We start from the raw sequence: 136428 nt of genomic DNA on the forward strand, positions 1-136428 counted from the left end.
CTGGGCTCCCCGCTTGGGCCTCCAGCTGCAGGCTGGGCTGAGCCGCCAGCCCGGCAGCTGGCAAAACAGGGCTCTGCTTGCTCGAAGCACCAAACAGCAAACAAGGATGGTGCCCAGAGAATCAGAGTGACAGCGGGATCCTCCCAAGGAGTTGGGGCTGGAGGGTGGTTCAGGCTGCAGGCACAGACAGGGTCTCCACCCGCATCTCTTTAGGGCTGGGTGGAGGATAGGGGGGAACTGGCTGGTCCTCGGTCACCTCTTCTGGGGACATGTCACCCAGCTTTTGCTGATTATCTAGGTACTGATTCGTGAAAGATCCACCAGGGGCAAAACGGGGACTAGGAAGACTGTGACATGATGCTAAGGAGGAGAGGAAACTGGCATTTATTGCCCACCAACTGCCTGCCTGGCTTGGTGCTGAATGTTGGAGCTAGAATGGAGGAGGGCAGCCCACAGGGGCGGGAGGGAGCGGGAGGGAGGTGAGTCCAGGCTGTGGGCTGCCCTGGGATCTGCTGGGAATGGGGAGGCCAGTCCCCCGTCCTTGTGGGTGGGGCCCGCCAGTGTGTCCAGAGAATGAGGTCTTTGGTGGGCCATGTCCCTGGAAAGGAGGGAGGGGTGGAGGAGAGGAAGTGGTGAATTGGCTGAAGCTGTAGTGGGACCCTCCTCCCAGCCTCTTCCCAGGTTCCCTCGCTGGCTGCCGACCCCTCTCCTCCTGTTCCCTCTGTGATCCCAGCAGGGGCGATGAAAAGGGCCCTCCCCACCCCCGGCCACCTGCCTCCTGGTCTCAAAGTTCCCGTGTGACTCAGGAGGGTGGAGAAGCAGCCTGGAAGCATCTCAGCATCCTCTTCCATCCCCTCCCCGGCTGCCAGCCAGAATTCCTCACCTTTCCTATAGGACCCGGATGGCCTGCCTGGCTCTTGGGTCCTGCAGAGCACATGGGATCTGAACCCTGCTTCCACTCAGGAAAAAACTGGCTTGTCCAAGGGTGTGGCTGGCAGGCCTTGGCCAGGGGCCCTGTGCCAGCCGAGCGGCCGTCGCCGTGCCCTGGCTCGTCTACCCCAAACAAGGGCTGCTGCTCGACCTCACAGACTTAACCGAAGAGTCCTTTTAAATCTCTCCAGCTGCTGGTCACTAAGGCCTGGACAGAGAATTCTGGGCTCTGGAATCCATCCCAGGGGACAAGCCTGCTGGGTCCAGGGGAGCCTCCAGCCCCTGCCCTGCAGGACCTGTTTCTCCCCAGGAAAGAAGTGGCAGGGCCCTGCCCAAGCCTGGTAACTAAGCTGTGGAGGCCTCAGTCCCCTGGAATCCAGCTTGACAGGACCTGGTATATGTGTGTGTGTGTGTGTGTGTGTGTGTGTGTGTGTGTGTGTGTGTGTGTGTGTGTGTGTTTGTGTGTGTGTGGCGGGGGGTAGGCTGAGCTTTTACGGAGTGGCCCTGAGGATGGCGAAGGCAGCAGGACCGCAGCCATGGCCGGACGCTCTCCTGGGGAGCCCTGTCCTTTCCTTCCTCTTCCCGGGGATTGCTGAGACCGGGACAGTTCAGCAGGGCCCAGCCCCATGTCCACAAACACCGTTGCTGGGGCCCTGATGGCCAAGCGGAGGCCGCCAGGATCCTGCTGAGAGCGCGAGCCAGTCCTGCAGGTGCCAACTCAGGGGAGGGTGACCATTTCGGAATCCACCCCTGTTCCTCTTGTAAATGATTTACTTTCTTTTATTTTTTAAATATTAAGCTCTTTATTGGGTCTGGAATTCTGCCCCAAGAGTTGATGTAGGTGGGTCTGAGAAAGTGTAGGATTCCCTCCTTCCTTCCAGCGGGCCCTTCCCCAGCTTCACCTTCCTGTGACTTCCTGGGGAGCGGGGACAGTGACGCGCCAGGGACGGTGTCCTCTTGGCTTTCACCAGCATTGAGCCGCTGATCCTCTGCCCTCGGGGTGTTTTTGGAGAAGGTTCTCTGTCACTGGACTGTGTGCTGGGCCCTGTTTTCCTAGGTCAAAGGTCAGGGGCAGCGTTTTCAACTGCAGGATCTAATAGGCTAGATGCCTCTCTGAGGCAGAACCGAATAATCCATCACTAGTGGGAGTTAGGGCGTGAACATTAGGATGGGTACGAAGCTGTGGTAGAATCATGGCTGCCCAAAGTGGTCGGCTTTCTAGTCCCCAGAACCTGTGACTCTGTGGCCTTCTGTGGCCTTCTGTGGCCAAAGGGACTTTACAGATGTAATTAAATTAAGGACTTTGAGATGGTGAGATTAGCCTGTATTATCCAGGTGGGCCCAATGTGGTCACAAGGGTTCTCACATGGAAGACAGGAGTGTCAGAAGGATAGCTAGTTATGGGCTGAACATTTGTGTCCCCCCAATGTCCACATGTTGAGGCCTTAACCAAACCCCTCCTGGCCCCCCACCCTACCTGCCGCAGTGTGGCTGCGTTTGGAGATGGCGGGATCTAAGGAAGAAATTAAGGTTAGATGAGGTCACAAGGGTGGGGCCCTGGTCAGGCAGGAGTAGTGTCTTCACAAGGGGATATGCTGGAGAGGCTGCACTCTCTCCCCTCCCCCTCCCCTTGCCCCTCCCCCTCCTCCTCTCCTTCTCTCCCCTCCCCCACCCCTGCCACTGAGGAAAGGCTGGGTGAGGACAAACCGAGAAGGTGCCCGACTGCAAGCTGGGAGGAGGGTTCTCACGAGGAATCGCATTGGCCAGCACCTTGATCTTGGACTTCCCAGCCTTCAGAACTGACAAATTTCTATTGTTTAAGTCACCATCAGTGGTATTTTGTATGGCAGGCTGAACAGAGAGAGAGAAACAGAGAGAGAGGGGAGATGGATGAAGGGTCATGAGCCAGGGAATGCGGGTGTCCCTAGAAGCTGGAAAAGGCAAGGAAACAGATTCTTCCCTAGAGCTTCCCGAAGTCAGCCCTGCTGACACCTTGAGTTTAGGACTTCTGGCCTCTAGACTGTGCAATAATACATTTGTGTTATTTTAAGTCATTTTGTGGCAGTTTGTTATAGCAACCACAGGAAACTAGCGTGGGGCCGTCGGAGCTCTGACCTGCCCTGTCTGGCTTCCTTCCCCGTCCCCTGGTGGCTGCTCCTGGACCTTCCTCTGGGAGCCTCTCCTCCCTGCTTTCAGTCCCTCTCTGAGTTGAGTGGAACTGGCCCCAGCCCCGAGCCCCTGCGTGAAGCAGGTGACCAGAAAATAAAAACATCACAGCAGCACGTCTCCCTGGCTGCAGGGCAGGTGGCTGAGCCCACAAGGCTCCGCGCTGGGACTCCTGCAGGAACCACAGGGTGGAGGGAACCGCTCTTTCCATGAGGTGGCTGAGGATGAACGTGGGCTGGGAGCAGCTGGTGGCCCCCGGCCACTGCGGGGTGAGGGCCGCTTCGAGATGGAGCCCATGCAAGGACTCAGGGGCCTAGAACTGAGGGGGGACCTGGGTGCCTCCTGGCCTCCCGATCAAGCCCCAGCAACCCAGTCCTGAATTTGGTGACACAGGAACCACTAGAGCCCCCGTTTGGCTTAACTCAGTTTGAGGTGGGATTCCATTACTTGCAACTCAGAGCTTCTAATGATGTCGCCCCTTGCCACTGTATTGCAGTCAGTCTGCTCAGGTGGGAGAGAAGGGGCTGGAGTCGCAGCTGCAGCTCCGGAGTCACCCCTCCCCCCTCACCCTGCCTCATCCCGACAGCAGCCCCTTTAGTGTTTGTCGGGGGTATCAGGACGCATCGCCCTGCTCCTTGAGGAGTCTGACTTGGAGCTTCTGTGATAATCCCGAGAATGCTTCCTGTTTGGATGTCTTCACCCTTCACTGCATTGCCCTCCCCAGGTGGCCCCCACCTCAAGCCCCCTGGACACCCTCCTGTAGATGGAGACCCTCTTTTCTGATTGTTTCATTCCATGGTGTTCTGGGACAGAGGGCTTGGGCTCGGGGCATGGGACAGAAAGCACAGGGTGGCTCTCTGGCTAATCTCATGGAAGCCCGTGTGGTAACAGGCATGGATGCCAACATTATCATCATCATTGTCAGTACAGACACGGGCGGCGGGACCCCCATGCCCTCAGGCAGGCTGGGATCCATCGGGGCCTCCAGGGTTCCATTTCCACATCCCTGGGGATGGAAGAGCCACAGCTCTCCCTCTGGGATCTGGGTGGGGTGTCACTGTAATAGTAACTGATATCTGCTTACCCCTCCATCCCCTGCCTCCTGAGTCGGAGGCTGCTGGTGTGACCCACCCTCCACCTTCTGGCTGGGGAGCCCCGCAGCAAGCTAGAGGGAGGGAGGAGCCTGAGGGTGGGGCACACATTTTCTCGGCCCCCTCCCATAGGCCTGTGTTGGTTTCCTGGGGCGGCCAGGAGTACCACAGACAGGCCGAATTAACAACAGCAGACGTTTATCCTCTTACAAGTCAGGAAGTCATCGTGTGTGAAATCACGGTGTCAGTAGGGCCCCGGTCCCTCTGAGGCTCTGGGGGAGAGTCCATCCTGGCCTCTCCCAGCCTCCGGGGCTCCAGCTGTTTCTCGGCTTGTGGCCTCATCACTCCGATCTCTGCCTCCGTCTTCACATGGCCTCTCCTCTGTCTGTCTGTGTGTCCCCTCCTCTTATGAGGACACCAGTTATAGATTTAGGATCACCCCAAGCGTGGGGTGATCTCATCTCGAGATCATTAAAAGACTACATCCACAAAGACCTTACTTGCAAATAAGTTCGCATTCTGAGGTTCTGGGGGGACATGCGTTCTGGGGGTACTGTTCAACCTACCACAAAGCCCCCTTGGACTTGCTGTGTTCCCTGCCCGGAAGTTACTGCCCCTCAAGGTGTCCTGCTCGGCACGCCTCTCTTGTTCCGGGCTTGGATGGCTCCCACCACCCTTCTCCTGCACCCCGATGGTAACGGCTCTGCTTGGTGCCAGCCCTGGTTCCCGCGTTCTCCTCTTCTCCCTTGAGGTTCCCCTGCATCCCACCTTGTAAACAAGCCCTTCTGGGAGGATCCAAAGGTGCCAACTGTTTCTCATCGGGATGCTGAGGATGGGCACTGAGCACTTCCTCCACCTTCCGGCCCCACAATCGGTATTATTCCCGCCTGAATGAAGAGACAGGCTCTGAGGGCTAGGTTACTTGGCCAAAGCCATGCGGCTGAGATGTGGTGCTGGTCCACCCCCGGAGCCCGGCTTCGACCTCAGGGCTTCACTGTGACCTGCGATACCCTCCTTTCTGCAGGATCCTGGGAAAAGCCAGCTCTGCCTCCGAGGGGTGTCCTTCAGGGTGTGGAGACGCAGGGAGAGTGGGGCCTGACTGTGCGGACTGCTCCAGACTCTTGTGGCTGTGGGTGATAGAACCCCAGCTCTCACTGGCTTCAGCAAAAAAATTTATTGGCTCATGCACCTCAAAAGCTATCGGGTGGCCTGGCCTGAGGCGCCTCTGGATTCAGGGTGCAAAGGATGGCTCGGAGTGGGTGTGTTTCCCTCCCCTGTCTCAGCTCTGTGTCCCCTGCACTGGCTCCACCCTCAAGCAGGCAGCTCTGCCCAGGCTCATCCTCAGCAGGAAGGTTCTCAGCAGGAAGAGAGCCTGCGGCAGTCCCAGGCAAGGCAGTGGTAGACTGGATCACGTGCCGGGCAGGTGGCTCCCCACAGGGAAGTCAGGGTACCTCTGAGACTTCAGCAAAGGGCAGGTTCCCAGCCTCCAGCTTGATGGGGAAGGTGGGCAGAGGTTTTATCAGTCACCTAGAGCAGCAGGGATGGGGCAGGCAGACTTGGGGCTGGGGCTTCCTCCTTAGCACAAGGGTCCTACTGGGCCAGAGTTCTGGGAAGGAGGGGGTGGGCAGTCTGTCTGGGCAGGCAGGGGGGATGATGGTGGTGATGGGGTGGAGGTGTGTGCGAGCACCTGGGTGCGGTGTGCAGATGGACAGCCGACCTGGTCCCAGGACTTCAACACCACAAAACTTCCCAAGGGACGGGGCTGCATCTTCAAAGTCTGCCTTTGCGTCCCCAGACATCACAGGCCCCCAGATCTCCCTGGCTGCTCCCCACAAAGGCTCTGCTAGAGTGAGAGAGCCCTGACTGCCACATCCTAGCTGTGTGACCTTGGGTCGGCCCCTTCCCTCTCTGGGCCTCAGTTTCCTTTGCTGTAAGAGGAGGCCTGCTCCCTTTGTTGGGAGGACTGAGCGGAACTTCAGCTGAGAGACAGCTGCCTGGGGCCTCAGCAGACATTCGACAAGCACCCTGTCTGAGTCTAAAATCCCTCCTCCGAGTCCCTGCGGTGGGGCCGGTGCTCTGCAGCTGGGGCCTGTGTTTCCAGTCTCCTCAGTGTCCCTTCTGTTCACCTTGTGCCCAGCCAGGCGGAAGGCACATAGAGCCTGGGCTACTGGTCCACTGCTGTCCTTGCCACCCCCGGTGTCTTCAGTAAGGGCTTGTGGAGAGGCAGGTGCAAGGGATGGGGGTCTCGGGAGTGAGGAAGGGAGGGCTCTGCTTTCTCTGGGTCGTGCATTGAATAAATGTCTTGGGCCGACATGGTGCCAGGCGGCGGGGGACACGGGGAGGCGGAGGGGCTGGGAGGCCTGGAATCAGAGCTGCCTCTGTCTGAACCCAGACCCCGCCTCCTCCCAGCTGCGAGCTTCACTTTGGGGCAACCTACTCCCCACCTCCCCCCATGCCTCAGTTTCCTCCTCTGTGAGCTCTAAGTGAGGCTGGTGCCTTGCACGGGACCTGGTCCCTGAGCCGCAGGCTTCGTGGACAGTTTATCAAACAGCCTGGATGAGTTTGATTTTGCTCCAGTCACTTGCCTCCCAGCTGTGCTTGGTCAAACCGCTGCTCCCTGGCCCTTGACTTGCAGATTTTTAATCACTTTCAATTTTAAAAAGCAGAGGCCTGTGCGTTCTAATTCTCCAGTCTCTTCCTTCACTCTTCCCTTCCTGCTTACCCGGCATCAACAGGTGCACCCCCTTCCTTGCAGCTGGGGAAGGGAGATGCCTGGCGGGGTGCCCTCCAGTAAGGCGAGGGGACGCTGGTCCTGGTGGCCGGAGTCTGTTACTGGAGGCAGGTATAATCTGGGGCAACAGGAAGTGTCTCACTCCCTCTCCTGCATAACATTGTCAATACTACTGAATGCTTGGGACAGAAATTTCTTTGTTCTGTGCACACTGTTGATGTGAGCAGAGAAAGAGGAGGAGGAGGGGGAAAAAATCTCAGGAGTGTGCAGTCCCTTTCCTGAGGGTCTGCAGGGCCTCCTTTGTCTGAGGTGGTCCTGGCAGAGGCCTGTCTATAGCCAGAGGGACCAGTGAGATGGTCCCTCCCCACTGCGGAGCTGCTTGGCATGGTTTGGGGAGTTCCTCCCTGAACATTCTGGACTAATGGTACCATTTAGATCAGATGGGTCAGAGAGACCCCACAGAAAGGACGCCTGCCTCCACTCTGGCCGTTGCTCTGGGGAGATGGGGACAGCCCAGGTGCATGAACCCCATGGCACTGACCCCTCCCATCCTACCTGTGACCCTCATTTTCCTCTGTCTTGGCTCCTAGGAGCCCTGCCCTGGGTGGATGGAGGGGCAAGGTTTGGAGAAGAGAGTGAGCATGGCTCTGCTGAATCCCACCAGCGGAAGCTCTCGCCTCCAGGATGGGCCAGAGTACCAGATTAGGAGCCTGAAGGGTGGGGTCTAGTCCCCAGTTACCCCGTAATAAAAGCAGAAGTTCCACTCCACCCACAGGGAGAGTGCTGTGCTGGGCACTTACACGTGTGTCCTTGGAGAATCCAGCCCACAGCTCCCTGAGGTCGGGGTCCATCTCCACCATCTGCCTCTTGATTCTGTGTCAGTCTTTCTTCTGCTCGCCCACTGACCTTCCAGGGCTCCCCCAGCGCACACCAGAGGCCAGAATGAAGGGTCCACTGACCATGGAGGATCTAGGTTTTCTGTTACAGAGATTCAGTCTGGCTGGGCCTGACGGGAGAGAGCGGAGGTGGCACAGGGCTGCCTTGCACAGGTGTTCAGGTTGTGTACTGCACAAAGGTGCCTGGCCTGTGAGAGCAGCTGTTGATGAAAACATAAAGTGACTTTAATGAGACTGTGTGGGCAAGTGTGTGAATTTGGGCCTGTGCTCCTAGGGAGCCAGGTAATTCTTTACGTGACCCTCACACAGGCCAGAACACCCTCAGGGAGGCAGGTAACTGCACACTCCTGTGTGCACACGTACACACATGTATACACATGTAGCTGTACCATCCCCGCTGAGCTCAGGAAATGCCCCAGGGTCCCTCCCCCTGCCTGCTGCTCTCAGACTGATCTCTGCCCTCTCCGGGTTCCCTGCGGGCAGACCTGAGACAGGATTTGAGAAACAAGCAGAAACCAAATAAACGAATGCATAAAGGAGAGGGCAGGCGGCTGAAAATTCCAACCTTGTATCTTGACTTCGTGGGCTGAGCAGCGCTCTGGACCCTGGCAGGCTCTGGGGTCTTTGCTGGGTGGAGGGAGTGCGCTTTCTCTCAGTTTAACCCCAAGTGGTTCTGGGCTTGAGTCCGCAGCTTCTCCCAGCCCAGACCCGGGCCCAGGGACCAGTGCACTGACTTTGGAAACTGAAGTTAAAGCACCCAGTGGCCACCCGAGTGTCCACTGGTCCAGCAGTCACCACAGGCCCCGGGGAGTGGTGAGTGCCCAGGATGGGGCAGATGCCTTACCAGGGCCCCAGGGGGACCGTCCAGGAGTGCCTGGCCTCCTTCCTCCTTCCTCCTTCCCACAGGCAGCGTAGGCTCCCGGCCCCCCAGGTGTGGGGCTGGGGTCTGGAGGCAGGGGCAGAGGTGGGCAGGGAGGGAGGGGGAGCTCTGTCCCCGCCAGCCTGCGGGGAGTCTGCTCACCCCACCCCAGGCTCTGTAGAGAGGCTGGAAGACAAAGCTATTTTTATTTATGATAGTGTCAGTGGGCTGGCCTCTGTCTAGACAGCTGGTGTTATCATTCGAGGCCATCCTGGAATGCGCAGCCCCATTTATTGAGAACAGAAGACAGTGTGCAGATTAAACAGCTCATAAAAATAAGCTGGGAACAACACTGGGCCGGGAAGAGCAAGGTAACCTGGCTAGGTCAATTGTCCTTGTTTGTTTTGGACCCAGGGGCATTTTCAGAGAAAACAAAGAGTGATGTGGCCCCGGGGAAGCCAGCAGCTCTGCCTGTGGCCCTAGGCAGATATCGTGGGGGCAGGCTGCAGAGTCTCTCCCTTGGGGGCAGGAAGGGACAAAGGGGACAGGCCTGTGGAGCAGTCAGGGCTCTGTCTGTAGAAACCTTGGCCTCCGCAGGGCTGCCAAGCACCCAGCTGCCCTCTCCTGCCCTCAGCGCAGAGGCCATTGCTGTCATCCTGTTATTTGGGCTTCAAGGAAAAGCCAGACTCTGGGTGATTGATCAAGGAGACAAGTGTCCTGGGCGCACATTGACCACTTCATATGTTCATTCATTCATTCATTTATTCACTAATTCATCTGTTCATTTATTCATTCAGTCAATCAATCCACAAATGTTTATAGCATTTATAACATGCCTGGCAGTAACTTGGGTCTTATCTTCAAGATACTTCCAGGGGAAACAGACGTGAAAACACAGACTTGGGTCCTGGCGTGGAATGCCAATGATCTGACCTCACCACTCCCTTAGTTAAAGGGCTACTTGGTGCCCACGAGAGAGAGAGGCTGGCACCCCAGCCCAGTCTTCCTCAATGCCAGCGTCATGTCTCCGCAGTCTCTGCCCTCAGCCTGCTGTCTGCACCCTTCATCCCAGTGCTGATGACCCACCCTCCCCAGGGCCCCCCTTCCCCTCCTCGGAGCCTCTCCACGGGCTGCTCACTCTGTTCTAGATGGCGTTCCCTTAGGTCCCCCCCGACTTCCCCACCTCAGAGAAGCCCTCACAGCCCTGCCCCAGACAAGGGTTCTCGAGGCCACCTCTGTGGGCTGCAAAGCCTCACTTTCCCCCTACCCCTGCAGGTCCTGGGGGTGGGGGCTGGGAGCTGAGCACATGTGCGTGTGAGCCCTACGGGCCGGGGCCGGAACCTGCTAGTCCTGTGCGGATGGCGCACCAGCTGCCCTGAGCCTCAGTGTCCTCGTCTGCGAAGCGCGGATGAGCTCGGCCCCCCCACCCTGGGGGGAGGACGGCATGGATGAGAGAGCGCTGGCACACCGTGACGATTTCCCGATGCTAACGCGTGCTACTGTTCTGTCATTGTCACTTAATCCACTTTCTACCTTCAAGACCTGCCCCAAACCCGGTGCAAGCTGGGTGTGGCGTGAGCCAAGTGACAGAGGGAGGTTTTCTGGGAAGTCTCCCTTTCTGTGAGCGGCTCAGGGATCAGCTTCTAAGCTCCAAACACAAAAAGGTCAGTTCTGGGGAAGGGGAAGAAAGAGGAGGCAGCAAGAGTGGCCTTGACCCAGTCCTTCCGGAGGGACAAGTCTGCTGTGGTGCGGCTGCTGTGTGGACACAGCCAGGCGGAGCTGGCGGGGCCCAGGTCTGGGCAGGAGAGGGTTCCTGCAGGGTTATAGCCTGGCAGGGCCCAGCTCTGCTCCCAGCAGACAGTCCCAGCTCCCCTCGGAGCCTCGGTTTCTACTTCTGGGGAAGGAGGATGCTAGGATCTCCCCTGTGGGCTTGCCCGGGACAGGGCACCCAGTGCTCAGGTAGCGCTGGATGCTGTGTGGACGCCTGTGTCCACCGAAGGCCAGGACATGACAGCCCTCGCCAGATAAATCCGTCAGGCAGACTGGGCCCAGGGGTCCGCTGGGTTGGGAGAAAGTAACGCAGCCTCTTGTGGTATCTGGTGCTCTTCCAAGCACACCCTGCCTCCCACCCCAACCCCCGCCGGCACCAGCTGAAGGTACAAATTCCCTCTTCTGGTTGCCCTGACGGATGCCTTGGCCTCTCAAAGTCAAGGCCTCCATCCTAACACAGCTCCCTGCCTCGTCCCTCGGCCTGGGGCCTCCGTGGTCAGAGACGCCTTGGTTGCCTTTCCTTCACCTTCAGAAAGCCCGAGGGTTTCTCCTGCTAGCCCTCCAGGCCTTCAAGAGCTAAGCCCCTCCCTCTCAGCCTCTTCTCTCATTCACCCCATGTGCATTTGCTGAACACCTACTGTGTGCCCAGATAAAGTGGGAACCAGACAGGCACGACACCCACCCTCCCATTCCTGTGGCAGGTAGGGTCCACTCCGTCCTGGGGCTACACTCAGGGTCCAACACAGTGTCCAGCAAAGTCAGGGCTTGGTGGACACCTGCTGAATGAATGAGCACGTGGCTGCCAGGTGGCAGAAATCTCCCAACAGCCTGAGGGAGGTGACAGAGACTGGGGTCAAGAGCCCAGGGTTTGGTGCCAGTGAGGCCTGGTTTTGAGTTCCGGTTTCACCACTTCAGCTGTGTGACCTTGGGCAAGTGAATGAGCCTCTGAGCATCCGAGTTCATGGCAGCACCTGCCATGGAGGTCTGCCGACTAGATCGCATTGGAACCCAGGTCTCAACTCTGAGTCCTTTTTTTGAACCCACTACCTTCAGGAGGAGCTGACGCCAGCTCCTCCAGGACTCCTGCCCAGGAATGACCCTGGGGAAGGCAGGCTCAACTTCCCTGGGGATGCTGGGCCCTGTTCCCCCCACCGTGCCCCACGGCACAGCAGCAGCAGCTTTGCTGGGCTGCCCCACTGACACCCCTAGGCCTGGGGATCACTGTGCACAGAAGAGGTCCAGGAGCACAGGACCCCACCTTCCCAGGACCCCCTGCACTGCATGCGCTGAGTGGGCTCCACACAGCCACCGTGATGCTCCAGAAAAGCCAGACACCAAAGGGTGGAGCTAAAGGAGCCACACAGATGGGCCTGGGCTCTTCTAGGTGTATAGACTCTGGTGAGTTTTGAGTCTAGAGCACCCAGGAGAATTCACAGCCAGAGCCTGCGCCGGGAGCTGCCCAAAGATGGAAGAACTTTTGTATGTAAACAGAATAAATGACCGACCCCGGATACCTGAAGTTCTGGGTTTAATGCTCCTTCAAGAGGCTGCCTGTGGGAGACAGAGAGGCTGTGAGCTTAGACAACATTATTATCATTCATAACAGTAGTTTACTGTTTCTACCCAACCCTTAAATGGCACTCGCTATGTGTCAGCCAATGTTCCCTGTACCTTACAAAGAGCCACCCAATGAGGCAGGTCCTATCACCATCCCCATTTTACAGTGGAACCTACACAAATAGGCTCACTTCCCTCCCCCTGGAAAACTCCTATTCATCCTTCAAAGCCCTGCTAGGGCATTCCTGCCCTGATCAACTGGTGGAGCCCATCACTTCTAATTTTATATCACTTTGATGCGAAGCCCCATCTCCCACATCTGCTGCTCTGTGTCCACCCATTGGTCTTGCTCAGAAGCCTGGTTTTCTGAGTCTGAATCCCTGGCATCTCCATGTGTCTGGCACAGAAAAGGGGTCAAGATGTGTTTGCCTAATGGGACCACGGAGGCTGTGGCACCTCTTCTCCTTACTCCCACGGGGCCTCCTGCAGGAAGAGGTCACTTGTCCCCTGCATAGGTGGCCAGGATGACTTCAAGGACCGGTCCTCCGGAGGTGGGTCTGGGTGGGCTGCTGCTTCCCTTCATCCCCAGCTCACCCTTCCAGGAAGCCAGGGGTGGGGGTACTCAGAGGAGGTCCCCAGCCTCTGGGGACGGCTACAGGGAGCGTGAGGGGAAGCCCCAGGACCAGAGGGAGGGGCGCTTTCCGGGAGGGCCAGGCATGGATGCTTATCTTCCCTACTTGCTCATAAACAGACATTATAGCAACTAGACCTTGGGCATGCTTGGACTTCACAACTTCTCACGGCGTTGCCCCATACCCAGACCTCATTTGATCTTTGCAACACCATGAGCTTGGCTGGAAGGTATCATTAGTCCTACTTCACAGAAGAGGAAATTGAGGCTCTCGTAGGTGGTATCCAGAGCCATGGGGTTGGTGACTGACGTTCTGATCTAAACCCCAGACCCCGGCCTTTCTGCTCCCTTGCCTGTGTCTCTCTGCACTTCTGTAGGCTGTTGGGGGCATCATACACCCCGCGGTGGGAGGGCCTGGGAATGCCCTAAGTCCCACCACCATTTCTGGACTGGGAACACAGACACGTGGGAGAGGACGCCCTGGTCGTAATCTCTCTCTGGTTCTCTGCAGGATTCAGAAGTTAAAAGGGAGCAGGGCTGGGAATGGGTGATGCAGAGAAGTATGTCGCTGAGGGCTGTCAGAAAAGGTAGGCTAGGGGGGTCTCCCCTTGTACCCCAGGGAAGCAGGCCCTCCAGGGCCCCATGAGCTGCTCCCCACAGCCCCGCTCCTCCCAGCACGGCCCTCAGAAGGAGAGCCAGACGCGGGCGTGCTGGCCCAGGAGGTTTCCTGCCCAGTGGACAAAACATTTCTGGCGCTTCCAGGAGGGGACTGAACACTTTGTCCACTTTGGCGGACTTCAGGATTCCTGGACGGACACAAGTGTGTTTCACATGCAACAAGATTAATTGCACAACCTCCCCACCCCCAGCCCAGGCTCCTCACTGCCCCACCCTCTTCCCTGGTTGCCTGCTCTGTTCCAGAGCAAACTTCTGAGAATTCATTCCAAGTGGCCTCAGGAAGTGAACACTGAAATCATGTGTCTCTCTCCACTGGCCTCATTGGTGGGGAGAGAGGCTGAGAACCCCCCACAACCCTGCATCCTGTGAACCCCAGCATGCTGGAGCATCATGGCCCTCTAGACGGGGTTGGCCTCTGGCCTGACGTGGTGGCCTCGACCCCAAGCCTGGTCTTACTGGTGCCTCTCTGGAACTTCCCTTGTTCGCTGGGATTTCCAGGAGGTTGGGAACCTTCCAGAACTGCCCTCCCCCAAAGAACTGTGGTCCCATCCCCGGTGCCCTGTGGCCTTCCACACCCCATTTGAAGAGGCCGGCCAAAGTGGGACCAGAATGGAAGAGCAGGAATGAAATGATGAAGTCTGTGTCCACACCTGCCAGGGGACAGCCCTGGCACGTGGGGCCTGCTCCAAGGGTGCCTCCTTGCCAAGCTGTTTGTAGGGTCTCAAGGCTGGTTTTAGACCCTGCCTACCCCAGCGGGTCCAGCAGTGAGAACATTCCACAAGTTTAGGGTGCCTGCAAGATGCTCTGAAGTCAGGGTCAGGCTGCCACCCCAGGCAAGTCGGATGCTTTGGAAAGCAGTCTCCCACTCTGGCTCCACTCAAGGCAGAGCAGGCTTGGGTTGCACGGGAGGGAGCATCCAGGCCGCTGAACAAAGGCCCATGGGCGGATGCCAGGGCCCCAAACCCTTTGGGGCAAGATGAACTCCGGCGGGAGGCAGGCTGCTAACCAGTAAGCAAGTTGTAAAAACCCAACTCAGACACAACATCTGGCAGTGGCTTCAAATAGTTCTCTGTCTGAAGTTGGAGTTGCTCGTGGCCCTCCAGTAAATCAAACCATGTGCAGAGAGGAGCCCTGGGCCGACCTGAGGCACCCTGCTTGGCCGGGTCCCAGCCGCGCCTCCAGTTTCTTGTGCTCTTTAAATAGCCTGGGGTTCACATTCCATTTCCTTGTACGATCTGTTTGAGCAGGCCTGGCTGGGGACGCTGCTGGGAGGCAAGCTGCCTCCCTGGGTCCCAGAGAAGGATGGAGGGAGGGAGGTCGTGAGACTCCACAGGAAACTTGGCACCTGGGGCCTCCTGCCCCTGGCTCAGCCTCGGTTTCTGATGAGCAATGCCCGCACCTTTCCAGACCCTGGGACCCACTCACTATAGCTGGTCAGAGGGAGACCCGGAGAGAGGGTTCACATCCTCTGTCCAGGGACAAGTTTCCAGTTCTCTCCACATCCTGGCCTGAGCTTGGCCCTGAAGTTCCCATACACAGCCTGGGCACCCACCTTGTAGAAAACATCTGTCAATCCAGAGCTGACCTGCTCTCATGGGACTGGCTGTAGGTGGCTGGGGCAGGGGTAGGTGGGACTGTGGCTAATAATGCAGGGACTTCTTGCCCCTTTGGCAGCATTCATCACAGGCCTGGCCTTGGCTATGTTTTCTACCTTCATCGTTTCATAAATCCTCATGGTCATCCTATCAGTGTACTGTTATGAACTCTGTTCTAAAGATGTGTGTGTGTGTATGTGTGTGTGTGTGTATGGGGGGGTGGGTATAGCTCAGTGGTAGAGTACGTGCTTAGCATGCACAAGATCCTGGGTTCAATCTCCAGTACCTCCATTAAAAATTAAAAAATAAAGATGTGCCCAGAGGGTTGAATGGTGGCCCTTAGGAAGATACATCTGTATCCTAACCCCAGGACTGTGACTGATCTTATTTGGAAAAAGGGTCTTAGATGCCATTGAGTTAAGGATTTGGAGATGATTTCATCCTGGATAACCTGAGAGGACCCTAAATCCAGTGCCAATTGCCCTTATAAGACAGACACGGAGACATAGAGGGGAGAGGGTCATGTGACGATGGAGGCAAAATTTGGAGGGATGTGACCACAAGCCAAGGACTGCCTGGAGCCTCCAGGAGCTGGAAGCAGGAAGGATTTTTCCCTAGCGCCTCCAGAGGGAGCACGGCTCTGTCCACACTTTGATTTTAGGCCTCTGGCTTCCAGAACTGTAAGAAAATAAATGTGTGTTGTGTTAAGTCACCCTTGCAGGGTAGTAACTCCTTGCAGCAGCCACAGGAAACTAGTACAATGTGGAGATGGGGGTCAGAGAGGCTGAGCAAGACCACATAGCTCCTGACTGCTGGGCACTCTGCTGCCTGATTATGAGACTGATTTTTAGAAAAGTGACCTTGTTTCCATCCAGAGGGACAGAAGCTCCCAGGCCCAGGCAAATTCCCTGCAGGACGTCCTCCTGGGAAAGGCTAGTTCCTGTGCAGCGGCTGCAGGAGGCTGGAGCACAGACAGCGTCTCTGGGCGTCTCAGGCAGTGTGCAAGTAATCACACCGGCTGCTTTTATTGACCCCTTACTATGCGCTGGGCAGTGCTCTGAGTTCTTCACAGACACACTTTAAAATGGTGAATCTGATGATGTGTATATCTCACCTCAATCTTCAAAAAGAGCCAGTTGGGAAATAGTGAGGTAGGGGTGCCTCATACCGGTATCCTGGTGTGCTCAGCCCTAAACCTATGATGGCTCAGTGGCCTCTGGGAGGAAAGTGTGGGTCCCACGTCACAGATGGGGACAACAAGGCTCCTGGGGTTCTTATTCCCCTCCGGGCAGTAAGGAGGGGAGCTGGGCTGGAATCCCGGGCTGTCCTGGCTCTGGATGGTGTCCAGACCCTGTCCCCATCACGCAGCCCCAACACACAGATCAGCTGGAAGGTGAGGGCCTTTGCTTTGGGGCTGGAGTTTACTCTGCCTGTGTCATCAACAGCCCAATGGCGGCTTCGCTTAACAGAAATCATTGGGAGGGCACTTCATAAATGGGCTTTGGTTGAAAATTTTCAAAATGTGGGGCCCAGGGACACAGGTGGGAGGGGAAGTGGAACGTCAGGGGACATGGTCCTGGGTGGGCTCTGAGGTCGTGGGAAGTGGCCTCGAGCAGCTCCCCAGTGGCCGGCCCTACGGGACGGCGCAGGGGCAGCTCTCAGATCCTGGTCTGGCTTTCCAGGGACTAATTTCCTTGGGGAAAACCGAGGCTCAGGGGAAGAGCCCAAGGCTGAAGCTCCTCCGCCCCCACCCCGGCGTTTCCCCTGGGACCCACCTTGCTCACTCCTCCGAGACAAGCACTTCCGTCGCAGCCCCAGCTGCCTGGGGCTTTTGCTCACGGTCTGAAGCAGGGCGGGTAGAGCTGATTCCCATGGAATCTTCCACCCTGGTGCTCGCCAAGCTCCTCTGGGTCACAGCCCCTCTCGGGCCTCTGCAGGAAGTGGGGAACAGTGGCGGTGGCGGGGGGCGGGGGAAGTGGTTGGTGCTCTGCATGGGTATAACCTTGCACGTAATTCTGGGGCCCCAGGGACCCCTCTACTGCATCAAAATTTCTGGGATTTTGTTTTTTCCCCAAGGTCACCTGGTCATTCAGATGCAAGAGGTAATTGTACTTCAAATTGAGGCCCCCAAACTAGGTCCTGTTACTCCTGCACTTCTGTGAGACACATTCTTAGGGGTGGCTGTGAGATCCACCCTCAAAAGAGTCAGGGAAGGGATACATGAGGCCTCTGCTTTTCCTGTCTACAAAGTAGACCCAGAAGAGGCTACTGCTGGGCTGGGCGGGAAGACAGACCCGGGGCAAGGTCAGTGCCACCTTCCATTTAGCTAGTTTCCCCAGCCTGGGCTTTTCCAGCGAGAACATTTTCTCTGCCCAGAAATATCATTATCAGACCAGCAGCTGTTCTCCGGCCCAGGAATAAAGGTTCCAGAGAAGTGTTAGCTTCTTTTTCTCTTTAAAAAAAGAAAGGAAAGTCAGAGCCCTCAGAGGACACGGAGGCCTGAAGCTGGGACCGGATTTTGCCGAGGACAACAGGAGGCCGGTTGCTGGTCCTGCCCGCCAGCAGTTGAGCCCTGAGAAGCCCTCCGAGAGCCCTGAGTGGCTTCCTCTGCGTTTGCTCGGCCAGGACATCATTTGTTGATTCTAGAGCCCAGTCCCTAGCTCATGATTTCCTCCCTGGTTGCCATGGCCCCGCACAGACAACACAGCAACTCCTGGCCCCAGGCAGCTCATTTATTTCAAATATTCCTTGCAGCTGGCCTCCAACCATGTTTGGGTGTCTGGACTGGAGCATGAACTAATTGCTCTGTCTTCGGCCCCCTCCCCAGCTCCCCCGGCATACTTTATGGTTCAGTAAATCCACATTCCTCATCTAGCCCTCCCCGCCGAGGAGAAGCGGGGGGGGGGGGGGGGGCGGGGGCGGGAGGGAAGCCGTGTGCAGGAGATGGTCTGCCGAGGGGGGAGGGAGGGCTCTTCCCATCGATGGCCAAGCCCGAGAGCCCGCTACCTGCTTGAAGGCAGGGTATTAATTACAACCACATGAGCCAGTCTGCAAGATGGTTTTATTAAGACCGCTCCCTTCAGCACGAAACCCTGCTCCCCCAGAAGTCTCTCGGCAGCACAAAGGCCCTCATTTTCCCCATGCTTCTAGCCCCCGCCTCCGTCCTACCCCACCGTCTGACCCCTCGCTTCCCCCTGCCACCACTTCTAAGCAAGCTGGAGTCCCAACTGCAACCCAGACATGAACTCCAACCTAAAAATAATTTCAGCCCACCCCTTTCTTCCAGCTGCATCTGGGGAAGGCATCCAGGGGTCCCTTTTCCCAATACCCACCCTTGATCTTTGAAGACTTTACCTGGGAGGAAAGAACATTTGTCAGGAAGTTGGTTTAGGAACGTTTGGTCCATTCTCAGAAACCAAGTTCAATCCAGGAACTGCCATTTCCCAGAACAGAAGTGCGTGAGCAATTACAGCATTTGTTTGCAGGCTGGTTAATATGCCCAGTCCTGTTCTAAAGCCTCATTTCACTCTTGCTACCCTCCTCCGAGATGGGCACTGTGATGACTGCCATTTTGCGGAGGCTCATCTAAGATCACACAGCTCGTGAGGGTCAGAGCCAACATCTGAACAGGTCTGACTCAGGAGGCCACGTGCTCATCGCTGGACCAGCCCACCAACACACTGAAAGAATCTCCCCTTACCCCGCAACTTTTACAGAGAAAAAGCTGACACGGTCTCCAACAGTGGTCTCCAAATGCTCTTCAACAAGGTCCCTGCGTAGTTGGAGAAAACTGCCAATTCCTGGTCCCCAGAGGTGCTGATTCAGCCCATCCCAGGTGGGGCCCTGAGACGGGCACTTTAACAAACATCTCCCAGGTGGTGCCGATGCAGGTGGTCTGAAAAAAGCTGGTCAGGGGGCCGTCAGAGAAAGGGACACAGGACTTTGGTCCCAGGGGTCTTGGACCCTCAGACCAGGGCACTTTTCCCATCACCACGGATTCTGACATGCCTTTAGAATGAAAAGTACCCAAAGGGAGCTGAATGCACCCTTGTTAATTCTTTGGAAACTAGTCACAACACGTGATCATATCTAGTAAATTTCTTGACTGTTCACTTTCTCACCAATTCTCTAAGCCGGAATTTCCTGTCTTCTCTGCTGTGCTGGGGTGTGGGGAGGGGAGACCCTGCTCACAGTGGCAGGCAGAATGAGTTCACTTGGCATCACTATGCGCTTGGCACTGGGTACACGAAGATGAAGTGAAGTTCCAGCTCCTTCCACTGAGTGCCCAGAGCCTGGACTCTGAGCCCACACCTGGGCTCCTAAAAGTCCACTGGCAACTCAACCATGAGCCAGAGGTGTTCACTATGTGCAGAATCCTATTAGGTCAGCAAGTCCCTTACTCTGAGCTGCAGGCTCACGAACTTCTGAAAAGGGACGGGGAGGTTCTGGGATCACCCCTTCCAGGAGTCTCCTTCTCCATCTGGGGCTCCAGCTGGCATCCCACCCTCTCCCAAAGGGTCAGGGAGGGTCACCCCCTTATCTGTTGAAAACCATGGACCCAGGGAGGAGTCAGCCACGCCCCATCCCTTCCCCCAAAGCACAAAGTGGCTTTGTATTACATTACTACATATAAAATAGATAAACAGCAAGGACCTACTGTGTAGCACAAGGAACTATATTCAATTTCTTGTAATAAGCTACCGTGGAAAAGAATCCGCATATATATATATATGTATATGTATATGTATAACTGAATCACTTTGCTGTACACCTGAAACTAACATTGTAAATCAACGACAGTTCAATTGAAAAAATAAAATAAAAAAAACAACAAAGTGGCTTTCTATTTTAATAAACTTTACTTTATTCTAATAAGGTTACTGACTATTATCAACCATCATAAAATAGAATGGGAGTTTCAAAACTGTACAGGCCACAAGGCTCTGGGCTGAGAGGAAAGAAGGATGGGGTTGAGGTTCGGGGAGCTGGGGGGCGGGACATGCAGAGAGATGACAAGGAGCCCGGTGATTTGTCCAGCGTCTGCGGGAGACGGCTGGGTCAAGGTGATAAGGCTGGATCTGTATAAGTGAGACCCTCTTGTGTGCAACATTCATCAAAACATGACCCAACCTGAAACCGGAGTGAGGACAATCTTTAAAAGTCTTACAGGTAAGGTTCCTCCCCCGCCACCCCCTGAAAAAAAAACACCTCTAAATAATAAGGGGGTAATTTACACTCCTCACCCAGTCTTGGCACCAATTTTGTGCTTTAAAAAATACACACTTTTTTTTAAAGGTACCCTACAGCAGCTGTTTAAAACACGATTCTTACAGACAAATATATATGCATATATATTAAACATTTTAAACAAATAAAGTCATCTATTGTACCTGTACAGAAATGGACAGAAGTCAGATTCTAAGAGCGTTGACTTCAAGACATAAGAAATGGTGAATGTGCTGGCAGGTGCTGGGGTCTGCTACGTGGGGAGCTGTGCAGGAGAGGGAGTGTCCGTCTCCTGCTGGCTGCCCGCCCCGCCCCACCCTGCCCCTCTAGCACTGGGGCATCACGATGAACTGGCCCAGAGCGTGGACAGGGGCATTTAGCAGAGACCTGCACTGGCTTCTAGGATCCACGACTCTACTCTGGTCTCCCCCACCCCACCCCGCCCCTGGCTTCTCGGGGGATGGAGACTCACACATCTTCCCTTCCTGGCTGAGGTGGCCCTCGGGGAAGCCGAAGCTTCTGAGGATGCGCGTAGAAGGTCTCAGGTAGCAAAGCAAAAGTAAAACCGAAACCACACCCCAAATCCCATAGAAGACGAAAGAAATAAAACCACGTGCAAAGACGTATGAGCCCAAGTGGTAAGTGGCTTCCAGGAGAGACACAGGGAGCTGCCACAGCCCGTGCCGACTGGTCCCCCAAGACTCTCATATTGCACGTGAGGCTGATGCTCCCTGAGGGGCCCGCTTGGGAACTCGGTGCCCCCTGGAAACCTTAGGTCAAGAGACCCAAACAAAGACACCCTGTCCCCACGTGGGGACACATCACAGACACGACCCAGCGAGAAGGGCAGGTGAGGCACACACATCCCAGGGAGGGGCAGGTGGATGAAAAGCAACAGAACACTCCAGAGAGAGGTGACCCAAACAAGCTTTCCTTTCTAAATGGAATAAATAAATGGCTTTTGTTATTGTTAAAAGAATAAATACAGGGTACAGGGGGCACCAACAGCCAGGACTGATGCTCGGTGCTCACGTGCCTGCGGAAGGTCCAATTTTGGTTTCTGCCTTGGTGGCCATGGTGAGCTTCTGACATCCTGAGCTTCGTCTGCCGTGGCCGGGCCCTGCTGGGTGGGCCCCGGCCCTTGTCTAAGCACCTCTTAGCACCCCCGGGATCTGCTCTCGGCACCAGGGCATCTCCCACCTGCTCCATCACTGTGGGACCCGGCAGGTGGGGGAGTACCCCAGGCTACCCGGAGAGCAGACCAGAGCTCAGGGTAGGAGTTTATTCTATGTGTCTTTGTCCGAGGAGGGGCCGTGATTCGGCACGCAGGGAACTTCTGCCAACGTCCGGAAGGGGAACGGAGGGGCCCGCGTCCAGAGCTGTCTGTGTCTGGCGGGGCAGCCAGGGAGGATGAAGAGGAAGAGAGGGACTTCCTCCCACGCCGAGAACGCCGGTCCAAGATGCGGGGCGCGGCGGTGGCTCAGTGAGTTGGCACCAGGGGGCTGTCGTGCGGGCGGCCCCGGGCGGGGCGTCACTGGTAGAGGAGGTAGGCCTTGAGGGAGGCGGGCAGCGGCAGCGCGTGGATCTCACCCAGGCGCTCCTTCCCCAGGGCCAGGCGCACTGAGCGGCGGCAGAGGTCCATGAGCGGCAGGGGCTCCGCTGGGGAAACCGAGGAGAGACAGAGAGCGTCGGGTTAGCACAGCTCTGGGTGGTTCTAGAACAGACAACACTAACAGCAACAGCATCATTAACTGTAGTTTTAATACACAGACTATTAAAAATTAACTCATTTTACATTTTAAATGAGCTATTAATTGCTAGCACAGAGAACTCAACTGGGCCAGGCACCTTTGTAAGCCCCTCTGCGAACACTAACTCATTTAATCCTGGCAATGGTTCATGATGAATGGTTTAATAGTCACGGGCAGGTACTATTATCATTCCCATTTTACAGATGGGGAAACTGAGGGGTGGAGAGTCCAAATCACTTGCCCAGGGTTGCACTGTTGGTAGGAGGTGAAGCTAGGATTCCACCCCAGGCCGTCCCTGCTCTTACCCACCGGACAAGTGGTGGCCTTCAATGCACGTCCATCCAGGGCACACAGAGTGGACCCTCCCTAGCACCAGACCCCACACGGACTTTTAGGAGGGGAATCATTTGGTGTTAATGCAACTGTTCATGGGTACCGTTCTCATCTCTACAGCCGAGGGGACCAAATTGCCAGGGTTACAGGCCGGGATCCAAATCCAGGCAGTCTGGGCCCAGCTCTTGGCACAGGTGCGCAGGCCCTGGGTTCCAGAGGGGCTGCTAGCTGCAGTCTACCGTTGTACCTCTGTCTTTGTGTTCCCAGGGGGCCCGGCTTCTTGCAAGAGGCTCTGTGTAGCCTGCATCTTATTTAAAGTCTCAGCTCCAAAAGGAGCCAGAAAGTCATGCCCTCCCTGGCCCTGGAGGCTGCCAGGGGCCCCCGTGAGCTGACTCCTTGCTCTTGTGCCTGAAACCAGGTATAGGTGAGCACACCTGAATAGCTCGGGGTCCCCCCACCAAGTCCTGGACATGGAAAGAGCTGAAATGAATGGATTGGTGGCTTCATCCATGGTCTCCCCCGAGTATTTTATGAGCAAAATAAAGCCCAGATCTCATTCCACCAATTAAAAGTAGATTAAAGTTCTTTAATATTCACCAATGTGTCTTAGAATATTAAAAATAACATTGAAAATTCTGTTACTGAAGACCAAATCCTCTGGTGGGGGTGCTGGGATAGACAAGGCATGACCGCTAATGAGCAGAGGCTCCCTCTGGAGTGACGGAAGTGCTGTGAGGAGGACCGCCGCGGTGGTCCACAGCTGTGAGTGCACGAGAGGCCAGCGAACCGTGCACGCTGATGGGTGACTTGTGTGGCGTGTGAGTTATAGCTCAATAAAGCTGTTAATAAAAAATACGTCTTAGGCTTGATAATGCATTTACTGAATTCCAGGCTTTAAAGGAAGACAAACAACGGGTCTTCATCTCCCAGGAGCAGTCACAGGAGACAGGGCTAAAGTGACAACTGTTTTTCATGGAAAGCTTTGAAACAGGGCCTTTCCTGGAAGCAAAGGATGAACTAAATGACCTTTTGGGTCAAGGATTCCACAGACTCCTGGTGGGTCAGGCCGAGGTCCTCCTGGGGAGGAGAGCCTGGGGTCTACCTCACCATACAGTGTCCTGCCTCGGTGATCCCTGACCTGGTCCTTCACTTCCACCCTGCACAGCAGCCTGACCTCGAGCAGATCACTCCCTCTGCCTGGGCCTCAGTTTCCCCATCCATCGTAAGATAAGGCTCCCCAAAGTCCCACTGGCTGAGCTCCTGAAGGCCAGCAACACCTCACAGCAGCTCTCGGCTGGACCAGCTGTTGTGAAGGGAGTGGTCCTCTGAGTGATCGAGTAGGGGAACTGGGCTCCCCTCTCTTCCATCTTCCCCCAGCGCCTTATCCTACAAGGATGTGGCTCAGCTCCCACTGGGAGGCAGAGGGCTTCCCCTGGTGGCCCAAGGCACTTGAGAAAGCATTAAGAGCCATTGACCGTGGCTGAGAGCCCTACCAGGCTGTGGGGGGAGGGCAGAGAGGGAGTTCCCATCATCACCTCTTGGCTACATGGGTTTCAGGTCCACTCACCAACATCCTCAGGAATAAACATTTCCAAGACAGCAGGTCATTCCCAGCCCCACTGATCTCGCAGGAGGCAAAACAGTGATGCTCAGGGTCACGGTCTGATTGCAGAGACCCAGCGCGAGGCTACAGAAAAGGACGTGGGCACTGTGCCAGGAGAAACATCTGTCCCACACATTTTGGTTGGTCGCTAACAGGACTCCGGGGGCCTCCCCCAACCTCAACACTTTGGACAGGGGGCGGCAGGTTCTGCATCCAACTCCATCCACACAGCCAGTGCCCAGTGCTCTTCCTCGGAGGCACAAGGGGCCTCTGGCCGCAATGTCCACCTCCAGGAAGCCTAGGCGCCTGCTCATTTACATAGTTTATATGAATGAGAGGGAGTGGCGCCCAGAGAGCAGCACAGGAATCAGGAAGTGACGCTGGCGCTATTTACGGGAGCAGAAGGTTGAGGAAATGGACGAGACCACACGCCCACTTCCACATTTCCAGGAGAAATGAGCACCTGGTGGTCTATTTGAACAGATGGCGGGGCCGTCTCCCGGTTCTCCAAGAGACTGCAACCCAGCCGTTGCCCCCAGAGCCTGGCGTCCTGTTCGTGGGCTAAGTGAATGAACTTCGGGGCTGTGAGGTCAAGTATGAACATCTCAAGTCAGGAAGTGCCTGGTTCAGGGAGGTTCCCATCCAACACCTTCCCGGCTCCCAGGACTGGCCCTGCACTCACTTCTGCAGGCAGCCTGCAGTGAAAAGGCTCTACGAAAAGGATGCTGGAAAGTTGTGGGCGGAGGAGGACCGTCCCAAGGCATGTGTGTGTTTCCCCTTTACATGAAGCAGTTCTTACAAAAAAGAAGCAAAACAAAATACCACCCTTGTCCTTGACCATCAGGGAAGGACGCCGGACACCCGGCCAGGGCACGTGGGCAGACTTGCTTCTGTGCCCCCCCGTTCTGAGAGTTTGCTCTCTTCATATGCTCCCCTGCCTCCCACATGGCCCCTCTCCCCTAGAAGGAAGCCCCTGCAGGGTGGGGTGATTGGTCCCCCCGATGAGGAGCTGCCCCAGAGCCCAGCTGGAATGGAGGTGCAGGACGTGAGGTGCCAGGGAGGGCACTGGGGAGGCCAGGAGAACACCGGGAAGAGGTCACCAAGTTGAACGACAGGAAAAGAGCTGAGCCTTTCTTGAACTGGCAATCATGACAAACCACACCAAATGTATCTGGGAGCCGTGAAAGAGAGAATTTGAAAATGCTGAATTGCAGGGAAATGCTTCCTGACTGGGAGGTGCCTTTAAAAGCAGTGGGGGCAGGGAGAACCCATGGTTCAGGGACTCTCCCTTGAGTGATGGCCAGTCTGCTGCTTGCAAAGGGGCCTCTCCCTTCTGCATCTCTGGGGAATGTGGCAGGCAGGCCTGGGGCCAAGCTGGGCCCTGTCTCCCCACTGCCATGGCCATCTCTGCCCCTTGGCCCCAGGAAAGAGCAAGGTGCCACAGCAGCCCCTCTGGTTACAGCCTCAGCCCCAGAGGTCGCAAGCCTTCAGGGAAGAGTCAGAGCACGTGGCCTGTGATCATTGTTGTCTGGACAGGGTAGGTCACGTAGGGACACACTGCTTTTGCTCTGGCCCCAGCCAGTTCAGCCCATGGCCCCAGCACTGGGGCAGGGACTCTGATGGGGTGGGGAAGGGTCTGCCTGGTTCCCAGGGGAAGGCAGGCTGGGAGGACAAACGGCCACCGCAGCATCCACATGCCACCGGCGACTCTGCTGACCCTCTCTGTGAACAGCTGCTCCCTGCTGAGGTCAGGACCTGGTGACCAGGCTGGGTAGGGCTGGGTAGGGAAGGAGGGAGCAGACTTCCCAAACATCCCCGGGAGCAGGAACAGATCAGAACCACCTCCAAGACTGAGAGCAAAGTCCAGTCCAGGCCTGACACCAAGAAGATGTATTTGGCCAGCCCTGGCCAGAGCTTCTGCCTGTCACACCCTGCTCCCTGGGTGGATCCTGACATTCCTCCCTCCTCAGCTGCCTTGTAAAGGAAAGCAAACCCTCCTGGGCCCAGTACTTGGGCGCCCTTTGACCTCACCTGACAGACACTCCACCATCTGAGCGCTGGACTCGGTCTGTCACAGTCCTGTCTCCTGGCCAGGTGGCAGCCCAGGAGGGGGAAGGTACCGCGGGCGGAATGGCACCCGCCCCCCACACTAAATTCAGGACCGTCTGGAACCTCAGAATGTGCCCCTATTTGAAACAGGGTCTTTGCAGTTGTAATTAGTTAAGATGAGGCCCCACGGGAGTAGGATGGGTACTGAATCCAATGGCTGGTGTCCTTGTAACAAGAGGACAGACACAGAGGAGGCCACGTGACCACAGAGGCCAAGACTGAGTGATGTGTCTACAAGCCAAGGAGTGCTGGTGTGGGGTTGACTCGAACCCTCAGAAGGAACCAACCCTGCCCACACCTGGGTTTCGGACACCTGGCCTCCTGACCTGGGGCTGCACACATTTCTGTTGCTTGAAGCTGCCCAGTTGGTGGTCACTTGTCCCTGTGGCCTCAGGAAATGACCACACCGCCCTTCCTGCTCCTCTCTACACCAGCCACTGTCTTAGGATTCTGACCCCACCCCATCCAGATGACCCTTGACAAGGTCACCAGTGATCACCTCACTGCCAAAGCTGATGGACAAGTTTCAGCCACAAGTGTACTTGATCCGGCTTCACTTTGTCCTTCGTGAATTCCTTTTTTCGCTTGGTGTCCGGGACAGCCCTCTCTCCTCCAGCCCCACGGCTACTCCACCTCTTCTCCCGCCTTGTCCACCCCAGGGCTTGGCCTCAGCCCTCTCCCCTGTCCCTCCCTAGGTGACTTCATCCAGGGGTCCAAGCTTTAAGCTCCATCCCACCACCGGTGACTCCCCGACTGACCACTGTCTCAGACTCGCAGAGCCACCAGGATGGGTCAAGTAAGCATCTCAAATTCCACTTCCCCACTTCCATGGTGCCCACTCTGGCCTTAGCCCCTATCACCTCTGCCCTGGACAATGGTCAGGGCTCCTCCCTGGCCTTGCAGTGGCCACTCTCCTCCCCACCATCCATTTCTAAACAGCAGCCAGAGTGACCCTTCCAGGACATGAGATCTAACATCTCGCAGTGGCCCGGGATGCTACACCGGCTGCACGGAGTTCCCCACCTGGATCCTCTGAAGTCAGCCAGCAGTGCAGAGTGGGGCCCATTCATGTCTGACCAGAAGTGGGGAAGCCAAGAAGCCAAGGGGCCCTGGCACTGCCTGTCATGATGATTCTGGTGGGGAGGGAGGGGGTCCCCATCGGTAACCAAGAGTGTTGAGGGGGCTCAAGCCACTGGGCACCTGGTCTCCACTCAAGGTCTGGCTCACCAGTGGGATTCTCACAGCCCATGCTGCTCCTCCCTGCCTCAGCCCCGCTTACATTTCCCAAACCCCAAAAATGATGAAAGCATCAGACCTCCCATCTGATGCAGAGCTGACAGGGCCTACACCTATGACACCGCTGGGGCTCCAAGACTGTTCCGGCAGACCAGCTGCCGAGCCTTGTCCTGACTTGGCGGGGAAACCGTTCTGCTCGCGCGTGCCCTGACTTGCCCCGGGTGAACAGGCTCCAGTCCCCTCCCGGCCGCTCTGGATCCTGTGTTCTGCCTTGGAGCTGGGCACGTGAACAGTAAAGCCATGCCCTCACTGCACCGATGGCCCTGTTTCCAGAACGGATAGGGCTGCACGGCTCTTGTGGAGACCAGCAGTCCCAGGGGCCTGGCAATGATGCGACTGGCCCAACAATTCGCTTGTCTCCCTGTACAGAACAGGCCGTGGTCACTCTCTGCCAGAAAGAGGGAGGCAGGGCTGTGGGCCAGGGTCCCCTGAGATCCTAGATCCCAGGGCTCCCAATCCTTGCCCATCCCTGCACAGGGCAGATTTGGCTGTGGACTTTTTACCCTGTCACCTGGGGAGACAGACTCACAGAACTCGCCCTGCTGGTTCCCTAGACCAGGTCTGAGGTTACTTCCTCGGGGAGGTTACCTGCAGGACGCACACCTGGCCGCCCCGCCGAGCCGCACGGCCTAGGGTGCCAGTCGCCCGCACCACCTGCACAGGTGAGGCAGGTGCCCCGCCTGGCTGTGCGCTCACTGTCATCGCCCAGGCAGAGCCCAAGAGGGGCAGCGACAGAAAGAGGCTTCCAAAGAGAAACATTTTAAGAGTTAGCTCTGCCTAGTGGTCCTGGATGTTTTCTCCGGCATCTTCCGCAAACTGAAGGAGGAATGGGAGAACCTGAAAGTTTGGAGGCTGCAAGACCAGAGGAAGTGTCTGTGCTCCTGACCCCTGGCCAGGGCTTCGTCCACCACTCACCTGGGCTGCGAGTGGGGCTAGATCCCGGGGATGCCAGGCCAAGCCCACCCCTAAAGAGGTCAGTGCATGGGTGGACAAAGCTTTCTGGCCCACCCCCTTTCCAAAGGTGGCATCTGCAGATGGTAGAACGGACTCGCAAAGGAGTGAGGGTCAAACATGTTCTGGAACCCTGCGGTCTCCTGCCACCATGGGCTCCCAGCCACAAAGCCACAGAGCTCCCCACTTCCCATCCCAGGCCTGTGCTGCTGTGTGCTACCAGGACATGCAGGCTGTTTTCACACGTGGTCTAAGAAAGGCCACTCCCTTCTCCAAAGGGACAGGTGGAAGCTGCTGCTGACTCAGCCCGATTCTAATCCACATTCTCCTCTCCAAAGGCCTCCTGACACTGAACAAGCTCCTCTCAGGGAACTGTGTCCCAAAGGAGCCCACTGGCTTTCATTTATGTGAGAGGCCCTAGTACCCCCAAAGCCGCAAAGCCCAGCTCAATACCGTGCTGGCTACTGTGCTAGAAAGTAGTCAGTTGCAGATCAAATCTGGAGGCAGGTCAATCACATCTACCAAAGACCATCCATCCACCTATTCACTCATTTATTCACCCATCCACCCATCCATCCATCCATCCATCCATCCATCCATCCATCCATCCATCCACAGGTGCTGACAGGAAATCTGGCAGACTCTGGCTAGAAATCCTCCTTTAACCAGAGGCAGGCAAGAGTCACCTCTGAGGATCTGAATGCTGGGATAAAGATATTTAAATTTCAACAACTGTAAACTTTCAACCAGGTTCAGCCAGGCCAAGGGGAACACGGGAAGTCCAGGGACACTGCCACTTTGGACGGCGCAGAGGACACTTACGGTCAAGTCCGTTCAAGTAGCGCATGCGGATCTCACAATGGCCCCAGACGGCGCTCACTACAGGATAGAGTTTTTTGCCCTTGAGTCCCCGAAAAGCTACTCCCATGTACTGTCCATCCACAATGAAACTCAGGGTCCCGTCGTCCATATCCAGGGCCACCAGGAAGGAGTCAGGGACAATGAACGTCTCGTCCGGCTCCAGAAAGGCCGGGTACGTTTTGCTCGGCTGGTTTTTGCCATCATGGTAGAGCCGGTTGCGTCCCAAGTCCCAGCCCCAGGACTCATGGTTATTCCCCACGAGCGTCGTGTACCCAACGGAGTGCAGGGGGGCGTCCGCCGTCGCCACGCCCACCACGGCATGGGTGCCCCGCTGCCTCATGGCCCACGTGATCTGCCACACGTGCAGCCCGCGTGTGTACCCGACTTTGCCCCTGATGGCGTCTGTGCTCTGGGCCACCGGATGCCGGTGAAAGATCAGCTTGTCGTCCTCCTTCACAAAGACGTTGAGCGAGCGGTCGTTGTTGTTCCAGGAGTGGAGCAGCTGGACGTCGTAGGACACGGGGGGCATGTCCAGCAGCAGGTCCAGGCGGGTGGGCTTGCAGTAGTCCAGACCCTGGAGCTCCTGCTTCAAGGGCCGGTACGTGGGGTCCCTCATGTCCACAGTCTTGATCCCTCCAGTGACCTTCTGACCCATCCTGGCCTCCTGTATCACCTGTTCACCGACTCCCAAGGCACACTCATCAATCGCAGGGCCTCTTCTCCAGTTTTCCAATCAGGCCCAGACAGCACTCCCAGGACGTGGCTAGGCGGCCTCTGCACAGGGCGGAGTGCCCAGTATTGCCTGGCAGATGGAAAAAGAAACACGAGGCTAGTGAGCAGGGGTGCGGAGAGAAAGGGGAGAAGCCAGCTAGGGGCACAAGGTTCCTATCGTATGGGCACATCCTGGCAGCCTGCCTTCCTGGCTCCCAACACACCCAACTCGGGGCAGGCCAGAGCCTCGGCACAGACTGAAATTCCCTTCTGGGCCCGCAGCTAGGTTGGCATAAAGGAGGGGGCCGTCCACCAGGCAGTCTGCGTGCAAAGGTGGGCTCTGGGGATGGGCGTTATGCTCAACTGTGTCAGATGCGTGGCCTGAAACAGGCATGGATTCTCAGGGCAGAAAGCCAAGTTGGTCCCGGTCCCCAGATCAGCCTGGTGCGGTGGGCATCTCTCCTGGTCAGAGCAAGAGGAAGCTTACTTCTCGCACCTGCTGTTTGGAGGGCAGAGGAAGCCCCAAGTGGCAGCAGAAGCTGTTTGAGATGCTAACTCTCAGCCCCTCCTCTCTTTCCCACCACAGCTGCCTCCAAAGATGTACCACTGGTTCACTCTAGGGAAGGGAACCCCAGGGGGCACATAAAGCTCTTATAAAGGCCCCTGAGGCTGCAGCAACCTCCACAGCACGTCACACATCGTGCCTGGGCTGGGGCTGCCAGTGATGCTCTTCTCGGGGCTCAGCTGGCCCGAGTCAGGTGGGCACAGTGGCTCTCATCCTGCACCCCCAGGTAGCTCTGGACCAACGCTTAGACGGCTGCCTCTTTCCTACCCACATCCTTCAACTAGCAGCTAATGTTTGCTCCTTGGGTCCCAACAGCCCATCTGGAGAGGAAGTCTGACTCCAAGACGCCTCATTCCCACCCTGGCTTTACTGTCTCTTGGGTCCTTTAAGGGGGATCAGAGCCACGAGTTGGAGGAGAGATTTCACTGCATCCGTCCCCTCCTCTTCATCGGCAGCACCAGGAGGAGGGGACTGAAACGAGGGACAGGACTCTGGCCACTCCTGTCCTTGCTGCCTGCCTTGGAGAGGGAAAAATCACATGCTATTTTGATTTCCCGTGGCTCACTGGAGAGAAAAGCTTCTTCCCGCCACCACAAACTCCCTGGCCAGTGGAAAGGACTCTGGGCTGCCTGGTATGGAGACGGGCTCCTAGGAATGACCAGACAAGGGAGCAGGCAGGCTCTGGGCTAAATAAACACGACTAAATGAGTATGCAGAGGAGCCCGGGCGAGAGGCCATCGGTGCCTGGCTGCTGGAGGAGCGTCACATGGGTCACTTGTTCCAGGGAGCACTCTGGTGCCTGGGACAAAGAACACAAAGGAGCCCAGTGTGCGGACTGCAGGGCTGCCCCCTGCAGTGGGTGTGTTGCTTCCCCACGGTGGCAGAAGACAGAGTGCCTGCTGGGGGATGAGGGCAGGGACCGGCTGCAGGACGTCAGTCTGGGAACCTGGGACCACTGGCCTCCCTACTGGGGCTCAGCGACCAGCCAGATGCCTGTCAGGTCTCCAGCTGACCTGGTGCTGCCTCCCTCTCAGCTGGGAAGAGACCCTGTGAGATGACACCTTCAGGGCAGCCAGGGCTGCTGGAGGCTGGCTCTCAGCAGACGCCCCTGTGGGGACACTTGGCCCCAGATCCCTCATCTCAGTGGGCAGGTCACTCTTCCCTTCCTCCCCTTTCTGGTGTGGAACAAGGGGCTCCCCAACTCCCTCATGGGCACTGCTTCAGAGACAGGCTGGGACCCCTTGTGTCAAATATTTTCAAAGCCAGTTCAGAGCTGAGGGGTCCCTCTGTAGTCGGGGGACCACCTTGGTTCTAGAAAGTTCTGAGGATACCATGACCTCATGTCCTGGAACTCCCAGGACAGTCCCAGTTTCAAGGTCTCAGTCCCATCAACTCCCAAGAGCCATGGAAACCTCCAGGACTCCCCTACGGGCCCTGCTGAGCGGGCACCCCGTGGCTTCGGGGCCTGATCACCAGGCTGCACAAGGGTGGAGGGTTCTGGGTTTTGGTGTGGAAACATGGTCCTGGTTCCTGCAGAGACCGGCCCCTCGGCTCAGCCATCCCTGACCCCCTTCTTCCATGCCTCCTCGACAGCATCTTTCTGAGTGGGGGGTGGGGAGGCTGACCCAAGGCAGATCTCAAAGTCCGAAGCACCCACACCCATCTCTGTCTGGACACCTCCTCTGGCGGTGCCTGGCGACCTCTCTGTGAAGGACTCCGCGGGGACACAGGTCCCCTCTCTGGGAGGATGAGGAGTGGAATTAACTTCCAAAGAAAGTTCATTTTACTGCCTCCTGGAGTGAGGCAGCTTGCTGTCCTCCTGGTGGCTGGCTCACAGCAGGAAGGCCCTCTCTCCTAGAACCTCATGGCGGGACAGTCCCACCCAACTCCCATCCGTGGGAACAGGTGGGAGGAGAGGAGACACTGGGCAGGTGGGCCACGTGGGTAGGGAAGGTGGTGCGGAAAAGTCCTTCTGACACATTAATTTAAAATACTTGGAGCAGGGAAGGTACAGCTCAGTGGTAGAGTGCATGCCTAGCATGCATGAGGTCCTGGGTTCAATCCCCAGTACCGCCACTAAAAAAATAAATAAACCGAATTACCTCCCCACCCTAATAAAATACTTGGAGAGAAATGGGGGGGGAATGGAGAAGGACCATAACAGGGAGGATGAGCATAAGTCAGAGGTGGAGCTGCGAGAGGGGAGAGAGGGAGGGGGAGACGCATGGAGGGAGCTCTCTGGCCAGTAAATCCGAGTCTGTGCACACGTATAACTCCTACTTCAGCTGGACCAGCATCAGCAAACCTTTTCCACAACGGGCGAGACAGCAAATGTTTTAGGCTTTGTGGGCCCGATAGTCTCTGTGCAACTGCTCAGCTCTGCCTTGCAGCACTAAAGCAGCCACAGACAGCTCAGTGAGCACGGCTGAGTTCCAATAAAACTTTATTCACAAGAACAGTCCAGTAAGAAGGTGACCAACCCCTGAGCTGGAGCGAGGGCCCTGCACGCGTAGCGCTGCAGTGGAAAAGCATGAGACGGAGGTGGTGAGGAATCTCGTGGCAACCAGGTCAGTCTGGCCTCGGAAAGAGGGGTCAGAAAAGACAGCACAGCCTCACAGTGGCTTGTCAGCTGTCTGTCCAGGTCAGCTCCACAGGCCCTTCCCTTTCTGAGATTCCTGCCTCCAAGTCTGGTTGCCAAGCAGGTGCACTTAGCTCCAACCCTCCTGGGCCCCCATGTGGGGAACCATCCAAGGTCTGTGGGGCTGGGGGGCTTCTGGCCCCTGGACCACATGACCTTGAGCAGAGGGGGCCCCTGGGAGGAAGAGGCTGGGAAGAGGGGGTGGGGAGGGCAGGCAAAGGTGCCTGCAGCATCCTGGGGCCGCTCCTGCAGAGGGGCCCCCTAGGGCCACCCCTTTTGAGTCCTCCCAGGCAGTCCGTCACTGTGGTAACACTAAGGCCACTCGATTCACCTGTCACCTGCCCAACCCCACCGTGTGTCCAGGCCAACACTTCCCTCTGGTAGACTTCCTGCTGTCGACATAAGGCCACTAAGGCCATCCAGCCGCCCTCTACCTTCTATCTACTTTTAAATGTGGCCGCAGAGACCCACTAGCCCTCTTTTGGGGGAACAGAGCCCAGCAGGGTGCTCCCTCTCAGGCTCCTCTCCATCCTCACCTCCCCGCTCTGCAGTCCTGCCAGCCCTGCTCCAGGGGCTTCCAATCCTTGGGCCTCTGCCTAGGACTTGTCCTCAGCTTTTCCGAGCCTCAGTTTGCTCCTCTGTAAGATGGGTGCTCCAGGCTTACTTAAGACTCATCTGAGACAATGTTCCAGAGAGCACCTGGAAAGTTGGCCTTTTCACTTTAGTTTTTGTTTTTATTTTATTTTCTAGACCACGCTCCGTACCCTGAACAAAGATCACTGTTATCCATCATCTTGGTCACTGTACCTGGTCTGACAGATGGATGCTGTCTTTGGGCCAAGACCCAAGTGGTTGGACTGCTAAGCTAGAGAAGATCAAGTTTAAGGTCCCTTCTAAGCCAGGGGCAAGCAGACTTGTTCTAGATGGATGATCACAGCCACAGGGCAGGGTCACTGCACTTCACACACTGGCCCTCATTTTACCCTGAAGAGGGACACAGAGGGACATGAGCCCCACCCTCCGCCCCCACCCCAGAAGTCTGGCAAGTCTTCGAGATTTTGCATTTACTTTCAGTAGAGCGAATAAGACCAAAAGCTGTGGGACAGAGCGGGAGGGACGTCTGCTAAGCCCAGTGGTTTGACTTGGTTGGACCCTTTCCACCCACTGAGAACCCCCTCCCCCCTCTGATGCAGCACACACACCATCCTCACTGGGCCAAAAGTCAGCTCACGGTTCACTGTGAAAGGGGATGCCTCTTGGACCCTCTAATGGACAAAAGCCTTCCACGCAGTGTACCTGGCGGCTGCCATGGGACAGGGGGGTGGCCTGGGGCTCCAAGAATCCACCAGAGCTGCCTGTCCAAAATGGGGGTCCAGGCTCTAAGCAGATGGCTTTCCCAAAGCCACCTCCTGCCATCGCCGCCACAGGCAGCCAATGGAGTGCTCTCGGCTCAGGGTCTGGGGACCAGTGCTCCTATCACGTACCTCTGCTTTGGAGAGGGTTTGCTGGGGGCCACAGCTCTCCACAGGAAAGAAGAACAGACCCTCACAAAGCACCTTCTTTCTAGTTTCTTGGGCTCCTCCAGGTGGGCTCTTTGTGCCCTAACAGGGAGGGGCAACCAGAGCCAGAATGGGTGGCTGTGCACGGAAGGAACCCCAGAGCCAGCCAGTGACCCCAGGAGGGCAGCGAGGGGCCAGAAGCACCCCCGAAGCGCTCTGGGAGTCTGAGACCCGGGCCGGGCGAGTGGCCGCCAGCCTCTCATGATCCTAGGCAGCAACTCTCTCTGAAGGGGGAGGGAGTGGGCTCGCTCATGCCCATGCCCCCTGGGCACGTGTGGCGGAGAACACCTGTTGGGTACGCCCACTGTTTTCACTGTGCTAGTCACAGAGAAAAGTGGTGCTGGCAGAGTTCCATCAGCGACAGGGGCCCAGTGAGTCTTGCGGGATGCACAGGGCTAACAAAGGTTAAGGGAAACTGGAGAGGATGTGGGGAGAAGGCCATTCGTGTACAGGCACAGGTGTGGGTGTGTAGCCCAAACAGACAGACCTCAACCGGCACACGCTTCTCAGCCTGCAGGTGCCAAGTGGCAGTCCCTGCCCGGGTGTAAGACACCCAGCAGTCACCCACTGACCACGCTTCCAGGGGTCCCATCTAGGAAAGCCTACAGCCGGACGCGTGGGCAAAGACGCACACTGCTCGGGGACCTGCGGGACCTGCGCAGCCGCGGGGAGGCGGCAGCCCCCCAGGTGTGCTGAATTAACATAGACGGTAACCCTACGCTGTCGCGTGTTTAAAAAGCAAACTGGGGAACAAAACGCAGCACAGGATCCCATTTCTGTAAGAACAGAATTTTTAAAAGATTCTATCTGTGTGCATTTACCTGTTTGGAGGCACAGAGAAAAGTCTAGAAGAATAAGCACCAAATTATTAACACCAAAGGTTAGCTTTCACCATGGCTAATCTTGCAGGGTGGGGCAGGAGGAAAGATGCATTCACTTTAAGCACCTTTTGAACTGAAAAAAAAAATTCTTTTTAAATGCACGTATTGTTTTTGTAATGAAAATGATTTTTAAGCACACACACACAAAATAAAGGGTTAAGAAACACTTTAACACAGTATATTCGCAAGAACAAGTTGTCCCCAGAGCAATTCCTAAAGGCTCTCCACGTGTGTCACTTCTTGTAAAGCAAGCACAGGATAAATGTTTAATTTACCCACAAAGAGACACATGAAGGAGCTCACAGTTGACAGCGGGGCATTTAAAATAAAGGACAAAAATCTCCAGGTACGGCTCTGGAGCCAACCCAAAAGGGGACATTACTTCTGCAACGAGTTCTCCTAAGACTTCCAATCTCACTGCTGCTACGTCACCGATTTTAATCTGCCCAGCAGGGGTGGGGATGTGATCCGTCTCCCTGGGCCCCAAGGAAGAAAAGAACTGCTCCACCCTCCAACCAGAAAGCCAGTGCTGGCGGCGAGCACACTTCTGCGCCCCGCCAAGGGCAGGGGAGGGGGTGAGGAAGGCGGATCTCGGGGTGGGGGCAGAGGCTGGAAAGGGAGACAAGGATGCCACCCTTGGCTCAGATAGGACAGCGTGTTCAGCACCTGCCCGGAACTCTATGCTGTCCCTTCCATTAAAGCCACAACTCTGCAGTTCTGCCTTCCAGAAAAGTACTTTCGGATCAATTGGCCCTGGAACTACTTAAAAGTATCCTTTTGTTTAAAAAAAGGATAATTTTGTTGAAGGAGCAATAACCCTCCGTTGGAGACATGTCCAAGGTGACCGGTGACAAATGGATGGAACAGGGGTGGGGGGCAGGGGACACACAGAGGAGGCCACTGTGGAGCGGAGGACGCGCGCTCGCCTCCTTTCAGCTCAGTTCCCCCTCAGTGCATCCGACTGACCCCAGAACAGTAAAACCATTGTTTCAACCCAAGACGGGGAAAGAGTAAAATTCAGGATGTGGAACAAGGTGACCTATTTATAAAGCTTCCTTTCACCTGAAGATCAAATGAGCTCCCTCCCTCCACCCCCCCACCTCACACGTCTCGGTGGTTGCAGCCCAGGATTTTTGCAAGAGAAGCAGACCTGAGTGATCCGGTATTAGATCAGAATGCAACGCCTGCAGCCAGACTCAGTGGCTGCCCAGCTCTGCCTGCTAATTAGGGCTGCGGGCTCCGTGCGCCACGGCTCAGGAACGACTTTGCTGGTGGCAGCGCTCAGGATGTGCGTGTTCTGGGCAGGCTTGGCCGTGGAGCCTCACAAAGTGTCACCAAATGCAAGAGCCATGTGGTTCCAACCCCCATCTCACCCTACCTGCACACTCGAGGAGAGACTCCTGGGAAGACCCGGGAGAGCTGTCTTCTTGCTCAAGCAGGGATATAAAAGTCAGGGTCTGCCCTGAGAATCAACATAAAGTAGTGGACCCTTCTGGAAAGTTCTGACGAGCGAAAAATCCCACACGGTCCAGAGCTCTAGCCTCTGACCTCAAAAGACCAAAAAAAAAAAAAAAAAAAATGTACCTGCCGTAAACACCTACAGAAGGACCCAGATTACTCATGACACTTTCAGAAAGTGCTCGAATCAGTTGAGCCTTGCCCCTGGGAAACAGCATTAACATTCATTCGGAGACTAAACATTAAAAAAAAAGAAGTCACAGCTGCAGCCAGGTCAAGGTTGTGACAGCAACGGCCTGTGCTTTGCTTAGATGAGAAGCCCTGATCTTCGGAGGGACCTGAGTGACACTCAATGACACAGTGACCTTTCGAGAAGTTTTCCAAGCCAGCAGCAGATGCACCTTCGACTGGCAGTGAGAATGAAGTCTAGATTGTGGACCCCCACCCGACGTCGCCCAGGCTGGGCAGTCCATCAAACCGGGTCCGCCTGGACCATGCAGGAGCGGGGGTGTCCCCTAAAGGGGGCAGGAAGGCAGGGTGGACAGTGTCACCACCAGCCATCTCCACGAGGAGGGCCCACGGGCACCCAAGGGGAAAGCTCAAGGGTACCTCGGGGACCCTGGCCCCTCCTCGCCCCACCTGTTGGGGAAGCCTGTAACTCCTCCACCGGATGGGCTGGTGGACCCACCAAGCTCACTCTGGCCCCAGGAAAAGTGGGGTTCACCTTCCCCAAGGTCAGCATCTGGAGGAGGCGCCAGTGGAAACCAGGCTTCTCTCCAGAGGCCCTCGCCTCCTGCAGGATGCTCGCTCACCAGCTCACTCCAAGCTGAACAGCCTGCGAGGAGGCCTGGAGCAACGCCACCTGCTATGTGCCTCCATCAGGGCCCCCGGAACAAGGTCTGACCTCACCCAGGCTCCAGAGCCCAGAGGCCTGAGTAGGAGCAGGTGACACGCTGGCCTCTTCCAGTGGGATGTGCCAACTGAGAAAGGTCACCACAGAGAGTGGTCCCTTGGGCCACCCCACGCCCCTCCAGGGAGAATGAGCAGCAGGGAGGCCAGGGAGAGATCTAAGGACACGAGAGGAACTGGCTCTCAGAGAGATCTGAGGGAGTCAAGAGGAGCCTGGGTGCCCTTACCCCACCTGCAGACCCAGGCGATGGTCTCAAACTACCTGGGGGTAAGAGGAGGGGGAGGGGCAGAGCTCATGACTTCAACATAGAATTGTGCAGCTAAAGCACTCAACCCAGCATCGGGTGCACAGAGTAGGGACTTAACACATGCCACTCCCTGCCCACTCCCGCCTCCCTTTAACATCAGGGGACACCTAAAAGGATGGAATCTTGAAAGCCATGTGCAGGAGAGCACTCAACCAGGAAGTGCCAAGGTGGGTGCCAGTTAAGACCTCACAGGGTGGCCCAAGGAGCCCAGTCCCCCTGTGAGACCACGGCTCCAGCAAAGCTGCTTGCGGACGTACAAACTCAAAAACCCCATTAAATAAGGTGAACCCCTTAAGTCAAAAGCAGGGGCAGAAGTCCCACAAAATTTCTATAGCAGGAAGAAGTTGTGGGGAAGCTCTCTTATAACTGGGTTCACAGGAGTGGTTCTCAAAGTAGGGTCCTGGGATCAGCAGATCCCCATCACCTGTTAGAGACACAGATGCTTGGGCCTGACCTTTGACCTCCTGAATCAGGGACTCTGGGGGTGGGGCCCAGCAGTCTGCATTCTACTGAGCCCTCCAGCAGATTAGAACACTGCTGGCTCAAAGGAATGACAGCTCAGTATTTTGGAATCTCAAATCCACAGTAAATGAGAACCGATAGGCTTGGATTTATAACCACAACTTTAAAAAAATGTCTTGTTCTATCTTGACTTGAAATATTTCATATGTTACACATCCTCATAAGAAATCTCAGAGAAAATGTATAAAGTATGAATTAAAATATGCCCCTCCCACTCTGGCGCATACACAGGCTCAGATACAGGGACCGTCCACTTAAAGCAAAGGATCACACCACACACACCAAGCCCCAGTTTGCTTGTTCCAAGTCACTATTAGCTCCTAAGTCAATTTCATGTGTTAGTAGCTGCATAATATTCCACTACCACAATTTTGGTAACTTTCCCTTATAGATGGACATCTAGGTTGTTTGATTGTAATGATGGTCACATGTGGGAGGTCAAGGCCTCCCAGGACAACCTTAGGGCAGTTTCTTTTCATTTAGTTCACAGCCACCTCTCCTCTCATCACCCTCAAAATCTTGGCCCTCAGAAACTCCCCCCACTTCACTGTCCATTTTTAGGAGAAGAAAAGCAAATGTCCGAGTGACCTACCGCCAGGCTTCCCGATCTCGGAACTGACCGTGGGGTCTGAAGACGCTCAGGAGTTTCTGCACAGCCAGTTGAACCGAAGGTTTGTCAACTGGACCTCGTGTGGACCGCAGCCAATGAACTTGGACAGGATTCTAAGCAGAATTGGGCAGTGCGTCTCCCAGTGCAATCTAATCACCTTTCCCCGGGTGGGATTTCACGGAACCCAACAGGATGCCAAGGAGGAGGTAAAATCCCTGGGCCTCACAAGCCAGGTGGTGAAAGAGGGACTTAAATACACCTTTACAAGAGCCTACAGGAACTTCCTCTATTATGTGGCTGGCCTTCCTCCCCCAATCCTGTTAACCTGGAAAGTTCTGAACACCTGGGGCGACAGCTTGACAAGGGAAAGCCTCAGCAAGCCCACGGGCAGCAAATAAGTTAACCCTGAACTCCCAGGTAAGCAGAAGGGTCCAGATGCCAGATTCCATGGCACCAGTTGGTTGTGTGGGGGATGCGACAAGGAGTCAGGAAGGGGCCTCCTGGGGCAGGACATCTGTGGAGATGGATATTGCTTCTCAAGATGCTAGCTGAAACGATTGCTGTACAAGAGGCCAGGAAAAAGGTTTGCTATGTCAGGTGAAAGGAAGGCACTCCGTATCTGCCCTCAGAATAAAATCTAGAAAAAAACTATATAGGCACATGCGGGAAAAGAGGTGAAAAGGGAGATGGAAAATGATAATGTTTCTGTGTTTAGAGAGACGAGCTTCAGAGTTTCCCTTTCTTTCAAATTTCCTTACTGCTCTTACTATTGTTGCAAAAACATAAATGGATGAATCCAAATGTCCATGAATGGCTGAATGGATACACAAATTGTGGAACACAAACACAATGGAATATTATTCAGCCATGAACAGGAATAAAAGACTGACACTTGCCACAACATGGATGGACCTCAAATATTTTATGCTGGTGAAAGAATGCAGATATAAAAGGTCACCCAGTGATGCTCCCACTTAACATGAAATAGCCAGAATAGGGAAACCCATAGAGACAGAAAGTAGATTGGTGGTTGCCGGGGTGCTGGGAGGGGAGGGGAGTAGGGAGTGGCTGCCAACGAGTCAGGGCCTCTTTTGTGGGGGGTGAAAATGTTTTGGAACTCGATGGAGATGGTGGTTGCACACCATGAATGTACTACATGCCACTGAACTCTGTAAACGGTTCCTGTTATGTGAATTTCACAACAAATTAAAAAAAAAAACATAAATGGATGAAAAACATGCACTTCTCCAAAATCCACATGGCAGGAGGCAGGTGTGGAAAGGGTCGTCAGTGCAGAGAGAGGCCCAGAGCTTGCAGAGACCTGGCGGGCGGAACCAGGCCTGTCAGCCAGGGTTACACACAGGGACACAGCTAATGATGTTCATATGTGGGAAGCGAGGCGCCTTCTGGAGCTGAGCTCTCTGCTCCCCACCCCATCCCTCCTTGTCTTTCCTCCAAAAGCAAAAGTGCAGCACTGTGGTTTGGCAACCCTGCTGCCTCGAGACGGCACCTGTAGATCGAGTTTCTCTGGAGGAACCCAGAATGTGTGCCTGCATCTCCGTGCCTGCACCCAGACCGTGGTGTGAGGAGGGAGCGACCAACACACGCACAAGCGTCCCTGGGCTGGGGACCAGGACGTGGGAGAACCGAGGTCACGCAGAGCCCTGGTCTGTGCACTCCCCACCCTGGGGACGAGGTGGGGCAGGGAGACAGACACGTGCTTGAATGCCCAGGTCCCTGCTTTTCCACAGAGCAGGTCAACACCCCAAGGCCGTGCCAAGCTGGCAAAGGCCATGCTTTGTGTTATCAGGAGACCATCCCAGCCACGTGGCTCCTGCTCACTCCTCTGTCGGTGACGCCGGGGCCTGCCTGCCAGCTCAGATGTCACACCACGGGGCTCGGGGCCCAGGCCCGGCGGGCCCCAGGCTAAAGCACAGTTTGGCTGGACCTGTTGCCACATGAAAACCTGTTCTGATGGGTTGAGTTTCTGCATTCTTATGAGGATTATCATTCACAGACCTGGAGCGACCCCGGCTTCTCATGCCAAGGGCCACCATCTCCCACAGATCCTTTCTGGCCAGATTCACTCACGGAAAACATGGAAAGTTGGCCCCAAAGGACCACACTCAAGTCCTGTGCATATATAGTAGGTGCTAATTAATACCTGAGTTGCTCGCCACCCACCCCACCAGCACCTGCTAAACCCCCGACGAGATGGTATGGGCTTCCTTAGATTCTTTCTTTGGTCCTTAGTCCCTGAGAACCTCAACAAAGTGGATGATTCAAAACTGTGGGCCACACATGGTCGGTGTTTGGGAAAGCAGGAGACTGTTCCACCTACACTGCCAGGAAGCATCATGCCCAGGAGGAAACTGATAAGAACCAACAAAATCTCCACGATAGACACCTGCAGAAGTGATCCAGACTGAGAGGTGGTCCATAAATGTTCCGCTGATGAGCACTTGGGAAACACCCGAGGCCAAATAAGGTGCTTTAGGGTTGGAATTCATTCCAAAAATATTAGGTACCTACTATATACATTATACATACACATACTATGTGGGTAGAGATCATTGTTCCCGTGGAGCTTACAGTCTCATACGGGAGACAGAGAGCAAACATAACAATCATTTCAACAGTCAGTGTGAGCTTCAGGACTGAGGTTTTTCTCTGTTGTGTTCACTGCCGTAGCCCCCATGGCTGAAACAGCACTTGGAACGTAGTAAGTAAGTGTTGAATGAACGAATATCTAACATAACAAAGAGCCAACACTGGCCATGTATTTACAGGTTAGTGGTCTGAGGAGGGAGGGACGGCTTCCTGAGAAGGCTCCCCAGTGGTGGAATGCGGCCACACAGATCCTGCACTGCACCCCAAAGTCAGCAATCTCCCACAGAGGACAGCCGCCTTGGGTGTCCGCGACCCAGCTCTGTGGCTGCCTCTCGCCATCTCAAGCTCACTAATGGTGACAGAGGCCTCCACGGGAAGCCTCCAGGTGCCACCGAAGTGGAGGCTACCCAGCACCCGCAGTGGTTTTGTCTGCCTCCTCTGAACTCTCCTTATCCCACCGCACCTGCTTCAAGAATGGGGTGGCAGTGGTGGTGGTGAGTCTGCCACGCCCCCGTACGAGGACAGACACAACTGGAGAAGTTTCTTGGAAAAGCAACTTGGATCTGGGGTGAGTCTGGTCCACTTATCACATCTGAGGACACAAAAGGAATACATGGGAAGTGGAAAAAAGGGAAACTGGTCCAATATCCATGAAATGGGCGAGTCCAGGATGGCAATAGGGGCAGAGGGAGGGAGAAGCCAGAACGAAGGCACTTGCTTGTTTAGCAAACTGGTCAGCTCAGCCCCACTTTGGAAACAAGCAAGCCCAGGACGGGCCATTCTAGCTGGACCAGGTCCCCGGTACTCAGCAGGCGCGAGGGCTGCACACACACATTTCACCTGCTCGCCCCAGCTTCAGACAGACGGCGCTCAGAACGGTATCTCCTCTGCAAGCTGGGCTTTCCATAAAATCAAAACAGCAGATGTCGCCTTCACAGGAGACATGGGGAGCAGAGGACGTGTCCCCCCCATTCCTCAGTGTCAGGAAAGGCCAGCCTCGTCACAGCTGTTGGGGGCATGGACCAGAGACCCGGGTTGGGGGACCTCCTTTCCCAGCTCCATGTGGGGCCGCCAGCCCCGGGCCGCCACCACGGCCAAGCAGCGAGTTCCCATGACTGGAGGAGGACCACCGGTCCCCTCCCGCAGAACACCCTGAGTATTTCCAACGCGGTCCCAAGTTTCCGTTCCCATATCAAAAGCGCCTCTTTTCAGCTGAGGTGGCAAGACCTGCCAACAAAACAAGCCGCTGGGACCCACGGTTTTTGTAACACAACGCCTTCCCTTGAAACGCACTTCAATGAATCACTGAGGTTAAATAGTACCGGCAGCTTGGCTGGTGGAAGGAGTCCATGTGAAAGTCGGACAGAGGCACTCGGGCCAGTCCCCCAGTGCCATGCCCCAGCCCCCCGCCCAGATATCCCTGCTCTTGATTGACAGGACCCCCTCTCTGGGCCCCCGAACAGAAAACCAGACGCACCTGAGATTCTGCATGCAGAGCAGGACAACTCCTTCTCTTTAGGAGGGAGGGAGCTGGTCACCCTCTGCATCTGGTCACACCCAGGGAGCCCATGGGCCCCAGCACAGGCATCTTCTGGGAGCCTGTTGGAAATGCAGAGCCTCAGGCCTGTCTGTCGCTGACTGCCTCTGAACGGCCCTATCTCAGGTGATCTGTGTGCCCAGGTGGGTGGGGCTGTGCTGTGGGTCCTCCCCAAGGCAGAGGCGGGGAAGAAACACATCAGAAAGAAAGAAAACGGAGGCACGTCCATCCCTCTCCAGGAAGCCAGTCCCGAAACATAACTGACTCCTAACCAACCAATGTAGAAGCCGACAAGTTTAACAGAAGTTGTGGGCAGAGCCTGTCAGGGCCCCGTCCTCTGCCAGACCAACGAGTGGGGGTGCGTAAAACAGGCTGTGGATTCCCTGGCCCAGATTTTCTAGAAGCCCTCTGTCACTCAGGGTCTGGGAAGACCAAGGTGGCGGCAGCACCACTTCCAAACCCCACTCTGTCCCTGCTCCCAGCTCCTGACAAGCCTCCTCAACTCTCCCTGCTCCTCTAAATAGCCCCGATTTGCCAACCAGCCAAGCCAGCCCGGCCACCTCCAGGAGCCTCACACTTTCTTGTGGCCACACCTGTTACAACGCCATTCCTTTCACTGCAAACAACCCTACCCGATCGGAATCCGGTCCATCTCAGACCGGTCCTGGCCCTCTTGGCCACAGAGTCTGCCCTGGTCAGTTTTACAGCCCGTCTCCTTCTCCCGCAAAATCTCCCTCAGAACTAGCTCAGGACCCCGCGTCCTGCTGGAATCTAGAATGAAGGTCAGCCCCCCAGCCCTGAGCAGCATCCCGGCTGAGGTCCACAACCCTGCCCGCAACCCACCCCAACACGGCCTGCCAGCGAGTGGCCTCCCGGTCTCCCAGGCACCTACCGGAGGATCGGAATTCTGGAATATTTCGGGCCAGTGCCTGGGGGGAGCACTAGCAGGGAAACAGGTCTTCAGGCTTGGGGTACGGAGGTGGAGGGCAGGCAGCTCCCTGACACTCCGGGAGCAGGGTGCCCTCCCTGCCAGCAGCCAGGCCCTGTGGGTCCCCAGGCCTCCCTCGCCGGGGCTGGATCAGCCCTGGCCTGAGTGAGCTCCACCGTCACCAAGGGGAAGCGGCCCTTGGTTACCGCTGGCCCGGAGAACACAGAAGGCAAAACAAACACTGGACTCGCTCCTCACTGCTGGGAACAATTACAAGGTAATCGGCCAGTTTTTAAAAGCCCTCCAGAAGGGAGGCTGCAGGCCCAATGGGAGGCTGGTCTGTAACCCGTTCCCTTCCTCCAGCTGCCACTGCATCTTCCTCAAGACCCAGGGACCTCCCCCCCCCCCCCACTCAGGGTCACCCAGAGAGGCAAGGCTGGAGTCACAGAGGAAGCAGGACAGTCACGGGTGGGCCCCGCGCCGTTTCAGCGGCCATCATCACGTTCCAGAATGACAGGGGGCCCAGCCTGGCAGGTGTGGACCGCAGCCGGCCTGCAGGGGCAGACGCTCGGCAGCACTGACCCCTTCCCCATTCCCTGCTCCCCTTCTAGCAGCGACCAGCTCTCTTGTCCCCAAGCAACTTGTCATAAAATGAACAGAAACTCAGCAGCAAATAGGAAAGTGCCCCCCTTACCAGGCTCCAGCCAGGGCTGGTGGGCCATCTGCCAGGACTGCCCCCTGCCCACAGCCACCCACCAAGGGCTGTCCGTAGGGGGTCTTCAGGCACAGCTGGGCACTGACCGTGAACTGCCATGTCAGCAGACCTGGGAACCCTGGCAGTGACACACCTCCTCCCGGAAACAGGGGAGGCCCCCCACAGCCGGCTGTCCCAGGACCCATGAGCACAAACCATGGGGAGGCCCCAGTGGAAACCAGGGAGAGGGAGAGCTGAGTGATACCCCAGCCTGTCTCTAGGTCTCCCGGGGCGCGGGGGGGAGGCGGGAAGAGGTTTCCCTCCCCCACTGTGGATCTGCACCTGAGCCCTCAGTGTCTTCCAGGCATTGATTTCAAGCCTCACTCTCTTCTCTGCTCCCTCACTGGGAAGGTGGGGCACCTTTTTTGCGGACAGACTGCTGACGTTGGACAGAGAATGTGGCAGCAGGTCCAAACCCCTGACAAGCAGGTCCTGACTCACCCTCTTGAATTCCCCCACCCCACGCTGCCGGGCACACCAGTCCATTTTCCCAACTTACTGAAGCCGCACTGGTCTCAGGTGAGAAGAGCCCACCTTGACTTCTCGGGCCTCCCCGGGGACGAGAGAGAGAGATGGAGAAAGACACGGGGAGACAGAGAGAGACACAGACAGAGAGACAGAGACACAGAGGGACACAGAGACAGAGACACACGATAAAGAGACAGAGACTGAGATGGAGACACGAAAAGAGACAGATGTAAAGACAGAGAGACACACAGAGACAGAAAGAGACAAACAGAAACAGAGAGACACACACAGAGACAGAGAAGCAGAGAGAGACACACAGAGAGAAAGAGACAGACAGACAGAGATAGACAGGGAGGGAAGCAGAGACAGAGAGACAGAGAAAGAAGCCGCAAGGGGAGAGGGGACTGGGAAGCAGTAGGGGGAGCCCGAGCCGGGCTGCAGGGCGTCCCCACCAGGAGGGCGGGGCTGAGGCTCTGAGTGGGAGCTACGCCCAGGGATGCCCAGAGGACCTTGCCCCAGCAGGGCAGGGGAGTCGCTGATCACAGCTGGAGGGAGGGAGCGGGGGGCCGGGCAGGAGGTTGGGGTGCATCTCTGCCCACACCCACCTTCACCCGGTTCTCCCACTCCCCCAAAGAGGGTTTCTTGTCCCCAAACCAGGGAGATCTGGAAGTTAAAAAAGTCAGCGACCTCACTGACCAGGCAGGCCAGTGGCTCCAGGGCTGGGGCCGGGGCTCCTGCGGGTGTGGGACCCGCCTGGGCTGTGCTCCAGGACGCGAGGGGCACCAATGGCAGGCACAGTGGCGGTGACGGCTCCACTGGGTGGGCCAGGCACCTTGAGAGGGTCCCTCTTTCTAAAAATATCAAATCAGGACCTTTAGAGGTGAAGGCCTGGCTCACCTGAGTGTCAGGATCCAACCTCCAGGCCCCACCGGCCCACCAGGCCGAGCCTCTGCTTGTCGCAGAGGAACCTGGGGGCCCGCATCCGCCCCCACCATGCCCCGGGCACACAGAGCTGTTCTTTAGGGGGTGCTGAGTGGGGCTGGAGCCTCAGACCCCGACTCTGACAGGCTGGGAACTGAAATGGGGCATTTCTAGGACTACTAGGCAGAAACCACCAGCAAGGCCCGCGCCTCCTCTCACCTGAGCTGATGGAGAAGTTTCTTCCAGATCTCCAGGTGAGGAATTTGATCTCAGAGGGGGAGGTGAAGGGGCCAAGAATCACTGCACTAAGAAGCCGGACCCTGCTTGGCATCCGCACCTGCACTCCCCGCCTCCCTTTCAGGCCCTGGGCGGGGCAGCCATCGCCGCCTTACACACAGGAGCCCGGCTAGCGAAGCGTCTTCTGTTTAAATGTCCGCACGCTGGCTTTCTCCTGGTGGTCTTTCCCCTCATGTGGTGAAGGAAAATTTAAACCATCAGGGAAAGTAAAAAGCTTCCCGACACAGCCTTGCTCTTCTCTAACCACTAACAATCCGTTCAGCAAACGCGACGGCTTGTCCCGCAGGAGAGCCTGGAGTGGCTGGGGACCCTGAGGCCAGCGAGCCGCCAGTGCCCACGGCCCCACAGGAGAGAGCACAGTGAAACAGCTACAGCGGACGCAGGATGCACGACCCGGGTCGGGGCTGGGGGGCGCTGCTGAGATGGGTGGGGGTGGAGGATGAGTGGGACTCTCGGGGACGTCCCCTTCGATTCCTGACCAAGGCTGGGACTTCAATAACAGACAAGCCGAGAGAGGAAGCAGGCAGACCCCAGGCAGTGAGAGAAGCCCACCCACAGAGGTGGGGAGGTGTAGTTGGGACTCGGGGGGTGGTCAGTGACTAGAATGCCATTTGAAGCATCTGGAGGGTAATTGGGGTGGGGGGGAGAGGAACATAATCTGGAGCCAGAAGGCAAGGGCCTTGAATGCCACAACAGGAAGCTGGGACTCGGGTACGGAGGCCAGGTAGGGAGGGGACAGATCAGAAAGTTTGCGCCAAAAGTTCATCCAAGCCCTTCCACCCCGGCCCCCCCAGTGGAACCAGAAAGCACTTGAAATGGAGGGGCGATGTCCCCTCCTTCCACAGAGCAGCTACACTTGCACCGCTTAATGAAAAGTGCCGTGAGGGTCAGTGGTTCCATAAGTACTTTGGGGGAGGTACGTTAAGAACCAGGAAGAAAGAATCAGAACATTTCTTTTAGGTAAACAGAACATCTTAAGTGTGTTGACAACCCAAGAGATACCACTTCCAACCAACATCATGAGAAAGCATCACTAATTTTTCACCCGCAAAAATGAGAGAGATGATAAATACCTACCCTGCAGATAATGATAATGCATATATTCAAAGAGGCCAAAAAGTTTCCAGAACATAGTAGGTCCTCAGACAATGCCGGATACTCACACGGCCCTCACGACGGGTAGGGCATCTCGCCTTGCACGTGCGTTAATGGCTTAGGTGGCGGTGGTAAGTCTCACTGATACATGATGATCGGGTGCTCAAATCTTAACTCCAAAGATCATATTCCAGCCACTGACCATGGAACCAGAGAACCAAAACCTTCTTTTGAAGTGTAAAGATACCTTAAAGATCATCCAGTAAAAGTGCTTCATTTTGTAAAACGGTGCAGCTGTTGTGGCCAATGGAATGGCAAATCCTTAAAACAGCAAACGCGGAATTACCACTACCATATGATCCAGCAAGTCCACTCCTGGGTGTGGACCCAGAAGAAGCGGAAGCGGAGTGTCAGACGGTTATGGGTGCACCTGTGTTCACAGCAGCATCATTCACAACACCTGAAAGGTGGAAGCAGCCTAGGTGTCCACCGACGGGTGAACGGATAAGCGAGACAGAGTGTAGGCACACTCTGCGGATGGAGTGTCATTCAGCCTTAAAAAGGGAGGACATTCTGACACATGCTGCAACATGGATGAACCTTCATTCACGTGAAGCTCAGTGAATGAAGCCAGCCACAAAAAGACAAATACCATACGATTCCACTCACATGAGGTACCGAGAGTAGTCAACTTCATAGAGACAGAAAGTGGAAGTTGGAGGGGCTGGAGCAAGGGCAGGGGGCGTTAGTGTTTAATGGGGACAGAGCTTCAGTTTGGGAAGATGAAAAAGGTCTGGAAGTGGATGGTGGTGATGGTCACACAATGTGAATGTACTTAATGCCACTGAACTGTACTCTTCCAAATGGTTAAAATGCGCAATTTTATGTTACGGCTATTCTACTACAATAAAAAAAATGCTTCATTTTATATAAAAATAAAGGAGAAAAAATCCTGAGGGGTAGAAAAATTACGTGATGGAAGGGAGGGTCCCTCTATCCTGACGCTACTGGAGCAAATGCTGAATAATGCCGAGGCATCAGCCGCCATCCCCAGCCAAACCCCTTCTGCATTTTAAGCCAACCAATGGCCAAGGTTGTCCCCACCTGGAGCTGTTTTCCCAGGAGTCCTGCTGGACAGGAAAAAGGCCGTGATGGAACGTCACCATTTACTTAGCTAATGGGGTCCTCAGACCTCCTTGCCAATCTCTCTTCTTTTCATCTGGAGTAAGAAAAAGAAGGACTTGAATCCTCACAGGCTTGCTCACACGCTGTTTCTTGCTTGCAGGTGCTTCAGAAACCCCACAAGGAGACAGGACCGGCAGGAAATAGAAGCTGACTTGAAAAGGAAGATAAATTTATGAAAGGCCAAGCCCAAAATGGCTAAGAAGCTGGGACAGGTTGCTGTCCAGGAAGTGACTCATGTGTCCTCTGGTCCCTCGGGGCTGCTCCGGGAACAGACACTGAAGAGTGCAGACCAAGGTTCTTGGGGTTGTCACAAGGAAGGTGGCTTCTGGTGAATTCCCCTCGGACACTTGGGGTGGCCGGTGCCTGGCACGGCCCTCAAGGGCAGCTCAATCCACATGTGCTGATGAAGAGTGCTGGAGCCAAGCCGGACTGCCACAGAGGCCGGGGCCAAGGCCCTCTCCTGCAGCCACCCACACTTCCTGTGGCCTCTGTCACCCTTCATGCACTCGGGCTGCAGAACCCAGCGAGCTGACTTCAGGCCCCAGCCACTTCAGGGAAAAGTGGTCTTCCAAGGTTACCACCTCCTAATCGATAAATTGAACGGCCTAAAAAAGCATCTCCTCTACCTGGCAACCGCATCTGAAAATCCTGACCATGTTCTTGACCTTGAAGCTGTTTTCCGCGACAGTGTACCCCCCCATCCTGCAAGGCTCTCGCCCAGCTCCTTGGCCAGTTTCCTCCTTCTGCCCCTTAAACACAGGTGTTCTTCAGGGGCCCTCCCTTCACAGGCTCCTCTGCGCTCGTGGCTCCAGGGAACATTTCCCTTGAACTTGATGCATCACCCAATGGCATCACCCTTACGGCAACCCTGCCCCCTACTCTCACAGATCCCTCCTCTGACAGACTCATCCACGGCCCCTCCCAGCCTCTGCATCTCTGCCAAGTTCTGCCATCATCTTCCTGGTCGGTCATCCAGATTCAAACCCCTCATCTCCCTGGATTCTTCATCTCCTTGGTTTCCCACGTTATCACCAAATGGTATGAATTCTCCCATACTTGCCCAAATCTGTCCCCACTCTCACTGTTTGAGTCATTATCACCTACAAGGCTATTGCAAGTCTCCAAGCTGGTCTCCCTGCCCCCAGCACCTCTCTGACCCCAACTGGTCTTCCTAAAACCCTCTCACTTAGGTATTAGTCTATTTTTTTTTTTAATTTGGAAAATTTGTAATTCAAACATGCACAAAAGAGACACATACTTTCAACACCTACAACAAACAGCTGTCCACAGTTTATCACATTTGCTTCTGGTCCTTAGATTAACAGTCAAATGTCCAGAGGACTTGAAGAGGCAACTTAGGAAAAAAACTAAACGCGAACGGCCAATAAACTTGTACCAAAAGACAGCCAACCTGTCCAGGAAACAGGGAAACATAAAATTAAGCACTAGTGAGCTAGCTAGCACTTTGCATCCCCCTAGATTTCTACACAGTCAACAGAGAGATGGTGCCTACTGCTGGTGGGGACAGGCACCCACATGGCTGGTGGAATCGAAATCTTGTAGCTTTTGGGAAACAAACTGGCGACCGAGCCAGCAATCCCACCCCTGCGCCACAAGAATAAAAGCACCTGTGCCAAGTACATCAGTACAGGTGTTTATTACAGAGTCACCACCATTTCCTGCCACTCCCAATTAAGCATGTTGCCACCAAAGACAACTGATCAAGTGGACAACTCCGGTGCGTCTGTGCCACAAACTCTTCATCACATGGCAATTTAAAACACAAGGTAGAGCCACCCTGGAGCCTGGGGGCATTTCCACAGGCCTTCAGTGAGAAGGGCAGGGTAGAATATGAAAGGCAAACCCATTTTATTTTATTTTATTTTAAATTTTCTTTTTGGGGGGAGGTAATTAGGTTTATTTATTTATTTATTTTATTTTTTTAATGGAGGTACTGAGGATTGAACCCAGGACCTCATGCATGCTAAGCATGTGGTCTACCACTGAGCCACACCCTCCCCACCAAGCCCATTTTAATAAAATAATGGTGTCCCCAAAAGATACATACACTTATACGTCTGGGCAGGCAGGAAGGTATGGAACTAGCCGAGGTGCCTTAACCTTCAATAAAAGGCTTAGGGTAAAAACAAAAAGAACAAGAAAATAATAGATGTTGGCGAGGATGTGGAGACATTGGAACCCACATCCTTGCTGATGGGAATGTAAAATGGCACAGCCACTGTGGAAAACAGTATGGCGGTTCCTCAAAAAAAAAAAAAAAAAAAAGGATGACTGTCTTTCACTTCAGGGTACAGACCCAGAAGAATTGAAAGCAGGGTCTCGAGCAGATACTTGTACACCTGTGTGCACAGCAGCATTATTCACAAGAACCAAAGGGTGGAAGCAACCGGAATACCCTTCAACAGATGTATGGATAAGCAAAACTTGTAGCTCCACACAATGGAATACTATTCACCCTGAAAAAGGAAAGCCTGTCACATGCTACAACACGGATGAGCCTTGACAACATCACGCTAAGTGAAATAAGCCCGTCGCAAAAAGACAAATACTGTGTGATTCCACTTACATGAGGTACCAAGAGCACCTCAAATTCAGAGACAGAAAGCAGAATGATGGTTGCCAAAGGCTGGGGGTGGGGGAATGAGGGAGTTGTAGTTTAAATGGGGGCAGAGTTTCTGTTTTGTAAGATAAAAAGAGTTAGGGAGACGGATGGTGATGATGGTTGCACAACTTCATCAACGTACTTAACATACTGATGTGTGCACTCAAAGATGGTTAGGATGTTATGGGCCGAATGTTCGTGTTCCCCAAAACTCCTATGTTGAAATCCTACCCCCCAGTGTGACGGTGTTAGGCGGTAGGTCTTTGAGAGGTAATTAGATAATGGGGGTGGAACCCTCGTGAATATAATTAGTGCCCTTATAAGATGAAACACCAGAGAGCGATCTCTCTCGGCCACCTGAGTATACTGTAAGACTGGAAGCCAGGAAAAGGGTTCACACCAGACGCCAGTTCTACCAACTCCTTGCTCGTGGACTTCCCAGCTTCCAGAACTGTAAGAAAGAAATGTTGGCTGTTTAAGCCACTCTGTCCATAGTATTCTGTTTTGGCAGCCCAAGATCACTAAGACAAATGGTAAAATTTGTCATACGTGTTACCACAATTTTTTTAAAAAGGGCGGAAAGACATGTTATAGGTTAACATCAGTTAGGGATGAGACTGAAGGACAGAAAAAGCAGCAGAGAGGATGCAGGCAAACCCAAAACACTCCCCGCAAAGCGTTACGTGAAGTTACACGTGTGCGTCATCAGCACCACACGGTCAGCTGTCAGAATCCTACCGTGGGTGTCCTAGAATTGCAAGTGATTTGTATTTCTTCATATTTACACGCATCATTCAGTTTCCTCACAATGAGTGTGCAATATAATTAGGAACGATGCAGCTATTTTCATTGTGGAAAAAATTACCTACAGAAACGGGCAAAGGTTGACAGCACCAAAACCCCATGTTTTTTCCATGCAGAACAAGCATCTATTAACAATGCTGACTCAGATCGAGCCGCGTCTCCTGGGAGCATCTTGCGAACTGAGCGCCTGTGATACGTGCGTACATTCTCCTGTAAACGTGCACGATTCTCATCTTGATGCTCTCGGTCTGACGTCTTCTGTGGCTTCCTCCTGCTTAGAGGATCGAGTTGAAACTTCCAAGACGGGCACCAAAGGCTGTTCCCACACTGACCTCAGCCCGCTTTGTCACAGAAAGGCTTTCTTGAACACTTCACTCGCTCTTACGGCTGCTCCTGGCCCCCAGTGTGGTTCACACATGTGTCCCTGCTAGCTCACCCCATCTGCCGACCGGGAAGGCTGCCACTCCAGACCCAGGCAGACCCTCCGGGGCTCTCTGCATGTTCTCCATCACCTTAAACACCTAACTGACCGGCGTGGGGGGGGGGGTGGTCCCTTTCCTTTCTGTGAGCCCATGTTAGACTTTGAAACAAACCCTCCCCTGCCCCGTGCCCTAACTCAGACACCCAGCAACTATTTAAAAACTTCGGTGAGAAAGGACGCCCTGTGTACCCAGAATGGTGGCATGAGGCTCACGCAGACCATCAGGTTTCACTTTTCCTCTGCACAGACGTGGGGCCACCTAGATCTGTGCCACTCTGAACCAGCTGTCTGTCATCCAGTACAATCTTCCTCCCTGGACTCTAGGCATCAGGCCCAGAAAAAAACTCCCAGAGCTTCAGAGCATCAGAGTTTCGAGAATAAAATGTAGAGTGACACTGCCTGCAGAAGGTTCTCCACATCCCTGCCGCTGGACACGTCCGCATCCCAGCCCACTGTCCTTCTGGCCTTCCATCCAAGGCCAAGGCCTGACTTCTGGTTGGCTGCCAGGCTCACCTCTTGGAACGATCTCCTCGCCACTGCCTTCTGCACCCCTCCCACCAACCCATCGACTTTCCAGAACACTCCCCGCTTGCAAGGTCATTCCCCTCCTGCTCTAGCGTGAAGTCCTCTGACTGTGACGCGCACATCCTCCCCCCATTCAGGATCTCACCTTTGCCTCCCTCTCCAGGTGTGCTCTCCTCACCCCAGGAACCTCTCAACTGGTCTGCAGAACTGAGCAGCATGTGCTGTTTCACACCTTCAGGACTCTCCTGGCAACCTGCCTGGGATGTCTCCCCCTTTGCCCTGTGCCCCGAAGAGAACTTTCCTACACTCTGCCAGAGCTCGGGTAAATCTTTCTACCATTTACCAACAATTCCAGCAAATGAACGATCCACACCGACTGGCTTAAGATAAAACAGGGGTTCTTAACCACGGTGATTTTACCCCCAGAGGACATTTGGCCAAGTCTGGGGACATTTTTGGTGGTCACAATGGGGGGGGCATCTAGTGAGTGGAGGCCTGGGATATTGTTAAATATCTTACAGGCAAGAACGGCCCCATATCAAAAATTACCTTGTGCGTAAGGTCAACGTGCATGGTTGGGAAACCCTGAGACAGAGCGGGCTTCGGACAAAAGGACGCAGTGCATCCCTGCGGCAAAACCAACCCCATGTGGCCAGAAGCACAACCCCAGACACCCACATCTGTGACTCTGTGTCAGGACAAGGCCACGAACCCTGTGCACGTCCCAACACTGTCACCAGCCTTCTGTGTCACCTGAGCAAGACATTCAGCCTCTCTGGGAGATAGGTTTCCACATCTATAAAATAAAGGGTTGCAGGAGATCAGCTCTTCCCCAGGGCGGTCTGGACAGATCCTTAAGCACCTGAAAAGTTGCTTCTGAGTTTGGGGAAATAGGATATCCCTTCCTAAAGAGTCACAGAGCCCATCAGCATCTTAAAGGCTCTTAGAAGTCCTGCAGGAGAAGAGCTTGGCAGGTTTCAACTCTAGGGGTTCCCACCCTTGAAGAGAAGGGGATGTTCCTCCTACACGTTTTCCCTCCACATCCCGAGGGATGCCAGTTTGAAGGGCCTCCAAACCTCTCTTGGCTCTGCTGTTTTTTGATTCTCTGATGAGCAGAGCCCTGACTCTCACAGCCACATTTCCCTGGCTCTAAAAGAGGTGTGAAAGCCAGAGCTGAGTGTTCCATAGGCTGAGGGAAGGGGCTGCTTACTGCTCTGCAAACTCTGTGGGACCACACCATACCCCCAGGCCCCCCAAGGGGAAGTCTACTGGAGCAAGGTTGGGGACTTGCTTTTAGGTGGGTAATTTTGGCTGGTTCCGGGCTCCACTAGGCCCGTCCTCTTAATTTAGACCAGAGCTTGGCAAACAATGACTCCATGAGCCAGTCTGGCCCACTGCCTGTTTTTGCAAACAAAGCTTTATTGGTACATAGCCATCGCTTGTTTTTGCAAATAAAGTTTTATTGGCACACAGCCATTCCCTTTTGTTTACACATTGCCTCTGGCATTCCCGCTCACTCACACGCCCACTACAACAGCTGAGTCAAGTAGTTGCAACAGGCCTAAATATTTCCTATCTGGCCCTTAGAATTTGCTAACCCTTGATCTAGACCTTAAGAAATGGTGCCTACAAGGGGCCAAACCTCTCCCCTAAACTCCTCTAAAAGCGTGTTCCACCAGACCCAGCACCCGTGGCCCCGCAAATCCAGGTGGCACACAGTGCCCAAAACATGGGAAAGAGCCAGGGTCCTGCCGTCTGCCCACCCCACGCCCAGCGCTCTGTCCCCTGTACATGCATGTCCCCTGCCACAGCCTTTGCTGGACTCCAGTGATGCCCCCTCCCTTCACAAACCAGAGCTCATATACAGCAGAATGCACTAGCCTTTTTTGGTTATGCACCAGATTTGCAAACTTTTAAGCATATATCCCCCCAAAGACATATTGTGCACGCATTATACTGGCATGCTTCTGTATTGATAGATGATACATGTTATGAAATACATACCAAAAAAAAAAAGAAGAAGAAATTAAACAGGAGGAGATAAAAGTAAAAATACAGGGAACTTTATTCAATATCCTGTAATAGCCTTTTATGAAAAGGCTATTATACACACACACACACACACACACACACATATAACTGAATCACTTTGCTGTACACCAGAAATTAACACAACATTGTAAATCAACTATAGTTCAATTAAAAAAAAAAAGAAAGCTACCAATTTCTACTCATACAGTCTCAGAAGCGGTCACTCTGGAGGCGGCTAGCTCCCAGGGTCACCTGGCACCCCCGCCCCACGTGTACAGCACTTGGACAGAGGGCGCTGTGCACTTCCCCCAGCGGGAAGCAGCAGTTTTACCAGAGGATGGCGACTCACCCTGACACCCAGTTCTGAGCGCCTGCCCTGGGGACCCGGCCTGCGGAGGCTGGGAGTCTCAGGACCCAGGAGCCTCACCCATCTGGCTGTGGCTGGAAGGGAAGGATTAGGGACCCCCCCGGAGGAGGCGCCAGCTGCTCCCAAGGTGGCAAACACCACGGCGCATCCAGGGGGATTTTTATGTTTTGACTCAGAGGCAGTAAGTCTCTCAAGTTAAACCGACGCAGACTAAACTGCAGGAAAGAGGAAAGCCCCTTCGAAGCCGTCGGCTGGGGGTTACCACTCTGCCACGCGGGTGGGAGGGAAGGCGGCTGGTGGCGGGGCTGGTAAGCAGAGGGCGGAAAGGCAAGGATGCCCGTGCCCGGCGGCAGAGTTCTGGAAGGCGGGCACTGCGGCTGCAGGAGGGCCTGTGAGCATGGCAGCTTCAGGGTTCTCAGACCCACCGCTCAGTTTCTGGGCTGTGCCCTCCAGCGCTCACTCCATGCTAGCCCACCCACCAGGGAAACACTGGGCCACCCGCAGGCAGTGATCCTGGGGGCACGAGGTCCCATCACACCTTCTCAGCCACTGCTCAAGGGGCCCTTTGGGTGACCACTCGGACACCACCCACTAACTGGCTGTGGGCAGTTCAGGTGGCTGTGTGGAGTGACGCTTCATGACCCAAGAAATCTCATGAGCACCAAAGGTGGAGAAGAGCAAATTCAGCCCCACAGAGAACATTCCGCCTGACCATTTTCCTCAACAAACGCCAGCCACCAGCCCAGCCACACGCCTGGGGTCAGACACAGCCCTGGAGGTACAGGGTGGGGTGGGTGGGTGAGCCTGACCTCTTGGATCCCAGACCCCTTACAGCATCTGCTCTGCTCCCGGGAGGAGTCAGGCAGACAGGATACATCGTCCCTCGAGTTTTTATGGAGAAAAAAAATTCAGCTACAGGGAGTTTTGTGCCAGCCCAGGAAGCAGGGCCACCCAAGTGAAAAGGCGGCCTCACCGGGCAGCCGGCTGCTTTTAGAAACACACCCTGCTCATCCGCCACAAACATCAGCCAGCAGCTAAAAGAGGGAAGTGAACCAAACAGCTCTCCGGATAAGATGAGGGCTGAGAGGATGCTGAGGGCAAAGCTAATGATAGGATTCAACTCAGCCACCCAAATTTGTCCAGACGGCCTCATATGGAGAGGGGCGTGGGGGGGGGCATGACAGCCCGCAGCAGGAGGAAGCAAGAAGGGGAGGGGGCCCCCGTGCCAGGCTCTGTGCTGAGTCGGCCTGAGGTCCTGGCCTTCTCAAACCCTCATCTGACTCTGCTGCTTCCCTGTTTAAAACCATCTGGGGGCCATCCAGGAGACACACAGGTCACCTGGTGCCTATCACCTCAAGGACAATGGTCAAACTCTCACATGTAGAAGTGCTTTATGACCTGGTTCTGACTGCCCTCCCAGCCTCATTCTGTCCCCCTTCCCTGCCACTGTCCTCCCCGGAACACCCACCAGATGAAAAGATGCACATCTTCCCTAATGAGCTGGGGTGGGCACCTGAGCCCTCTGCCCCAGCACCGGGCTTCTCTTGTTCTGATGATGCAGCTCAATTCTGGCTTGGACCCCCTGTCCCCACTCCTGGCCCCGGGCTCTGGTGGAGGGGTGCACAACCTCGATCTGCGAGAGGAGGGCATCACCCACCCCTGTGACAGTGAGTTTGCAGGCAAGTCAGAGCCAATCTTGGGACTTTTGCTTAAATGACCTTCTGAAAATGATGCCAAAAAGAAAGAAAACAGACACTTACACAGAGAGAGAGGTAATTGCTGATGCCAGGGTTTGAGCTTCTGGATCCAGCTGTGCCTGAAACCCCTTGACTTTTTAGCTGCTTACAGTTCAGCAAACCAGTTGCTTTTTGCTTAAGGCTGTGTGGATTGGGTTTTTTCTCTCTTGCAACTGGAAAATTCTAACCAACCCAACAAGCCAAGCTTTTTAAAGACTTTACTTTTTTGTTTATGCTGTTTCTTCCATCTGGAACGTCCAGACTTTCTTATCAGGTTTTTTCCCCATTTGGACTTTGCAACTGGACTCAGGTTCCCTCTGGAAAGCCTTTCTGACCTCTCCCCAGTGTCATTTAGATGCCTCTATGCTGTGTCCTACTCTTTTGTACCTGTGTGTTCTGGTCGTTCACTCCTTCCCCAAATATGTGCTGAGCAGCCACGCCCTGGCCCTTGGTCAGCTCAATCCGGGGGGAGAGAGGCTGTGACCGCTGATATTCTTGCCTGTCTGTCCCTCCTTGCAGGTAGGGACCAGGCTGCTCCAGCACCTCGCACACAGCAGGACTGATGTCTGCTGGAGGAGGGGCAGCCCTGCCTCAGGGTGGCCCACCTTATCCCTGGCCACATCCTGTGTGAGTGATGGGACAAAAGTTCAAGCCAGTCCTGGAGCAAACCCTGGATCTTCAATCCATCCAGAACCCGGCCACCCTCACGGCCTCACTGCTCCCTCTCGGGCCTCAGCACCGGCTTCCTCTGCCCTGACTGCTCCGTGGTTCCACTCAGTGAAAAGCAGGTGTCTCACGGGGCCCCACAGCCCTCACAGCCCAGCCTCCTGCACCTCCATGCCCCTCGCCCCCATCTCCTCCCACACGCTGTCCTGCCTCACTGGCCTTCTTGCCATTCCTGGCACGTGCCAAGCTCCTACCTCAGGGCCTCTGCACTTCCCAAGCAAGCCCTCTGCCTGGTACACTGAGCCTGGGGACCCAGACAGCCATGCCTTCATTTCCAGCAGGCCTCTGCTCAAAGGATGCCCAATCAGCGAGGCCTTTCCCAGCCACCCTCCTTTAAATGGCCACCGTCCTCTGCCCTCAGCACTCCTGCTCCCACACTTTCCTATGACATCCAGTTGTCTGCTTAGGACCTGTCCCCCTATACGAAATCATGCTTCATAAGGACAGGTGTCTTGGTCACCTCTGTGGAGGTGACCTCCACAGGTCTGGGCATGGAGCAGCACGCGGCACATAGCAGGTGCTCAGTGAATACCTGCTGAACGCGGGAGGGGCTCTTTCCATTCTGTGAAGCCACCTGCTCGAACCACTATGCGCCACAGATACAGGTCCCCTCCTACACCACCTTCCTAAAGGGGTGGTCAGGTGTCCATCTGTCTGTCCCCAACCTGCTCTGGATCCTTCCCTCAGTTGACCCACAGGCCTCTCACTCCTTGAGAACTCAGTCCCCGAATATGGCAAGAGCTCACCCCTACACGCCCAAACCATCCCCAGGGAGCCAGGCCAGCCGGAGCCCAGAGACAGGGCACTCTTCCCCTCTCCTGCACGGGCTGCTCTTTTCTGGAAAACCCCGAGTCAGCGGTGGGAGCAGACACAGCTCCACCAGCTACTACCAGCCCTGGGGCCCCAGAGTGCCCACACAAGCCCTCCATTCAGGGGGCAGCCACGGGTGGGGGGCTGGCTTCCAGATGGGCTGACGCAGACCCGCTCACAAGATGCCGGCATCGCAGCCCTGTCCCTGCTGCCCCCACCCACTCGGTTTTCCAAGAAAGAATGTGTCTGGTCTGGCTCCGACGATGCTGGTCCCAAGACACGGAGAACAGATTTGTTGTCCCAAACTCACTGTCTGGCCTGATGTCGTCTGGCTCTAAGAGGTCAAGGGTCACAGGAGTTATCACTGCAGCGCGCAGTGGTCACACCCGTTCCCAGGGAGAGTCTGGGCGCCGGGAGACGCTGGCTGTCTCCTCCTCTGCCGGGAGCCACATACAAAGTTCCCTTTATGGGAACAAGGCGGGCCGGGCACTGGCAGTTTCAGCCTCAGGGAAACCCAGGTTTGGGTTTTCTCTGAGGGCACAACCAGGCCTTTGTCTTGACTTTACCCGTCCCCAGCTGGGCTGGCCTCCTGGCCGGGTACACAGCATCCAGGACCCCAGCCCTTCCGGGCCCACCCTTCCGAGGATGGGCACCAGGACACACCACGGAAGACAGCGAGGGACATTCCCCGAAACCTCACTGAGGACCTACTACGTGCTGATCACCGGACCCACAGTGGAACCCGCCACAGAGGAGGGCAGCAGATGTGATGATGCTAATTAGGACACAGTCACAGATGCCAGGAATTGCTGTGAGCCCCACTACGTGCTGGCACTGGGCCTGCGGTGGATCCATTGCAAAGCACTGCCCACCTGGAGCCCCCCCCAGCTGTATCCAATATGCCAACTAACCAAGGAAAGCAGGAATGTGTGACTGCATAGCAGGGATTCGGTCCCCTACTTTGACACACAAAAAAGATGCGGCCTAAAAAACTAGGGAAAAAGAAATGGGGAAAAAAACCCTAGGAACTGTGACTGAACAGGGCAACCAGGATGCCCAAGGAGGGATCCAGGCAGCCAAGAGGGGCTGGTACTACACGTCAAGCCTGCACATGACCTCCTCTTTGGGGTCTGTATCCTGGTTCTCCTTCCTGCAGGAAAAGTTCCCCCGAATTTCCTGCTGGCCACGGGGAGGAAGGACCCCAGAGGAGGGAGGGAAGAGGCCCAGTCCCACGGTTCTGGGGACTTGTGCTTGGTTGTGTGAGCATGGCAGGAGAAATGAACTGCTCGCCACACTGGGAGCCCAGCAGCGGGACGTCGATGGCGTGGATGAAGTATTGCCTCGCTGGGGCCCAGGAGGCCTTCAGGATTCTGCAAAGGTCACTTCCCCAGAATCTGCCCAGCTTGGGCTCTCAGTGCCTGGAGACACAGGGGCAGCCAGGCGTGAGAAAGAGACCACCTCCTTGGAGAGAGACGGGTCTGGTGTTCTCCCGTCCACGGAGCTTCAAAATGAAGCCCAAACTAAGCATTCCACTGCAGACAGGGCTTCAGGCTCAGGTGCGGGGCCACGCTGCCCAGCGCTGACTCCAGGCACTGGGCCACATTGGAGCGCTGACCTTCGGGGTCAGCCTGGGCGCCTGGGCCATACAGCGAGCCTCTTCCGAGCTCCACCACCGCCTCCGCCAATGGTCCCTGAGGGACGGCTCCCCAAGCTGGCCAGTGGAGAAACGGAAAAACCCCAGCCATTCTGAGGAAGGAACATCTGAGGCTGAGCCAGGCAGAGGGGCTGGGGGCCGGAGAGGGGCCAAATCGGGGCCACCAGCCCCCCTCGGCTCTGGCTCAGCAGGAATCAGTCTGTTCCATCGAGACAGTCAAAGCCGCAGGCCCAGCCAGGGCACCTCACGGAGCGGAAAAGGTCGGATGCTCAGACGGAGGGTCGGGAGCGTGGATTTCCCCTTTCCAGTGTGGCCAAGGGGAGGAGGGCCGGCAGGCACTGCCGCAGAGGCAGCGAAGTCCTCGAAGGCCAGAGTAGGGGAAGGGTGCCCGCCCCGCCCCCCCATACTCGCTGCCCCTCCACAGACAGCATCAAAGAGTGACGGCCAGACACTGTCACCACGGGGAAGGTCACATGTGGGTCAGTGCCGGCGGCACGGGAAGGGAGTGACCTATTTCCAAAGCCCATTCAGGAACCTCCCTGCAAACCCAGACGTCTGATGCAGCCAGACAACAAAGGAAAGAGGGCTGGGGGGAGGGCCGAGGTGTCTGACGGTCCAAGGCAGCAGCACGCTCCTCCTTCACGGGGGCCCCCACTGCTGCACCTTGGCTCCTGCTGACCATTGGAGTGTCCAGGACCGGATGTACATCTGCACTGGTTCTCCTGACCCTCTGGAATATCCTGCCAACTTTCACCCTCAGTGGAACCGAGGAGGTCCTGGCCTCACCAGAATTTGGCCCAGGACCCCATAAGCACATCTTTCCCCAGCAATCATGCCATTTCTCATGAGGCCCTGAGGAACACTCACCACCCTGGGTCTTATTCACAGACACCCCTTCTCAATCAACCAGCAAGTCACTTACCAACAGGCCAAGTTATGGTGCAAACTGGGGAGGAATGACAAATGAGGATCTGTGGACAATCTGCGAGAGCGAGAAACAGGCAGGGGCTTCAGAGCTGACAGCCCTGGGCTCAAAGCCCAGCTCTGACTTGGGAGTTTCTCAGCCTCAGCTTCCCCAACTGCAAAATGGGACAATAACCATATCTATCTCACAGGGACAGGGCACTGGAGGGTGAGATGATGCTGGTGCACATGTGTCCCTGCCTGGTCCCTACTGAGTGCTGGCTGACGAGAAGCTACAGAGGTGAGTCTAGGACAGAGAAGGAGCCCAGTCGCCAGGGACTAAGCCCCAGGGGTTTGGGTTGTTAATAAAGAGCCACTCAAGACCCTCACAGGATGGCAGCTCAGAGAGAGTAGGTACTAAAATCCCCCACCTGATGTTATTCCCAGGTGGGAGTTACCTGGGATGGCCTTTGCCACCTGGACCACAGACTCATCACAGCTGTTCCTCCAGGGGCTGAGAGGCTGCAGCAAATAAATGACCAGAATGGGGCCACACCCAGTGACCACTGGATTCATGGTGCCCACTGGCAGGGATTTTGCTGGGCTGCATCCCCAGCCCGCCTCTGCCCCCTGAGGTACCTACTGCAGTTGAACAAACCTCTTCCACGAACTGAGCAATGCCTCCCGCCAGGCCAGTGCCCCCATCCCATCTCCTCTCGTGACACTGAGTGATTCACATCTTAACATCACTGAAATTGGGCTGGTTCTGGAGCCCAAGGCTCATTACAGCCACAACCAGCAGCGCAGTACAAATGGCGAACCTTCCTCCCGATGAGTCATAGATGTGATGAGAGAGCATTAGTGAGCCTCCAGCTTCTGTCTCCTGCACGGGTGTCGAGCTTCTGGAATGGCTCTCTGACCCATTTTTTGGCTGAATAGTAAGTGTGCACAAAAGGTCTGAGAACCGAACTATTGAAATGCCTCCCTCCCGGGTACCAAGGTGATGACTAACAGGTCAGGGCAAGTTTAGATCAAGCACAGGGCCTGCTCTCCCCGCAGAACGGGCTCTGGTACTTGGGGGCCCCTCCGTGCCATCTGGGATATTTGGAATTCCACCACACACACATGTTTTCTTTGTGAAGACTTCTGGCTTCACCCTCCACGTACCACTAACCCAGAAACTCGACACGCCAAAGAACCGGCTAAGCCCAAGGAATGCAAATGTTTAAGGCCCACCGCCTGCGATGTCTCTCAGACTAAACTGAGGAGGTTTAAGAGCTTTTCTCAGCTTAGTGTGTGTGTGTGTGTGTGTGTGTGTGTGTGTGTGTGTGTGTGTGTGTGTCTGTGTGTCTGTGTGTGTGTCTGTGTGTGAAGGAGAAGGTTCAAAGGGAAATGGGATGATTTCCAGTACCTGTAATTCCACTGCTGCCTTTTTCAGCCCATCAGTCCCGCTGCCTTGGCCTGGGGAGTGGGTCAGAGGCTCAGGAACTGAGACTGTGAATGGAGCAGAGGAGAAGCCAGATGCCTATTTTAAAAAGGGGGGGAGGGTCTTCCACTGGAGCCTGGGGAGTGACCCCTCCTGATCACGCCAACCTCTCACGAGTAGAACTTCCCATAATTCCATCCCACGAAAACAAGCCATGATGGGAGGTGTGGCCCCAACAGCACCAGTGACGTCAACGAAAAGTCCCCACAAGGAAACAAGAGACATGGAGCCCACAGTCCAGGGCACCTTCAAAAGGAAGGTCATGCTCAGCCGGAGGGGTGGGGGACAGCCACACAGGGGTGCAGTCAGACCCTACAGTGGGGATAAGGTGATGGCTGAAATGTAATCGGCTGATTCAGCCCCACCGTGTGCCCCACCTTGTCGAACTCAGTAGATGGAGGTCCTGCCCTCATGGAGAAAGACAGTCAACCCACAACCATGGAATGTGGGCTGATTAGATCAAAGATGTCACCTTTTCCACAGTGCCGTTCCGGCCTGTGTGCCAGGCCGGCACCAGGACCTGACCTTGGTAACCAAGACCTCGCCCCAGGGGATGTTTCAGCGACTCCCACCACACCCCCAGGACTCTCATAGTGCCTCCTGGATTCCTTACAAGCCCCGAGGCCAGGCACTGAATGCAGAGACCAGACCCAGCTGTGTGCGGCCTGTTCCCTCAGCGATGTGGGGTGAACCCACCTGGCTGGGGTAGGGAGGGAGGAGGTGTTGTGGGTGGACCCTGGAGTCACAGAGGGCAGTCCTGTCCCAGAGACAATAATGGTTAATTATCACCCTCCAGTCTGTCTTGCTCCTGCTGTAACCGCCCCCCCCCCGGCCTAGAACAATAGCAGACAGTGGGTGCCCAGTAAATATTTGTAGAAGGAGGCATCTGCTGTGTAAATTTGAGAGGGAGGCAAAGAGGAACCAGAGTTGGGGGAGGGTGCCCAGAAGCAGTGAGAAACAAACACCACCGGGACGTCAGGGTCCTCAGCAGAGACCTCTGGCCCTGTCCTGGCAGGTCAGTCTGGCCACCACAACAGAAGTCATTTGATCCAACGGGCCTGAAGTATGGACTCTCCTCCTCCCTCTGAGAAGGAGAGGCCCACCTCTGACCCCAGGACCAGGCCGCAGGTGGCGGCCCGGGGCCAGGCCCAGACGGGGTCTTTCCAGGAAGTCTGGGACGGGATCCCTGGGGACAGAAAAGGTGAGAAGGCAGCAGCTCTGGCAGTCCCAGGACCAGGGGTGTGGACTCAGGAGCTCATGGAAACCAGGTTGTCCTGCCTCCAACCACCAGGCTGGACAGTGCTCTGAAGCCCCCCGTTGAGAGGTGGCCCTACCAACAACAACCCCCACCCAAATCGCACCAGTCGCGCCTGGGCCCGGGAGGGCCCGCACTTCAAAGCTACATAAAATTCACTGCCTCCACCACTGTCATCCAGGTTCACTCTGCCCCTTCCCGCCCTGCGACCCCCTCTCTCTGATCCGGGTGGCCACCTGGGGCTGCTCCACAGTAAGGCCTTCTCCCTGCTCACATCAGCCTCACAGGCCAGGACTTCACCAAGCCCAGAACCCAAGACTGTCTCAACCTGACTTCAGGGGGTCCCGAGGCGGGGAGCAGCAGCAGGGCCCAGAGCTGTCCTTGTCCCTCCACCTGCCTCCTCTCTGGCCCCTGCATTCCAGTGCTCCCGAGGCGGAGCAGCCTTTGCGGGTGAGGCCCTGGCCTGATGGGGTGGAGCGTGTCTCACGGACAAGGCGAGCCCCACGTTGTGGCCTTGGTGGCTCCCAGGCTGGGCCTCCGTTTGCCTCTCTCGCCAGCCTGCCATACCCACACACTGCCCTGCAGCCCACACGATGTTGCTGCTGGCTGCCCTCCCCGCACTGTCCCCTCAGCTCCCCGCCCCTCCCTACTCTTCAGGACCTCCCTTCCTGGCCAAGGTTGGGCTCCTGGCAAGAGTCTTTCCTTGGAACTTTCCCCTGCACCAGTCCCTGTGCTGTAGCTACAGCTCATATGACTGTCCCCTCAACGGATGGAGACTCCTCAGGGGGTCCCTGCTGTACCAGAGCCTGGCAGAGGCCCTGACCTGGGTGAGCTGCCCACACTGCTAGATGACAAAGGCACAATTCTCTGAATGAAGGCAACAATGGCCTACGAGGCACCAGCCACGCTTCAGCCAGTCCTTTGTTTAGTCCCTGCGGTGATCCTCATGCCCATTTCTACAATCGTGGAAACTGAGGCTCAGAGAGGCTAAGTCATCTGTCCAGGATCCAGGTCGATAGCCAGAATCAGAACTCATGGTCTTCCAGGATGCTGGACGCCTGAAAGTGGAGGTGGGGTGGCCTTAGGGAAAAGGAGGAACATGACCGGAGGGCCATGTCCCCCAGCGCCTGGAGATGCTGTGCTCAGGAGATGCTGGGGAGGAAACACAAAGAGGCAGGGGCCCAAGAGAACAGACAGCAGGGGCAGTGAGACCGGGAAGGACCAGAGTTGGGGAGGCACAAGGACCACCTCCCAAGGACCCAGGGGCATCACGGGCCTCTGGGTGCCCACACCCACCTTCACCCCTCACCAACTCAGCCCAGACCCCTCGGGGCCTCCCTCACCAGGCCACAGGAAACGCCATCCCTCCCCACGATGCACCTGCCTCAAAATCACCTGCCCGGAAAGGGAGAGTGAGAGCAGTGGCTTCCTGTGGTCCCCACCTGGCTGTCACAGGCACGACTGTCCACCACTTCCCCTGGCTCCCGTGGGACGCTCGGTCAGACCCTCGTACCAACCTGGGCATCGGGAAGTTCCAGAAGAGCCGGGGCACAAAAACCCAACAACGGTCGGGACTCCCCTCAGGCCTTCGCCCGTGTCCCTGTTTCCTGTCTGCACGCCCCAGCAGCGACCAGGGCAGGAGAGAGCCCGGCATCGAAGGCCCTTGGCGAACGTGTGGGATGAACGGAAGGCCGACGGAAAATAAACGCAGTCAACCGAGAAGCCCGCGGAACTGCAGGGGCTCAGGAGAACCGGTCCCCTCGCCACAGGAAATCAGCTGCGTGCGGCTGTGAGACTGTCTCTTCCACCTGGTGGCCAGAAAATCTCCACCCCACACACACGTGCACACACACACATACACACGCACATACACACACTTTACCCCTTCACTTCTTGATGGGAAAGCAATGAGTTTTGGTTCTGGCTTCCAACCTTGGATCCTGGACAAATCACTCGGCCTCTTCCAGCCTCAGTTTCCACATCCATAAAAACAGATTCCCAGACACCTAAACTGGAAACCTGGGAGTCATGCTGATTTCGACGACAGTATTTATGAAGTGCTTACTACACACCGAGTACCATCGAAGCGCCTAAGCATACGCACATCCCCTTCCCCCAAAGATCTCTTTCCTACTTTCCTGCCTCCTCCCTCTTCAGTCCTTACATGTCCTAAGGGCCGGCTTCAGTATCACCTCCTCCAGGAAGCCCTCCTGGATTCACCAGCTGACCCTCATCAAAATCCTCCAGAACTCTACTTGCCTCTCATTGCCTTTATTACCCTCTGCCTAACATGATATAGCTTGAGAGTTACTATATATTCACCCTTCTCCCCTTCCAGAAAGCACACAAAGCAAGCACTCAAAGGCCAGGATTAAGGATTATAAATTCCAAGACATGTTCCTTGCAGCAGGAAGATGCGTGGGCAGTAAGGCCCCACCCCACCTCAGGTTTTGGATCCCAGTTATGGCACCTGGGAGCTCACAAGGTCAACTCATTCCATCCACTGGGACCTCTTACACCCCCATTTCACAGGTGGCATGCTAAGGCCCAGGTCATAGAGGCAGGAAGTACCAGAACAGGACTCCAGCCTCCTCCATCTGACTCCCAGGCCAGGTTCATAACTGCTCCAGCCTGGGCTCCCAGACTAGAGGCAGCTTCTGGGACCGCAGCCTCCAGAGAAGAAATCGTGGATCATAGATGCCACCCAGCAGAATGGTGTGTTTGTGCTCCGAGGCAGAGGGATACACGTGGGCTGTGAGATCCCCAAACACTCCCAGACCTGTTGGTAAATAGTGATTTCTCTGAGCCCCTGGGTGCCCCTGCATTGATCAGCCCCTTTGCCACGACCACGCCCCCTTACCACCCAGCAACAAAAGGGGTCATACCTGGCAGGCAGTAGTCCCAGGACCGAACACCAATGCCAGGTCTGCTCTGCTTGGCCAGTGCCCACGCCAAACCAGCGTTCAGACATTACCAGCAGAGCATGCGCGCGCGCACACACACATACACACACCCCGTCCCTTGCCCCTGGGCACACCACCATCTCCAACTCACCTGAAGCAGGTGGCCCAGCCAGCTGGGCAGTGTCTCCTTCCCAGGCCCAGTCCTTTGGGAGGTGCAGCGAGTCCCAGGGCAGGTGAGGCCAGCTGTCTCACCTGGCATCTTTCCCTTCCCCAGATCCCCTCCCCCACCCCATGGGGTTTGGGCTGAGCAAGGAGGTCCCTGTTCCCTCTGCAGGACCCGGTGGCCGCTGCACCTCCCTGACCTCCAGCACCTGGTCCCTGCTGGTAAATGACTAAGCGATTTCCACCTCAGAGCCCGCCTGCCAAGAGGCCCCGCTGGCTGCCGAAAGGCCCCGGGATGCCCGGAGCCACATGCAGTAAACCCATAATTGGCGAGTCCTCTTCTTGGGAAAGAAAACCCCCTCCATATTTTGTTTTGTTTTGTTTTCCCCTTAAATGAAACAAATCCACCCACGTAGTTACTGGAAACTCAAGCATGTGAAACTGAACCGTTTGCAAAGAGAATTAGTCAGCAAACTTGTGAGCAGAGGAGCAGTCCCTCCACGGGTGGAGCTGCCTGTGCTCTCGAGGCTCCCGTCCAGGAGGGCAGCAGGGTGGCAGCGACCTCCACGCCAGGTTCCCCAAACTGCAGGTGATGCCCTGGGGGTCAGTCAGCACGAGGACACACTGCCACCTGAGGGCAAGTCCGCTTGCACTGGGTCGAGGGTGAAACACACTTCTCACTGCTGTACACGGGCGATGGTCAGAAGCCCAGGCTCAGGGATCAGACCCCACCCCCTCCAGTTAGTTGAGCCCCCAGGTCTCAGTTTCCTCATCTGCAGAATGAGGCTAAAGATGCCAGGCGCGTAGTCAGATCCCTAGAGACAACCTAGAGCAGCTCGTTGCGCCCGGTGCCCGACAGGCAGTCCTGAATGCTGACTCTTCAGAAGGTGCCTTTCACCGGAGACTATGGGGAGTGGGTGGGATTGTCAGGACTTTGGCCCTCTGGGTGCAGTGGAATTTGCTGAGTTGGTTCCCAGCCCTGCTGCCTTACCCAGGATGTGGCACCATCAGGCCAGGTGCCAGCAGGCACAGGTCTGGTCCCAGCGCCCTAAGCCCCAAGCTATGTGACTCCACTGGCCTCTGGCCTTACCCTCCTCGTCTGTGCAGGGAGGGCACAGACATTCTATTCTGTGCTATTTCTCTAAGAACAAACAAACAAAAAACCCACTAAGTCATTTACCTACTTAAAAAAAAATCTGGATTCCTGGCTTCTCTTAGAGGAGAAAGAAGTGGACTGTAATGCGCTGGCCTCCACATCTCTGGCAAGAGAGGCCACCCCCTTGTACAGGACATACCCATGCCGCTCCTCCACAGTCCCCCCGGCCCCCATAGCCTTCCACCCACTGCGACATTTGTGCCTCCTTCCTGGCCCCTGGGGGCATCTCAGTTTGTGACCCAGTTTAAAACCCTCATTTTATTTGGGAGCACGACCTCAGCCACTTGTCACTTGAAATATCCACAGGAAGTGTCCCTCGGGAAGGTAATTAAAGTCTGATGCTTAAGGCTGATTTTTCTCAAAAAGAAACATGACAATGTAAGAAGATCTATGCTCCACTCTGGCTGAGGGAAACCCAGGAAGGAGGTGGTAGTTTTCTGAAATTCTTTCTGTGATTGACTAGACAAAGAGCAGAAGTGAGTGCCCGGGGTCCTGCCCTTCATTGCCCGAATCTCCCTCCCTCTCCTTTTGTTTATGAACCAAAGAGGGGTCTCATTCTTCGGACCTCACCCCTCTGGACACGCAGAAGGTGGGCAGTGGGAGTCAAGATACTGACAAGTGGAGCCTTCAGGAGCTTCTAGGACAGCTGCTGCAGAACGAGCGCTGCCAGCTCGCTTGAGCTGGCCAGCCGTCTTGTTTATTTAAGGGGGCGGGGAAGGTAGGATTCAGCCGACACATCCGAACCTTCTCACAGCTCAGCAGAGATGTTGAAAATATCCAGGGGATGCTTGAGGACAATTTCTAGCTGTCTTGGTTGCTCCTGAAGGGAAAAAGTCAAGACTCAGGACGTCCAGTGTCCTGGCCTTGCTAATGACACTTGGCTCATTCAACCTCCATGGAGCGCCTGCGCAGGGCCGGCCCAGGCTCGCGACACAGCGAAGCCAGGCTAGACCCACCTCGACCTTGCATCGCAGCACCTCCTGAACCAGTCCTCCTCTCCCCATCTCAGCTCTTGCACCTCCTCCACCTAAGGGCACCTTTCCTGGGCCCTCTCCTTTGTCTGGCTAAGGCCTGCTCTCCTCCAGAAAGTTCTCCCTCATCACCCCCCGAAGCATCCCGGGCACACCCGTATCACAGAACTTAACACGGTGTGGTATCCCTGCGACCACTGCCTCTGGACCCACTCCCCATCCCAGCCAGATCATAAGCCTTCTCACGCTCAGAGCCCGTGTGGGGCAGTGACTCAGAGCACAGGCTGGGTCTGCGACCAGAGTGACTTCTTGGCTGTGTGATCCCAGGCAAATGATTTGATTTTTTTGTGCTTCAGTCTTCCCATCTGTAAAATGGGCATAATAAACCCTACTCAATGGGGTTCTTGGGAGCAATATAAGTTAACTCATGGAAAGTGTTGAGAACGGTGCCTGCCAGCACACAGCAGGTGCTCAGTAAACCCGAAGCAAACTGGTCTAAATCCAGGAGGAAAAGGTGGTCCACGTGTGCAGGTCCGCCGGGGATGCACACAGCCTCGGGCCCGGATGGAACAACTGGCACTGGCTGCTTCACCTCTGCATCCTCCGCACAGCCCCAGACTCTGCCCAGGCAGCCTTCAACAGGTGCTTTACAAATCCATGCCGCTTCAGTGAGAGCACACCACATGAGATTGTCCAATCCTCAAAATTCAGCTCATGAGCCGCTCACCCAAGAAACCTCCACAATTGTACCTGCCTACGACGATACCAGAGCTACTGAGACTCAGGAAAACTGCAGCCCCCCAGCCCGGTTCCCACCTACAGGGCAATGAATCCCGCATTAGCTCCTGCTGTATACACTCTGAGCCTCGAAGAGACAGCCTCCCACCGCTACAAGGTCCAGGAAGATCAGGTACTACCTGCTTTGTCTTGTAAAAAATTCAGGGGAAACAGTTACACCAAGACAAAACTTGATCATCTTGGGTCTCCCCGTGGCTGAAGGAAGGAAAGCCAGCCCCACTTTTCCGCTTTGTCTGAACACAGCTATTTAATCTGGCTAGCGAAGAAGCATAGTTCAACCCAAGGAGAAAATTCCCCAAGGATCCTTCAAACGCACCTTCCAGGGGAGAAAATTGAGACCACACCCCCAAACCCAAAACGTGATGGTTAAAACCACATCTCGCACCCAGCGCCCCGCAACTCGGGCAGCACTGTCTTGGATGCCACCGCTCAACCCTGCTCCTAACCTCTGTCTCCCTCCACAGGGTTGCCGAAGCGTGCTGGGGAGAGGACGGGGCAGGAGGGGACAGGAGAAAACCATCCCAATCTGCTTCTATAAGAGTGGCCCACAAACTTATTTTTAGCGGTTCAAATGACTTTCCCCCAAAGTTAAGCCTTGTACAAAACCCTACCCCGTTCAAGAAAAAAAGAAAAGAAAAAAGTCTAACTACTCTGTTCAAATGGCCTGTCTTCCCGCTCTGCGTGGCCCCCCTGAGGCTCTGCAGGAAATGAGGGGCCAGGGATGTGGTGTCCACACCCCCACCCATGGGACAGAGTCCCTCACCGCCTTCAGAGCAGGTGGTCCCGGGACACCCCATACCCTAATGTCAGAGCCGCCGAGGAAACAAGAGCACAGTTTCAAAGCCCCAAAGCCCCGTCTGACCCTTCTGGGACTTGGCTGTTATCCCTAAGGCTGGTCTGCCCGGAAATGAGGATGTCCCCTACGTGCAGTCGAACTGGATGATGGAGCGGTGACTGCAGCCAGCGAGACACAGACATGGGGCTCTCGACACCGGCCTCTGCCCTTGCATGTGTTCGAATTTTTCCATTCAAAAAAAAAAAAAAGTGTAAACACTGACTGCAAAGCAAAACCTCAGCAGAGGGAGAAACCCCAGTCATGGCTCAGACTCAGCTCAGACACCGCAGCAGCCGAGACAGAGCAGGCATTCAGGGAACACTGGCTGAATGATGAAGGAATTAAAAAAAAAAAAACCCTTTATCCGAGCTGTCCAGACACCCCTGAGTGTGACCCGATGGTGAGGAAGACGGGCTTTCTGGGACCCTGGAGAGGGGTGCAGGGCAAAGAGAGAAAACGTGAGATCTACAAAACTGGCTCAGTAAGCTGGACCTGGGACGAAAGGGGGAAAGCCCTGTCTTCTGAACCTCACACTTCTCCAAAGACGAGGAGGATTCTTTAAAGGGACCCTGACGTTTATGTATAATTTATACATAAGCTTCACAAAGGCAGGGTGACTCTTCTCATTAGAGCTTCTTAAAATCTCCAAACTGAGCCCCTCAGACCAGCAAAATCCCTCGCAGGTCTTCCCCTCCCTCCCCTGTCTCATCAGACAGAAATCCACAGAGGCACCCCCAGAACTTGGCTGGGTCCCTCTCCCCACAACGACAAAAACAGCCGTCTTGTCCTCTGGATCCTGTGTTTCATCTCAGGGTGGCATGAGGTTCCCTGGGATCCGCCCAGCAGGCAGATCCACCAACACAGCCCGTCTCCTGTGTGGCCCGTTAGCCCCCACTCCCGAGAAAAGGTGCCCAGCCACAGTGCAGCCCTGCCCCAGCCAGAAACCCCAGCCCTGGTCAGACCTCCGGCTAAATCGCCAAGCAGACGGCGAATGATGTGTCCAGAGGGTCCCCAGCGCATCCAGGCCAAAGAGCTGGGGAGCTGAACTGGTACTCCTAGCACTAGTTCTCTGGCCAGTGTTGAATGCACTGCAAATGGAGACAAAATTTCTAATTTATGCACACATCCTTGGAGCAACGTTTGGGGCGCACGGGGTGGGGGAGGGACGCAGTCACCAGTGCCCACTTGGAACCCCTGGACCCAGCATTCAAGGCCTCCCTGCTACACAGCAGCCTCCCGGTGATCCTTATGACAACGAGTCCCTCTTCCTCAGCAGGAGGGCAGGGGGTCACTCTGCCTCCCTGCCCCCAACCTCGGAAACCCCACAGCCTGCAATCAGCCTTCCCAGTCACAGGAGGACTCGCCGTCCACTCAGCACACCTGGCAGTGAGCTAGTGTTTCCTGCACACACCTGTCGTCTCCACCTGCTCCATCCCAGACTCCCCAAGGCCAAGGGCTGCTCCACACACCTGCAGTGTTATCTCTGGCAGACAGGAAGTACCCAATTAATGATGCGGTGTGTTCAGCACTCACAGCAGAAAGAACATAGCCGTGAACCAGGCCGACCTTACATCATCCACAGAGCCATGTCACTTCCTGCAGCGCAGAAAACGCCTCTGAGGCTCACTTTTCTCCTCTGCACACAGGGAGGTAACACCTAACTCACGGGTTGTTTGAAGGATGAGAAATCTGTCTACAGAGGCAAGCACAGCGCCCGGCACATGGGAGGCATTTGACACAGATTAAGACCGTTTCTGGCAAAGTCATGCACAGAGCAGACAGGAGTCAAGATATCCTCAACTAGATGTTGGCCCAAGAATGGGAGGAAAATGCTGTCAGAGGGCTCCCGTGACTGCAGGACCGGTGTTCCCTCAGGCGGTGACAGCTCAGGTCTCCCCCAATCCAGGCCTGTCTACAAACTCCCCCATCCGCAGTCATAGCACCGTGGCTCTGGGGGCCGCCAGGCCAGGACCCACTGTTGGAGTCAATGGTGGACAAAGAGCAAATGGTCCAACTGCTCGTGGACACTGCTCGGGGCACCACTGTCCCAGAGCAGGGCAGGAAGCTCTCAGTCACACCTCAGATGAGACAGACAGTCAGGTCTCAGAAAACTGGGAGGGAAGCGGGGAAGGAAGTGATGTCTGAAGCTGAAGCTCTGCTCCCAGATGGGCCAGTAGGATTTTAAAGTGGTACCAAATCGCAAAGCAGTCAGACCAATCCTGGAAGCAGTTCCCACCCTAGGCAGCTGGGGAAGAAGGTGCTCCACGGCCCCCTGCCTCAGAGCTGGTCCACAGACATGAGGCATGGTTGCTTGAGATGGGGGAGGGGGTGGCCTGCACACAGTGAGCTTGAGACCAGGTCATGCCCCGAAGGCCACATCATGGGTTTGGGAATTTACTCAAAGAGCAACAGTTGCTGACGATGGGTTTCAAGAAGCGAGTTGATGTCCTCAGGGGTTCACTTTAAAAAGCTCGCCGAAAAAAATTAAGAACAAGGAAGAGATTCGCTAGCTGCAAGAGGGCAGTGGCTGGGTCTTCGGGGGCGATGGATATGGAGAGAAAGGCAGGTGTCTGCAGCTCCAGGTGAATGTTTTAGACAAGCTCCCACCTCCAAGTGGCCCCCAAGTGAGCTAGGAGAGGAAATCCAGCTTCTTCCTAGGAAACACTTCAATCTGCAGTGCCCAACATAATTAGCCAGAGGCCAGACACAAAAGGTTCCGGAATGGATGATTCCATTTACAGGAAATGTCCAGAATCGGCAAATCCACAGAGACAGAACACAGACTGGTGCTTGCCACGGACTGGGGGAGGGGCACAGGGAGTGACTGCTTCATGGGTACAAGGGTTCCTTTTGGAGTGATGAAGATTCTGGAACTAGATGGAACTGGAGGCACAATACTGTGAATGTACTAAATGCCACTGAATTGTTCAATTTAGAACAGTTACTTTTATGTCATGTGGAATTCACCTCAATCTTTCTTAAAAACCATAATTAGCCCACATCGGAGCACATCACCACACTGAGACCCAGAGTGAGGACCGAGCCCATTTCCTCTGGGGGTTCACCATTTCCCCACACACCTGGGGCCACTTCGGACTCTCATCAGCCCCCTACATCCCACTTATCAGGCTGCAGGTGACATCCGATCCTCTGGCCCGTCCCTCAGCTCACTCATTTCTACTGCTCTTCTTCTTTGCAGAAGAGCTTGGTGATGAAGTGTGTAGACCCGGGAGCCAGGCTGCAGGGTTCAGCTCCCAGCTCCTGAGCAGCCCTGAACTGGTCTCAGTTTTCTCATCTGTAAAATGGGGCAGCAGCCACCTGCCCTACAGACATCACAGACATTATGAAGACCAACCGACTTCATGCACACACAGTCCCTGGAAGCACGCCCAGAGAAGCCAGCCTCCGCCAGCTGGCTGTTGTTACTGCACTCCGAGCCCAGCACTGTGCCTGAAGTCATCCCACCTCTTCTCCACTTGATCCCTTGTGTGTGGCTCTCCTTCCTACAATGGTGACTCCATCACGTCCAAACCATCCAGCTTGGCTTTCAAGCGCCCCTGAACCCATCCAGCCCATCCACCTACCTTCACATCCTCCACACTCCATCCCACCCCCACCTCCCGCATCTGGGCTGGAGGGTAAGAGGTATCCCCAGGAAAATGGGTTCTCTCGCACCACACACCCCAACTTGGCTGTGCCAGAATGCGCTCCATGATCAAAGCCGGGTTCTTAAGCAAACTGTGGCAGGAAGAAGCATCCACCACGCGGGAGGCCCAGGGCCCAGGCCTCCTGCTGCAGGGACCCACGGTGAAGATGGTGAAGACAGCCAGCAGGAATGAGTAATTACTCCGAGGCCCTCAGCCACTGCCTTGAGGAGTCCAAGTCAGAGCACATGCTCCAGGGGACCCCGCCCCTCCCCATAGGAGCACCCCTCAATCTCCCAGCCCCTCTCCCCACAGGCCCCTCCCCTGGTGTTCTCCAGCCTTCTGCCCTCATTCAGCCCCACTCCAGCCACACTCTAGCCAATGCTCACCTTCCACACTTGCCATTCTCCCACCTGAAATGCCCATTTGCCTTCCACGCCCCCTTCCCTCTGCTAGCGTGCCCCCAAGCCCTGGGGTAGGGAGACAGGCCTGTCTCTCCCACTAGACACACAGGTCTCTGAGAGTGAAACCCTCTCCGTCCTCTGTATCCTCAGCCCCAGCAGGCCGGCTGCATACTGTAGGTGCTCAATAAATGTTTGAATGAAAGAGTGAACACAAGCGGTCTAATAACAGCTCATGAGAAGAGGTTTTGGAGTCCTGACCGTCCACGGAGCTGTGGGGGAAATTCTGGTCAGGTCCTGTAACAAGAGCCCAAGGCGGGTGCGGTCCACCCCCCGCGCAGCACGCCGAGGGCCACGCACTGTGGCCAGTATTGATGCACATCACCTCCCTGAAACCTCGGTCAGGGAGGCCAAGGCTCCTAGGGGAAGCCTGTGTCCAGGCCACCTCTGAGCCCAGGTTTGTGTTCCTCCAAGCTCTGCTCAGAACCACCGAGCTACCGGCCTTTCCTGCACCCATTTGTCTGGTAGGTATCCAGCAGGAACCTACTGTGTGAGCTGGCTGGGGACAAGTGATGAACAAGATCCATGTGGCCTGGTCCCACCGTCTGCCAGCTGCCTACGTTGCCTCGAGGGGTTACTGGGTGGAAGGTGGGGTCAGGGCTACCTGTGGGCAGGAGCCCCACGGTTGCGAGGGGGTCAGGAAGAGGGAGGACCAGGGAAGCCCAGTTTTCCAGGTCAAGGGAGAAGGGCTTGCAGGACATCCACGCAGAAATGTGGCCGGACTGGTTGGCATGAAACACACTGGGCAGAGGCATCTGTACCTGAGACAGAGCTGGGGGACATCAGGACACAGATGCCGGGGACTGACGCTACAAGGTGGGTGAGGGGGACCTGTGTTGGGGGGGAATGGGGGAGACAAAGCGGGCAGGGCCAGGTGGGGCGTGGCAGTGGCCCCGGGGGCAGGGTGGGAGACAGCTCTCTCAGCAGGCAACAGGGACAAACGGATCCAAGCAGCAGAAATGGTGAGTGGACATGAGTGTGGGCAGTTAGGACGGTGGCCTCCAGGAGCTGCTGGAAAGACCTAGAAGTGCCGGAAGTGAGGCAGTAGAAACCAGGAGTGTGTGGCCCCAAGAATGAGAGGCTGGGCGGCAGCTGGAGGGGCTGCTTCTCTTGCCCAGATAGCAGCTCTGGGGCTCTTGGCCAAGTGAAGACTGAGCCCAGTGGCTTCCTGGCCCCTGCAAGCCCCCACAAGTGGCCTCACCTTACCTCTGACCAGCTGGAGAGGGCAGCAGATTGTGAGGCTGGGACAGTCACATCAGGGCAAGGCAGTAGCCCAGAAGTCCATCATCTGAGCCCCCTTCCTCCGCATCCCCACAAGCACCCGAAGGGCCACGATGGGGCCCCTCCCTGCAGCCTGTAACTCTCACAGAGGACAAGGAAAAACCAGAGACCAAGTGTCCACCCACAGATGAATGGATAAGCAAGTGGTCCCTCCACACAGTGGAATATTACACAGCCCTACAAAGGAAGGAAGTTCTGACATATGCCACAGCACGGATGAAGACAACATGCTAAGTGAAATAAGCCAGTCACAGAAGGACAGCGTGTATATGACTCCACTTATCTGACGGACCTAGAGTAGTCAAGTTCATAGGGACAGAAGGCAGAAGGGTTATTGCCAGGGGCTGGTGAGAGAGGGAGAACGGAGAGTTAGTGTTCAAAGGACACAGGAGTTTTGGTTTTGCAAGATGAAAAGAGTTCTGGAGATAGAGGCGCTGATGGCTGCACAATATTGTGAATGTACTTAATACCACTGAACTGTACACTTAAAAATGATTTAGACATAAATTTAATGTTATGTGTATCTTACCATGATCAGAAAGAGAGAAGAAGAAAGCCCCTAAACCAAGAGAAACCTTCCCAATGGTCCTGGCACCCTGGCACCCACCGTGGAGACCCCAGCCCACAGCCCCCTTGTCAGAGGCGGACCCTCCCAGAACACGGAGAAATGCCAGGAGAGTGGTTTCTGCATCCTGGGCACGCCACACCTCATGCCAAATGCTGCCGTGCTGCTGGCATTAACCCCCTTTGAAAGAAGGTTCCAAAGTTTTGGCCTCCAGCTCAGGCCTCTCTCTTGCCACCAGGCTGCGACGCTACCTGGACACACCTGGATAGACCATTTCCAGCCGGGACAGGTTCAAGGCACATCCATGTCCTTAGCCCTCCATGTTCCCTATAGGGTCACCCTCCGCTCTGACCCCCAAACAGACCCGCAATTCTTCACCTGTCTTCACACCCAGTGTCCAACTAGTTACCAAACTTGCTGATTCCACCTTGAAAATGCAGCCAGGCTCCATCCTGCCAGGCAGGAAACAGAGGCAACGCAACCCAAGGAAACATTTTTAATAGTCAGAGGCCCTAAGAGCAGATGCAGCAGCTGTGTGTGGCCCCAAGCAGCCTGTCTGGTGAGGGGCAGCTGTCCAGACCTTGTCACCAGGTAGGTCCCAGGTTCCTACTCAGTGTGGTGTTTACACCCCACATGCCCTCATTCTGGGGCCCACATCACCCACCACCTTCTTCATTTTCCCAGTAGCATCGCGAGGGCTGCAGATGCTCCCACACACCTCCACCCATTATCCACAGGCGGAATTCAAGATGGTGAAGCTTGGGTTTAGGTCGGGGGGCAGCGCTTGTGGATGGCCCATCCCCACAGGCCAGCTGTCCACCCAGGCCGGCACTGCAGAAGACGGGCCTCGGCGGGGGACATGGCTGGGTTGTCCTTGGCGGCTTCTCCAAAGGAGGCGCAGGGAGCCTGTGTGGTCCACCCCCTGACCAGACTCATTTATTTGTAATGCTGGGCATGACAGGATTTTTAAAACACGAAACAGCAGGAAGCTTCCCAAAGTAGGTGGGGTGGAGGGGTGGCAACAAGACAGGTCCTCCCCACCCCTCCTCTGTGAGCCATCCTCCCCTGTCACAGCCAGGAAGGTCCCTCAACTCCAAGTCAGGGAGAGCATCCTTACCCCAACTTGCCCCCCAAAGTCCCCCTCTTTGTCTCTTGAATGCTTCTTAGGAAGTACTCACAGGCAAACTGACATCACGCCTGAGATGTGCTTCCAAATAATGCAGAATTAGTGTGTGCATGGGTGTGTGTCTATGTGTGGGCGTGGGCGTGCACGTGTGTGTGCGTGCTGACACCTGCAGCTGGTGAGGGAACCTAAGAGGTTTCTCTCAACTTTGGGATCTGCTGTCAGATGCTCTACCACTGAGCTACACCCCCTGGAATCTGTTTGAAATTTTCCATAATAATAACCATTTTTTAGGGGGAGGGTATAGCTCAAGTGGTAGAGCACATGAGGTCCTGGGTTCAATGCCTGGTACCTTCTCTAAAAATAAATAAATAAACAGACCTAATTACCTCCCCCTACAAAAAGTATGAATAAAAAAATTTTTTTTTAAATATCCATTAAAAAAAATTAACACCTGCTTCCTAAAGAAAAGGCTAAGGCGATGGAGGTGGGATAATGTACTGGTTAAGGGCTTGGGTGCCAAAATCAGGGGAGCAAAACTCTAACCCCGGCCAAGTCACGTGGCCATTCCAGCCTCAGCAGAAGGTGGGCGGTGGGAGAACCCACTCACTGCCCTGGGTTCTTAGGAAGAGCACAAGGACTCAATCAGAGCCTCATACTAGTGCAAGCTGTAACAGTTCCCCTACTGTTTCCCACCATACGATAATATAATAATAATTGTTATTATTATCAAATAAGGTGCTGCCCATAAAGCACTAGGCAGCCCAGTGCCTGGCACCTACGAAAGCAGGAGTTTTACCCCTAGATTGGGAGGATGCTATCAGATGCTATCAGATAACCAGGAAATGGGAGAGCACTAGGCTGAAAGCCCAAAATAAAGGTCCTTTGAAGTTTGGATTTCATTGATCAGGCTTGGGGGGGGAGGGTAAAATTATGCACCTCTAGGTGGACTGAGGCAGGTCTATACCTGCCCTGTGCTTCTGTCTGATAAAGATGCTCGGTCGCAAACTTTTCACGAACGAAAAGATAAATTGATCACAAACACCAGCCACAATCTATTTCTTGGGAAGAATTGTTGCAAAACTCCCAGACTAAACTTGTGAAGGCTGTAAGAATCAGAGGTTTTGCTAAATGGGAAAACGTATGGGCAGCAAGTCTCTGCTTGCCCAGGAGGAGGGGGAAAGGTGCCAGGAGGGACCAGGCGCAGCATGGCGGAGCACAGCATCCAACGCCCTCAGCATTGGCCTCCACCAACTGGATGCCCACCACACTTCCCCACTCCGTAGGAAGGTGATTCCGCCACGGGTGTTAGAGTTTTACCAGGCAGCCCAAGGGAACCCACTGAAGGGTGGTTTCAGCCTGGCTGGGGCAGCCCAGCAAGGAACGCAGCCTCACCCAGCTCCAGAGTGACATCACCTAGGGCCCCATGCAGGACCACTCCTAAGAGCCCTGGAACTCCCAGAACCCACTGATTCTCCCCAGATCCCCAGCCTCCCTGAAGCCAGGCCTGCCCCTGTTGGTAACTGTCAGAGCCCCTGGGAGCAATGTGCCACTGCTTTTATTCTCTCTGCTTCCCTGGTGGTAGCCACACTGGGAAAGGAAAGGAAGCTTGTAAAGTTACTGCATTAGGCCACTCCACACCTCCCCATCTCTGTCTCTCTCTCTCTTCATCTACTGGGTAAAGCGCTCCCTGCAGAAGACAAAGCAGTAAGAGAACAAGAGGAGTGTTTTAGAGGATCTAGCCCAGCCCATCATTTACAGCTGGGGAGACACGAAGTGCCCAGCCCATGACCTCAGCACTGGCGACAGTAACCAACGGCAGCAGCAAGGGCTCTGGAGACTTGGTCCACGGCCCCTGGCTGTATAACTGGGGTAAGCTGGCCACCGTCTCTGGACCCTAGCTGGGAAAGGAAGGGCTGGCCCAGATGGATGCCCTGTAGGTAAGATAGGGCTTCCCTAGCTCTGTGACTCCTCAGTGTGCGAGAAGCCTGCCTATGCCCCGAATGCTTCATCTAGTGCTTTCCACCACGGAGGGGCCAGGGGCAGGGGTCAGGAAGGGGTACAGCAGAGAAGGGAGGGGCAGCCCCTCCCCCTTCCGTGCGGGCTGCCCTCACACCCAAACCAGGGTTAGAAGCCTGCTTCCCCTCAGCTGTTCTTCTCCAGGAGAGAATTCTTCCAAGGACACAGGCTTTAGTCACCAGAGATGGCATTTTTACCATCAACACCTGTTAAAACTCAACTCATGACCAGTTTCTGATGCTCCAGGCTGGAGTATTTAATTAAATATTACTCACGCAGGAAGCAGTCCCTGCCAACTCACCCCCAAACTGTACAGTTCATTTTCAGAGAAAAAGGGAGGGAGGGAGGAGCCTGTGCCCTCCTCAGCTGGTACCTCTCCCAGGTCCAGCGCAGCCCTCTTGAAAACTGAGAAAGGAAAGTTAACTTAAGAAGATCTCAGGAGCCAGCGGCCCCACTGCTGCTGGATTACCGTGGACGGCACATACACACTCAGCACACACAGATGCACTCAGAGACGCACACTAACTCACAGACACACTCCGACACACATGCACAGACACACGTGCACAGACACACAGAAACACATTCACACATACACATTCGCACACACTCACACACTCACGGACACACACACACAGCTCCCAAACTCTCCCCGAAGACCAAGTCACCGCGCCTCGGAGGCCTTCAGCATTCCAAGGAGCGTTTCCCTTGAACTTGAACAGGAAAATTACCACCGACGGACCCAGGCTGCTCTGGTTTTTCTGTTTTAATTGATTTCCTGACATAACTAACACTCGTCTCTCCCTTGGTTGCCGGGAGAAGCTGCGGCGGCTTCGGGGCGGCGGGGAGGGCGGCAGCGCCCGGGATGTCTCCCGGCGGGCTCCCCGGGGGAGGCGCTGCGGGCAGAGGTGAGGAGCCTCCGGGGGGCTAGTCGGGCCGCGCTGCGGATCCCAGCCATGGCTGGCGGGAAAAGCGAAAGTAACTTTGTGGAGCAGGGTCGCGCTGCCCCCGTGCGGAAGGGGCAGGCCGGCGCCCCCGCCTCGCCGCGGGGATGGTCGCGGGAACCGAGGCCCCGGCCGTTTGGGCACCTAGAAGTCGGAGGGGGCCACCGAGCGTCCTGGGCCCCCTTCCCAGGTCTGCAGCCTCCGAGGCTCAATCACGGGTGCGACGGTCGTCGCGGCCGCCGGGACTCCTGTCCCATCTCGCCCCCGCAGGTGGTACCCTGGGCCGCGCGACCTACCCGCGCCTGCAGCTGCAGCAGCAGCAGCGACGCTGGGCGGCGCCCCGGCCGCCCTTCCTGGGATCCCCGGCGAGAGAAAGGCTCCCCGCGCGCCCCTATCGGGTCCCCAGCCGGGACCCCACCCGGGACCCCACCCGGTCCCCAGTGTCCGGCCCCGCGCTCGGGTTCCCATTCGATCCCCAAGTGCCGCGATCCCCACGCGCACCCGGCCCGGACCCCCACCCACCCACGTACCCGGCCCTGCCTACCGCTCCCGGGAGGCCGCTGCCGCCGCTAGCTCTCCGGGGCCGAAGAGGCTCCCGCCGCCGGGAGCGAAGTCGCCTCCTCTCCGTGGCCCCGGCGCCAGCGCCTGGAGCCTGGTTCCTGCTGCGAGCGCGCGGGCTGCCCGAGCGCGACTTCTGTGCAAAGAAGAAAAAGCAACCCAAGGCTTTAAAGTGGAAAAAAAAAAAAAAAAGAAAGAAAGAAAGCGCCGGGGGCGGGGCCGTCCCGGGGCCGTCCCGCCCCCGCCCCGCCCCGCCCCGCCCCGCCCCGCCCTCGGCTCCCCCTAGGGCTGCGGCACGCGGGGCGCTGTGAGCTGCTGGGGCGGCCGCGGGGCGCGGGGAGCTGGGCGGGCGGCCGGTCACGTGCCCGGCGCTCGCTCGGCCGCCCCCGCCCCCGCCCCCTCCTCCGCCTCGCTGCCATCCCACCCGGAGGCCATCGGGGCGCGGGAGGCTGCGGCTGGGAGGCCGCGCGGGCGGCGCCGAAGCTGCGGTCCCTCTGGAGGACTCTGGGAAACGCCGGACAGCCCTCTGGACAAGAGGCCGGGGTTGCAACACTTGGCGGGCTGCGGTGGTGCCCGGCCCCCGAGTGGAGGCGAGGGGTTTACTAATAATTTTTAAAACCTCTCGAGAGGGTCGGGGTTTCTTCAGTAACCCCGGGAGCGAGGCCTTGCTTGCCTCATCTGAAATTCCCAGCAGTTTAAAGTTCCGTAATTCTAGGGCACAGGAGGGGTTCATGGGACCGCACATAATCCAGGGACGCCACGCCCGGCCGGAGCCCACCCCTCTCGACGCATTTCCTTCTCTGTACCCACAGACACGGGGATCTTGGGACTCCCAGACCTAGGGGGAATCAAGCAACTCGGCATCCGGGCATACAGCAAACGTGCTCCATGAACGTTTGTTGAATGAATGATGGAATGAAAGAAAGGAGGGAGGGAAGGAGCAAGGGCCATAGCCCGGTAGGTACCCACCACCTCCCACCCCTCTACACTTCTTTGTATAGAGTGTCCTGTGGCTCTAGGTGACCAAAGGAATTTTCCTCTCTTGCCCCCAACAGAGCAGTCACTTGACCTCTAGAATGGGGAAGACTTCAAAGAAAGATATTCTTAAAGAACAAAATCTCCTTGCATTCCTCCACCCCTCATTGTATGTAGTGTCTATTGAAGGGAATGGAGAATTAGCATTATTGGAGAAGCTGTTAAGAATAATGTGGTTCCCTAGTTATTTCATCTTTACCATAACTCTGTAAGAACGGGACTGTTACTCGGGTTGTAAAGATGAGGTAGCCGTAACTGGCCAAAGACCCTGCTGTAGCAGAGCGTGGAGCCAGCTGGGCTCTCTGAGATCCCAAAGTTTGTTGTCTTCTCACCTCACCATGCTGAAAATCAGGTTTTTTTGAATTTTAAAAATACTAAGGCTCAACTAGCAGTCACGGGCAGGGCAGGCCTGGGTGGTCGTTCTGGCCTTGGTTAACATTCCTGGTTCGAATTGTCTAGGATGTTGAACCAGGCCAGGCAGGAGGGCAGCCATTGCCAGCACCCAGGGGTGCTTTGCATTTAAAAAGAGCACTGGACTCCCTTGGCCACTTGCAGTTTGAGAACCATTAGTTGTCCCAAGATGCAATGACACTTGAAAGAACTGTGAAAACATCCAGGCAGGCAGGAGGTCTGTCCGAGTTCCCGGTGTCCCCCAGAGTAGTCTGATCCCTGGAAAGCATGGCCGCCTCTGTGCTCTCTGTGCTCCATTTCCTTCCCTCCGAGAATAACCGTAGTTGGCATGTTACCCAGGATGTGTACGCCCCTCACCGGAAGTGGTCCTGGAAGGGTGGGCTGGAGGCTCACGCTGTAGCCGCACAACCTGGGACCGTGATGATGTCAGCCTTCCTGAGGGGAACTCCTCCAGGCCTCGCCCCTTTTCCTGGAGGATACCTACCAGGTAGGTACCTTGGGCAGACTAGGTGTAATTCAAGTAGTAGGATCTATTCATCTGGGACCAGAGACCCCACCTTTGGTATGAGGGCCCTGAAACAGGCCCTTCCTAGTTAGAAGCCCTCAGCACTCCCAGCCCACCCTCCTGCAGCATTAATCTTGGCGTCTCAGCGCTGATCCAGCGGTGTAATTAGATTCTGCTGACCTAAATTTCCCAGAGGAATCCCTGGGGAGTGAGCCTTCCTCTCCTCCAGGACAAGAGCAGGTTGGCGGCACGATGCTGGAAAGCTGAGACCCGGAGCCGTGTTGAGCAACTGTGGAGACCAGGCTGTGTGAAAGGGGTGTGTGCTCATCCTATCAGCACTGGTACTATTGTTTGTTAAAAAGATACAGAAACTTGCGGTACTGTAACATCAGCTGATAAACACCATCCAGGAATCTGAAGGCTGACTCAAGTCTCAAACCAAGTATGTGTGCTCCCCAGGGGTGAGCAGGGAGGGCTGTGGCTCTGGGCTCCTGGTGATGTCACCCCCCCCCCACTCCACCCCCACCCCTACTCACATTTCATCACTTGTAATAGCCAAACTTGCTCACTTCTCTAATCTGTCCCAGGAAAACGACGGGGAGGAACTATTAGATAGCAAATTAGCATCAACTGCTTTTTCTAATGATGAAGTCTGTCCAGAGATGTCTCAGACACCCTTTGAGCCTTTAGAGCAGAAGCCTGCTGCCCTCACAAGCTCCCATCTCCTAGGGGCTCCTGTGATCTCTGAGTCCCTTTTGCTGATTGGAGTGAATGGGCCAGGAATTTGGGATTAGCAAACCTAAGGCAAACCTCAGCTCTGCCATTCACCAGCTGTGTGCCCTTGGGCAAGTGACTTAATCTTTCTGGGACCCAGTTTTCTCATCTGTAGAATAGCTCTACCTGTTTCCCAGGGTTTGGGGGCAGGGGTGGGGAGGGTAGTAGTCATTCAACAAATATTAATTGAGCACAACATGTTCAAGGTGTTGTGTTAAATGAAATTTGGAGGGTTTTGACGACTGTCAGGATGATAGATACATTTTAGATGTTATTGACAATAATATCAAGAGGTTTCCTAGAAAAAAAAAATACTGAAGCAGATGAATAATATTTAGGTCCATTCTGCACCCCTAACACAAGCTATACCATAAAGTATCTCATGAAGTGAAACTGAAATACAGTGGACCTTATCTTACAGAACTTTGATCTTAAAGCGTTCATGAGTCAGTTCACAGATTCTTTCCATAGACTGCCCTTAAATATCTGGGGCTTTCACTCCACATCACATCATTATTAGACAGTGACACCTGCTGGCAGAGTGCGATATTGCAGTGCAGCTCTATCAGACATTGGTAATCATCAGTCCAAAAGGATAATGCAAAGTTTCCATGACTTCAAATGAGACAATGGTTGGCAACCAGCCTTGAGGAGAGTTCCCATGACCTTGAGAAGAAATTGACAAAGAGATGACCTTGACTTGTGACAATAGTTATTGCCAAGTTCTTCTAAAACACTCTCAGTGAAATAAAAGTGAGCAGGCTGTGATCTTGACTGTCTTAACTCTTCACCAGACGTTTTCAACAGTTTTTCAGTGTATTTCCCCCCCACGGGCCAGCTTCAATATTATAGTAAAATTCCATTAAAGTAATACAGGTGAAGCACCCCTCCAAGTATCTTTTTTGTTGTTGTTGTTTACTAAATACTGAGGAACTGAATGAATAGACGTTGAACAGCACTATTCTGCATGCTGGAGAGAGAGTAGTAAACAAAATTGACCAGGCTCCTGGCCTTAGAGAATTTCTATTTAAGTGGGAGAGACAGACTATAAACAGCAAATGAGATCATTTCAGATAGTAACAAATGATAAAGAATTGTTTTATGTAAATTTGCTCTGTGGTCTATTTTTCTTTAGAAAGAAAGGTATTCAAGTGAACTCAGTTCAAACTTGAAGACTCAGTACATAAAGATTCTAGAAAGGTCATGCTTCTGTCTCAAATGCCAGATCAGAGACCTCCAATAGTCTGGGACTCATCTCCTTCCTGTCCCCCACAGCAGTTTGCGGTGTTTGGTAGACACCTTGAAAATGAGTCCAAACTCACAGGTCTGGCTTCTCTGTTCCGTCCTTATCTCAGGATGCCCCATTTTCCAGCCAGAGGGTCAGCTGCCAAGTTCATTAAGCAAACATTTAGTGGGAGTGAGCCGAATGCCCCATTCTGTGTTGGGAGCTTCCTGGGTTAACATGGATCCCATGAGGAACCAATTTGGTAAGTGACATGGATCAGTTCCCACTCTGCTTCACTCCTGGAAAAATAACTCCAAGCCTTTAGAGCGTCAGTCCTTTTACCCTTCTGCACAAAGCCTGGCACTTTCTGGCTGGGGATTGGTGATGCTGGTTCTGGATGGGCTTTTCCCTCACTGGGGATGTCCCGAGTATTTCTCTTCAGGAGAGATCAGTTCAGAAGAAGAAAGAATGAAGGTGTCCAAACCTATAGGATGATCATAGCTATAGTGATATTTTTAAAGCTAACACTTATTAACCACTTACTATATGCCAGGTTCTGTGCTCTGCATTTTACTTGTATCGTCTCGTGCACCCCTTCCACAAGGTGGGTACTAGGATCATCTACATTTTCGATGGGGAGACTGAGACGTGAAGTGGTAAGTCGATCCCCCAGAGTTGCTCAGCTAGTCAGTGGTAGAGCCCAGACTTGCACCCAGAGTGACTCAAAAGCTCACGCTACATGCTGGGCTGGGTCTGATTGACCCCTGTGAACTCAGGGCGTCTGGAGCACTAAGTGGCAGAGAAAGAAGGGTAAGTGTTTCTCAACCTCTGGAAGGGGTCAAAGACACAGCAACAGCCAAACAGGAGCCCTGTGCAAGTCAGAGACCAGCTGACAAATGCGTGAGTGGACACTAAGCAGTGGCTCTGAGGGCAGGTGAAGGGTCGGCAGAGTGGGATACCGGGTGGCCCTCAGCGGACCCAGCTCCATGTTCATTCATTTCCCCTAAGTAACTCCTAACACTGTCCATCCTTGTGTCACCTCCTCTGCCCTCCCTCTGTGCCACACTGTCCTGGGTGAGAAAATGTGTCCCCACAATTCTTGCCCACCTGGAACCTGTGAATGTGACCTTATTTGGAAATAGGTCCTTACAGATGTCATCAAGTTGGGTTGGGGTGGGCCCTAATCTGACGACGGATGTCCCTGTAAGAAAAGAGAGAGATTTGGACACAGAGGAGAATGTCATGTGATGACAGGGGCAGAGATTGGACGGATGTATCCACAAGCCAAGGAATGCCAGCACCCACTGAAGCTGGAAGAGGCCAGGAAGAATTCTCTCCTGGAGCCTTTGGAGAGAGCGTGGTCCTGCTGACATCCTGGTCTTGGACTTCCAGCCTCGGAACTGTGAAAGAATCAGTTTTAGTTGTTTGAAGCCACTCAATTCGTGGTACTTTGTTACCGCAGCCGAGGAAACGGATACACAGGCCATCATCACCTCTCACCTGGATGACTGCCAGCGCCTTCTCTCCCAACTCCTTGCTGGCATTCGTGGCCCCTCCAATCTGATTTCTACTCAGCAGTGGAAGTGATATTTGCAAAATGCATGTCAGAATTCTTCATGTGCCCACAGGGCTCTAGGTGGTCTGTCTTCTGCCTGCCCTAGCCCTAACCTTAACCCTGTCCCATTGGCCCCACGTGGCACCTGCACCCCCCCACCTTCCTCCTACTGCTCCTTCAAGTTCTGTGCTCCTTCCTTCTTGTACCGAGGCCTCTCTGCCTGGATTTCCCCTCCTCCCTTGCTTCTCCCCCAGGTACCAGCTCCCAGCTCCCATCTTCTCCTGCCTGATCATTATTTCTCACTGTACATTCTCCCATGTACCGCTTACTCTATACCCTTGTCACAGAAGACAGCTTTACTCTTACTTATTTCAGACCTTGGCACACAGTAGGCTCTTGTATCAGTCAGCCATTGCTGCATAACAAACAACCCCAAAACACAGTGGCTTCAAGCCACAACCATTTCTTCTTGCTCACATTTCTGCCAGGTAGCTGGGGGCCAGCTAGTCCACCAGGCTCTGCTTTGGGTTATCAGACTGCCCGACTTGGCTCACAGATCTGTTCTATGCATTCATCCCAGAGCAGAAGGGGCAATGGAAATTTCCAGAAAGCTCCTCTCCTGGTGGTGGCAGAGGTGCTGGGGAGGAAAGCCCAGCAGTGAAAGCGCATTTCAATCTCTGCTCGTGTCTCACGTCTACTCGCTTCCAGTTGGCCAAAACCAGTCTGAGCTCCAGGTCATGGGATGGGGAAGAACTCATCTCTAGGGGCTGGGGTGGAGGACAATAAATATTTCTCTCCTGCAATCCTCAATCAATATTTGTTGACTAAATATGTTTGCTTGAGCAAGATTAGTCAAATGGAAATACAGGGATGCAGAATTCCAAGAGGGTCCTGGATGCTCTGCAAGTTTGACGTGCCTTGGGCCTGCCCTGTGCTGACCATTCTCCGGGAGATCCTGCAATGGTCAGCATTAAGCTCCTGTGAAAGAACAAAAAGGTAGCACCCAACTTCACTGCGGGGGCCACAGAGGGAGACCCTGCGGGAGGACTCCATCCTCTTTCCTCCCAGCTCCTATGGTCTCTTCCCTGGTTACACAGGCCCTGCTGATGCTTTATGGCCCACAGCTGGACAGTTGGTCAGCCCTGGGTGCCCTTCTCCAGAGAACATGCATCCGGCCCGCCCCCAGCAGTGCCCTGCTCTCCCCGCCCCTCCTTATGATGACAGAATTGCATGTTCCTGTGTCTGGAAGTTACCTCGCAGTCCCCCTCCCCAGAGGAATGCAGGTGGCTGACTGATGCTTCTCTCTTTGCCTGGATTATTGGCTGGGCAGCCTCTCATGCATAGAATCCTCCAAGTTCAGCACTGGGCAGAGGGGGATGGCCTTGAACCCAGTCCACGATGGGTGAGGAAACTGAGGCGTGCAGCCAGGAATGACTTGCTTAGGACCTCAAAACTAGCTTTAGATTTAAATCCCCAAACTGGTGCAGAAACGTAAGGTCTCTCTTGGTACCAAAGCCAGCTCAGAAGTCATGTTGGTAACTACTGTGTATAAAATAGATAAACAACAGTCTTCTTCTGTGTAGCCCAGGGAACCATATTCAATATCTTGTAGTAACCTATAATGAAAAAGAACATGAAAACGAATGTAAGTATGTATATGTATGACTGAAGCAATGGGCTGAACACCAGGAATTGACACAACGGTGTAAACTGACTATACTACAATAAGAAAACAAAAAGAAAAAAATTTTTAATTAAAAATGTAAAAAAAGAAGTCACATTGGGGAGCCCCTGTCTTCCTCCAGCGGAAGCCCCAAGCTCAGCCCCCAGGCCCCTGTAAGGAGGCCATTTCTGTTACTATTATCTTAGTATTTCTGCTGCACAGGTAACTCACAGGAAAGCAGGGTGGCCAAGGGCGCTTAGGGACCCAGCTGCCAGGGTTGCCTGGCAGCCCACCTGCGACTGCAGGAGAGTCATCTGATCTCCGGCCTGGGGCTCCTGTCTGTGCAGGGCGCATGGTGACAGAGGCCACCTTGTGAGCTTGCAGCAGACCCTGCCTTTGCCCTCTCTGTCTCCAGTCCCAGGGGTGGGCAGCAGTGACCCCTGGGCACGACTCTGCCTGCCTGCTTGGGTTCCCAGTCGATGCTGAGGTGGGGGAGACTGGGGCCCTGACGACCAGCCACGTGTGGGCAGTCCTGGGGCGCAGGTGGTTAACGCCCACAGGGGCAAACCTTTAACCAATGGGATACGGGAGCCAAAGGGTTGGTTCTCCCCCTGAGGTGCAGCTCCAGGGTCTTCCCAGCACAGCCCTGAAGGGCGGGGCAGTAGGCGGTGAGGCCCGCTCAGGGACGCCCATGCTTCTCCCCCACAACACTCCCCTCCCCTCGCTGCTGGCCTGAGATCACAGGTGTCGGGAGGCGGGAAGAGTCAGCATTCATAAAGCCCTCAGTGTGGGGCCCGGCCTGGAGCCCCCACAGGTGGGAGCGCTCCGATAATTCCTGACGTAGCTGTTGTCCCCGGAGCAGAACTTTCCAAGAAGGGATTCCTGACTCAACACGGCTGACCCAACACTCATATGTCGCTGTCTCCCTCCCAAAATGTATTATGGAAATGAGTTTTTTCAAGTATGAGTGCGCAAGGGCAAAGAGGTTAGGAGAGAAAGTATCTGATGAGGGATGTTAACAAAACGTCACAGGGAGGGCACGTGGTGGCGGGCTGGGCGGAGCAGAGGGAGTGCCTGCAGAGAGGAGGCCCCGCACCCCACAGAGCAGGGGTACAGATCCCTCCCTCCGAAAGCAGGTGTAAGGCTGGTGAGAAGGGGAGGCCTGGTTGAAAATGCAGGTGAAGGAGTGGGATTCCAAACCCCCTCCCAGCCAGGGGCAGCCAGGCTGCGTCCTACCCCCCTGGGGGGAAGCTGGGCTCAGACACCTGGCCGAGTGGAGGGGTGTGGGCAGTGAGGCACCTTACTGAAAATAACGTGTTGAAGCCCAAGTCTGCACGATGAACTGGGACCTCTGCCCTCTCCCCCTTGGCCAGCTCCCAGGGCGCTGGTGGCCAAGCCCCATAGAGTAATCTTTTGTGGGGACTCTAACCTGTCCAAGGGCAAAGACCTACAGATCCTTACCCTCGGCTCCCCAACAAGTGGACTCCACTGGTTGATAAACATCTCCCATACATGCTGGGTTTCCATCAGCTTTCTGTTTATGTTTTTTTGTATTTGGGAGAAGGTAATTAGTTTTATTTTAATGGAGGTCCTGGGGATTGAACCCAGGACCTCGTGCATGCTAAGCACATGCTCTGCCACTTAGCTATACCCTCCCCCTGTCCATCACCTTTCTAAGCCTCGCTTTCAAACGTGAGTGGGGAGCTGAGGATGGTGGTCATTTGAACAGAGTCCGAGCCGGTCAGGAGAGGCGAGGTTTTTTATGATAACAAGCTCCCCAAAGCTCAGAGCCTTTAACTCTCGTTCACCCTCCCTGTTGATCTCTGCTCCACGTTGTCCCCACTCAGGGACCCAGACCAGTGGTGCCTCAACCATCTGTGGGTGGCTGTCTCAGAGGGAAAGTGTGATAACTGCCATCATGACTCACTACCTTTATTCATCATTTTTGTTGTTGAGTTTCAATGATCTGAAACTGATAGAAAAGTGGCAAGAATTGTGTAGAGTTGCTGTCTCTTGAATCACTTGAGAATTCTGACATGATACGCCTCCTTGCCTCCCAAAATAAGGCTACTCCCCTCCCTAACCGTGACACTCCATCCATGCCAGGGACCTTGCTGTGGCATGTGAGCACCCTCTAATCCTCAGACCCCACAAGTTCTGCCAGTCGTCCCAGTAATGGACTTCAGAACAGAAGGACCCAGTTTGGAATTATGTGTCACCTTTGGCTGTTACATCTCTCTTGCCTCTTTTGACCTGGAATTGTTCCTAAATCTTTCCTCGACTCTCATGACCTGGCTCCTTAGAAGTAAGTCTCATGACTACAGGCCAGTTATTCTGTGGAGTCCCTCAGTCTGGGTCTGTCTGCTTCCTCATGACAAGATTCATGTTGTGCCTCTTTGGCAGGAAGACCACAGAGTGACGCTGGCTTCCTCATGTTGCCTCCCGTCAGGTGGCACTTGACTTTTATCCATCCCATTACTGCTGACACTAACTTGGACCACTTAATTAAGGTAGTGTCTGCCAGACTTTTCTATGGTCAAGTTACTCTTTTCCCCTTTGTAATTAATACATATTTTATGGGTAGGTGCTTTGAGACAGTGTAAATATTCCATTTCGGATCCGACTTTCATTTTATTTGTTAATATCCATATGGACGCATGGATTCCTAGTTCAAAGGATTACTATCCATTACTATCATGATTTATTTAAAAGTTCAAATCGTGCCTACTTTAACCAGTGGACCCCTGTCAAATTGACTTCTGTGATGTTCTTTGGACAAGTCTCCACTGCTCTCTGAACATTCCCTTCCCTACACAGCAGGATGCCCCAGGCTCGTTTTCTTCTTCCCCTGCAATCAGCCATTTCACCCAGGAGCCCTGATTGCTACTGCAGGGGAGGGATGTTTAGAACCCAGGATCTGGGTGTTCATTCTCATAAGCCCTTGTCCCTGCTGGACGCCTGCTCAGTGAGCAGCCAAGCTGGCTTGGAGCAGGAGGCCAGTAGGCTCCAAAGTAGGACTGATGGATGACTGTACTGAAATGAGACTCCCAGTTCCCTCAGGGATTTGGTGGGAAGAATTAGTGATAAGAAATTAAAAGACAAGGCAATAATGAACTACAGGAAAAACAAAACCTATAGACCAGAAAGGAAATTGGACTGTAGTAGCCCACGCAGCTCAGCTGTAAGTGATGTTTAGACAGTCATTACACAATAAATGTGTATTTAATCAAAATGGTAATATAACTGTATTATGAAGTTGGAAGAAGAGTGTGGATTCGCATCTCTCATAGATGGAAGACGATAATCATAGTGATGTTGATGATGGCCAACACTTGCTGAGAGGTTTATTATGTGCCATGACCAAAGGACACGTGTGAATCCATTTACCCCTCACAGAGCCCCCTGGGGCAGGTACCACTACCCCACATTACAGATAAGGACACAGAGGCGTGATGAGATAAGAAACTTGTTCATGGTTGTTCTATTAGTAAGTGGCAGAACCTGGGTTTGAAACCAGACCATCTGGCTCAAAAAGCAACATCTTAACCATTATTCTACGTAGTTTCTTAGATTTTAAACATTTGGATAATATCAAAAGTGAAAAAAAAAAAACCAAACCCAGTAGTATGAGCAAGCTATTGAGGAAAACAGCAGTAAATAACGGAAGAAACAGCTCCGAAGGATTGCAAGTAGCCGCCTCTTGGGTGGAGCATTTGGGCGTGGGAGGGGTGGGACTGGAAATGGTGGGGTTTTTTTTCTTCTTGTAGCATTTTGATATTTTGAAAACTATCTACATGCATTATTTTGATTAAAATAGAAATCAAATCCCCCCAAAAAGGAGCCTCAAACAGTACAAAAAGGATTCCCAGTTCCCTCCCCCAAGACAACCCTCTGGCTAGCTTCCTGTGTGTCATCCAGACCTGTCTGTGCTCTAACCTGGGGGCGAATGCCACACATGGCTCTCCCTTTGCTTCTCTCTCAGGACGGTCCAATCTGGGCACGGGCGTCTCTCCCTAATATTCCACTGTGGCTTGGAATCAAGACAGGTGTCCCGGCTGCAGAGGCGCTGGGAGAGCTCTTCCCCTTGTGTCCAAGATGGAGGAGCAGGGCCATGAGGCAGCACTCAGAGCCCCGGGGGCAGAGCTCTTGCCAGGTGGCCCTGAGCATCAGAGCCTCTCTGCCCGCTTCTCATTTTATGAGTCGTCTGGTTATCTTTCTCCTCTGATTTCAAGGTGCCACAGAGACACTCAGTGCCCCTCTGGACAGATAATGCTCTGGGAAATTGGGTCTGCCAAATGCCATTCAGGCCCTCCCACTCAGCCCCAGGAACCCGCCCTCATGAGTGGGTGAGCCCCTCCCTGTCCTCACCCTGTCCTTGCTTTGTCCCCCTGGGAGCCAAGCTGCTTAGTGTTGTTGGGGAGGCTACGTCTGGGTGAGGTCCCCAGGGTGCCCACTCACAACCCAGAAGGAGGACTGGGGTGGAGTGAGTTGAATTTCCTTTCTATTTAAAGAAAAAACCCAAGTCAATATTTTTAGGTGCCAGCTAAGAAGTGGCTTCCTCTGCACAGGGTCTTCGTCTGGCGTGCAGCGGGCTGGTGACTGACCCAGCCCGCAGAGTGAGGATGGGGAAGGAGGAGGAGGAGAGAGTGGGGAAGGCGGTGGTTGGGGGGGGAGCTTCCGTCTCCCTGGGCTGGTTCAGGACAGATGCTGACATCTGGTTTTAAATGAGGGATCTGTTTTTTTCCTACTCAGCCAGTGGGTTTGCCTGGAGTTCCACAAGGAACTTCCAGGAAATTGGTGGCAATTTGAACCCAGGTTCCGTCTGGCCTCTGGATTTCATTCTGATACCAGACCACCCAGGCGGCTGGCACGTACCAGGAATGGGCTGAACTCTGTCTGGAAGCCGCATTTGGGAGACAGTCTGCGGCGGATGCCAAAAGCCAGGCCATCTGCGGGACTGTCAGCCCGTGTCTCTCCGTGCCCTCGGGGCCAGTTACAAGGAGGTGCTCTGCTGCCTCCATAGCTTGTGCACGTGTGGAAGTGCCCTCTGCCTCCCAGTGCTGCTGGCGAGCACACAGGGACTGCAGCCAAGGCCCGAGGGGAAGCTCAGTCCCCCTTTAGGGGGTTCCGGGCTCTGGGTGCTGCCAGGGACAGGGAGCTGAGGCCTGGGGGTGTGGGCAAGGCAAGTGCAGAGGGGAGGGCTGGGCGGGCCCCTCCTGGACCCGGCTGCTGGACAGACAGCTTTGCTGGTAAACCTGCCTCCACAGCCACGATTCTGACAGTTAAGGGAGCGCTCGGAGAAGGCCCTGCGCTTTCCAGGGGCTTCCAGGTCACAAGCAGTAGTAGGTCCCCTGGACCCTGGGGAGGCCTTGGGGGTTACATCCCACCAGGGCTGCCAGAGCCTGAGAAGAGAATCACGCTTCAAGTCTGGCAGCCCCAACGCCCGTGACGTGTGGATGGTGAGACCGAGGCCCAGAGACGGGAAGGGGCTGACCCTGCATCCTGCAGGGCCTCCCCTCTTGTTGGCTCCCGGCAGAAGCCTCCCTTCTTGGAGAGAGGCCTGTGATGCCCCCCTGGGGTGGGTAGGCGCCTCCGCCAGGCCTCCCATGGCCCCAGCCAGGCTGCCATTGCTGGGGCCTTGTCTCTCCGCCAGTGGACGGGGAGCCCCGGGCAGGGTCCGCCCCAGTCCTGGGCCCTGCTTGTCCAACACCACGCACAGTGCGTGGCACACAGTAGGTGCTCCACAGACACTCGGGATGGGGGGCCTGTGGCATCAGTGGGAAGTGCTTCCGGAACACCAAACTGGCAGCCTCCAGCTTGTGAGGCTGCTTCCTGACCACCTCACCCACCCCGCAAGAACCCCATCTTTCCTGGAGCCCGGCTACTCCCACTGCGAGTTCTCTCAGGACGCAGGCAGCACCTGAGAGCACACTTTGTATAAGACAGAGTTCCCGGCACGTGGAGGGGCCCCAGCTGTCCGATAAGCGGGCTCAGCGGGGGACACACGAACCTGCTCTCCCTGGAGACCGTGCCTCCCGGCCAAGGGTCTCCCCAAACAAGGGCCACGCTGAAACCCTGGCTCTGTGCCTCCTTCCGGCAAATTGAGGCTTACCCTCCCAGCTAGCAGAGGAGGAGACCAAAGGTCACAGTGGTAAAAATGGGCCAGGATTTGAACCCAGATACTTCCACCTCCAGGGCCAAACTCCTAACCCTACAACGCACGGACTCCTCCCAGGTATCCCGGAGACGCCAAGGATCCGCATCCTTGTTCCCAGCATCCTACCAAGGGGCGGAAACTGTGCCACAGGGTAGGCGCGCACCCTCGCTGTTTGGACAGGACTCAGGCCTGAAAGGAAATCGCTCTTGGCAGGAGCCCCTCTGGAGTGGGAGCCGCCGTGTGGGCAGAGCTGGAGCGGGGACCTGGCGGAGCCAGCAAACGCTGGCCTCTCCGCTGATACAAAACACATGGCAGCACAACCTGACCAAGCGGTACTGAGGCAGCCCATAAGCACTTACTGGGCGCCCACTGTTTACCACAGAGACAAGTAGTTGGCCCTTGCCAGGCTAGTGGAGGGGGGTTCCGTCAAAAGACAAATCACAGATTGGTATGGAAGGGGGTACCCTGCCTGCTTTGTTCACGGCTGTGTCCCCAGCACTGGCCACAGTGACCTCTACTCATAGTTATTTCTGGAATGATTGCATGGATGGATGATCCCGTGGTGGGCAGTTGGGCTGACCCCATCTTGCTGACCCCTCACGCCACAGCCAGACCTGGCTGGACCTCTCCCCCGTTAGCAAACCTCTTGAAGACATCCTCACAACCCAGAAAGTGATGCTCAAGGTTTCCCCCAAACCACCCTAACCCACCTCAAGCAGAGTCTCTCTGGAGTCTTGTGTTTTATATTGAAAAGGATGGAATTTCACTTTCTGCTTCAGGTTTGTTTTAGCATAAAAATCGTATTTTCCTTCAACTCTTGGGGCACAGATTTTGTCCAAGGAGCTGGGGCTTCATTTGTTCTATGGCTTCAAGTCCCCCCAACTCTGTGTAGTGAAGTTTTTGAGATGTTTGGGAGGCTGGGACTGACCCAGGATAACGTCCCTGCTCCCTGGCTGGCCTTCAAGGCCCTAGGGTCTGGTTTCTCTCACCTCTCCTGCCCACGTCTGCCACTTGGACTGTCCTCTCCAGAGTGTAGGACTGTGTGCGCTGCCCCCCATCCAATTCAGACTGCTTCAGGGCCCCACCCTCCTCTCCTGGCTGACGTCTACCCATGATTCAGGACTTGACTCGGCACCTTCTGCTCCAGGAAGCCCTCCTGGCCCCCAGGTGGGGCTTAGTGTTCTGCCGTGTCCTCCATCATGTTCTCCAGTGTTGGACTTCCAGTGGAGTGTTAGAATGATGTTCATGGCTGTCCGCTGTATAATCCTGCAGGCGACAAAAACCTAACAGAATGATGTTCACAGCTGTCCACTGTATAGTCCTGCAGGTGACAAAAACCCAATTCAAATCAGTTTAAGCTAGAAAAAGAGGTGGGATGGATTGGTTCACAAAACTGGGAGGGTGTGGGGGGAGCAAGCCTGGGGGTGGCAGCGCTGGTTGGAACCCTCTGTGCCTCTTGTCTAAGTGGCTTCTTTCTCTGGGACAGAAGACTTGGCTGCCTGTTTCCCAGGCAAACACAGACAGCTCGGAGTCACAGGAAAAACACTCTTTTCCACCAGCTCCAGGTAGAAAAATCCCAGGGAAGGCGTATCTGCCCAGGTCCCAGCTTATTGCTATATACCAGCTAGGCTGATTTGAGGAGAGCTGCAAAGGGGGCTCTTTGCAGAGGCCTGGGCCCATTAGGGAAACCGGGGCTGGTGAGGGGGTGGGGTGTACAAGTACCGGAGCCCCAAGGGAGAGAGACACATCGGGAGGCCATCTGCACAAGCACTGTGACCTTTCGTCAAGGACACAGCCAGCCCAGGCGACCCCCCACAGCTGGGGTGGTAAGTCACCCTGCTCACAGCTGTCTCCTTGAAGGATCCAACTAGAGCCAGGGGGCAAAGGGCCAAGAAGCAGCCCCTGCAGGCCAGCCTCCTGGGCTCAGACTGGAGCGGAGCAGGTTGCAGAGGGGGGCAAGGAGGAGACACCTGCACGTCACCCTCTCTCTGCAGGCCTCTCTGGGGCCGGCGAGGGGCCTTGCTGCCCTCCTCATGGAGAGGGGGAGGGAGGACAGGGTGCTGGGAAGGCGAAAGCCACAGTCGAGACCCCCACTCAATACACCAGGTCCCTGGAGTCAGGGCCCGTGATGGGTCTCCTCTCTCCAGGGCTCAACATGGATAAACACATATTCAAGTAGACAAATGAGGCTGTCGCAAAGCCTGGTGCACAGGGGCTGCTGGGCCCAGGGGTGTCTAGCCACCTCAGGACAGTGAGCAAGGCCCGGGTCCCCCCAGGGCACAGGCTGCAGGGACAGCTAGAGGACGCACTTTGGGCTCCTTCCCTGCTGCCCTCACGTCACACAGTGTCTCCAGGTTGCGGCCGCCAGGCAGGTCCGGTGTTCTGAAGGTCGGGCCTAGGAGGCGGCCCAGAAGAGCTGCCTCCCTGCTGGGCTGGGATGAGCAGATGGAGGGGAGCTGCTGAGTGGGTTCTGGGGGCCACAGCGGGGAGGACAGGAGAGCCTGGCGCCTGCGGAGGGGAGAAGGGATTGGCCCCACGTGTCCATTTTTAGGAAATACAGAGCCTATTTGTGGAAGAGTTTCCCAGGTGGCCATCCCAGGGTTGGGGGCAGAGGGCAGACGGCATAGACACAACCCTTGGAATCGAGGCTGCAGAGGGACCTTGGTCCCAAACTGCCTCCGGGTCACCTGAGGTCCAGCCCAGGGACCTTCCCTCCTCAGGTGACCAGCGTGCAGCCCCTGGAGCCGCTCACAGCCTGTCTGCTGGGCTTGACCAGCTTGGGAAGTCGTTCAACTTCAAGTGACGGGCGACTGCAGTTCTGTGGTTGCTGGTCCTCTACACTGCCTTTCAGGATTTTGTGAAAACCTTCCATGGCAGCACATGAAGTCATAATATTTGCAAGGAATCAAACCACGGCTAAGACTGGAGAGGCTGTGGTGGCCCTGGAATTTTTGAGGCACTGGGAGTAATTTTAGCCTTTGCTGGGGGGGAGCCAAATAAAGCACTACGATCGTGTTTATCTTCAGAGCACAAGGCCACTCGCGCTCTCCCTCCCGCCTCGCTCTCTGACTTTGCTCCCGAACACGGGTGGGCGTTGGAGCCGATGGCCTGCAAAACTGGTTGTAAACATGGCCCTGGGCTTGGGTTTCCTGGGGATGACATGCTTCTAAAATAGCTTTGTGATTAGAAAAACTTTCGGTTGGATGTTCCCTTCTCCGGAACACGGAATAACAACTGCTAAAATTGTTATTTCTGTTAACTAGATGGCCCTGATTTCTAAGGACCGAGACACACAGAGTGAGAAGTTTGAAACTCTCCAACGTGCATTCAGCCAAAGTAGTGGGTCCATGTGGATCTGGGCACAGCTTGTTCTCCTTCTGAGAGCGACCCACCTGATTATCTGGACACCCCGGGGATGGACAAATGCCCCATCCGGCGATCAGTTCAGAAACGGGAGCTACCCGAATTCCCATGAAGAGGGGCTTTGGGGTGGGATCCGATTAGAAAGGGGAGCTTGGCACTCGCCTTGAGGCTGCATGAACTGTGTAGTGCTTCACAAAGACTGAAAAACATTCAAGAATTTGGGGGTGCTGATGGGGAAGAAGGGGAGGGAGGGGTTTCTAGGCACCACCTGGTGCTGTCACCATGCTGGGCCCAACAAAGTCCTCCCCAGGGTGTCCCCTGCAGAGCTGTGAACCAAGGCCCTCTCTCCCTGGAGCATCCCGGCCATCCAGACACTGTAAGCTGCTGGCAGCCACGTTCCATCACAGGAAAAGCCACGTGCATGAGACAGGAACAACGTCAGCGTGCACAGCAGGGTCGCCAGATTAAACACAGGACATTCAGGTAAATTTGCATTTCTGACAAACAACAAATTATGTTTTAGTCTATCCCAAATGTTGCCTGGGACACTCTTCTACTAAAATTGCAACTGTTGCTTACCTTAAACTCAGACTCTCCTGTGCATCCTGTAGATTTATTGGCTAAATCTTGCAACCCTGATGAGACGGGCGTCTAACTCAGCTTCCTGGCGACTCTGGCTGACCTCCCCGCATCCAGCTGTGCCGAAGCCGCTCCCACCCTGGGCCTTCCCAGGAGAGGAGCCAGGCACTTCTTTCAGATCTAGTTTCAGCTGAGTTTCTGTCACTTGCAACCAAAGGAATCCAGGTTAAAATTACAAGTGTTGGACACAATTCAGGAACAAAGTCACATGTGGCTGGGGATCCAGGGGCTTAGAAACCCAAAGTGTAGAACCAGGGGCTGAAGAACTCTTGAGAAGGAGGATTTCTGGTCTGCAGCCTCTTCTCGCTCAGCCTTCAGGTGCCGTGACCCCACACAGCCTGTGACCTTGCAGATCCGGGGTTCCCTTCTGTCTCCCCAGACCCAGAGCTTTCCAGTCTCTTCCTGCCTTCAGATTCTCCCCTCCTAGGCCATTGGGTATTATTCTGGTTGTAATTATTATCATATTGGGGTTTGTTTCCTGATTACAAAGCAATTCATATTCACTGGGTCATTTTAAACCTCACATTTCCATGATTTTAAAAGAATAGAAAAGTTTTTTGCTTTTCTAAATACCCTTGGTTGCAGCATGATCTTCCAACAGATGAAAGCTAGAAATAACCTTAATGTCCAGCAACAGAGGGCAGGACACGGTAACGGGAGGGAGGCCGCCTTGGGAGGCCTCCAGACCTGCTTGGGTCCTGCACAATGCTGACAACAACAAACAAATCTCTGTACACCCAGTGGTCCCACAATTTTATTTGACTCCCCCCAAACTCTACGTTCCTGAGGTATAGGGCACAGGTTGCAGGCAGAGGATATGAGAGAAGACAAGCATCAGGCTCTGCTGCTTTCAAAGATGCCCCCTCCCCAGGATGCCCTCTCCCCGATGCCCCCTCCCCAAGATGCCTTCTCCCCAAGATGCTCCCTCCTCAAAATGCCTTCTCCCCAAGATGCCCCCTCCCTGATGCCCCCTCCCCAAGATGCTTCCTCCCTAAGATGCTTGGACACCACGGTTAACTCCCTCTGGGGTGATGCCCTGTCCCATCCATTGGGCTGCCAGGAAGGTGTAGGGTGGGGACAGCTTTCCCCAGACTGCTTGGGAATCTATGAAATCCAGTCACTGTACCCACCACTGCCTCTGCCAGGAGCCCAGGGACCTTCAAGCAAACGGAAAGCAGCTGATTGCTCAGACGTCCCTCCGTCCCTCCCTCCAAGCACAGACAGCCATCACACTGTCTGTCTCCCAGAGAAAGAATGAAAACATGAATTTTGGCAAAACAATTTTATTGTTTTAAAAATAAATGTTACATTTCACATACAAAAAGACATTTTAAAAAACTCTGTTCTGAATATGTCTCATAATTAGAGGCATCGTTTTAAGTGTCCAGCATTTCCACAAAAACCGCGGGCAGTTTCTGCAAAGAAAGCATGGTGCGTTCTTGCCCTTGGCAGAGGGGCGGTTTCATGCTCACTGTCTCCTCGCCACATGAGGGAACAGACGGTCCTCTGAGAAAGAGTCTCCTGTCTCTCTTCTGCTCTCTTGACAGAAATCCAGTGCCAAGTTTCCCAGCGCGGGACAAGGCGCAGGGACGTGAGCCAGACTACAACACGTCCTGCGTTCAGGGCCCACACCCCCTATCTAGGTCTCTTGCTAGTGAGCACGGTACCAAAGTGGCTTCCCAGCTGGAAGCAAGGCCTTCGCTCAGGCCTGGGCAGCAACAGCTCCTGGGCCCAGCAGAGGCCCCGCTCCTGTCTGCCCTCACCCCGTTCTCCCAAGTGAAGGACCAGGAGGCGCGGACCGCACAGGTCGCATCTCGGAGAAGGGGAGACAAACTGGGCCCCTGATCACCAGCTACTCCAGGGTCCTTCCTTCTGGACTTAAGTACCTCAGACCGTTTAATAACCGACACGTCTAGACACCTGTGGGGTACAGAATAGGAGCCAAGCTAGCAGACACATAGTTCTATTTACACTTCTGCTTTCAAAGCTAATACTAGCCATTCAAATCTACTCCATGCGGCTTTCAGCAAGTGAAAATGTGTTTACCCCTGCCCACATGAGAGGGACAGGAAAGATGCAGACTTCCTTTAGAACACCTGAGAGCAAGGCAAGAGTTTTAAACAAAGACCATCCTGGAATCAAAGAACAGAAGACGCATAATTAATCCAATCCCCGTCCTTTCCCATCTTTGGGTCACACACAGACATGGCCCCAGGGGCCTGCTTTGCAAACAGGCTGGAGAGATCGTTTCCCCAACTTGTAACAATTTCAGAAGTGCCTCCTCAAATCTGCTGCTGCGTCCCCCTCGCGCTGACGGCATCAGTACGCCTGCACCTTGCTCCGTAACGAGCCGAGGGATCTTCAGAGCTTCTCACTCTGGCCTCACCTTGAGCTGCTGACTGCCGGGGGCCGCGAGCACCCCTATGGAGAAGGGCCCTGGACGTTCTTGGAGGACATCTGTGATCACAACTCGTCCAAGAAGACACGTGATTTGGGCTCCCGCTGGCTTCCTCTGGCGAAGACACGCTGAGTAAGGATGGCTGATCCACACGGGAGGCAGCGTCCTGCTCCAGAGCAGGAAGGGCAGGAAGCGGGGTTTTCATCGCCTGTGGAGACTACATAGTATGCAGCAAAGGGCCACAGAGAACATGCTGGTGCCCCACCCAATCCTCCAAGTGGGCAACGGAAGATGGCAGGCTGACGCCTGGGCGGCCCCTGGACGGTCAGCGGGAGGGGAGGAGGGCAGGCAAGGTTATTAGAGGAGCGACCCACAGCTGCAGCTGAGATGCGCAGAGCCTCCGAGTGGGGTGGCCCCAGCGGGGCCGTGCTTACCGCGCGGTCCATCCAGATGTCCTCCTGGGCTCAGACTAGCTGCCAGACATGGATGAGGCTGGAGGAACTATCCTCTTCCTCCTGGAAATCTCACCTGGACCAAGCAAGCAGCTCAAGGGCCGCCTGCACAGCTGTAGCCTCAAGGTCTGCGGTGCCCAGAGCAGACGGCCGAGGGGAGAGGACACCGCGCAGATGGGCTTCAACTCAGCAGGTGGCTGGGGGGGGGGGGGGCTGGGGACCGGCCCCTAGTGGGCCACTCGAGTGGCAAGGCCACCCACCTCAGGTCTATCTTTTGGGTGGCAGGCAGGTGCCAATCGTGTTGGCTGCCACCATGGCCACCTCACCCTCATGTCACTGATGGTCTTTCCTGTGACCTGTTCAATCTCTGACATAGACATGCTGCCTGGCAGCTAGTCTAACCAGCAGACTAAGGTCCGCAGGGCCCCGTCTGCTTACAATAAAAACAGAGCTGGGGAAAGCTGGTGCAAAGGCTGTTTCTGGGAGGTTGCATGTATTTCTGTTGAAAAAAGAAGTCTGTTTCTGTAAACTAACTGGAGGAAACCATCCTTTAAAGTTCTATGGGGGTGTCTCCCTCCCTTTCTCTGTCACCCTGTCCCCTGCCCTCTGTACAAACAGGAAAGGAGGGAGCGAGGCAGCAGACCAGGGAGTCTGGGACTGTGCCTTCTGGAAGGGCTCCCTCGAGGGAGTACTTGGAACCACTGCCCACCGGCAGGGCTTGTACTGTGCCCAGAACCAGAGGCTGGAGTGGGAATGAAGCAGCGTTTGCAGAGAAACAAGCAGGGCAGAGCAACAAGACTCTCCTAACCTGTGGTTAGCAGAGACTTTGCACCCAGATGGAAATCAGAATCCAGCTTACAGCAACCTGGAAAGTCCCTCAGTTCTTTCCCTACAGCACACGGCAACAGCGCCTGGGAATAAGAGATGTGGGTTTGAAGCGGCCTCCCAAAGAAGGGGCCCTGTGCCTTTCACAGGCCCACAAGTGTGCGCGCGGGGTCCACGCAGGGAAGCTGGACTCTGGGAACCGCAGCCACACCAGGCGCCCCGGGAGGCAGGTGACGGAGCAGGGTGGCTGGGGGCACATGTCTAGAATCATGAAGCTTTGGGTTCCACACCTGGCTTGAAACCACTGGCTTGCTGGCATGAGACAACTCCAAGTTTCAGTTTCAAAATCACCAGTAATTGAAGATCCCGCCACCTACTCACAGGGTTGTTGTAAAAGTTAAAGGCCACGCCGTGCAAAACGCTTAGTGCTGAGCCTAGCACGTGTCACCCCACTAAAGGACACATTGTCATCGCTCCTACAAGCCACAGGCTTCCGGTTGGGGAATCTTCACCCACTGGCTCCCCTGCCTCCTGATGGAACAGGCGAGCATCCCACCGCAGAGGCTGGAGCGGAGTCAGCTGGGACCAGCCGAGGCGTGAAGCTGCAGAGACGGATGCCTGGGTTCTGGTCCCAGCGCAGTCACAAGCCTTGTGAGCTGGGCTCGCATGCTCCCTTCCAAACCTTGGGGGCCTCGATTTATACACCAGGGTAAAGTCAGAATAGAGCTGCACTTTCCCAACTATGTATCAACTCAACTTAGAGGATTACAAGCAGCATTTTCTAAAAATGAAAAAGAGGAAAAGAGATGATATCCTGTATTCTCAGGATGAGAACTCCTTTAAAAAATTTTTGCTTGAGACCCAGATTTATTCACAAACGTGAGCACTGACTCATGATGTAAAGTGTGCTTCTTGCTGCGGATCGTGGTTCAAAAAGCTTGAAAACCACCGGCAGAGGTGGCCCTGTTCAGAGAATCTCTCCTTCCTAACACAGGGAAAGGGAGGGAAAGGGGAAAGGGGAAAGGGAGGGGGTGGAAGCAGGAACCGTGACAGTGGCTCCCAATGAACTTTTCTGGTGTGACTTTAAGAAAGCACTCGATTCCAGAAGGAAAACCTTCGCTCTTTTTGCCCCCACCCCTACCCCTACACGCGCTCGCCACAGATGACGGGTGCTCTTTGAGGCCAGGCGCTCCCCTGAGAACAGGACAGGCCAGGCTCAGGGCCGCAGTGACTCACTATTATTCAGAAACAGTGACATCAGGAGTCTGCTCGCCCGTATCCCACAGTGACACCCGGCATGTGGCGGTCCCCCTCTCCTCGTGGTGCAAACGCAGAGGAAGAAGTTCCAAAAGAACAGATTGGGGGAGTATGTGGGGGGGCAGTGCTCAGCACCAAGAGATCAGGGATGTAGAATATGGAAACACCACGGAGGAACCTGCCAGGAGGGGGATTTCCTCCTCAGTCAGATGTCCAGAAGGCAGGGATGGTGCCAGGGCGCCCCCACGTGGCCAGAGGTGGCACCCGGCCTGCAACCACGTGTCCACTCCTGCAGGCGGGCCCACCAGATGTATCCGAGCCAAAATGCTGACCCCCAGAAACAGAGGAGACTTCCTGACCCGGGCACTGCATTCTGTTCCACCACGGTGAGCTCTCTCGGCACTGAGAGAGATGTCCTGTCTGGACTGGTCGCTGGAGGCCAGGGGGAGCCGAATTTTAACACGCAGAGCCCCCCCCCCCCCCCAGATACCCATCTCCCACACACACACACATCTAGGATGACAGAAAGAATTATTTTAAATCCGTAGCCTTGAAGGAAGTGTAACAATCAAAAGTAAAGAAACAGATTCCACGATGCCCCTCCTCACCCAGGAAAGCCCTTGGTGTGACCTTGACACTTTGTATCTGCCTGATCAGATACAAAATGTGACTGTAAGACGGGGGAAGCAGTCACCCAGAAAAGCCTGTCTTGTGCTCTACTGATGGATCTTGGGGGCATGGCTACATGGGAATTTGAAATAAAAATTAAGTGCATCCTGAGAATTTTGAATTTTTTAAAAAATAATTTCAAAGATACCCCCTCTCTCCTTGGGGGTTTCAGAAAAACAGGTATTACTGGTCCATGGCTTCCCAGGAGCAGAGCACCCAACCTATTTCTTGAGAAGAAGCTCTGCTGGGTTCTCCCGCGTCCTCAGCAAGGCAGTAGTGGTGAGGTGAGCGCTGGCAGGAGGGCCCAGCAGACCGGATGTCGATGCCACCGAGAGGTAGTGTGAGGAGGACGGGCTGAGAATCAGCCGAGTCCCTGAGATGGTCGTGGGCAGCCCCTGCTAACATGAGCTGCGGCCGCCCCGCCAAGGAGACCTGGCTCCTGACTGGTCAGATCAGAGCGCCTGCTGGTCTAGGGCACTTGGTGTCACACCTCTCTCCCCAAATGAGATGTCACCACCAAAGATTTAACTGGATCTTCCCAGGTAAAACAAGAGGGGACACTGAGAGCAGAAGCACTGGGAAGTCCACTGAGACACAAGGGACCCTCTCAAATCAGGGAAGCCTGGAATAGCCTGATCATCCACGTCTGGTATGTCTCAGGCGGAGGGCTGGCTAGAGATGGGAGCGCTGGGGTGGGGCAGGGGTCCTCCCTCACGAAGCTGAGGGAGCCAGCGCCTTCCCCATCAGAGAAGTTCATCTGCTGAGAAAAGGAGCTGCAAACAAGTCACAAGATTTCTGGTCCGTTTTAGCATCCTAGCATTTGCTGCTGCGTTACTGTCATCGTCTGTCCATAAATGGGGCGTCTGAGGGACAGTGTAGAAACAGAAAGGGGATGGGAAGACCTCTACAGTAGGGACAGAGGAGAAATGAACCCAAGACGCAGAGCAGGTGGGGGTGGCCATGGGGAGCACAGGACAGCAGGCTGAATGGCGGAGGCTTGGGAAGAAGGGGATGGATGGAGGTGAGGGCCTGAAAGCTCATGGTCTTGGGGCAGCTCCCAGCACCCCCCCCACTCTGCACAGGGTGCTGTGCCCAAAGCGATGCCCGTGCTCCTGCTCCTGCTGGTCAACGCTCTGCTTTTCCCCCAAGGTCCCGGCCCACGGGAAACGTCCCAATTAACCGCAGCCCACCACACTCCCCCTCCAGTGGGGAGCTTTCAAATCGTCTTGTTTTGCACCGGTTGATGTTCACGTGTAACTGCTGCAGGTCTTTTCTTAAGGCGGACATTTCTCTCCAGACTTGGATTTGAAGCTTCTAGAGAGCAGAGATTACATTTCTTCCTTGTTTCAGTGTGTACCCACCACCACCAGACAGGGGCCATCACAGGGACTGGGATGGGGGCCTGGCCCTGAGGCATCAGCTCCCAGAGAGCCGAGGTGTGTGGGTGGGGGGCAGGACCGAGGGAGCAGAGAGAGGACAGTGAAGGGATGCACAGGGGTGAGCGAAGGGTGAAGGCACCATCATCCCAGGAATGCTTCGTAGTCCATGTACCACACCAGCTGGCCGGAATCAGGCAGGACGCCCGAGATGGGCCACTTCCTGGGCTCGTGGCCCACGCGGCTCACCAGCACGGCGATCTCACGCTTCATCTTGCCCATGACCAGGACCGCCACCTTCCTGGCCCGGTTGATGAGGGGCAGGCTGAGGCTCATGCGCTGGTACGGCCTGAAGGGGCTCTTGGTCAGCACTACCAGCTGCTCGCCGTCCAGGCCGGTGGGCGACTGCGGGAAGAGGGAGGCCGTGTGCCCGTCGGTGCCCATGCCCAGCAGCACCAGGTCGAAGCTGCTGTTGGCCACCAGGGCGGAGATCTCCTCGGCATAGACCTGGGCGCCCCGGTCCTCCTCGGCGCAGAGCCGCTGGCGCAGGTGCACGGGCATGGGGTGGATGTTGTAGTAGGGGACCCTGACGTGCTGCAGCAGGTGCGCCTGCAGGCCCTGGAAGTTTGACTCGGGGTCCCAGAGCGGGACGCAGCGCTCGTCTGCCAGCCACAGGTGCGTGTGGGCCCAGGGGAAGCCATAGTGCCCCGTGGCCAGCTGCTGGAACAGGGCTATGGGGCTTGAGCCGCCCGACAGCGCCAGGTGGAACTTGCCAAAGCGCCGCACTGCCTGCACAGCTGTGGCCTCGATGTCGTCGGCCAGCTTGGCGATCAGCTCCTCAGGCCAGGCTGAGATCAGTGGGCTCTCTCGGTACTTGGCCCTGAGAACCTGGAAGTCACTGGGTGTCGGCCCAGAACCTGGCCCCGGCACCAGCTGCTCCAGCGGCTGCTGGGAAAAGGCTAAACTGTTGCCGCTGAACTCAAAGTCCAACAGGCGTCCGTTCTCAGCTCCTCCTGGGTAGAGGCGTGGGACCTCGTGGGCCAGGCTGTCCAGCAAGGGCGTCCAGAAGACCCAGGAGGCCAGCAAGTTCTCCGTGGTGATGAAGGAGTCCTTCCGGTGGTGGAAGATGTGAGAGATGAGGATGGAGTAGGCATCTTGCTCCCTCACGGGGCTGTAGGCGTAGTAATCAGACAGAGGGCGGCCAAAGAGGTGGAGCCCAGGCCGGCCAGCCACTTCCTGCCAGCTTGCAGATGGCAGGGAGGGTCTGAACAGGTTCCGGCTGACCAGCACGGCAGGGCTGCCCAGCTCGCCGTGTCCGATGTAGAAGACGATCTGCTGAGGCAGGCACCGGCTCTGGTCTGGCACCCAGTGCTTCTCGCTCTGGACACAGCACGCCTGGTTCTTGAACAAGATCCTAACGTAGCTCACTCGCTCATCCAAGGCTTTGCCAGACATCAGGATGAAAGGAACGCCCTCCCAGCGAAGGTTGTCGATGTGAACGAGGACGCCTGAGGTGACAGGGGGACAGCGGAGGTGATGCTCCAGCACAGAGAACCCAGGACCTCCCAGCCCACTCGCCTTCCCCTCTTTTCCTTCTTGCCAGCCAGCCTCCTCCTGCCCGAGCCCCTCCTCTGGGCACACACTGCATCGGGAACACCCCTTGCCTTGCTAGCCTCACCCCCTAACTTTCACCTCTTCCATTATCTTCTCTTCCCAGTCAGTGCTCAGACGGTGGCCTCTGGGGCCACCTCGGACACCCACCTCCCTTGAGGCACCTCTTAGAGCCACAGTCTTCCAGGCAAAGGAGAACTGGGCTGAGAGGTTCCAATCTGGAGACTCTAAGGCGAGTCTCGTGGTGGAGGCAAGGTGGTGGAGATCCTGACTGTCGGTGGGGACGTCCTATGGAAAGGTGCTCCCTTCCTGTCTGTAGAGCACTCAGGACACACTGCGGCCAGGTCAGATATAGGGAGAAGGGGAGGGGACGGGGCTCTCAGCCACAGACCAGTAGGGAACTGGTGTGCAGGTGAGAAAGCTTGCAGCGGGGGCCACGGGGTAAAAGCTGGACGCTGAGCTCACTCCAGACTCAAGTTCCAGACCTGGCTTTCTCATCTACTGTCTCTGCAAGACCTTGGGCAAGTTTGGGCAACTTCACTGAGACTCATGTTCCGTCACCTCTAAATGGGGCTGATAATCATACCTGCCTGAAGCATCTGTGCATGTGAGGGTTAAATGAGATCGTGTATATGGCATGCCTGACAGCAGCTGCTGCTCTGGTTGTGGGGGTTATTATCTGCAGTCTTAGGGAGCCAGACTCCCCCAGAAAGCTCTGAGCCTGTGGAACCATCCAGAGGATGGCCCTGGGGGGCACCTGTCTGACTGGCATGGTGCTTGCCCACTGGAGGTGCCCCTGGCTGTGGTGGGCTGGTCTGCAGCCTCACTGGGGCTGGATGTAAAGTCTGCAAAGGCAGAACTTGGTCTGAACTCAGCTCCACAAGCCCTGTGGACGTGGACTGAACTGAGACCACCACAGAGGTGTCCTCTGTCCAGAGAGAGCCAGCAGGTGACCCGTTGCTTTAAGCTAGTGGAAGGCCAGAGAAGCAGGGGAACCTTTCACTTGCCACTGAGCTCCCTTGTGAAAACCCCCCTTCAAGTCCCTTCCAACCCACACCAAAGGGCATCTGGGTTTGGAGAGCGGCTTCTGCCTGGGGGGAGGGGGCAGCCCATGCCCAGCCCCGGAGCCCACCTGCGAAGGTTGGTGTCAGGCTGTGAAAGCCGTCTGGCTTCTGCAGCTCTCTGCGCACCTGCTCGCTGTACGCCTGGTACTGGCCCAGGACCGCGCTGCCCTTCTGCAGGCCCCGCAGGGCCCGGAAGGCCTGGAGCTTGTGCTGCAGCACCGCCTCCGAGCTGCTGACGTTGCGGGGCAGCTCCATGGCCACCAGCGTGAGGATCTCCGTCAGGTGGTTCTGGAGGACATCTCGGATGACCCCATACTCCTCGTAGAAGCTGGTGCGACCTGAGCGGGGGGAGCAGGGAGAGGTAGTGAGGACTGGAGGCCCACGACGCCCGCCACAACTGTGCTTCTGTCCTGGCACCCACACCCCACAGTCCAGAGAGTGACTGTGCCAGAGCACACAAGAGAAGGAAGCAGGGCGGGCGTCCTTGAGCCACCCCCCTTCAATGAGACCCGTTCTGCGGGACGGTGTCAGACCCCTGGGCCTCCCTAGGAGCCTGCGTGGGGAAGGCTCTGGTCCCCACAGACACCAGGCACCAGCCATCTGGTCCGGCTCTGCAGGGGGCTGCAGCATCACGGGAGGGCCTGGCTGCTTACTAACGTACCGCCCGGGGCGAGATACTGACTTCTGAGTCTCTGTTCTGCATCCTGTCCTTAAATGGGGCCTAACTGCCTCCCCACTACCAAGTGCACACACGTGCTGGGCAACAAACAGCTTACAGTGGTGGGGAGGGAAGATGGGAGGGAGAAAAAGTCAATAAAGACATTATAGACAGAGCCTGTGACAGAGGGTAACGGGGCAGGCCCCTGAGCCCTGAAGAGGCAGACCAGAAAAAGCCAGGCAGAGGATTCTGGTTGACGGCGCTTCAAGAGGAAAGGCCTTGAGGCAGGACGAGCTGGGCTGCAGAGTGTCCAGAAGGAGGAGCGCGAGAGGGAGCAGACAGGCGGGCAGGCGTCCGCAGCAAAGGTGCGGAGGCTGGACTCATTTCTAAGCGCAGGGGAAGCCACAGGCAGGTTTGAAGCAGGAAATGTCAAGACCACTCGTGTATTTGGAATGGATCCCCGGCCTGCTGTGGGGAGACTGGCTGCAGAAGCACAAGACCCAGGAGGAGGCTGTGTAGGTGCCCAGAGGAGAGCTGGTGGGGCCTGGACTCCAGTGGCAGTGAAGGGGCTTCAGGGAGTGGACAGTTCTCTCTGGAGCCAGAACTGACTGGACCTGCTGACAGATGCGGTAAGCACGAGCAGAAAGGGGGAACCAAAGGTAACTCCTAGAACTGGGGCCTGAGCCAAAGACAGGCAGTGGTGGGGTTTGCCGAGATGGGGAGACTGGGAGAGGGACAGTTTGATGGAGAGGAAACCAGGAGTTCTGTTTTAGGTGAGCTTAAGCTTCTGACAGACAGGTGGAGATGTCAAGGTGGCTGGGGGTGGACAGGGTTACTGAGAGGGTAAAAGAGGGCGGCGCACAGAACACTGACCACAGAGCTGGGCAGCGACGGCACGGGTGCCCCCTGCACCTGGCACAGTACTGAGGTGTTGGGCGCCCCTCCCCGTCACACCCACAAGATCCTGCAGGGCGGGGACCACGACTGTCCCTGTTCCACACGAGAGGAGGACTCAGAGGCCCAGGGTTCGGACGGGACCAGCAGAGTCAGGAGCTGGTTAACGACACACGACATCACACCCACTCCTCCAGAGCTCAGTGTGAACCCTGATCATCAGTGACTTGCCCACATACAAGTGAATGGCCTACTTAAGGCTTAGAGTTCAAATGTGCAACACCTCACATGTGCCATGGTTCATACTCTGCTAACTTGCCAAGACTCACACACAGGAAAGGCCTTCCAGACGTCGCAGCGGGGACAGCACTCACTTATCCGGTTCCACGCGCACTACCTGGATCGTGGGATCAGCCCTCACCCAGTATCTCCTGCTCGTCCTTTCAGGTCTCGGCTTCGAGGAGACCTTACTGAACTCTTGGCCTCCCCCCTGGAAAGTTCACCTGACTAACTTGGTGCCTGCTTCTCTCTCTCTTCTCAGCTATTCCTGAAGCTCCATCAAAGCACGACTGGGCTGTCCGCTCACTGCCGCAGCCGGGGCACCGGACACAGCACTGCAGTCACGCGACAGAGCCCCGTGCGGCAGAGAAAATGCACACACGTCGCCGCAGACAGACCCCAAAGGCACCACGTCGAGCGAAAGAAACGCGACTGCTTTAAAGATAAAAATTAACTTCGAAAATAGGACATAATATGACCAGAATAAACAGAGTTTCAATACACGAAAAAGTGCAATGGGAAATTAGAAATTCAACGGATGGGTTTTATGGATTAGGAGTAGCTGGGGAAAAAAAATCAGCTATTGGAAGACAGAGCTGAAGAGGTTATCCTGAAAGCAGGGTAAAGGGGCAGACAGACTCAGCACTCAGACACGCAGAGCGTGCTTCCTCTTCTAAACTAAACGGTGATCAGAGAAACAACAAAGTGAAGTGCAGGAACAGTCTACCTAAAATTTGGAACCAAAAAGGAGAGGAACTGGGATAGGATCTGGGGAGGAACACGAGAAGACAATGAAGCTTCTTGTTAAAAACAGGCTGGCAGGCACACTGGTGTTCGTTGTATCATAGTTCCGTACGTTTCACACACATTTTGTAGGCATTCTTTTCTACCTAGTCAACACTTCATTCAAACAAACAAAAAGAAGCGACTCCTGGCTCAGACCTGCTGGGCCGTGTCCCTCAGGCCAGCTGCATGGTGAGCAGGGACCACCTGCCGTGAGTTCAGCCCGACAGGCCAGGCCTGGTGGTGGCCCAGTGCCGTGGCGGGAGAAGCGAGGCCCGCAGCTGGCTCGTGGGAAGGCACCCTCGTCCTCCGACTCTTGTCCTCAGCCAGAGCGTGAGGGTGCAGCTCTGGCCAGGGAGGCTGAAGCCTGAACGGCAGGACAGGAAGCCCAGCTGTGCCAGTCGAAGTGCCCGGAGGGCCCCCCGCGGAGAAACAGCGTCTGAGCTCCCAGCACCTGCAGGGTCCTGGCCTCAGTGAGAAGACATCAAGGAAAAGACATTAACCATGACAACGATGGAGTCCATTTACTGCTCATGGTAATGATCCGTAAGGAGGTCCTACTATTACCCTGTTTTAAAATGTTAGGGAACTGAGGTTCAGAGAAGTTAGGCGACTTGCCCAAGGACACACAGCTGGTAAAGGGGTAAATGTGAGATTTGAACCCAGGCAATTGGCCCCAAAGCCTGCACTTCTTATACCAACACAGCTCCCTTTTAACTTCCTCGCACTCCCATCTAAGCAACCGCACAGCAAACATTCTACCCAGTGTGGAGCTGAGCAGCAGGAGGACCAGCGGCTTCTAGAAGGGGACACAGAGATTGAAGCAGCCGGCTAAGTGGGTCTTGGGAAAGATGAATCTAGGCGAGAGGGCAGGGTCTGCAATGCCTCCTGGCCAGGAAGAGTGTGAGGAGGGCAAGGCAGGGTGTCAGCTGCAGTCAGGTGGTGGCGCCTCATGGGAGTGTGGGCCCACGGTGACCATATCTTGCAATTTTTTACAAGAATAGACAAATTTGGATCATTAAGTATAATCTCACATGCACAAATAATTCAGATTTTTTGAATTGCTGTGTGTCTCAAAGAAATGTATGTCCGGGCTGACTCTGCCCCGGGCCACATCCTAGTTGCGGTGAGGAGCGGAAGTGGCCAATCTGGGATTTGGAATTGCAGAAATCGACAGCAGATGGACAGGGCTTTGGAAACTGGACTGAGGAGTGTGAGGAGCTACTAAAAGTTCTCAACCTCAACCAGCTAAACAGTCACCAGCAGTTCCACTCCGAGGCACACGCCCAAGAGAAACGAAAACACATGCCCACCCAGAAACGTGTACATGAATGTTCATGGCAGCATTCTTCACGAGAGCCCGAGAGGAGAAACAACCCAAATTTCCACCAGCTCATAAATGGGTAATAAAATGTGGCACGCCCATCCACACAACAGAATGTTACTCTGCAATAAAAAACAAACGAGGCCCTGACACACTCCCCAACGTGGATGGACCCTGAAAACACTGCGCTGAGTGAGAGAGGCCAGACACAAAAAGTCACTTACTCTATATCTGATCTATACAAAGTGTCCAGAACAGGCAAATCCAGAGAGACAGTAAATTCATTAGTAGGTGAGTGAAAACTGTTTGGTGACACAGGCTGGACCCAAGACAGACAGTTCAGAGCTGTGACCTGAATGGAGTGTGACCGCAGGCAAGGGGCTCTATGTCACATATAAAAGAGGGCTGGTCACAGAACCTGCCTTGTAGGGCCGCTGTGAGGATTAATGAGTTAACAAACACACAGGGCTTGGAACAGTGCCTGCCATGCAGGCAGCACTAATAAATACTGGTAAGTGTTTTTATTATTACAGAGGATGCAAGAGAAAGGCTACCAGCCGGGCAACTCAGAGAACAGTTACCATTTGAAAATAAAGAAGTTAGAAAGAGTCTCAGTGTCTGACGAGAAAGAGGCAATGGTGGTTTAAGTTCACAACGTGCCGAGTCTGACGGACTCATATACATCCAGCGAAAATGTCTCAAAGGGAGCTGCAGATGTTAAGACTAGGGCGAGGAAAGGCAATGAATGCTGGAGATACACAAGATCCCATCAAATCAAAAATGCCAATGGTGGTGGAAGCATCATTATTTTATAACCACTAAGGAAGAAACAGGCTGTCAATTCAACTGTATCACCCCATTGATGGTAAACCCAACTTCCAGAGAATATGTAAAATATGTAAAAATATGTCAGAATCAACGAATTAGCGTAGATTTAAGAGTGTGAAGAGGATAGTTGAAGCTTTGAGAACAGAAGAAATTTTGATGGAGAGAACACAGCAGAGTCTTAAAAAGCCGTGTTATCTGCTTACTAGTCTTTAGTTCAGCAAACCCCTAAGTGGCCCTTTTCCTATTTTTATCCTCTCTCACTGTGTGGGGAGGAGCATTCACAGGTTTGCTACCCGCTGTGTAAAAAAGAGCTTCCTTTATTCCTTAATTTCAAGCTTCGGGGTGGGGGTAGGGGCACACATTTGCGGGTCCTCCCCTGGTGGGCTGTCTTTCCAGAGCTGGAGTGATCAGGTCCATAGCCGGCCCCTCATGGGGGCGAGGCCACGCAGCCACGCACAATGGTAGGCAGTCAGGGGCTGATCGTCCTGACGGCGCCCAAGTTGATTTTCTTCGGGTTACTACCAGTTACTGTGCACTGATTTTCTTCCTGACAATGATCTATAAAGGACTCTTAGTATCCTTTCCCAGGTTGAAAGTTGAGGGTTAAAAACCCATCAATATATGAACACAGAGAGAAGAAAAAAGCACAACCAGAGGGGACAATGGAAGAAAGACATCTCCCCGCTCCCCAAACTTGGCTTCCAAACTGTTCGCACCCAGAGCTCATCCGCGTCCCAAGGCCACAAGCACAGGGACCCATCGCTCCACCCCTTCGAAACCTTGTGGGGGGGCAGCCTGGGCAAGGCGCGAGTGGCTGTGTCCCACGCGCCTGAAAGGGCAGCTACAGACCCACCAGGGAGACAGGAGCACCCAACGTGGGCAGAGCTGTGGGAACGCACTAGTTACGGGCGCTGCTGTCTCGAATTTTCTGGAAAACAGTCTGATAAGATGTAGTAACAGTTATAAAGCAGTCTTTACCCTTATGGCCTAGTCATTCCACTTTCGAAGTACACTTAAAAAAAAAAAAAAAAACTTTTAAAAATGCTCACTCACAAATGTTCTAGAGTTAGATGAGTGCACAACTTTATGAATATGTTAAAAACTGCTGAATTGTACACTTTTTTTAAAAAAAGGGTAAATTTTATGGTGTGTGAATCAAATCTTATTTTTTTTAAAGCTTGCCAAGTATTATTTAAAATAGCCAAAAAACAAAAAACAGTGGAAACCACCAAGATGTCTAATAATACGACAACTCACATTCTGTGATACAAACAGAATGGAACAGAAATACAGAGCTACCAAAAGGTACAGATGATGCAAACTGTCAATACGTGGAAATTTAAGTACATACACAGAGAGAGGTAATACTAGGCGAAGAATGGACATAAGAGAGCACTGCAGATCAGTTACAGGGCTTTATATAACCCGACACAAGTCACCCACAGGCCACGTGGAGCCCGGGGAGAGACGGAGGACACTGCTGCTTCCCCTTCTTGCCAACTTGGAAGGAGGGCAGCACCTCCATTTGTACAGTATTCCCGTGTATATTATCCGATTTAATCCTTAAAACAATCCCAAGACAGAAGTAACAGGGGTTTTCATCATTACATAGAGATGGTGCTGAAGATCGCAGCCTTCAGATCTGGGACCAGTAACCCTTCCCCGTTGCCTCCACATTGTGGGAGGTTCCCAGCAGAAACACAGATGTTAAACAAAATCACTGAAGGCCAGCTGCGATCTCTAGAGTAGCTTCTGGGGCCACAAAAATAAAAAGTGGGGAGGGCCAAGGAGAGAGTGGGTTCCTGGGCTGGCCGGGGTGCTCTCCAGGCAGGAGGCTGGGCAGCTGCCCTGGGCTCACCTTGGAGACGCCCGGCAGGGCAGCAGGGCAGCTCCAACCCCTTCTGCACACCAGGCTGGGAGCGGGACAGCTGGTGTGAACCTGGGAGGACTCTGGCCACCTTGGTCCCTCCGTGAGAGGCACTGAATGGTCACTCCAGCTCTGAGGTCAATACACACCAATGTCAGAAAAAGGACCCTCCCAAAGCAGGGACAGCTACACCATCCTCAGGAAGTTTCCCTCCTTCCTCCCTGCACCCCCCAAAAATAAATAAAAAATAAGAGCCCCCCCGCCGCCCCGTCTCCAGAGGGGAAGCGAGGGCAGCAGAGAGGCTGCCCTGAGCACACCCTGGCAGGAAGGCCCACTGCTGGGGCCCGGGCAGACCGAGGCTGTAGGCGCAGTGCTTAGAAGCCTGCGCTCTGAGGTGCCACTGACCTGGGACCACATCCCAGCACTCCCAGCTTGCCCAGCTGAACCCCAGTCCAAGAGCGACCAGCCTCTCTCTCAGCACAGCCCTTCCCAGTGGCTGTGAGGAGGACCAGCGGAGGTCATCTCCAGAGGCCAAGTGGCCTAGCCAAGGTCACGCCCTGTGTGGCCCGGAGCGCTGCTTCAGGAGACCGCTGGCAGTTACTCTCAGGGGCTCACTGGTCAGGGACTCCCCAGAAGGGCATCCCAGATGAGGCTGAGAGGGAGCTGGGCGCTGGGGCTGCTCCTCCCACCTCACGCTCTCTCCCTTCTGCCTATGCAGCAGCCCTGACTGCAGCAAACTCCTCTGGGCCAGAGGCTGCGGCAGAAAACAGGAAAAAACCTCTGACACAGCGGGGGAGGGAGGGAGCTGGGGAAGCCAGCTACCCCCCAAGGCGCGTGGCGGCGGGGGAGGCAGCTCAGAAGCTCAAGGTCCCAGGGCCTGTGGTCCCTCCCCTCCCAGAGCCCGGGAGACTGCTGGGTGGCTCAGGGCCTCCCTGCTGGAGTCTGAGGGGTCTGCACAACTGCAGCAGGACAAGGACCGGCCGGGGTGGGGGTGGGGTGCGGCCACACTCTGTCCTTCTGCTTAACCCTCAGACCGGGTCTCGGACACCGGCTGGCCGTGCCCAGTCCCGCGGCGGGCGGCTTGTCTACTAAGCTCACCTCCCATGGGGAGGGAAGCCTCCCCTCCGGCCTTCTCCCCACCCCCAATCCCAGGAGAAGGCACAGCAGAGGCCGAAGTGCTGGGCGCAGGGCTTATGGCTACGGCTACGGTGGGGAGGCCGCAGGGTCCCAGCTCCCATCCTCTCCAGCCTGAACTAGGGTCCATCAGGCCCCCTGAGGGATGGGCTCCAAAGCAGGACCCAGAGGGGAGAGGGAGGGTCAGTGCCTGGGCCTCAGGGCTGCACCAGGCCGCTTCCTCGGGACTCAGGGAGCACTTGTCCTTCTGGGTCCCCGAAGCCCAGGGGAGAGAGGGACAGGTGGAAGGAGAGGGAGGGAAGGGGAGAGAGAAAGAGAGGGGGAGAGAGAGGGGGAAGGAGAACTCACCAGTGAGCAGAGGAGCAGGAGGTCGCTCATCAGGCCCTGTTAGGGCCTGTGCAGGCGACTAGCAGTCAAGGGCCAGCCAGGGACACCCAACGCCCAGGACAGCTGCAGCCCTGCTGGCCACCTCTGACAAGGGCAGTGGGCTGAACTAGCCCCCTCTGGCCGCATCCTTACTGGTTGCAAGTCCGTTGGGCCAGTGGGTCCCAGCTGCCTGCCCTGCTTTGGGCCTCTCTGCCTCTGGGCCTGGCAGCAGTGAGGCCCACTGCTCGGAGCCCACCCCCTGAAGGCAACGGGGCCCCGCGCTTTGGGCCTGCACAGCGCCCTGAAGGCAGAGCCACGGCGCCCGCCCTCCCTCCCGGACCTCAGTTGTTGTGTTGCAGTTCAAACCCGAGATCCTCCCTGCCACAGGCTTGCCTTGCCAGACAGGCTGCCCAGGCCTGCGCCCGCCTTTCTGTCTTGCCTTCCATTTTCCTTTCTCCAACACCCAAAACATAAGAAGGCCAGCAGTTTGCCAAGCCCCGGGCTCCACAGGGATCTTACAAAAGCCCCAAAATGACATAAGACACCAAGAAGGACGGGGTGGCAGGGTTGGAAGAGTTAAGAGGCAACAATGCCAACCGGTAACTCCAGACATCACAGCTCCTCCCCAACCTAGGGAGGGCCCAGGAGGGAGCTGCCAGAAATGGGGCAGGGAGGAGACCCGGTGTCAAGTCCAGGCAGAGAGGCGCTGGCCCCCAAGCCTGGCCTGCAGCAGGGGTGGCAGCGGCGTCCTCCTGTTCCGCCCCACGCTCTCAGTGCCAGATCTGCAGCACATCTCTCTGCGAACGCAGCAAGGGCAGGGCCCAGCATTCACTCCCGCCAGGACACCTGACACACACAGGCACAGGAGCAAACTGGGGCCTGAGCCCTTGCTGAGGACAGAAGGGGAATTTCGGAAGGCTTGGGGAGGGTCCCCAAGACCCACGGAGGTTCACTGCAGTGGGGAGAGGACCTCTCTTCTAACGTGGGGTCCAGACTGGAGACAGCGATGCCCTCAGAAGCCCAGCTCATGCCTGACCGCCCCGCCCACCACGCCTCCCCTCCCCGGCCTCCCACAGCACCACCTGCTTCCATCATTGGTTCTGGAGTTTGTCCTAACATATTATGTCCCCCAAGAATCTGTGAGGTATTATGGGACAGAGGCTGGGTCTCACACCTATCACCTCATCTCACCCAGAGCTTCCAACACTAAACACACATTCAAAGAGGAAAGAGAAGAAAGCTGAAGAGTAACCAAGGGGGAGAGAAGGAAAAGAGGAAAAGACAAAGACAAGACAGACCTCCCGGCCCCCAACCCGGGCCTGCGGGGTCGGGGGCCCCCCCCCCGCCCAGGCACACACTGTGGAGTGGGGATGGTGGCCTCGGGCACTCCTGCTCGGGCTGCAGAAAGCAGTCACGGGGATGAGCTGGCTGCAGTGGCACAGAGCCTGGTGTTGAAGCCAGACTGCCTGAACCAGGACCGGCCCCACCACTTCCTGCCGTGACCTTGGGCTCGTCACCAAGCCTCATCTGTAGGTGGAGGCTAATAATAGAGCCCATCTCACTCGGCTACTGGGGGCACGAGGACACAATAAGAATCAGCCTTTATTATTGGGGCTAAGAACTGATGCTTTGAATACACAGTCAATGCTCAAAAGATGTGATGAATTCACAGAATGCTACAGCTCAAAGGGGGGCTGTCAGCTGTGTAGACAAGCCACTCATTTCAGACGAGGGATGTGACATGCTGAGGTCACCGGGTGAAGGCAGAGACGGGCCTGACACCCAGGTGTCCCGACTCCCAGGTCAATGCCGCTCACTCACGCGGTGTTTGGTCAGCACTTCCGAGGCGGTGCCAGGTGCCAGCGAGGAGGCAGCCTGGAGCCCCTGGTGTAGTGGGAGAGACAGACTGGCCGGGGATGAGACGAGGCAAAGACTGAGGAGGGGCAGGGAAGGGAGGTACGTGTGCACTGAGAATGCAGCAGGCATGGGCTTTGTCAGGACAGTCAGCAGAGGCTCCCCGAGAAAGTGACCACTGAGCTGAGAATGAGCGGGCGGGAGGGACGGGAGGTGAGGAGGAGAGAAGGCAGAGGGAACCCTCGTGCAGCCTGACAGCCTCCCCCATGCTCACATCAAAGGCAGCCTAACTTCCAGGGTTTACTGCCAGCCCGCTGTTTCAGTGTCCAGGCCAAGTTCACGTCACCGGCCCACACACTCCCAAGGGCAGCAATGACTGCACAGGGCTTGCCTGCAGGCACCCTGGGGTGCAGCACAGTCCAAGGCTGGGCATGTGGCAGGCCCTGGAGGGAGACCACACACCAGCAAAATCTCTCTCTGAGAAGTACTGGCCGAGGCGCGGGGGCCGGGCAGACCCTCCAGCCCCGCGGGGCCCGACGCCTCATCACAGATGTGACCCTCGCGCACCTCCTGCATCCACGGTCTCTTTCATGATGATCTCCACCCGATCCACGTGGTGCCGGCTCCAGAGGCCGTCCAGGGCCTCGCGGTTCTGGTCTCGGAAAGGCAGGATCTGGGCCACCACCTGCCAGGGAAAGAGACTGATTGTGCTGCGGGCTCCTCTCAGAACAAAGAGGGGATCCTGACTCCACGGAAGGGCCCCACCCTCTCCATCCCCTGCTCAGAGAAGACACTCTCTGGAGCAATAGTCCCAGGACGTCAGGGCTTCACAGCCCATAAGGACTTCAAAAACCTTTCAGGGACCTCCACAGGGTTACCTGCTTTTTATTTTGCCAAGAAAGAAAATATTTAAAGTTCTCTATCTTCTATTAACATTGACTTTTAATAAAAGATATTTTAATACTGAAAATGGAGGGAAAAAAGCTTCAAATTGAATATATTCAGGGTTTTTTTTTTGTTTGTTTTTTGTCATTTTCCCGTAAACAAGTGAAAACCTACCAGGAGGGACACTGGTTTGAGGACGTGTCTTTGAAACACTGCAACTCCAAACAGGGCTGGATGGAGGGCAATGCCTCAGCCCCAGACGGCTATGTGGTGCCCCCCAAGTGGCCAGGGGCCCACGTCCTGGTCAGTACCAGAGAACACAGGAGTCGACGTATTCTTTGCTGTGGTTTCTGGGAAGATGTCCCGAAGGAGCCCTGAAGGCATGCTCAGAGTGAACTGGCCAGCTGACTAGCACCACCCAGGAGGCCAGCCCCACGCTCTGCCACAGGCCTGGATGAGAAGCATGGGCGCATGGTCCCCGTTCCATTTTAAGATCTTGTTACCAGCCTTCCGGCTCAAAACAGAACTCAGGAAGAAAAAGGTACTGAAAAAAGACAGGTGGGTGTCGAAAAAGGTGGTTAACTCTTAATTCCCACAGCGTGCCCAGCTGGAAGCCAGGTCCAGGCACCAGAGTCTTGGGGCCACCTCTGTAGAGAATGCAGGGCAATGCTGAGAAATTGGAGCCCAGACCCTGGCTGGGAAACAAGAGGGTAGGACACACAAAAGAACAGGCGGCTGGACACGTGGACGGGGCCAAGCAGGCCTGCCCTTGCCCCGCACCGCTGTTCCTCCATCCTCTCACCTCCTGCCCATCGGCCAGGTGACCGTGGGAGCTCAGACTTCACAACGCCTTCGGGCGCAATTCCACCACTAGTGGTGTGGCCCCAGAGCACTCCACCCTGGCAGGCTCCCGGCCGAGGCTCACCTGCTTGCCCAGGTAATGGTCCACCCGGTACATCTCATCCTCCTGGAAAAAGCTCCCGAGTTCTGTGGCCAGCTGCTGGGCCGAGCGGTGGTCATGGCCAAAGGGCTTCTCGAGGGCAACGCGCAGCCAGGCGCCCGGGCCAGGACGGCAGCTGCTGTTGATGTTGCGGGCAATGTCTGCGTAGGCGAAGGGCGGCACGGAGAAGTAGAAAACCCTGCCCGCCTCCCGGAGGCCTTCGCGCTGGACCCACGCCTCGATGTCCTTGCTCAGGGCCAGGTAGTCCTCTGCAGTCTTCAGGCGGCGGTACTCGCTCAGCTGCTGGAACTGATCCTTGAGTTCAGCACAGCGAGCAGGAGCCGTGTCCCTGGGGCAGGACAGGGACTCCAGGACTTTGGCTATGACCTCCTGGCCCTGCTCGGTGGTCGTCAGAGCAGCCCCGTGGAAGCGAAAACTGTGGCCCTTCCCGGCCTCATCCAGGTACAGCTGGAACAGCCCCTGCCATAGGTATTTTCTGGCCAGGTCCCCAGTTGCTCCCAGCAGGATTACAGAGATGTGTCCCCGGAGCTCCTGGGCGTGCAGGCAGGCCAGCAGGGCCACACACACTGACGCTGTGAGCATCTTCCAAACACCAGCGTGCCTGGGGTACCTGGGAAAGACAGACCAGGAACAAGGAAGGGTCAGACATGGCTCAGGTGATGCAATGTGCGGGAAACGCACTTCTAGGTGATTAAACATTTCCTGCCTGGCAAGAATCAGCTGCTTGTTCCTCAGGAAAATGTTATAGTCCCACAGCTTCCCTCTCCCTCCTCAGCAGCTTGGCTGGCTTCTGTGCCAAGAAGCCAGTGGGTCGGGAGCCTGCCCGTGAGCAGGGGCTACGCCACTTGCTAGAGGTGGACTGTTTTGCTGCAGGAGCCTGGGAAGGCGGCATCAACCCCTAGGGAGGCCCCACGCACTGCCGTGTGGCTGGGGCTGTACACCTCACCACCAGGGCCAGCCTTGTCCACGAGCACAGGCTGCAGGGACCATCGGAGCAGCCGGCCTTGATCCTGGATGACAGCTGGACCTGTGAGAAGACATCATCACCCTTCACTTCTCTCTCTGCTCTTCCCGTGTCCACTGGGCTCCAGGCACGAAATGACTGCCAATCGCTGCCACAGCATGGTGATTAAAAATGCGGACCCTGGAACCAACTGGCAGAGTTTGAATCCCAGCTCAGCCCTTACCCTGAACAATTATTTAACCTCTCTATACCTTGGTTTCCTCATCGTAAATGGGGGTATTAGCGGTACCTATACCAGACGGTTGTTATACGGATAAACTGAGTTAATATTTATAACCTGCTCAGGACAGTGCCTACCACCAACTAAGCACTGTATGAGTGGCAGCTATCATTATGGGAAATTAATAACAGCAGCAAACACTGAATGCCAGCACGTGCCAAACACAGAACTAAGCACGTTTGTGCACTAGATCTGAGTGCAGACAGGAACCCTAAAAAGAACCAGTGGAGGGGTACCATCACAGCCCCCTCGTGCAGACAGACAAGCTGAGACTCAGGCAGGTGAAGGTCCCGCGGCGAGACAGCGGGGAAGCAGGCAGGACCAGGCTCCTGGCTCCCGGGTTAACCGACAGCAAGTGCACACTGCGGCCTCCCCGAGGTTAGCCCAGCCTCCTGGCTAGTTTTCAGCCTAATTTGAAGCAGTTGACATGTAGGGAAGGCGAGAGGCCTCGGACCTGTCACAAACGCACTGGGGGCTTACTTTCTCTGGCCTTCTGCTCTGACCAGGCCTGGAGGGCTAGATGTGCTCACGTCTTACTCCATGGCACTCTCATTCTCTGATTTCCCACCAAGGCCGGTGCTTCAAAGGAAAGGCAGAAGGAAGTGAGGAAGAAAGCAGCGCGGCTCTCAGACATTGAGGGGGGTGGCTGGAGCCCAGCTTGGGGCGTGGCAGCGGTGAAGAAGGAGCTAAGATTCCTGACTTAGCACCTATTATATGGCAGACATTCTACCAGATCAAAGATTATCAAAATCCTCAACAATGACGCTACAGTCTAGTTACACAGACAGGGAAACTGAGGTTTGAAGGGGTAGCAGGAATTCAGAAAAGGCCCTGCAGACCTTCCCACGTCCCTATATCATCCCCTCTGTCGAGGGACCAGACCTGCGCCCTGACTCTGACAATGCGCCCCCTCCTCCCACATCTCCCTTTGCCTCTTCCTCTCGAGATCCATCCTCAAGGTGGCCCCAGTTAGTGGCCAAACCAAGATGAGGATCCAACAGCAGCATCTGCACCAGAACCTTTAGGACACCAGACACTTCTTGTTATTGGAGCTTTAAGTGAAGGACCAAGGGACCACAAGGGCGGCCTCCCAGCCTTCCTCTTCCGCCCTCCCTGCCTGCATTCACTCCCAAGTCCACAGGTGGACCACAGGACCATTCCACTTTCTTCTCCTGCTTTCCAATCTCTGTCCTTGGCCCTTCAAGCATTTCCTTCTCAACTGGCAACTACCCCTGTCTGGAGGGAAGGAAACACTGCAAGGTCAGTGTGGGAAGAGGCAGTGAGAAATCTGAAGCCCAGAGAACAGCCTGGAGGAGGAGCCGCCAGCTGGCAAGCTGCGTTTCAGAGCTCCTGAGCGGACATCAGTGGCCAGGGCTCTGGATGTGCCTGGGTGGGCAGGTGAGGGAGCCCCGAGGGCCAGCACCTCTACCCCCACCCCAGAAGACTGCAGAAGGCCTGACAGACGGCTGCTGGGCCTGATTTGACCCCCAGGCCTCAATTTAATTCTGTTCTGACTCTGGAGGCTGGCTGCAGTCTTCCCTGACCAGCCCCATTCCGAGTTCCCAGTTCTCAGGTTAGCCTCCCTTATCTCTTGCCTACACCCCCAGCACTCCTTTAAACAAATGCCAGTCATTGCAACACAGCTGCTGACTGCTTGCTAAACAACCAGGGAACAGCTCTCTCCTGAACGAGTAGGGTGGGGGGGCGGGGGGGCGGAGGAACAGTGTCTGTGTGTTTGGTTTTCTTCTACCATGTTTTTTTTAAACCTTAACAGGGTTTCTGGAACTTCAACGTGCTTATGAATCTCTCGGGGATCTTTTTAAAATGTAGATTCTGCTGCAGAGGGTCTGGGGAGGGGCCTAATGCTGAAAGCAGGCCCAAAGAGCACACTGAGCAGCGAAGTCTTGGGCAGGGGCTCTCCCCACAGGGGAGCGTCAGATTCAACCGGAGGGTTTTTCAAAATACACACCCCTGGCCTCCTGCTCCCTTCACCAAGGCAACGAACCTCTGATTCAGCAGGTCCAGCGTGGGTGCAAACATGGGTATTTCAAAGCAGCCTCCGATGGTTTAGATTCACCTAACCCCCTGCAAAAACCGGTTGCTGACTATCGTGAGCCTAATGGTAATGCCTAACGTTGACCAAGCAGTCGGCGCATGGACACCAGAACACTCCCCGGGCTGGTCTCACACCCGGAGAGGAGGAAGACGGCGGGTACCCTCCCCGCTGCCCCACAGGGAAGAAACAGGCTCAGAGAGGCCCAGGCCCTGGCGCAGAGGTGAGGTACAGAGAAACCCGATGGCTCCACACCCACCTGGGGCCTAAACTGCTCCGGGGCTGCGAGGCAAGCGCTTCCTCCTGCCTCCCCGCCTGCTCGTAGGGGAACGGGCCGTGAAATACATCTAAAATGACACACTTGAAGTTAGTCCCCAAAACACGAAAGTGGCGTTCCAACGGCTGACCCTGCTGTGAGTCGCTTCTATTTTTAATTAATAAATAAGAAAACGCTTAGTGCAAAGTTTGAGCCGCTCTGGGACAGGGGGACAGTGTATTATTGGACTGCGGATTGGAACAGGTGGTGATTCTTTTCCAGAAGAATCTAAATACCACGTAGCCTTGGACATGCACGTACCCTGCTAGGCCTGTTTCCCCATCTGTGAGGAGCTAAAGGAACTCTACAGCACTTTCCTGCCCCTAAACTCTGTTTTCCAAGGAAAGGAGACGACCTCTCTGTTATTAGGGAGATGGCCACCGCCTTTCTATAAAGGCAGCTTAGAGGCAGCTTAGTGCTTGCAGCCTCAGGCCAACGCAGCAGGAACGGGGAATGCAGGACTGAAGTATGAAGCACAAAGCTGATAACTGAGCACCACTCAGAAGTTAAGACCAAACTCTCTGAAGCTCTAACTTAAGTGTGTGTAGGATGCAATTTCATTTACAATTATTATTCAAGAAACACATGATGCTGTAAAGTGTGGTGCCAGGGACACCTTCCATCCTCCGGGGGTACGGGCTCAACTCAGAGTCGGGGCTGACCGGGCACCTGTCCACAGTCCAGGGCACCTCTTGCTGTCCCTAACACCAGGGCAAGGGGTTCCCAGCTGGCATCCTGGGAGACTCACCTTTTAAAGGAAGGCTCTGCAACCATCCCCCAAGCTGTGAGCTCTGACGTGGCCAGCCAGAAGGTGTGGGTCAGAACTGGGGTTCCAGCCTGCTTCTGCCCAAGTGAGAGGCAGATGTGGGGTGCTCCCAGGCAGCCGTGTCTGCCCAGGACCCAGCCCAGCTCGGGCAGGCACTCCAGCAGCAGAGCTGGCTTCTGGTAAACCCTGGGAGGCTGCAGCTGGATCCTCCAGTCCTGGCAGATAAGGGGCAGGAGGAAGCGGTTGGGAGATAGGTGTCAGTGGCGGCTGCTGCTCTGTTCCCTTTCCCAATGCCACGTCAACACCTCTGACCTCCATCTTCGGTCTGCCACGCAGGAAGAAGGGGGATTTTCTCCAAATCACAGCCCATGAATGTGGAATTTTTTAAAGACTGTGTGGGAGTAAAACAAGAATTGGAACTGAAGATCTTTCTTAGCTAAAGGACAAGAGGATGGGCCCAGCCCCTCCACCATCACCAACTCAAATGTGTGCTCTGCACCCCTTCCTCTGTGTTCCGGGCCCTCTGGACAAACACCCCCACACAGGTGCCAGTCGGACCCCTCATCACAAGCTGCGACATGCATGTGTCCCCCTCAGGGCTGGACAAGGGACAGAACCCACAAGGTCGGCTCTGACGCCTTTTCCCTCTCTAATCTCAGAGAATCCCTTTTCCCAACATCTCATCAGGTATCCAACCTGGGTCCTTGGGACCCAAATCGCGTGCTGGAGCCACCGCATGCGGGGCTGCATACCAGATTCAACTGCTGAAGTTTCAGGAATTTGTCAAGCCAGTTGACAAACATAGCCATTGTGAAAAACAGAATTACACAAATCTGCAACCAAGTACATTATATTAAAGACAAAGGCATGAAACACTCAAAACCCAACACTTCCCTATTACTCTACTACATCTGACTGTTATCTATGCTCCTAACATGATTTACACCTATTTTATCTGCAAGGTGAGGGTATTCTGTTACGGTGTGCTTGAAGCTGGCCAGTGTGGGAACATGTACCCAGCGGATGTCAGCAAACAGTATCAATCACGCTCTCCACCCCCAACTGCCACCCTTTTCAGAGGCTGTTAAACATTGACCAGCACACAACTGCCTCTACCCCAGGCCGTGATTTCCAGCCTGGACTTTCTCCCCCTAAATGCCAGCCTCCCACAATCAACTGCTGCTCTGGCACCAAGAGTTGGATGTCTCCAAGACTTACCACGTTCAAAACTGAACTGTCTTATCTCCCAAATGCTCCAAATGCAGCTCTCATCTTCCCCATCAGGGTCATCCAATCTGTCAGCAAATCCTATAGTTTCTATCACCAACATTTATCCAGAGTACAACTATGTCTCACCACCTTCCACTGCTCCACCCTGGTCCGAGCCACCATCACCTGTCTGGACTACCAAACGGACCACCCAACTGGCCTCCCATTTCTATCACTGCCTAAACACAGCAGTCAGGGTGATCTGCTCATAGCATCGGTCTGACCGTGTCACTCTTCTTTTCAGGGGTCTCCAGGGGCTACACCTTCTGGCCTCCCACTTATCACCGCTTTGATCTTTTCTCCAGTTGCCACTCTGCCCCTCTCTGGGCTCCAGCCACCCATCCTCCTGCCCCAGGGCCTTTGTACTTGCTGTTCTCTCTGCCTGACCTACTTCTCCCTGCAGATGTCCACGTGGTTCACTCCCTCAGTAACTTCAATTCTTTGCTGAAATGTCACCTTCTCGGCGACGCTTTCTCAGCCGACTCTGTGTAAAACTGTAAACCCTCCACCCCAATCTCACCTGCATAGTACAGATCACTTTCTAATACACTGCATGTGATACGTGTATTTACTTTATTGTCTGTCACCCCTCCCCTCAGGAATGTGACAGTAAGGACAGGGGGTTTTGTGTTTCGTTCACTATCTCCAGGATCCAAAACAGGGCCTGGCACACAGAAGGTGCACTCTAAACATTTGCTGAATCAACAAATAAATCTCATTTACTCAAGACTATTGTCACCTATTATAAGCTATCTGCATGTGAATAATGGCACAAAGGAATAAGTCTCTAAAAGTGACTACAAGCACTGTGACAGAGCACACATTAGCAGCAGCTCACTACTTGTAAGGACACTAGTAATAATAAAAGACACATTTATAGAGTATTTAACTATATGCCAGATTTTGGGCTAAGAGCTTCACACGCATCATGCCACTTAATCCTCGCCACAATCTATGAGGTAGGTCCGATCATGGTCCCCATTTTTAGAATGGGTCGACAGGAAACTAAGGTGGAGAGAGAGAAAATCACTTACTGACAGTTGGGCATCTTAGAGGATTTAAATACAGGCAGTCTGGCTCCAGCATTTACTTCCCCCCACCTGTAAAATGTGTGACTACAACCCCAAATGGCAAATGTAAAACACTGTTTCAGTGTGGACACGGATTCTCCTCCCTTAGAAGACTGGAATGACAGTGGTCTAAACACTCACATAAGCTATCCAAGCTGGGCAGCCGTTCTGCTCCCTGGTGTCAGGCTGCCCTGAACACCAAGTGCTGTGAACGGCCTCGGCCTCACACGTCCTCTCTGACAGTGATTCACTCACCCTCCTTCTGACGTCATGAAGACACCGTGTTTTAGTCTGAGCTGCTCTGTTAAAACCTGGAGGCTTCTGAATCCTTGTTCTGCCCCTTAGTAGTAGCTGTGTGACCTCACACAAGCTATTTCACCTCTCCTGACCTCAACCACAGAGTTGGGGAAACAAGCCAATAAGAAGCACAGACAGCCAGTCCATACAAAGCAGTCCGCACAATGCTTGGCACACAGGAAGCACCTGAGAAATGTTCGCCCCTACCATTATTCAACCCACAGCATCACAAGCAAGGGACTTCTGCTGGCATCTTGAAACTGCTGCAAAACCAATCAACATCTCTCAACAGGGAAAAAAAAAAAAAAAAAAAAAAAGCCAAGGAGCAGCTCATCGACAGACTGGTGACCTCCCAGTCATACTGATGAAAAAACATATAAGACATAATACAATGTTGAGGTGGTTCAAGACGCCCCCACCTCAGCCCACAGGGAGTTTATAATCCAGCCCGAAGAATATGGAAGTAGGCTGGTGCCTTTCACTTGACTGCTCAGGGCCTTTTCTCCAGCTGTAAAACGGGGATCATCCACCTTATTTTTATGCCCAGCCAAAAACAAACAAACAAACAAACAAAAAAACCCAGGTCATGGTTGCGAAAATACTCTTGACAGGCAATGGTGGTTAAGAGCTCTCTGAGACAAATAGCCACCTGGCTCCCAGCTCAGGGCAACAAGAAGCAAAACCTGACTTCCAGCCCTGTCCGTGGGGTTAGGGCCTCGCAGAACCCACGGTGAAGTTCAGCAGCGAGCAATGACATGTTGCCTTGTTCATATTCCAGCAATAAAGTGAGAAGTGGCTAGGTCACAGATGACCAGAGGTGCCTCTTGCTTCCCCCTTTTAAACAGCCTAACACCACCTGACTGTAAGGGTAACTTAGGAACTTCTACTCTTTGGATAAAAATAACTCGAAGGTCTGCCTGGAGTAGCTTATCTGCTGATCAGTTATGCACCTCAAAAAAAGTTACACAAAACACTGCCTAAAAATGAGCTCTCTTCATGCCCGACACCGAGCAGTTTTTATCCCAGGTGCTCCTAAAACTTGCCAAAAGACCATCCTTATAAGCTCAGAACTATTAGACATCCACCACTGCAGCCAGTGTAGAATATAATTTAAAATAGACCCAGTCTACCGAGGCTTCCCTCATTGGCTACCTTTCACCAGCCACAGGCCTGGTGGGCGGACAAAGCGGTGGGTGGGCAAGTAATTTCGGCTTACGATTTTTCCAGAAGTTCTCACTTCTGGCTAAACATTCAAGTATGAGTGTGCTACTTTTCTGAGACCTAAATAGGTTTACTTCTGGAAAACCATTCATTGGATGGATGTCTTTGCAACGCTGATTGAAACCTGAGAGCTAATGCCAAAGATTAAGCAGATCCCCGGGGAAGGCGGGGGAAGGGGGCACCACGTTCCTACCCTCATTGAACTGAATTCCAGAAAGCCTAGGAAAGGGGGCGCCGCTGGCCGCTCTGGACCAGCCTCGACAGGGCCTGGCTGCCTCCTGCCCACCCGCCACCAAACAGAACCGCCCCGCCAAGGGATCTGCGGAGGAGGAAGTGAACAATTAATTTATTCTGCGGAAGGAAGGCAGGGAAGGGAATTCGGGCGGGTGGGTGGGGTGACTCTTCCAAACCAAATGCCCGAGGGTTTGAGAGCCACGCGTGGCCAGCCTCCCGCGCCTGTGGGCTCGGCCCGGCGCAAGCGCGCAGCCGCTGTCCGCCTGTAAATAACTCCCGTGGCCAAAGGAGCCGGAAAGCAGGGGAGGCAGCTTACTTCATCTCGCCCGTCAGAGCCGGCCGCTTCTCCGGGAAACGTCGCGGGCGGCGCAGGGCGCGCGGTGCTGCGGGCCGGGCTCGGGCCAGGCCCCTTCCCCGCGCATCCTCTTCCGCCCGCCGGGCCCGCCCCGACAGGTGCGCGTCACGCGGCCCCGCGCCTGACGCGCGCTCGGGTTTCGCCAGCGACGCCGGGGGCGGCGAGCCGGGAGGGCGCGAGGCCAAGGGCGGCCCGTCCGCCCTTACTCGGCCCAACCCAAGATGTCTCTGTGTCCGGGAGCGCGGCGGACCCGCCGGGCCTGGGCCTCAGACCAGGCGGCCTCGGCGCGCGCGCAGTGGGAGCCCCGTGCCAGGGACGCGAGGGGCGCGCTCAGTGGGGCCGAGCCAGGGGCGGCGGCAGAGGCTCAGGCGAGACCACGCCCCCTAGCTCGGGGTCGTGCGGGCAGGGGCGGGGATTGGGGGGGGGCGCTCCCTGATGATTCCTTGGTTCGCGTAAATCCACTGAACTTCAGAGCGAAGTGAGCGGGCCCTTCTCTCGCGCGCTGGGCTCTTTCCTGCATCATAGGGGCTGCCTTCGGAGACACGCGAGGGCCAGAGAAGTGGTTGTCTCTTGAAGCCTGGTTGCTGGCTCCTCCCCAGGATCTGGCACAAGGTGTGAGACCTGAAACAGGTTACTTAACCTCCCTAGGCCTCGCTTTTCTCCATCTGTAGAATGAGCAGCTTGATTCATCCTATTTGAATATCCGGAAGCAGTGATTTAGGGGTAGGAGAGCACGCTACGGCCATGTCTCCACTTGACGACTTCGGATCCCTGCCTAAGCTTGGGTCACTTGAAGACACCAACCTGTGATAAGTGCTCAGGAAATGGTATCTTCACCTGTGTGGCTTTATCAGCAAGACAACAGATGGGAATAAGACCTTCTCTATGGAGTGATAATGAGGTTATAAATGAGATGACAGGGTCAGCCGCCTCTCTCCACACCCAGTGGTTGGTATGCCAGTCCTCTACCCCACCCCTCACCGTTATCACGCAGTACCTGGCCCTCAGCCTCATCCTCATGCCCACTTTTCCCCAGCCCTACAGTGCTGTCAGTGCCCGCAGTGGGGCCCTGGCCATCAGAGGCAGCCGCTCCTTCCTGCTTTTCAGCAAACCCTGGGTGATGTCGGGTTACATGAGACAGGGCCACTGCTGCACTGACCAGCCAAGCCAACCAGGACTACCTCCTGGACCTAGATCCCCCATCCACCCCCACTCCTGAGCATCTCAGCTCTGTCCATTCTTCAGACCCACCATCCTCCCATCCCAGAGATGGGAGAATGCCTGGTCACCTCTGCTGAAGAGCACTGGACCACCCAGAAGAGGGCAAACAGGAGAGAGAAAACTTGTAGCAGCTTTTTATTTCATGAAAGTTCCATTAGAGGTAGGAACAGCAGACGGAACTTGGCAGTGGCCAGCAGGACTAAGTAGGGACAACGGGCGTGATTACCACACAGGATATTAGGCAAGAGGGTTCCGGGAAGGCTGGGGAGCCAAGGGGGGCTGGGCTCCACTGTCAGCAAGGCCAGGGGCCATCTGGGGGCCTGCAGTGAGCCTCTGGGCCACAGGAAGGATTTGGCCATACTGGGTGGGACCTGGGTGGAGAGTCAAGGAGCCAGGTACCTGCTGGGCTGCCTCCACAACTGGAAGTGGGTGGGAGGGCCTAAGGCAGGGCCAGCCAAAGCAGACTGGATGATGCCAAGACTCTTGGCCAAGAGCCCTTCCCATGTTCCATAATCCTGGGCACACTGTGCACTCAGACACTATGTTAACTGGGGCCAAAGGAGGCACAGATGGGAGAAGACAGGTGCCCATACTCTGAGATGAACAGAGGGGACGTTTCCCAGATCCCTATACAGTCATCACAAGAGTGATCTTCTGTTACCTTGACGGCATCTTGAAAAACATCACATGGGGGGAGGGTGTAGCTCAGTGGTAGAGCGCATGCTTAGCATGTACTAGGTCCTGGGGTCAATCCCAGTACTCCATCAAAAAACAAAAATTAAAAAAAAATTTTTTTTAATCCCAAAGCCAAGTCAACTGTAGTCAGCTTATTAAAAAAAATGCACGTGCCTAATTAGGTGTCAGTGGGGTGGAGACTGAGGAGTGACATGAAATGAGCCTAGGGTGTCACAACTGCCCTCCCCACTGGTACTTCCAGGCCCACTGGCAGGTGAGGTGTGTTCATTTCTCTGTCCTCCTCTCTCGCTTTTAGTTCTTATCTCAGTCTCCTCCTGACTCTGCCTTCTAATCTGATCTAGATCATTGCTCTGCTTTCTTTCCATCATGAAAATAATTGTCTCATTGAGGGGTGAGAGTATTGCCCCCCAAAACCAAAAATCTAAAACCTTGTCTGCTGGGGCTTTGTGAAGAGCTTTAGTATCTCTGCATACCTGAAGTGTTTCTCATTTCTGTGCTAACAGCAGCTGCAAGGCCACATCACAAGGTACTCCACATCACCGGGGGCCAGGTGTGCCCAAAACCGTCTGAAGGAAACCAGGAGGAAGGAGTGATGCCCTGTGGGGGGGCCTTGTGACCTGAACTGTGTCTGCCAAGGCGCGCCCTGGAGCTCTGATTGTGAAGCTGACTTTTTCGTCTTCCTAAACAGTGGGGTAGGCAGAAGTCGGAGTTAACTCAGCCTGCTTCCCAGATGTGGAAAGTGAGACCTGGAAGGGTGGATGACTCATGAGAGAGGTCTGTGGTGTTAGAAATAAAATCACGTTGCAGTTTCTATTTTCAGGCACCACTCACTAAGTCAGCTCTGCTTGTTCACTCTTGGCACCGGGTGGGGAGGGGAGGACAGGTGTCATGGATATTCAGCTGCAAGTCATCTTTTCATCCCCAGACTTGAGAAAGAAAATGCAGCACTCTTTTGTTGTTGTTAAAGATTGGCTTCATAAAGTCTACACAAAGAAGCTACGTATTAGTTATCCATTATGGCCATTTCATGGCTTAAACAACGCAAATACATTATCTTACAGCCCTGTGGGTCAGAAGTCTTGGCGTGGGTCTCACTGGGCTAAAAACCAAGGCGTTGCGGGGCTGCGTTCCTCTCAAGCAGAGCCCTTTTCTTGCTCATTTGGGTGTTGGCAGAATTCACTTCCCTGTGGTTTTAGGACTGAGATCTTCGTTCCCTTGCTGGCTGTCAGCTGAGGGCCATTCGCAGCTTCTAAAGGCTGGCACACGCCCTGGCTTGTGGCCCCCTTCAGCAGTCTTCAAAGCCAGCAGTAGCAGGTCAAGTGCTTTGACTCGCTCATCCTTCTTTTTCAGGTTCATCTCTCTGCTGCATCTGCTTTTAAGGACTCATAGGATTAGACTGACCACACTCGTATAAACCAGATCATCTCCCCATCTTAAAGTCCATATCTTTAATCACACCTGCAAAGTTCCGTCTGCCCCATAAAGTGACATATGGATTCCCGACATTAGGGCCTGGGCACTTTGAGGGAGTCATTGTTCTGCCTACCACAATTTACACATTTCCAGATTCTCAGACCCTCTTGATTGTCCAGGATCTTGATCACATGATTTTTGTTTGTTTGTTGAGGGGGGAGGGTAATTAGGTTTGTTTATTTTATTTTTTATTTTACGTTTAGAGGAGGTACTGGGGATTGAACCCAGGACCTCATGCATACTAAGCATTCACTCTACCACTTGAGCTATACTCTCCCCCCATATCACATGATTTTTCAATAACAGCTTTATTGGGATGTAATTCACATGCTATACAATTCACCCATTTAAACTGTACAATTCACTGTTTTTTAGAACAGCCACAGAGTTGTGCACCCATCATCACAATCAATTAAGAACATTTTAATCACCTCAACAAGAAACCATGTCCCTGTTAGCACTCACTTCCTGTTTTCCCCGGACCCTCTCAGCCCTAGGTAACCACTAATCTACTTTCTGTCTCTGTGAACTTGGCTGTACTACATATTTCATATAAATGGAATCATATAATATGTGGACTTCTGTGTATACGTAATGTGTTGGCTAGACACACATATATATAATATGTATCTATGTAATGTTTTCAACCTTTATGCATGTTGTCGTGCTTCATTCCTTTGTATTGCTAAATAACGTTTGATTGTATGGATAGACCACACTTTGTTTATGCATTCCTCAGTTCATGGACATTTGGGTTACTTTCACTTTTGAGCTATGGTGACTAACACTGCTATGAGCGTATGTGTACATGTTTTTGTGTGGACATAGGTTTTCACTCTCTTGGGAGTGGAATTGCTGTGTCATGTGGTAAATCTATGTTTAACTTTTGAAGGAACGATCAGATTATTTTCCACAGTGGCTGCACGATGTTACATTCCCACCAGCAATGTACAGAGATCCTGTTTCTCCACATCTTCACCAACACGTGTTATTAGCTGACTTTTTGACTCTAGCCATCCTTGTGGGTGTGAGTGGATCTGATCGTGTGATTGTGTTTCTGATTTGCATTTTCCTCATGGCTAATGACACTGGGCATCTTTTCACATGCTTATTGGCCATTTGTATGTCTGCTTTGGAGAAATATCTAGTCATGTTCTTCGCCCATTTTTCAGTTGGGTTATCTTTTTATTATTGTGTTGTTAGAATTCTTTATATATTCTAGATACAAACTCCTTACCAGATTTGTAAAAGTGTTCTCCCATTCTGTGGGTTGTCTTTTCACCCCCTTGATGGTGTCCTTTGAAGCCTAGAAATTTTTTATTCTGATGCCCAATTTATCTATTTTTCTTTTTTTGCTTGTGCTTTTGGCATCATATCTAAGAATGTTTTTGCCGAACCCAATATTATGGAAATTTATGCTTATATTTTCTTCTAAGAGTTGAATAGCTTTAGAGGGGAGGGTATAGCTCTAGTGGTAAAAGTGTGTGCTTAGCGTGCACAAGGTCCTGAGTTCAATCCCTGGTACCTCCACTAAAAGTAAATATATAAAATAAGTTACCTCCCCACCCCACCCCAAAAAAAGAGTTGAATAGCTTTTACTGAGACATTTGGGCTTTTGATTTATTTTTAGTTAATTTTTATATGTGATATGAGATGTAGGTGGTCCAACTTTATTCTTTTGCATGTGGCTATCCAGTTGTCCCAGAATGCTTTGTTGAACTGTCACATAATGTACTCCAAAAACATCCGCTTGGGTAGCTATGCAGCACTGAATGACCAAGGTCCCCGCCCAGGCCAGTGAGGCAGACCCCCGCAGACCCCCGCCTGGCAAGTGGCAGATCCTCCAAAAATGTTTGTCAAATGAATATGGTGCAAGGTGCGGACCCAGAGCCACCAAATGCATGTGTTAGAGGTCCCTTCACTCTACCCATGGCTGTGAGTGACTCCAGAAATGTTTTCTCCAAGCGGCCTTTTGGCCAGAGTCTAAGGAGGTGCATTGGTCCCCTTGAGTAAAAGGGGCAAACTAGCAGTGTCACTGCTGCCTGAGCCAGATCTCAGACAAAAAAATTCCCAAATTTTGTTTTGAGGCTGCCAAGGAACAGGGGAAAAGAAGAGAGAAGACTGGGGAGCAGCTGGCTTGGATGTGAACCAGGACGAGGGAACCTTGAGTAACGAATCAAGAAGCACCTGTACTCAAGGTCATCATTTCTTGCCTCAAGCTTCAAGAGGCAAAAGCAGGGAAAAGCTCTTGGCTGGCAGTTGAAATGAAAAGATAAAAGTGCTGGCAGCCACCCCAGACGTCTCTGCACCAGCAAAAGCTGCATCGTATCCTTTGGGCCAAGTGGATACAGCCTGGGGACAGCCAAGCTCTGGGGCAGGCAGCGGATGAGCCTGGGGTCTGGGGAAGGACACGGCACCCTGCTGGGGGAAATGTGATGGTCAGCAGAACCTCACGAGACAGAGGCTGGCTTCCCGTCGGCTTCTCCAGGAAGCAGGCACGTCTGCCTTTCCCAGCCTGACCCTGCAGTGGCTGGTCTGGGGCCAGGAGCTTGGGAGCCGCTAGTGAGCCAGCAGCTCCCGAGTGGCTACAGCAGGGTCACAGCAGGGGACAAGTCTGCACTCATCAGCCCCTTCCACTCCTCCCCTCTCCAGTCCTGGAAACACAGGTAAGGTACCCTTCATTCATTCATCCAATACTACACGGCAGGCTGCCTGGCTCAGGGGACACAGCCATGAACAAGGCCTCCCCGTATTCTCAAGGAGCTTATATTCTACTCCAAGTCGGGGTGTGCGGTGTGGAGATGGACAATAAACAAGTAAAAGAATAATTACAGAGTGACAAGGGCAATGTCGAAAATAGAACAGAATGATGGACTAGAATGTCTGACTGTAGTTAAGGAAGGCCTCTCCAGGGGTGACATTTGACTGAGACCAGAGGGAAAAGGGCCAGTCTCACAAGAGCTAGGGGAAGAGTGTTCCGGGCAGCGAGAACAGCACGTACAAAGGCCCCGAGGCAGGAAATAGCTTGGCGTCTCTGAGCTGAACTGAAAGGAGGCCAGTGCGGCTGGAGCGCTGAGTGAGAGGAGGCCTGGGGACAGGCTGTAGAAGCTGGGACACACGGGGCCTTCTAGGCCACGGCAAGGAACGTGGATTTTATTCTCATTTGTAGTGGAAGCCTCCGGGGGCACTTTACATAAGAGGACAACACCATCGGTTTTCATTTTGGAAAGTCCCTGGGCTCCTGGGCTGCGGGCCGGGAGGAGAAGCACCTTGAGTGGCTGGCAGTTATTATGGGGTCCAGACGGGCGAGGGACACAACACTGGGGTGTTTTAAGATGTAAATGTTATTACTATTCAGATAGGAATAACAGATGGGAGATGACCGCCAATGTTTGTTACAGTTCTCGAGAAGAGCAGGCGCGCCCTGCCACCCACGCAGGGCCACACAGAGAAGCACCAGGTCAGCCAGGAGGCAGCGGGAGTGAGGGAAAATATGTACAAGGGCTTTGCTAGTGGTTTCCATGGGGAGGCATGGGCAGGGCAGGGTCAGCAGGCTTAGGAGTGGCCAATTTAAAGAGTTTCAACAGGCT

At 54.9% G+C, this 136428-nt stretch overlaps 2 protein-coding genes across 7 annotated transcripts; both read right to left on the reverse strand.

The window, feature by feature from the left end:
* Positions 1-19744: 19744 nt before the first annotated feature.
* On the reverse strand, positions 19745-81996 carry SPSB1 (splA/ryanodine receptor domain and SOCS box containing 1). 5 transcript variants are annotated; one of them, XM_074377482.1, is made up of 3 exons: positions 81798-81996; positions 28996-29836; positions 19745-21789 (listed from the first exon to the last, which is right to left on the reverse strand). In XM_074377482.1, exons 2-3 carry the CDS (start codon positions 29687-29689, stop codon positions 21662-21664), a joined length of 822 nt encoding a protein of 273 aa, XP_074233583.1. In that variant the 5' UTR covers positions 29690-29836; positions 81798-81996; the 3' UTR covers positions 19745-21661. The 5 variants fall into 5 exon arrangements, with proteins under 5 accessions (XP_074233583.1, XP_074233584.1, XP_074233586.1 ...); XM_074377483.1 differs by having other exon boundaries at positions 81784-81996; XM_074377485.1 differs by lacking the exon at positions 81798-81996 and adding an exon at positions 67446-67667.
* Positions 81997-104584: 22588 nt separating this feature from the next.
* On the reverse strand, positions 104585-129800 carry H6PD (hexose-6-phosphate dehydrogenase/glucose 1-dehydrogenase). 2 transcript variants are annotated; one of them, XM_074377487.1, is made up of 6 exons: positions 129410-129800; positions 124985-125217; positions 120588-121233; positions 119345-119462; positions 108859-109128; positions 104585-107623 (listed from the first exon to the last, which is right to left on the reverse strand). In XM_074377487.1, exons 2-6 carry the CDS (start codon positions 125008-125010, stop codon positions 106260-106262), a joined length of 2424 nt encoding a protein of 807 aa, XP_074233588.1. In that variant the 5' UTR covers positions 125011-125217; positions 129410-129800; the 3' UTR covers positions 104585-106259. The 2 variants fall into 2 exon arrangements, with proteins under 2 accessions (XP_074233588.1, XP_074233589.1); XM_074377488.1 differs by lacking the exon at positions 124985-125217 and having other exon boundaries at positions 129410-129799.
* Between the last annotated feature and the right edge of the window lie 6628 nt (positions 129801-136428).

Source organism: Camelus bactrianus, chromosome 13, assembly GCF_048773025.1.
Source record: "Camelus bactrianus isolate YW-2024 breed Bactrian camel chromosome 13, ASM4877302v1, whole genome shotgun sequence".
NCBI lineage: Eukaryota > Metazoa > Chordata > Mammalia > Artiodactyla > Camelidae > Camelus > Camelus bactrianus.

Bases quoted from the DNA above. Each gene is read 5' to 3' on its own strand.
- SPSB1 (XM_074377482.1), bottom strand. From the start codon at position 29,689: ATGGGTCAGAAGGTCACTGGAGGGATCAAGACTGTGGACATGAGGGAC. The intron at 21,790-28,995 runs GTAAGTGTCCTC...CGGTTTCCCCAG, and splicing joins CTACTTGAACGGACTTGACC to CGGAGCCCCTGCCGCTCATG.
- H6PD (XM_074377487.1), bottom strand. From the start codon at position 125,010: ATGGTTGCAGAGCCTTCCTTTAAAAG. The intron at 121,234-124,984 runs GTGAGTCTCCCA...TGTCTTTCCCAG, and splicing joins GCAGAGCCTTCCTTTAAAAG to GTACCCCAGGCACGCTGGTG. The intron at 109,129-119,344 runs GTGCGCGAGGGT...CCCCCCGCTCAG, and splicing joins AGAGACCGTGGATGCAGGAG to GTCGCACCAGCTTCTACGAG.